Genomic DNA, 127,431 nt, shown 5'->3' with positions numbered 1-127,431 from the left:
CAGACAGCACTACATAGAGCGACCCTGTCTCAACCATTCCTCCCAAAAATTACAAAAATAATTAAAAGTTAAACCAATTAGTATAGGTAATAGAAGCCAGAAAATGAAAAATTTGAAGTGAGAATAGTTTGAAGTGAGACAGCTAACCCAAACCTCTGGAGTTTCAGCACCATCTTGAAGCTGGTGCCTTAAGTAAGGATGGTGTCTCAGCTCTCTTTTGCAGAGTCCCAGAGTTTCCTCACTGTTGAGTAAATACTATTCTACGGCTCTTACGAAGCTTGAAACTACATTTCCCAAAGGCCTTTGTTTTTCTTTGCAGGAAACAGGATCACTATTTCTATAGGCCAACCCCAAATCTCGCGAGATCTCACCAAATACCGTACGGAATCCCCACTGGAAGCCATTTTGTTTTTCAGGGTTCTTTGCAAGGGTAGCTGGGTCGAATCTGCACAGAGGCAGCACCGGTCGTCACCGTAGTTCCATCTTTTCCGCGATGTTGCCCTTAGCCAAAAACGCACTAAGCCGTCTCCAAGGTGAGTGTGGACGAATCCTTACAGCAGCCGCGGATCCGTCTGTCCTCGTGCTCTCGTGCCCTTTTCCTCCCCAGCATCCTGCACTTTTAATTCTAGGTGCACAGTGCCCTGCATGGTCTCAAGTCCCTGGGAAGATAGCCGAGACAGTGGCTTTACCACCTCGTTGTGTTCCTAGCCTAGTTTTGCATTCTCAATCCTTCAGGGACCTATGATTTCCAGGAAGAACGCTTGGCGGACACCTGGCTCTCCTTAAGTGATGTTCTAAATTTTAGTTTTGGGAGTGTATTTATTCGCTACCCCAAATAGATGAACTGATCTTACACTGTAACGGTGGTAGGAAGCTAAATCTACCTCACCTGGATTCATAGCAAGGGGAAACCCTAAGTGGTAGCCTGACAGCTTTAGTCATTTGTAGGTTATCAACGGACTATTAACTATTGCGAAAACAACTGTGGTCAATTTTTCCTGTGTGAAAGTTAGGCAAGTACGTGGAAATTTGAGACTAGTATTATATATGAAGAACACACTGGATTGGAGGGAAAAATCATTTTCATACTTGCTTTCCTTTGAAGGTGACCTTCAGTAATGTGAATAGAGGTGACCTTACACAACTATCTTTAGCTTGCTTCTCTAACCATGTTTTTATTTTACAGAGATAGTAGTGTAAGAAATTGTGTTCTAAACACTGAAGTACTTTAGGAATAGTAGAGAAAAATAGAAGCCCAACTGATGTTTTGTAAGCCAGTAACTGTGTTTATTATTTCTTTCATTTAGGGCAAATCATTTAACATTTTGAACTTGCTTTCTTGTTTTTGCAAAAGAGAGATTAGTAAATAATACATATTTCATAAGTTCGTTAACCAATATCTGATCAGTAAACAGCCCCTCTTTTTGTATAGCGGTAAGTCAGAGTGTTGAAAACAACAGTGGTTTGGTAATCTCAATTTATTTGATTTTTAAGTGATTTAGGGATTTTTATCCCGTGGGAAAAGGTGATCTTAAAGGGTTGTTTCTCAATGTGGAATTCCTATACTCACCTCTAAGTGTTATAGGAGCACAATACATTAAGACATATTTATGAATTTGCTTATTCTGGATGTGGCTGTTTTCTGAGGGAGGGTCTCAAGTAGACTAGGCTAGCCTCCAACTTAATATGGAGCCAAAGATAATTTTCAACTTCTGATCCTTCTGCCTCTACTTCCCGTGTGCTGGGGATAACAGGTACTTAGCACCTTTAGAGATTTAAGTGTGAGTGTGAACACGCATGCATGCATATGTGCATGTGCGGATGTTCGTGTGCACGCATGCTTGTGTTTCTGCAGCGTAGGGACCGGGTCCAGGAAATGTGGCAAGCACCACCCCAACTGAGCTACATTTTTCTGGGTGTGACTGGCTAAAATGAAAGCTAAGTAAAACAGCTAAAGAACTACTATATAATGGTTAAGAAATTATCATGATTATACCCCGTAGAGACTATTATTATTTTATTTTTGGGAGGTGATGGGTTTTTAACCCAAAGCTCTGCAACTGAACTACCCTCAGCCTGAAACTATTACATTTCAAGTGTTAGTGGACAGCATTTTTGTTTTTCTTTTTTTTTTTTTTTTTTCTTTTTTTTTTGGTTTTTCGAGACAGGGTTTCTCTGTGGCTTTGGAGCCTGTCCTGGCACTAGCTCTGTAGACCAGGCTGGTCTCGAACTCACAGAGATCCGCCTGCCTCTGCCTCCCTTGTTTTTCTTTTATTTTTGAAATGGTCTAGCATTAGTCTGGCACTAAAATTGAGGGCAGTTCTTCTCCCTAAGCCTTCCAAGGGCTGAGAATACAGGTGTGAACTACCACATCGCAAACCAGCATTGCTCTTTTCCCACTGTAGCTGCAAGCACCTTAAAACAATAAGGGCGTGATACCTAGGTTGGAAAGGAAAAAACCAAAACTGATAGTTTTTCTTGGTACTTACCACTTCTTTCCAGTTTTATTTCTTATTAACTTGCCTGTATACTTTGTTCTTCATCAAAACTCGATTGGCTTTCTGGCACAGTAGATCTGTCAATTTTAATTCCACATTTCTACATCTATATAAACAGGTACTCAGTTAATTCTACTTTCTTGAACTACAGTGATTTTTGTCTTCATATATAATATTCCCTTCTAGGCTAGAAACTGCCTAATGATAAAGTCTCTATCTTATACATTTTTATATATTCTATTTTTAAAATCATTTTTATTTTATGTGCATTGGTGTTTTTGCCTTCCTGTACGTTTGTGTGAAGATGTCAGATCCCCTGGAACTGGAGTTACAGATGTTGTGAGCTACCATGTGGGTACTGGGAATTGAACCCAGGTTCTCTAGAAGAGCAGCCAGTGTTCTTAACCACCAAACCATCTTTCTAGCCCCCCTCCCTGTACACTATTTTTTTGAGACAGGGTCTCATGCATTCTAGGCTCACTTGTGACTCTGCCTCAACCTTCCAAGTGCTGGGATTACAAATATGCTTGCCTGCTTATATACTCTAATATAATTGAGCCTTATTACTAACTAGTTTAAAGTTTAGATTACTATAGTTTGGAGTTATTTTGTTCTAATATTAAGGCAATAAACATTGGGTGTGTATAAATCTGATAATTTTTGGTTCATTTTTCCTTGTATCTTTTAAATTATTGAGCGATGTTGGGTAAATTTTAGTGAAAATTGAAGTCATAGGTATTCAAATTAGTGAATGGTATCCAATAAACCATTACTGATACACACCTCCAATTTTTCTTTTCCTCCAACCACTTTTTTTCCTCCAACCATTTCCTGAGACAGGGTGTTACTGTATAGCTTACTATATAGATCAGACTGGACTTGAACTCACAGAGATCTGCCTGCCTCTGTTATGTTTGTTTAATCCTGCTTCTGTCTCTGTGTCAGTTTATTTTATTCACACACACACACATGCATACATATATATATATATATATATATATATATATATATATATATATATAGAGAGAGAGAGAGAGAGAGAGAGAGAGCAAGCATCTCTGTAGCTCAGTCTAGCCTAGAATTCTCTGTGTAGCCCACTTTACTATTAAACTCATGGCAATCCTTCTGTCCATTTCCCAAGTGCTGAGATTACAGGTGTGAGCCCCGGGACCTAGCAGTTTATCTTATTTTCAGAGCATTTGAGAAGGTGCTTACCTGTTCTTGTTTTATTTTTTGTTTTTGAGATAGGGTTTCCCTGTGTAGCCTTGGCTGTTCCAGAACTGTCTGTAGACCAGGCTGGCCTCAGACCCACAGAGATCTGCCTGCCTTTGCTTCTGGAGCACTGGGATTTAAGGTGTGCACCACCACCTCCAGGCCACTTGTTCCTGTGTGTGATGTGGTTAACATTTAGTTGAGTTGCATGGTAGTATGTAGAGTTTACTACCTTTGCTCTCCTGTTTGGCAGTTGTGTTCCCTCTGTTTTAATAATTGACACATATTTCTGTGTTCTTTTTTTAAGTTCGAAGTATTCAGCAAGTGGTGGCAAGACACAGCCATCAGAAGCGGACACCTAATTTCCACGACAAATATGGAAATGCTATATTAGCAGCTGGAGGCCTCTTCTGTATTTCTGCATGGACATATGTAAGTACTTCAGTTAATTATTATTTTTTTGCAGTGCTAGGTATTGACTCCTGGTCTCATACATGTTAGGCAAGTGCTCTGCCATTGAGCTATACTCTCAGACTCAGTGGTTCTTCATTTAAATTTTTTTTATTCTCATCTAGTCTATGTATTCTATGTTAATTTCTAGTGAACGAGCGATTTGAAAGACTATCTGATCATCCACCCATTGTTCTTTATTTGCATTTAGCATTCATCCATCTTCTTAATGTTTCCAGTAACAAGTTGCTTGTTGGAGCACAAGGCAGCCCTTTTCTAGATTGTGCAGCTGTTAGAAGGATCTTATTTGTGGATCCCAAGCATGGTGGCATATGCCTGTAATCCAGCCCATGAGAGACTTAGACAAGAGGATTGCAAGTGTGTGATCAGCCTGGGCTATATATTGTATGTAGTGTGAGACCTTATCTCTAAAAAAGTTAAAAATTTAATGTTGAGTTAAATATGCTTCCCTTTATAATTATTACAACACAGGAATGCTGACCTATCATATTTCCATATGATAGCCATCAGCTAGTAGATTTCTGTCTTAGGTTGTAAAGCACATGCTTAACATGGACTGGGCCCTGGGTTCAATTCACAGCACCAGAAAAACAAACCAAACAAACAATTACCATTAAAACCAAAAACCAAAAACCATTAGCATAGTGTCTTTATTAATTTGTTAAGATTAAAACATCTGTAGGTGTATGGGTCAGACTTTTATTGTATATTTTCTGGATTTTCATATTTTGAGTCACCTTCCTGGACATACTTAAGTGATCAGATTTCCTTCTAAAATTCTGTAATCAGAACTGAGGCACAAGCCAAGTGTGGTGGTACATACCTGCAATCCCAGCACTTTGGCTGCTGAGGCAAGTAGATTGGAAGAATAAGACCAGCTAGAACTATAAGAAGTTTGAAGCAAGCTTAGGCTACATAGTTGACTTTGTCTCAAAAAAAAAACCCCAAAAACCAAAACACAACAACAAAATCAAAACCCAAAACCTGAGTATAATTTTCTTGATAGATGAAGTATAACTTGATTTCCATACTCTCGAGCTCGGCATCTGTTGCTTAACTTATTTTCTAGTTGCTCGATCTTCAAAAGTGTAATTATGAAATTTTAATAAATATATTTTGGGTGTAAGTGATACAGATTTCTTAGTGAAGTGGCACACGTCTATTATTTCAATACTAGGGATGCAGGAGGATCAAGAGGCCAGGGTCATCTTCAGCTACATATCAAGTCTGAGGCCACCCTGATCTACATGGAACTGTTTCTCAATAAAACAAGAGGGACAACCCAATCCTTGCCTGAAAGTAAAGATAACTATTAATTTTGGTGCTGGGGATTGAACCCAGGGTCTTGTGTTTCTAAGCATATTCATGCACCTTAATGATCTATACCTCAGCTGTGAAGTCAGATATTAAAATGAGTTCTCTTAGGTAGTTGTGGTGGACAGGCAAAATTTTGGAGGGGAAGAAAATGTAAAATATAATTTTGAATTAAGAACAGCTTCAAAATTCATTTTCTCAGTCTTCTAGTCACATTCCAAGTATTTAACAGCCAGATGTGGCCAGCAATTCGTGTACTGGACAGTGTAGGTTTAGAACATTTCCTTCAACTCTGAACGTTGAGTTAAGCAACCTGATCTGAAGAATTAGTACAGCAATTAGTTTTGACTTCTATGAAAAGCACTATATCCCTGGTGACTTTGTTTGTTATTTACCTAAGGAGCAGAATTCTTTGTAATTTTGAAGAGTTTCCAAATTGAGAAAGTGGACTGTGGTTTAAATATGTATAACTGACAGCCTTTTAATTTTTACAGACAGCAACACAAATTGGAATAGAATGGAACCTGTCACCTGTTGGCAGAGTCACCCCCAAGGAATGGAGAGATCAGTAGTCATGCCAGCTGATGCAATAATGAAGGAATTATTTCAAAACCAATCAATAAGTGATGCCAAGTCAAAGAATCATGTATTCCCTATAATATGGCATATTGAAGAAAAAATAAAGTACCTTTGAAACCTTCATTTTATGTTTTGCTTTCTTTGTAAGTGAAGCCAAGCGTGATGACTTTTCATTTATCTAAGCATTGTATTTGAGTCAAACAGCTGTACCATCTTAAAACAGCTTTTTTCTTTGAAGTGGTATGAGGGCAATCTATGCTCTGAAAGGCAACTTTATAGTAAGCTGAAATCACAGCTAGTGAACAAATAACCACAGAGCTGGGTCAAGAGGTTAGTCCAGATAGGTTAGTATCCTAGTATCCTCTACCTCATGGTTATATTTGGAGTTGGCATTAACTCCCTTCCTCTCCTGCTTGGAGAATTTAGACTGTCACCGAACCCAAGTGAATAGTGATCCTGTAAATATGAGCTAGATTTGTTAAAGACTAGCTCCTTAGCCCCTATAGCATATTCGCCTTAATTAGCAGGTGGATTTTAAGCATAATCCTTAATCCGTGGGGAGTATTTGTCACCTACTTCCTAGTTACTGTTGCCGTAAAAATAAGAATATCTGTTAATCATGGCTTTAAAGAGATAATTTTTTTTTTTTTTTTTTTTTTGGTTTTTCGAGACAGGGTTTCTCTGTGGTTTTGGAGCCTGTCCTGGAACTAGCTCTTGTAGACCAGGCTGGTCTCGAACTCACAGAGATCCGCCTGCCTCTGCCTCCCAAGTGCTGGGATTAAAGGCGTGCGCCACCACCGCCCGGCTAAAGAGATAAATTTTGATACTTGACTCATTGGCCTCTCCTGTTGGTTTTCTGTAATTCTAGCAATATTAATGTAACATTTAGGTTTGGGGAATTGTCCTGAGTTTAGTATATGACACTGAACTTGCTGTGGAAGATGTCAACTAAACAAAATGTCAACTGAATCACTCCATTACTTTTGGTTAGAATCGTAGTCTGTAGTTAAATGCTTGAGTAAGCAAAACACGGAATTCCTGTCAAGGAATTTGTATTAAGTTTATTTAAGTTATTTGTATTAGTTAAGGTTAGAGACTTCTCAGAACCAAAACTGAGTTATAGAAGTTGTCTTTAACAATCTCTTAAATATATCTGCTAGGAATTCTACATTCTGCCTACTAAAAGATTGTAAGATTTGTACATGGCAAGATTTGTAACTCTACTAATACTATTTGATAAATTTTAAGCTTGGTGTGGTGCCATATACCTTCAACCCCAGGACTCAAGGCAGGGAGGTAGGAGGATCACTCCAAGTTCCAGGCTAGTCAGATCCTACATAGTTGAGACCCTGTCTCCACCAAAAAACTTGGACATTTTTATGAAGTCTGTGGAAATGTTCAAACTAGTATTAAGCCATTCAAATACAAATTAATCTGAAATGTGATTAAACAAGAGACTTGGATGCCTTAACATGTTAGATCCTACACCTTTTAGCTTGAGAATTAGTATTCATTTATGGTGAGGTAAATGTCACTATGATTTGTTCTGATGGTTGTCAGCTGCGTGTAAGGTTTTACATTTACTTAATTTGTGTGTATTTGTGCCCACATTCACCACAGTGTACATGTGAGAGTCAGGACAACTTGCAGGAACAGGTTTTCATTTACCTGAAGGTTCTGGGGAATAAACTCAGGTCACCAGATTCGGCAGCACGTGCACTACCTACTGACTCATCTTGCCCTCCTTTGATGGGTGCCTTTAATACTACATAGCCACTAGTAGAAATGAACGAGTTGTTCATTGATTCTTGCCCCACAACATTCTAACCTTGGTGCTTTCCTGTTACAATCAGCCAGGCAGATTCTACATTGCATGAAAATGGCGTCCGTTTTACCTCTTAGCATCTTACTTGGAATTTTATTATTACCTGGAGTTGGAAGGTCATTAAATTAACTTCTCTGTAATGTATTTCTATGATTGAAGAATTGAGACAATTTACCTCAGAAGCACTGCTAATCCTTTATAAGGCTTTGAGGGAATATGAAGTACTTTTAGATTAAGGTGAATGTCATAAAATTCTGTTTTTTTAATTTTCCTCTGAAATGGAATTGCCATGTATTTTTTGTTATTTGAATTTATTAAGCTTATCAAGTACAAAACATTTGCATTTTGAGAATACAGATGTTGCCTTTTTTAAAAATTAAGATTTACTTATGTATACAGTATTCTGTCTGCATGTTTACATGCATACCAGAACAGAGCACCAGACCTCATTACAGATGATTGTGAGCCACCATGTGGTTTCTGGGAATTGAACTCAGGACCTATGGGAGAACACTCAACACTCTTGACCTTCAAGCCATTTTTCCAGCTCCCAGATGTTACCTTTTTTAAAGTTAAAAGATGAGCTCTTTATATGTGCCACTGTGTGGAGGTGCCAGTGGAGGCCAGGATACAGTGTTGGATACTCTGGAGCAGGAGTTAAAGCTGTTGTGTGCTGTTCTGAGAAGTAGTATTCTTAACCACAAGGCTATTTTCCCAGTCCCAGATGTTCTTTCCTTAGCCAGGCGACTTCGTTAAGATTATATTAATGTCAGCCCAGTGGTAGTGCATGCCTTTAGTCCCAGCACTCGGAAGGCAGAGGCAGGTGGTGGATCTCTGTGAGTTCGAGGTCAGCCTTGGAAGAGCTAGTTCCAAGGACAGGCTCCAAAGCTACAGAGAAACCCTGTCTCAAAAAAAAAAAAATAAAAAAATAATATATTAATGTCATACTGGAAGCAATTTGGAGGTACTTCATAACTACCAGTAAACCTGAAACTTACGACATTGTCTAATGAAAGATCACTCAATATAGTAATCGTGAAAGGAATGCTAATATGCTTGAACATTCAGGGCAGTAGAAAGGATGGAGACAAAGACAACATTTTAGAGTGATGTGGTAGGTGACAGAGAAACCAATATCTAGATTGACTAGAGGGCTAGCTGACTTGCTATCCTGCTTCTTTACAATTGGTTTCCTGGTTCCTACCATTGAGTGAGTTTTATTTAATAGTTGAACAACAATTGTGTTGAGGGGGCAAATGTGTATCAAATGGCCAAAGGTATAAACCATGTGAGTAGTGATATTTTTTGTTCGTGAATTTCTTTGAGTTTAACACCAATCATCCTTCAGCTATAATTCAGTTTGTTGATATTTGGGAGCTCACTTAAGTCACCTTAGTTTCTTTAAAAAATTAATTAAAAAAAACTGTGTATATGTGTGTGGGTATGTGCACATTTGGGTGTGGTGGCCTTGGAGTTCAGAAGAGTGTGTTGGGCCCCATGGAGCTATAGTTACAGGTGGTTGTGAACTACCCAGTGTCAATGTTGGGAACTGAATTTGGGTCCTCTACAAGAACAGCATGTGCTTTTAACCACCGAGCCATCACTCCAGCTCCTTTTTATTTAAAAAGTTTATTTATTTTATTGCATGTATTTATTTGTGGGTGTGCTGTATGCACTATACAAAGCCCAGGTGTGAAGACGAGAGGACAACTTGTGAGAGTTCTCTCCCTCCACCAGGGATAGAACTCTTAGGTCAGTAGGTTTGGTGGTAAGCATTTTCACCTGCAGGGGATTAAACTCAAGGAATTGTCAGCCACTGTGGTCTACATATCTCCAACCCCATTGTATAATTTTTTTAAAAAGATAATCGTGTGTGTTTTTGAGTGTGTCTGCGCGCGCTAGCGCCACTATGCACTACAGCATGTATGTGGGGTTAGAGAACAGTTTACAGCAGCTTTCTGTCATCTGTCATTTGGGTAGATTTTTTTTTCTGTGTATAGGAGTGTTTTGCTTGCTTGTACATCTGTGCACCAGATATAGGCAGTGCCCTAGAAGGCCAGAAGAGGGCATCAGATTACCGTGAACTGGAGTAACAACTGGTTGTGACCTGCCTTTATTTCTCTGGAAGTCAGTGCTCTTAAATACTGAGCTATGTCTGCAGCCTGGAGGGAAAAAAAATCATTTTTGAGACAGGATTTTACTCTACACCCTAGTCTGGTCAGGAACTCACTCTGTAGCCCAGACTGGTTGCAACTCGCCACCCTTTCAAGCGCTGGGAATACAGCGAACTGGGAAGGAAGAACTATATAGAAGGTTTATGGCAAGTTCTTTTTGTTCTTCACGTACTTTTTTCTCTTTTTGTTGAGTTTGCACTAGGCACTGGGGTCGGGAGACAAGAAGGACGACAAGCGCCTGACCCATCTCAGGCGAGGCTACGTGCGGGCAGCAGGGGGCGCACGGAGCTCAGGACACGCGCTCCGTTTCACGTGACGTGGACCATTTTTCCCCAGTCGGTCCAGCTTCCGGGCTCCGGCATCACCCGGAAGTGGGGACCTCGGAGGAGGGCGGGGCAAAGGCTGCTGGCTGGGAGGCTGGGGCTGGGAAAGCTGTCGAGGGAGGAGCTGCCGCCGCTGGCGCCTAGACTCTTCTGTGTGTGCGAGCGCGGAGGCTGCGAGCGGTTTGATCGCTGCCTCCCCGCGGTGTGCCGGAGCTCGAACCCCAGCCCTGAAAACCCAGGTGAGTCCCACAGCGGCTTCCCGTCGGTGACTTCATTGCAGGGGCCGTTTTGTTAGTTGTTCTACTGTCTAGAGTGGTGAGAAGGTCACCACTCTAAGCTGGGGCAGTCTCTAAACTCCTTCACAACTCACACACGTAGGCTTTACCCTCCCAACCAGGACAGAGAAGGGAGATTGGGTCCTGATTTATGTCACTTTGTTGTGCTGTCCTGGAGAGGGTATTCTGATCGTCTGTGGCCTGTGTTAACTGTGGACCCTAGAAGGTCTGCCCGTACTGGAATTCTTGTGGACTGGGATCTTTGCTTAGTGGCATCCCTTTCTCCTTTAGAAACTGAGCTTCTGAAGACCACCGTCACTGGCTAAATGTTTTCGAAAACGGGCATTTGGCTTCTTGTCACGCTCTGGGAGCGTAAGCTAAACGGAGTCTCGTCACCCCTCGTTTTGTTCTTTGTGCTCTGTTTCTAGTAAAGTTACAGCCACCCCTGTCCCACCCTGCGACACCTTTCCGAGGCTCTTCCTCTGTCCCTTTTTCCCTCTTCCTCTTCCCCTTCTCAGTGTTGGGGGGGTGAATTCAGTACCTACCACATGCTGGGTTGCATCTTACTTTTGACAATTTTTGCTGTGGGTAACGAGGTTATTTTAAACTCTGGCAACACTCATGTTTTACAAGCCAATATTTTTCTAGGATCTGAACTTTGTTTTAATTATAGCCTCATTATTTAGTAATAAGGCTTTGTATTGAGACAGCGTGTGAAGAACATTGAATTAGTTGATACTGAGGTGTGAGGGATGAGGTGATGCCAGATTGAGACAGTTCTTGGACTCAAAAGAGTTTGCAATCAAGTAAGTCAAATTTAGCTATGAAGAGCGTGGGTTCTAGCAGCCCCACTAACTGGATAAACAACTTGGGTGGTTTATACCATCCCTCATAATGAAAGGTTATTTTGAGCAGAGATTTTAGTTTGTTAATTTCAAGCTTTCTTGCATCTATGGTAATCACATGAAGGTTTTGTTGTTGTACTTGAGTGTCCCGCAATGAAGTAGGAAAGAAACACACAATCACTTAAAAACTCACTAACATACATTACAACCAGGAAATCAATAAGGATGTATAGAAACAAGCATTTGAGCTGGGTCTGGAAAAGTGGATAGGACTTGGCTCTGTAGGAATGGGAGAATAGTCCAAGTAGAAAAATACTGGGAAGATCACGCTGTATATCAATGTCTCTATTTCTAACAAACACCCTTTCAAGATTTCAAGAGAAAAAAAAAGAACAAGGGCTGAGGAAGTAGTTAGGTGATAAGAGTGTTGTCCTCCCATAGCGAAGGCCCGGGGCTCTATCTTTTTTTTTTTTTTTAAATATTTATTTATTATGCATACAATATTCTGTCTGTGTATATGCCTGCAGGCCAGAAGAGGGGACCAGAACTCATTACAGATGGTTGTGAGCCACCATGTGGTTGCTGGGAATTGAACTCAGGACCTTTGGAACAGCAGGCAATGCTCTTAACCTCTGAGCCATCACTCCAGCCCCCGGGGCTCTATCCTTGAATAAAGTAAAAATACAAAAGAGCTCATGAAGGATGGTCATATAGAATCAATTGTTAATCTACAAAAATAGAAATGATAAACATAGTGAATGTATGAGGTTTAATTGGTAATGTGACCCCAGATTTAAAAGACACAAAAGTATGTAGGCATGGTTTGTGTGTGGGAGCAAGTCTTGCCTTCCCCTCATTATGTTTCTTCGTTGAGCCTCAGTTCTTAATTCTGATTATTGTGCCTTAATTCGCAATAACTAAAAGTAATATTGGCAACTGGGTGTGGTGGCAAACACCTTTGGTCCCAGCATTTACGAGGCACAGGCCAGTGGATCTCTGAGTTCAAGGCCAGCCTGGTCTACAGATCTAGTTCCAGGACAGCCAGGACTACACAGAGAAAGCCTGTCTCAAAAAAAAAAAAAAAAATTGTTGGCACCGAGTAACCTTTTTTAAATCCAGAAGCTGTTCTAATTTTCCCTCAAGGAATTCTTGCATTTCTTCTCCAATTGATTTCTCTCCTCATCTTGCTAATGTAATGAAAACATTTCAAACCAGTGGCAGATCTTGATTTGTGGTCTCAAGCCAATGATAAACACTATTTTTTTTCCCTGAAGGGTAGGTGAATATATTTTTTTTCTTTTTCTTTGTTTTTTTTTTTTTTGAGACAAGGTTTCTCTGTGTAGCTCTGGCTGTTTGGAACTCACTCTGTAGACCAGGCTGGCCTTGAACTCACAGAGGTTCACCTGCATCTGCCCCTTTTTTTCTTAGATATCAATGTTTTATTATTCGAGGGAAATATTTCCTAGGACTTAAGTAAAAATAAGAGTGAGGAAGATAGCTGGTAAATCATGACGAGAGAGTATTTTAGTTAAAACTACTACCATTCTGACAATTGTAAATCTTTTACTTCTTGATCTCAGTCTGTAGGGTCACTTAATGTGGTATAACTTATTTCTGGGTGTGGTTGCATATGCTTAATTCCCAGCACTTCAGAGACCAAGTCAGTAATATTAAGAATTTCAGGCCAGCCTAGGCTACATAGCCAGACCTCATCTCAAAGAAACAAAATAAAACAAGAAAACTTGTATACTTAACTTATTGAGGTAATATGGCAAGGAAAGTACCAATATTAACTTGGAATGGGTGTTGTAGAGTAGGTGCTGTGTTTCTGGCTTCATAGATATGTTCCTACGTTGTCCTGCATTGTCAGCAAATTGATTTCCTCATTATGTGAGTTCAAGTATGATAGATCACACTGTTTTTCACAAATACTTCTTTTCTTGATAGAAATGAGGAGAAAATATCCCAATTTTGAACTGATTATATGGGCATTATTTGCATGTTGTTTCTTTGGGATTTTACAGCTATGTCTAGGTAAAAAAATTCCTAATTTTTATTGTACCTAGTGTAGAAGTGCAGTTTTCCACATGTATAATCAGAAGTGCATTTAAATGGCTTACTTCACACGGCAGGGATACTGTTTTAGCCTGGCTATTTACGCTTGCTGAGTTTGTTCATAAAACGCAGCATGCTTGCTGTGTGCTGTTGTGCTCCTGCATATACAACTGATGTCACAACTCAAGCAGACAGGAAAGGAAAAAACTTGAATCACTTCCCTCTTCCACTCCCGGTGGACAGTTTGCAGAGCTCTATGTGTCTCTTAACATTAGAAAGAAAATAATTTCTGTTCTTCCTCTCTCTCTCTCTATCTCTCTGTCTCTCTGTCTGTCTGTTTTTCATGTTTTGGTGGTGAGTATTGAATCAAGTCTTCAGGTACTTGCTTGCCAAGTACTTTCCCACTGAGTTATATATATACTCCTACTCTCCGTCCTCCTTGTTTTTTTTCTCTCTCATTCTTCCTTCCTTTTTCTCTCTCTCTCTTTCTTTTTGAGACAGGGTTTCTCTGTGTATCAGCTCTAGCTGCCCTGGAACTTGCTCTGTAGACCAGGTTGGCCTCGAACTCAAAGAGACCCACCTGCTTCTGTCTCCCGAGTGTTGGGATTAAGGGCTTTATTTTTTTTTTAAATAAGAATTTAAATTTTATTTACTTATGTGTGTATATATTTATTTACATGTATGTAGTGCTAGGAATTGCACATCCTACACAAAAGCCCTACCACTGAGCTATATCCCCAGCCCTACTTTGTTATTTTTGAGACAGTCTCACTATGTAACCTCAGCTGGCTTGACAGTCACTATACAGCCCTGACTGGCCGTGAACGTCTAATCCTTTTTCCTCAGCTTCCCACATACTAAGATAAAAGGCCTGAGTCACCAAGAAAGCCAAGTTCTGCTTTCTTGGGCTTTTGTCCTATATGTGCTACATCCCGCTCGGGAGAAAGAAAAATGGAAAGGGCTTCTATTAAGGCCTGAAAAACCATCAAAAAAGGTCAGAACAGAGAAAAAGAACTGAAAAGTCAACAACCCCCTCTAAAATACAGAACTCTGTAGGAGAAATTTGTAGTCACTGGTGTGATAAAGTTTCTTAAAAGTGGCTGCTCAGGGGTTTGGATGTAGGTCAGTCATAGAGCATGTGCCTAACATGTGAGAATCCCAGCTTTCAATCCTTGGCACATGGAAGCGTTGGCCTTACAGCTAACCAATAGTTACAAAGAGCTCGGTTGTTAAGAGTTGCAAGTGTGTGTGATCTCCTTTGAGGTGGCATAATGAAAGGTATCTAACATCGTTTTGAGACAGGATCTCATTAACTGGTCTGGATGGTCCTGCAGCTCACTGTGTAACCCTGGCTGACCTCTAATTTGAGATCCTCCTGTACTTGCCTCCTGATTGCTGGAATTATGGGCACGCACCACCACTACAATGCCTGGCTTGTCTAACTTTTCTGTTGATAAAATCATTTGCTCTAAAGATTATGGCAATGTTGATTCTTTTTCTTCTTTTTTGTGAAGCTAATATATAGCCTACTTTATGCTAGACAAACACTCTTCCTCTGAACTCCAACTCTAATAGAACTCCTATTAATAATAATTAGAATTGATTCAATTCTATATTAATATTAATTATTTTTAGTGTATTAGTAAACATAATAGCAAGTTTAGGGTATAATTATTAATAAATATAGTACTAAAATATTAATATTAGTGTCATTTGAATTGACACTAATATTAATATTAGTTTAGCTTGTTTAAAATTAAATTAAACAATTAAAATTAGCTTGTTTCATTTTTACAAAAATGTTCTTTCCTTTCTTTCATGTTTTGGTGGTGAGTATTGTATTCTTTGTTTTTTTGATTTTTCGAGATAGGATTTCTCTGTGTAACAGCCTAGCTGTCCTGGAACAATCTCTGTAGTCCAGGCTGGCCTCAAACTCACAGAGATCCGCCTGCCTCTGCCTCCCAAGTACTGGGATTAAAGGTGTGTGCACCACCACTGCCTGGCTATTTCACTTTTCTTTAAAATTATTTTTGGTTTAATTTATGTGTTTGTGTGTTTTCGCACACATGTGTGTACGCTGTATGTGTTTAGATAGTTGTGAAGTCTAGAGGGCATAGGATTCCCTGGAACTGGAGTTATGGAGAGTTCAAAGCTTGCTGATATTAATACTTGGGACCAAATTTTGGTCCTCTGCAAGAGTTACCGGTACTTTTAATTGCCGAGCTATCTCTTTTGGCATCTCTTTAAAAAATATATATATATTTGCCAGGTGGTGGTGGCTCACACCTTTAATTCCAACATTTGGAAGGCAAAGGCAGGCAGATCTCTGTGAGTTTGATGCCAGCCTGGTCTACAGAGCAAGTTCCAGGACAACCTAGGCTTTATAGAGAAACTGTCTCAAAAAATGTAAAGAAATCATTTTATTTTTATTTCTGTGTATATGTACACATGTATGCAGGTCCTGAGGAGGTTCAGAGAAGGCATGGGATCCTATGGAGCTAGATTTACAGGCGGTTGTGAGCCTCCAGATTTGGGTGCTGGGAACTGAGCCTTGGGCCTCTGTAAGAGCTGTATAAGCTCTGAACTACGTAGCTCTTTTTTCCCCCTTTGAGAAAGGGTTTTATTCCAAACCAATGTTTTCTGGAACTTACTATGTAGCCTGTTTCAGCTCCCAGGTGTTGGGACTGCAGGTGTGAGTTGCCATGCCTAAATTTTGTTTCTAGATTGGTTCTCTTGTAGTCCAAGCTGGTTTGAGTTCAGTGGTAACCAAGGATGACTTTGAACTCCTAATCCTCCTGCCCCTACCTCCCAACGCTGCGATTACAGGCCTGAATCATCACTCCTAGCTTCCTATTTTTTTTTTCTTTTTTTGGTTTTTCGAGACAGGGTTTCTCTGTGGTTTTGGAGCCTGTCCTGGAACTAGCTCTTGTAGACCAGGGTGGTCTCGAACTCACAGAGATCTGCCTGCCTCTGCCTCCCAAGTGCTGGGATTAAAGCCGTGCGCCACCACTGCCCGGCTTTCCTAGCTTCCTATTTTAAAGTTAATTCAGCTATTAAGTTTTAGTTTCAATTTATAGCCACAATATCTTTTTTCCCCAGAGGCAGGGTTACTCTGTGTACATCTGGCTATAGCCACAATATCTTGATAGTAGTTTTAAATCACAAGTATAAATACCTTATGTATCAATCCTATATCTTCAAATATTGTGTCTTTTGAGCACATATATTTCTAGCTGGGTCTTTTAATTTGGGCTATGGGAACCATGTAGTCTTCAGGTATTTTTTCTTTTTGATTTTTTTGATAATGAGTTTCCCTTTGTAGTCCATGGTGCTTAGAACTCACTGTGTACTCAGAATGGCCTTGAATTCAGTGGCATCTTCCTGCTTTTGTGCTGTCATTATACTTAGACTTAGCTTTTTTTTTTTACAAATTTATTTATTTATTTATTTATTTATTTTTTTAATATTTATTTATTATGTATACAATATTCTTTCTGTGTGTATGTCTGCAGGCCAGAAGAGGGCACCAGACCTCATTACAGATGGTTGTGAGCCACCATGTGGTTGCTGGGAATTGAACTCAGGACCTTTGGTAGAGCAGGCAATGCTCTTAACCACTGAGCCATCTCTCCAGCCCCAAATTTATTTATTTTTATTTTATATGCATTGGTGTTTTGTCATGGGTGTCAGGTCCCCTGGAACTGAAGTTGCAGACAGTTGTGAGCTGCCATGTGGGTGCTAGGAATTGAACCTGGATCCTCTGGAAGAGCAGTCAGTGCTCTTAACCACTGAGCCATCGCTCCAGCCCAGATCTAGCTTTTTAAATGTTTTTAAATCTTTAATCTACTGAGTGATGATTGCTAACAGATTATTTTTTTCTAAAGCATTTATTTATTTATTTAATGCACATTGAGCTTTTGTCTGCCTGCATGTTTGTGTGAGCATTTTGGATCCACCAGAACTGGAGTTACAGGCAGTTGCTTGTTGCCATGTGGGTGCTGGTAATCAAACCTGGGTTCTCTGGAAGGACAGTCAGTGCTCTTAACAGCTGAGCCATCTCTCCAGCCCCCATAGATTTATTTTCTACATTGTATAATTTGACATTTAGTGCAAAAGTCTGATTAGAATTGTCTTAAGAGTTTGTCCACGGTGATTATTAAAAATATAACCCACAAATTCCCATATCTTAACTCTAGAACATGTGCTAAGGCACAGGATCTTAAATCTTTTTATGTAGGTTTGGAGACAGAGTTTCAGTGTGTAGGCTGGGTTGGCCTTGAACTTGGAATTCTGCTACCTTAACCTCCCCAGTGCTGCAATCATAGGCATGTGCCCCCATGCCCTTGCAGTGCTGCAATCATAGGCATGTGCCCCCATGCCCTTGCAGTACTTATTTTTATGCATATAAATGATAGGGACCAGAACAGTTTGGTCCAAAAAAGAAATCTCACACTTTGTCTATTGTTTGTACTTTGGTAGGGGTAATATTTTTAGGTTCTGAGGATGAATCGTGGGCTTTGTACATGCCAGGCAAGCTCTGTGCCCTGGACTGAATCTCCAGCCCAAGACTAGCTATATGTCATAAGAGCAGATTCTGTTCCCAGACATAGTATGTGGATAAATTAGGGTTTCAAAACACTCAATCTTGGCTTCAAAGTCTATGCCCTTATTTAACATAGGGGAATTGTAATTTTGTTGTCATTGTTATTTTGAGACAATAGTTTTGCTGTGTTGCTTTGGCTTGTCCCAAACTTCTCCTCAGTTCAAGCAATTTTCCCACTTTAGCCTCTCAAGTAATTGTGATGGTACCCTCCACCGTGCCCAGCTAAGATGTATCTATCTATAGTCTGTCTGTCTGTCTGTCTGTCTGTCTGTCTGTCTGTCTGTCTATCTATCTATCTGTGCATATATAGTCTTACTATATAGGCTAGGCAGATTTACAGGCAGGAAGTGTGATTTGAAAGCACACAGGTAAACCAAGAGTGCTTGCGCATTACTATAATACTAGCATTGGGAGGTAGAAGCAAGAGGATCAAGAGTTCAGTTCCATGTTGTAGGAAGTTGGAGGTCAGTGTATGTATGGATATGAGAGTCTATCTCAAAAAAAAAAAAACAAAACAAAGATAAAAAATCCCAAGCAAAAAACTCCACATAGACAAGAACTGGACGTGGCAGCTCACATTTATAATCCTAGCATTTAGAGAGCCAAAGCAGGAGAATTGCCTGAATTTGGGGCAAGCAAACTTGGACTAAATAATGAATTCCAGGCTTCCCTAAGCTACAGTGAAAGACTGTGCAGGAAAAATTGTAATAGCTCATTTCCTTGTTACCTTCATCTAATTTCAAAAGAAAGGACCCGGAGTTTCCTTTTTCTTTTCTTTTTCTTTTTTTTGTCAGAATCTCACAGTGTCTATAAGGCTGGCCTTGAATTCACAGATATCCTCTTGACTCTGCAGGGATTAAAGGAGTGTGCCAGTACCGCTGACATGTTTTCCTATCTTTATAGTAAACTTAGCCACACTTCACTATTATCATATAATAATGTATAGAATTGAACTGTTCTGAAAGAAAGTACAGTAGAACTTAATAAGCAAGTACAGGTCATAACATTCCCAGTTACATTTCTTGGATCCAGTGGATATATTCTCTTGCTACTTTAAGCCCCTTAAGTCACTGTTGTATTACAATGTTGTGTTGTTAGAGGGAGACACTATAACATCATGTTAGAAGTGGGGACTCTGGCCTCAAACTTTCTGGGTTGGAATCCTTGTTCCTCTGCTCACTGCTGGTATAGGTATTCTTACCCTTCTTCGAATTTGTAAAGTGGGGACAATAACAGTACTTACCTCTTAGGATTGGTAATGAGTTAACACTTAGAATGCTTTAAGAACAGTGCCAGGTGGCGGTGGCGCACACCTTTAATCTCAGCACTCAGGAGACAGAGGCAGACGGATCTCTGAGTTTGAGACCATCCTGGTCTGCAGGATTCCAGGACATAGCCAGGGCTACATAGAAACCCTGTCTCAGAAAAACCAAAACCAAAATAAAAAAAGTGTTCGGCAAATAGTAAAACATGCAATAAATTTCAGTTACCACTATTATTATTTTAATGTGTTATTCATTGTAAAAGTAATTTTAGCAACTTATGTAATAAAATTATAAATTATAGTTCTTCTCCACTATCAATTTAGTAGACTGTAAGAGCTATATTAATCAATACCCACAAGCAATAATTAATTTCTACATTATGCCACAGAAAAGGGAAAACTGGACTTGGGAGGGTCCAGAAGCCACCAGTACACCTACTATTTGAACATGTGACGTGCATCCTGGAACTCTTGCTAACCAGCAGATAAATCACCATGATGCAGTCATTCTAGTTCCCTACCATGAAAACCTGGAACAATTGCTTATGTAATCAGCAAGCCACAAACTCCAGGGCATCGAGATTTTCCAGATACTTTCCTAAATTGCCAAATGCTCGATCACAGTTCTGCTTAATGAGTTTTGAAATGGAAAATGTCAGCAAGCAAAGAGGCCTGGGCATCTCTAACATGGTGAACAAAAATAACTTGTCTCATGAAGTTGGTGTAGATGGGATTCTCATGTAGTTCATCTGTATGCTAGGAAGTGTTTATGGTGCGCTTCCTGTGTATCCAATTTTTCTTATACCTTGTGAGATACACAGAGATTTGCAAGGTGTCTGGTCTCTGGTGGAGCCTTGCCAGGGAAAGAAGTCAAATGCAGGGAAATTAGGTATTAGGCTGTAATACTGGTTCCAAGGTTTTTGACATTACAAAAGAAAGTGAGTAGGAGTGTTTGGCATTCCTGTTCATAGTGGAGGTGGGACTTCAGTTCCTTTACTTACTCAATAGTGATTTACTAAGTTGCCACCCTGCTCACAAGGGATATATGCTAGTGAACACAGTGGATAGTCCTATCTATCTGAATTAGTCAGTGATAGGATTTAAATATGAGAAAGACAACATTCTAGATGAAGGGATAGAAAAGAATGAAATCAAGTAGTGTGTGGCTTTCAATGAAGGACTTGCCAGCCTGTAATAGAGATTTTATGTCGATGCAAAACATTGAAAGTGAAGGCTTTGGGGACTGTTTAAGTCTGTGAGTCTGGTGGTTCAGAGGGGGCAAGAAGTGTGGGCTTTGGAGTCATATTGCTTTGGTTTGGTTCTTTTTTTTTTTAAACATTTTATTTATTTATTATGTATACAATATTCTGTCTGTGTGTATGTCTGCAGGCCAGAAGAGGGCACCAAACCTCATTACGGATGGTTGTGAGCCACCATGTGGTTGCTGGGAATTGAACTCAGAACCTTTGGAAGAGCAGGCAATGCTCTTAACCACTGAGCCATCTCTCCAGCCCCTTTGGTTTGGTTCTTATCTCTGAGTTTTTCCAGTTTAGAATTTTGTTGTAAGATTTCTCAAGAATACAACTTCATAGACATGATACTTGTATCAAATGACTGGGGTCATTAACCCTAGGAACAAGTGGCAATAGAAAGGCTAATTAATATGTACATGGAGTGCCAGTGAGGTGTCTTAGAGATCAGGATAAACAGAAGGAAGTTAGTCATGGAAAGAGAAAGATCTGTACCGTGTGATAGTTGTTAGGGTGCCCAACCTCTTCAAGCAAAACAGTACATTTAATTAGTCTGTTTGCCTGCCTTCTTTCTTTCCTTTCTCTTTTTGGAGACAGGGTGTCCTAAATTCATGCTGCTTTCAAACTAGCTATGTACTTGAAGATGACAGTGAACTCTTGGTCCTTCCGCCTCCACTACCTGAGTGTGGAAGAGCAGATGTGTATCACCATGTCTGGCTTATACACTGGTAGAAATTAAACCCAGGGCTAGGCAAGGACAATACCAAGTCTGTATTGCTAGCCCTAGCTTTTTTTTTCTTTTTTCTGAGGCAGGATCTCTTTATATAGCTGAGGCTGACCTCATATTCCCTGTATAGTTTAGGGTGGCCTCAAACTTTACTTGTAGCCCAATCTGGCCTTGAATTTGCTCTGATCTGGTCTCAGCCTCCTAAGTGCTAGGATTGCAGGTGTGTGTCACTGTACCCAGCCCTAGCTTTTGTTTCTGACTGTGATTCTGCAATAGTGTTTCCCCTTCCCAAATATGAAGACAATCAACTACAACTACTACTTGACCCATCCGTTTGAGACTTACCAGTAGTTGTTTTAGCTTGTACATTTTTGTGAGTCCAGGATGGAGCCCAGACACTCCCTCAAGCTAGAGCAGCTGTCTGCCACTGAGATGCACCCACAGCTCTGGAAATGCAGATTATGTTCTGCATCTGAAGCATGTGCTCAGATTTAGATTATCTTTCATAATTGAAGCAACTGGCCAGACCAGTTGTGTCTTGGTTTTCTGTTGTTCCTAAGCACAGCTTGGGTAGAGGTTTCTGAAGCAAGAACTACTTGTAACATATGTTTGTTTCCCCTTAGGTTAGCTTGCAGCATGGGTGGATTGCCACATGAATGCCTGCTATGACCTGTCTTTTCTCTCTTTTTGCCTTTGGATTTGATGTGTTATCGTGTTCTAGAAAGGTTTGATATTACTGTCCTGGCATTTTTCAGTTCTTTTCCTCCCTCACTAAACAGGCAGAAATGATCACATAAGATCACCTTGTCACATCCAATCTTTTGTTATGATGATCTCTATGTTTAACATTTTGCTTCTTTGATATGTAGACCAGACTAACCAAGAACTCATAGCAATCTTCCTGCCTCAGTCTCCTGAGTGCTGGGATCATAGTTGTCATCCCCCTATAATATAAGGAGGAGCTACTTCTTTGTTTATATTTCTTAAAAGCAGAATAAGCATAGGTTTATTAAGAAAACGTAAGGAAGCCCTTCTGAAAGGAGGAGGGATTACCAGGAAGAAAAGCTCAATTTATTTAAAAAAATTTTTAAAAATATTTGTGTGTGTACACACCATGTTGTGTATGTGAAGGTCAGAGAATAGCTGAGAATTGGTTCTGACCTGTGGGATGGCGGGATCAAATTCAGGTCATGAGGCTTGGTGAGAAGTGCTTTTACTTGAGAACCTTCTTGGTAGCCCAGCCTAGCTTCTTTTAATTTTGACATCCTGAGGTCAGGGCAGGTTCAGCTAGTGTAGTCCTGAGACGGACTTGCTTGCTTCCCTATTTTATCTCACTGAGAATCTCATCTTGGCCATATGACAGGAAGGGGTAGATGCATGAAGAGGAGAAGACATTCTGAAACCAGTTTGGGGTGTCAGGGAGTAGAGCTTTCTAGATGTGCCTGTAGATCCTGATCTGCAAGTTTGAGACACCCTACTTCATTTCATCTCAGGTTGTTGTGCTACATGAACTCACAGGCCATGGGATTATGCAATGGGGGACCTGAACACTGCCCAAGCCATTCTTCTCCCTTCAGTCAGTTTACCTACTGTGTACAGACAATGAGTCCTGCCAAGTTCGCAGTTTGAATCTTTTCGTTTCCCATCTTAAGGTTTTATTTATTTATTTATTTATTTTTTATTGAGACAGTGTTTCTCTGTTTAACAGTCCTGGTTGCCCTAGAACCAAATTTGTAGTTCAGATTCCTTTTTAACCCAACAAATAAACTTTAGGTGTTTCCGTATTTCAGGAAATTATGCCAATATTTTTCTCTATTTAGTGTGTACTCATTAGTAAAATGACAGTGCCTGCTCTGTCTAACATATAGGCTATGAATAGTAAGTAAAATAATTGTATGTGAGACCCTTTGTAGATGGATGACTGTGTGGTGCAAGCGTGAACTAATGTACACTTTGGATATGTTGTGTAGTAGTGCAAAGTGCACTGAAGTTCAACTGAGTCTGGAGTTTGTCAGTTCTGCTACTAACACCCCGTGGCCTTGGGCAAATTAGGTGGCATTTCCTAGCCTTTGCTTATCTGTAAGTTAAAGTTAATAACGCCACCTCACCTGTCTAGAAAGTCGCAGGGTTTATAAAAATTACTTATTCTTCTCTCATACAATATATCCCCACCCGAAGCTTCCCTCCCTCCACTCCTTGCAGTTTCCTGACTCCTCTCCGGCAGCTCCACCTCCTCTTCCATTTCCCTTCAGAAAAGGACAGGCCTCCCAGTGATATCAGCCAAACACAGTAGCATAACAGGGTACAATAAAGACCAGGCACAGACCCTCATATCAAGGCTAGATGAGGCAACCCAGTAGGAGGCAAGGGGTCCCCAAAGCATCAAAGACTCAGAGACACCCTCACGCCCACTGTTAGACCCACGAGAACAACCAGCTATGAAAACCACAGCATGTAAGCAGAGGGCCTTGTGCAAACCCATGCATGCTTCGCTATTGCCGCTCAGCATCTGTGAACCTCTGTGAGCTCTACTTTGTTGATTCTGTGGACCATGATCTCCCACATCCTCGGACCCTCTGGCTCCTACAATTCCTCCTTCCCCTCTTCCTTGGGGTTTCCTGAGAGTTCCAAGGGGAGGGACCTGATGGAGCTCTCCAGCCTGGGCTTTCTCTCCACCTAATATTTGGCTGTGGGTCTCTTTATCTGCTTCAATTAGCTGCTGGAGGTAGCCTCTCTAGTGACATCGAGACTAGGCACCTATCTATAATTATAGCAGAACCTCGTTCGGAAACATTTCATTGGTTTTTTTTTTTTTATGCTTCTACCCTAGGACTCTGTATTTTGGTTTTATTTTTTGTTTTTCTAGACCAGGTTTTTGTATATATTCCTGGCTGTCCTGGAACTTGTTTTGTAGACCAGGCTGGTCTAGAACAGAGAGATTCTCCTGCCTCTGACTACTAAATCTTGAGATTAAAGGCACACACCATTACTACCTGGCAAAAACCCCATTTTTATTATATTTGCATGTGTGTGTGTGAGAGAGGTGTATATATACTTAAATAGAGCAAGAAAATTGATAGAACTTTTAAAAAATACTCATGCCCACATTCAGTCAATCACCAAGTCTGTTGTCTAGTCCTTACCGTTTCTCAGATCTATCTACTTTTCCTTATCTTCATTTAGTCCATGATCTGTTTTTTTCTTTCTGAGCAATAGCAGTTTTTTTTTTTTGTTTTATTTTTTGATATCTGAGACAGGGTTTCTCTGTGTGGCCTTGGCTGTCCTGGAACTCACTCTGTACACCAGGCTGGAGATCCACCTACCTCTGCCTCACGAATACTAGGATTAAAGGCATGTGCCACCACCCCCCAGCCTGAGCAAAATAGCATTTTAAGAAAAAACTGGCGTGTGTGTGCGTGTGTGAGTGTGCATATATGTGTGAAAGTGAAATGTACTCTTATAACCATTGCTTGAATCTTTAATCTTTGAGACCGGACCTCTCACTCTTTGCATTCTGCCCTCCACCTCTGTGTGGGTTGGGGCATTGAACTCTGGTGTTCAGGCTTGTGCAGTAAGCACTTTACCTGGGAGCCATCAAGCAGTCCTTATTTTACATAAATAAGAACCCAAAGTTCAAGAGTGGCAAATGTGTTTGTGCTGAGAGAAAGCTGTAAGTGCATTCTTTAATAGGAAAGGTGAAAACTCAGCTTGTCAAGGAAAAGAAAATAATGAGCTTGTTGAAAGCTATATTGAGGGGCTGAAGAAGAGTGCTCAGTGGTTCACAGTACTGGCTGTTCCTTTGAAGGATCTGAGTTTGATTCCCAGCACCTGCACAGTAACTCATAACCATCTGTAGCACCAGCTCTAGGGGATCTGATGCTCATATAAAGAAAAATAAATAAAATTCTTAACATTAAAAGTACATTAGGAGATTTTTTTTGGTCTGTGAAACTGTAAAGACAAAAAACCCAGCTCCTTTTCCTGTTACATTTTATTTAGTTTTTAAAGAATAAATTGTGTATTTTATTTATATAAATGCTTTGTCTGCATGCATCTCTGCACACCAGAAAGAGGGCATTAGATCTCATGAGACTACAGTTATAGATGGTTGTGAGCCACCTTGTGGGTGCTGGTTATTGAACTCAGGACCTCTGGAAGAGCAGCCTGTACACTTAACCATGAAGCCATCTCCCCCACAGTGCATGATAAATGTTTACTTAAGCTGGGAAAGCCATTAAATTTGTGTCTGTATGAAAAAAAAGCATGGTATACTCAGGGTTCATTATGGTCTTTGCCTTCAGGCATCCACAGGCGATTTTGAGATGAGATACTCTTGGGTGTGGAGGGCGGCTAATTTTATACTTACTCATTCTATGTTTGGATTGGTTTATCTTTCTCTGTGCCTATATGTCCGAATTGAATTTCTTTTTTTTTTTAATGTATTTTTTTGAGACTGAATTTCTTTGTTTAAGTGGCTGGATAGAAGATTAACTTGAAAAGATCAGTAGTAGCCCTCCTATATATAAGCGACAAATGGGTTGAGGAAGAAATCACCCTTCACAATAGCCACAAATAATATAAAATATCTTGTGGTAATTCTAATCAAACAAATGGAAGACCTGTATGACAATAATTTTACATCACTTTCAAAGTGAAATGTTAGCAATGAGAAAACATTATACAGAATTAGTTTTTAATAGTAAGTTGTTAGTTTAGCCTGTCTATATGTGTATATTTGTCTCTGTCTACATATGCATGTACATGTGTTGTAGTATTCATGAAAGATGGAAATAAAAGTCACAGTACAAAAGTACTTTACATATTTATTTCAATCCAGGCTTTGTAGGACATGTCCTATGTAGTGTCCCAGCACTATGAAGGCTGAGGTGGGGGAATTATGACTTCTAGTCCTATCTGGGCTACAGAATGTGACCAGTCTCAAATCAAAACAAATACTTCAAATATTTTTTATGATTTATTTTTATTTTATGCGCATTGGTGTATATTGCCTGTATGTATGTCTGTGTGAGGGTGTCAGATTCCCTGGAACAGACAGTTGTGAGCGACCATGTAGGGAATTGAAACCTGGTCCTCTGGAAGAACAGCCAGTGCTCTTCACCGCTTAACCATCTCTCTAGCCCCAATACTTCAGATATTCAACATTTGAAATTTAGTTGTAGCTTTATTCCCCACAGGGTTTTAGAATTCAGAATGTCCATCCTAGGGCAGGCTCTGGATCAGATTGCCTGCACAACAAAAAGGTGGTTTTTAAAAGGTGACAACTCATCCTTTAAAGCGTACTGACTACAGGCAGGAAATGACCTTGTGAAAGCTGCTTCTCCAACAGGGGGGCACAGTTTTCTTGTAGGCCAGGCACATCTTTACTCTACCAAGGCTACTGTAAGAAAGATGTCAGCTGATTTAAGTAGAAGTAGTTTTGTGAGATGATAAAATTCATGCTGGTACTTTCTGAATGGAAATAAATCAAAAGAAAAAGAAAGAACATGACTGCTACGTGACTGCACCTAGGTATGGTGTAGGAGGTTAATTGTAGATAAAAGGCAGAGCGCAGGGTAGAGGCAGGGATGTCTGGGAGAGTCCAGAGTGGTCATGACCTTCTGAGGATGGGGGTGGGGGCTGGGAACGATAGGGAGAAGGTGGAGCGGGGAACCAGGTGCAGCAGCCAGGAGGCCCAAAATACAAAGAGAGTGGGTAACTGAAATGTCTGGATTATATAGGGAAGAGCCCAACCTCCTGGGCTCGAGAGTTTGAGATAGGGGTTGGGGTATGCCCGCCAGGAGGGTCCTGTTACAGGTAGTGGCTGAGGTGTGCAGGGAGAACCTGGTGGCCAGTTCTGCTTTGATATACTAAATAGGCATCTTAGCCATTTGACGCAGGTTTAAAGCCAAGCTAATACTTTCAATATGCCAAACCACGGAATTTAGTAGTACATTCTGGATAGAACATTCTCTCTGTAAATCATGATGAATTTGTACTTTATTCTGTTTTCAGTGTTAGAGGTTGGATACCATGCACATACTGGGCTTTTCCACCCTGAATATGCATTTGAAATACCCAAAATATTAAACACTATTGTCCTTGACAATTTGGCTTGATTCATCCCACCCAGGGTTTCTCTAACTGTCCTGGAACTTCTAGACCAGGCTAGCGTTGAACACAAAGGTTGTCCTGCCTCTGTCTACCAAGTGCTGGCTTATTTCACTTGATAAGTCCTCCTACCTCATGAATGGCATGGAAAATGGTGAGCTCTTTTTTTTTTTTAAAATAAAGCTTAATCTTCCATTGTATACATGTTCTATATATTATTTTTTGCCTTTTATGTTTATTAGCATATATTTATTATACATAAGGGTTTCATTATGACAATTTCAAACTGTATTGTAGTGCATTTGATTAGATCCTCTCCCATTATTCCTTTTTGTCCCCTTCCCACTATTGCAGATCCCTTTCCCCTTTCCAATTAGTTCCCTCCCTACTTTCATGTTATGTGATCCAATGAGTTTCATTAGTGTTTACTTATGGGAAGGGAGGAGTTGTTTATAGGATCATGTGCATGTTGTCCCTGTAATCACAACTGAAGATAGTCTCTCTATATGGGCATATTTGCCTTGAGTTCTCTTTAGCAAGTATACATTTGAGGTATTGCAGAATTTATTTTGTTCTTAGCAGTTCAGTAAATTTTAGATGGCTGTATTAGCACTTCTGCTTGTTTGTGATAACAAATCACTTAAAACTTGCTAATTAAAAGCCATAAAGGGGGGAAGGCTGAGAAAGATGGCTTAGAAGTTAAGAGCACTGCCTACTCTTGTAGAGGACCCAGGTTTGATTCCCAGCATCCACATCACCGCTCACAACCCTCAGGAATTCCAATTCTAGGGGATCTATCGCCCTTCTGGGGCATCTTTGGGCACTACATGCACATGGTGCACAAGCATACATGCAGACAAAATATCAAATGCAAAGGAAAAATAAATAGATTGCCAGACAGTGGTGGCACATGTCTTTAATACTAGCACTCAGGAAGCAAAGGCAGGAGGATCTCTGTGAGTTTGAGGCCATGCTGGTCTACAAAGCAAGTTTCAGAACACCAGAGCTGTTACACAGATAAACCCTGTCTCTAAAAAACATATGCAACATAGATATTAAGAAAATAATGGGGCTGGAGAGATGACTCAGGGGTTAAGAGCACTAATTGCTCTTCCAGAGAACCCAGGTTCAATTCCTAGCACCCACATGGCAGCTCACAACTGTCTGTAATTCCAGTTCCAGTAACCTGACGCCCATGGCAAAAATATCAACGCACATAAAATACAAATAAATAAATTAAAAAAGGAAAATAAAACCATAATGGTAGTTGATAATGGGAGAGATTATATATATGATAGGAGGCAAATGGGAAATTTCTGTATTCTCTGGTCAGTTTTATTATGGCCCTAAAAATATCCTAAGAATAAAGTTCCTTTAAAAAACACAAGTTACATTATTAGATTGTGTAAAATGCGAAACAAAATTGGCAGTGATGCAGAACTACTAGAACATTCATTGCTGGTGGGTTGGAGAGAAAAAGCAAGATTTCCACTGAGCAGAACACCTTTTGGCAGTTTCTTATGCACTTACCTGCATATGTGACTCATCAGTCTTTCTTCTAGGTATCTGCCAAGGGAAATGACAGCTTAGGCTCACCAAAAGGCTATACTTGGTTGCTAGGACTGTAGCTCATAGTAAACACACTTATCCATGCTTTTGAGCCCCTGCTTTAGAAACTTAATAAAACAACCCAGTACACAAATGTTGATAGCACCATTATTTAGCAGTAGTCACTAAAATTGGAAAGAAGCCACTTCTTTCAGCTGGAACTAGATAAGTGGATTGTTGTACTCCATGTCATGGTATGCTACTCTTTGATAAAAAAAGGAGCTACCTGTTGATTGTGCAATTATGTCATTGATTTCTAACACCGCAGTTTCCTGAATGAGCGGAGCCAGCTTCAAAAGGCTATGTTGTACAAAATTTCATTTATATGACAATCCCAGAAAAGCAAAACTAAGGAGGAAATCACTGGGTGCTGTGGTTTCAGGGTATTGGTTATAAAGTAAAGGAATAACATGGGGAAATTTTGGTGGTCCCCCTCCCTCCTCTTCCTGGTTTCCCTCCTTTTCTCCCTGTCTCCTATCCCCTTCTTAGTCTTACACCCTTTTTCCCTCTTGTCTCTCATTAGAAAACAAGATGACATCTAAAGGATAATAATAAAAATATAATAAAAGATAAAACAAATGCTATCATATAGAGTTGAACAAGGCAAACCAATAGAAGGAAAAAATCCTAAGAGAAGGCACAAGAATCAGAGACCCACTCGTTTCCACACTTTGGAATCCCGTAAAAGCACTAAACTGGAAGCCATGATATATATACAGATGACCTGGTGCAGACCCGAGCAGGCTCTGTGCATGCTGTTTCAGTCTCTGTCTCATAATAACTTTGATCATGTTGACTTGGAGGGTTTTGTTTTCTTGGTGTCCTCCATCTCTTCTGACTCTTACATTCTTTTTTTTTAAATATTTATTTATTTATTATGTATACAATATTCTGTCTGTGTGTATGTCTGCAGGCCAGAAGAGAGCACCAGACCTCATTTCAGATGGTTGTGAGCCACCATGTGGTTGCTGGGAATTGAACTCAGGACCTTTGGAAGAGCAGGCAATGCTCTTAACCACTGAACCATCTCTCCAGCCCCTCTTACATTCTTTATTATTATTATTATTATTTGTTTTTTTGAGACAGGGTTTCTCTGTAGCTTTGGAGCCTGTCCTGGAACTAGCTCTTGTAGACCAGGCTGACCTCGAACTCACAGAGATCCTCCCACCTCTGCTTCCAGAGAGAGAGAGAGAGAGAGAGAGAGAGAGAGAGAGAGAGAGAGAGAGAGACAGAGAGAGACAGAGAGAGACAGAGAGAGACAGAGGTAAACTGAACATGACCAGCAGACTTGACTTAGCTATGAGAGGAGGGAAGAAGAGAAAAGTGGAAAACAGACAGGAGAGAAGCCCAAGAGAGCATGTGGTCAAAATGGCAGGGGAATCTAGGGGAAGGGAAGTCCAAGAGCTGGTGAAGATCAGGTTAGGCTGAGAAGAGCTAGGCGCATGGGCTCTGTAATAGGCATTTGTGATGGTGAGAGAGCTTGGAGGCCAGCCTGCACTTTGGTTTGCTAGTAGGTACCACAGATTTGTCCCTAGTCATTTTGTCATTTGTCCCTAGTTTTTTGGGGCCTGATACTCTGGAACTAGAGTTGCAGGCTGTTGAGAGCCACTTGATGTGGGTGCTGGGAATTGAACCCTGGTGTACTGGAAGGCTAATATATGTTCTTAACCACTGAGCCATCTGTCCAGCTGCAAAGACACAGCCAAATAGACCTCATTATAAATGAGAATTTAGCATATATGCAATAGTGAAATCATTTCAGATAGGGAGAAAAAAACCTATTTCACTTAGCAAATGACTGGGATAACCAATTAATGATGTGAAATGGGAAAAGTTACCTATGTTATGTACCTAAACTAAATCAAATTTTAGACAAGTTTAGTATTTAAGTGTAAAGTACAAAAGGAACTAGAAGAAAGTATAAGCAAATTATTAATATAGGTTTAGGGTAGGAACAACCTTTCTAATTACACCAGAGTCATGATATAACTTAAAAGCTGCATAAGAGAAAAGAACCCAGAACGAGATAAAAAGATAAACAACAAACTGTTCAGAGCATGAGGAATATATGTGACAAAGGCATTTTCCATATGTATATCAGGCAAACATAAGAACAGTGTAGCAGGGGCTGGAGAGAGGGCTTGGTAGTTAAGAGCACTAACTGCTCATCCAAAGGATCCAGGTTCAATTCCCAGAACCCAAATAGCAGCTCACAACTGTCTTTAACTCCAGTTCCAAGGGATTTGATGCCCTCATACAGATATACTTGCAGGCAAAAAAAACCAGTGCAGATGAAATAAAAATAAATAATTTATTTTAAAAAAAAGAACAGTGTAGCAGTAAACATGGATGAGCAAGTATCTCTGGTAGGATTTAGAGTCCTTTGGATATTTGCGCAAGAATGCTGTAACTGGCTCATATGGTAGCTCTATTTTTAATTTTCGAGAACCTTTCACTGATAGGAACTAGAATTAGCCTAGATGTCCATCAACAGATGAATATGGGACATATGCACAATAGAAGTCTATTCAGTTAGAAAAAGAATTGAAATCACGAAGCTTGCAGCAAAATGGACGGATCTGGAAATTGTATTATTCAGTGAGGTTACGTAGGTTCCAAAAGACAAACACCACATGTGCCCTCATACAGTCTCTAATTTTAAGTATTTATGTGATGTGATATACACGGGGTGTATGTGAGTATGGGTCATGGGACTAGAAAAGGGAAAGAGAGAGGCAATAACAGCATCCATGTGACATGAAAGTGGAGAGACTCCTCTCAGTGGAAGTGGGAGCAAGGGGAATGGTGGGGGAGGGGTACAAGGGAGGAGGCTCAACAACAAAGTGTATATAAAAATTCTAGAATGAAATCCATTGCTTTGTATGCTAATTTTACAAAAGGGCTAAAAGTTCATGGTGGAGGACAGATATGGTGGAATACACCTTTAATTATAGTACTTAGGGCCGGGCGATGGTGGCGCACGCCTTTAATCCCAGCACTCGGGAGGCAGAGGCAGGCAGATCTCTGTGAGTTCGAGACCAGCCTGGTCTACAGAGCTAGTTCCAGGACAGGCTCCAAAGCCACAGAGAAACCCTGTCTCGAAAAACCAAAAAAAAAAAAAAAAAAAAAAAAAAAAAAAAAAAAATTATAGTACTTAGGGCAGAGGCAAGTGAGAGCTCTGTGAATTTCAGGCTAGCTTGGTCATGTAGCAAGTTCTAAAACAACAAAAAGTGCATAATGGTAATAACCAGGCAGTGCATAGCAGAAATTGAGATTGTCAGAAAGTCTTATTACCAGAGGTAAAGATCACTAGGTGGACATTTTTCATATAACAGACTGACAAGCCTTAAAAATAATTAAATAAAAACATATTTTGCCTTGTCCATAATAGTCGTGATACAGTACTAGGTTTCTTCTATTTTTCCTCCCGAGACAGGGTTTCTCTGTGTAACAGCTCTAGCTGTCCTGGAACTCGCTTTGTAGATCAGGCTGTCTTTGAACTCACAGAGATCTGCCGAAGCCTGACTTCCAAGTGCTGGGAGTCACCAGGCCAAAACATTGATATTAATGTGAGAAAATAGGTACTGTTCCTAAACTGCTAGCGGCTGTGATGCCTCTTTCTGGAGGATGGTTTGGTAGCAGTAACAAAAGCTTTAAAAAGTACTAATCTGGGTTGGGTATAGTGGCACACAGCTTTAAACCCGGTACCAGGGCCACAGAGGGAGGTAAATCTCAGTGAGTTCAAGGCCAGCATGGTCTATACAGTAAGACCTTGTCTTAAAAACAACAAAAACCTCTGTGTGTGTGTGTGTGTGTGTGTGTGTGTGTGTGTAAGTGTAATGATCACTGTTTTTGAGGCAGGATCTCATTATGTTGCTGCAGCTGCTTTCAGACTTGTGATCGTCCTTCCTTGCTCTCCCATTGTTAGGATTATGGGCATGCTTCCCTGCCTGAATTCCATCCTCTTGTTTTTGAGACCGGGTGTTACTGTGTAGCTCAGACTGCCAGTTAATTTGCACTAATCCTCAGGCTTCAACCTCTCAAGTGCTAGGATTCTAGGCATGTACCACATCTGGCTCTAACCACTTTTATGAGAGGTTAGTGGGAATATAAATTGGTATACTTTTTCTAAGGTCAGTTGGACACTGTTTATCAACATTTGTATTGTAGGTACTCTGTGGCCTAGCAGTTCTACTTCTAGAATTTTTATCTAAAATAAAGACTGTATACAAGGATATTCTCTGAAACAATGTTTGGAATAGGACTGAGCTGAAAATAACCTAAATGTAAGTCAAAAAGGAATATAAAATATGGCATACACAATGGACTACCATGATGTAATAATTCTTTTCAGTACTGGAAATTGAACTCTGGGCCTTGCACATGCTAGCCCAGTGCTCTAACTTTGAGCTGTGTTCCCAGCCTTCATATAAGAACTTTATAAAATGGTAGGTCAGTATTTCTTCTTTTGAGACAAAGTTGTTTTGTTTTTGTGGTATTGGAGATGAAACCTGAGGCCTCACTAGATAGGCACTCATCTACTGAGCTGCATCTCTATTCCTCCTTTGGTTTGATACTTGTTGCCAAGTCTGATGACCTGAGTTTTGTCCCAGAACTGACTTGGCACACCTATGCCATGTCATGCTTGCTCACAGGCCCATTCACATAAAATAAGTAAATAAAAATATAAAAGAATTTTTAAAATTCATTTATATCTTTAGAATACACTTTAGGAATGGATTCTTTTCTGTCTTTTTCTTGTATTCAAGTTCTTTTGAATGATAAAACATGCTAAGTAGGCTACATATAAAATATCTTTATAATGAGGATGAGGATATAGCTATGTTTATTTTGTTTACTAAAAAGAATACTCTCCCAACTCCAAACCATCATATTCTAATTCATATATTCATTTAACATATGAGCCTCCATGATTGCTAATGTGCAGGGTTTCATATAACTTTTTTTTAAAACAAACTGGGTACTGGTGGTGCATACCTTTTTTGAAAAGAATTTATTTAACTTTATTTTGTGTGCATTGGTGTGAAGATCCTCTGGAACAGACAGCTGTGAGCTGCCGTGTGGGTACTGGGAATTGTACCCAGGTCCTCTGGAAGAGCAGCCAGTGCTGTTAACCACCGATTCATCTCCCTAGCCCTCATATAACTTCTTTATGCTTTGTTTTCCATTTTATAGATTGTATGCATTCCTTGTTTGGGAGATTATTTAACTCTTAGTTACAGGTTTCTTTGCCAAAGTCAAAGTAGAATATGAGGTATGTTCTGATCTGTAAGATTCTCAATCAGACATCTGATAATCTGGCTTCTTCTTGCTTCTCATTACAGCTGGATTTTCATTGGCTTTGAAAAGTAATTGTAATCTTTGTTGCATCTTCTTATTTTAAATTTTCCTATAATTAAAGAAAACAACTCTTCAATTTTTCTTTTGTTCTTGTGTTAGAAATTGAAGGTTAAAGAACCTTACATAGGGTGGGGATGTAGCTCAGTTGGTAGTGTGCTTGCCTAGGTTGATGTATTAGGCCCTAGGTTGACTCCGTGGCAGCACAGAAACTGGAGTTGTAGAGGACTTTGTAATCACAGCACTATGAAGGTAGAGAAAGAAAGATCAGGATGTTCTCAGATGTGTAGGTCATTTGTAGTCTGCTTGGGCTACATCAGATCCTGCTTCTAAAAATGTTATACATTTAAAGATTATTAAGTAACTTTCTGTTCATTATTTTAGTGCTCAGCACTGTTTAGTCTAGCACTATTAGAATTTTTTTTTATTAGCCCTCTCTCTCTTTTTAAAAGATTTTTGATTTTTAATTATATATACTTGAATCTGTATGGGTATGCATGTGAGTACAGGTACCCATAGAGGTGAGAAAAGGATATCAGATCCTCTGGACTGTGGGCCTCCTGACAGGTGTTGTGAACTGAACTTGGGTCCTCTGAAAAGGCAGTGTGTACCCTTTTAAATTGCTGAGTCATCTCCAGCCCTAACCAGCCCTCTCCCCTCTTTCTTTTTCCTTTTATGTGTGTGCATGTATCCCTATGTGCACAAAGAGACTAGAATTGATGTAGATTATTATCTTCAGTTCTCCTTTTTATTTTTATTTTTTGACAGAATCTCTCTGGAGCTCCCCAAAGTAGTGAGTCCCACAATCCTTTGTTTCTGTCTCCTTAGCACTGAATTACAGATACATGCTGCTGTTGGGTGTGACTTTTTAATGTAGGTGCTGGGCATCAGACTCAGACATTCATGCTTGTGTGGTAAGCACTTTACTGACTGAACCATCTCCTCATCCCTCTTTGGTTTCCTTGAAACAAGGTTTCATGTAGCTTAGGCTGCCCTTGAGCCGCTGTTTAGAGAACTGGTTTTCTTGTTAGCTTTTTTTTTTTTTTTAAAGACAGAGTTTCTCTGTGTTTCTGCCCTGGCTCTCCTAGAACTTACTCTGTAGACCAGGCTGACCTCAAACTCACAAAGATCTGCTTGTCACTGTCTCTCAAGTGCTGGGATTATATGTGTGTACCACCACACATGGCTTTCTCTGCCTCTGTGTGTGTGAGTGTGCACGTGTGCGTGCTTAATGATCAACGTTCAAAGAGCCTGCAGCTCACTCTTCTCTTCTCTTCTGAGACAGGGTCTCCCTATATAGTCCACGGTGGGTTAAAGTTGTGATCTTCATGCCTGGAATTACAAGTGTGGGCTACCATGCCTAACTACTTTCCAAGTTTTAACTATCTTAAATGCGCTTATCCCTATTGCTTTTATACATCTACGGAAGTAGTTTTGTATGTTAGATTCTTTTTAGTAAAGTTGCTGAGTCATGTACATATCCTGTGTTTGTCTTACAAAATTCCCTTGTCAAAAAGGCCATAGTGATTTAGACTTGGTTAACAGTATGATAAAATATTTTTCTATATCCTAACATTAGTGTTCTTTTAATTTCTTGCTAATGCAGTAAGCAAAGAAACATGATATCTGCAGTGGTTTGAATAAGAACGGCTCCCATGGGCTCATAGATTTGAATGCTTAGTCATCAGTGAGTGGCACTTTTTGAAAAGGATTAGGAAATGTGACTTTACTGGAGGGAGTGTATCATTAATGGTGTGCTTTGGGGTTTCAAATGTGCCTGCCAGGCCCGGTCTCTCTATGTCCCTCTGTCTCTGTCTGTCTCTTTCTCTCTCTGCTTGCAAGTTGGGATGTAGCTCTCAGTTACTGTTCCAACATCATGGCTTGCCACCATGCTTCTTGCCATAATGATAATGGATTGACCCTCTGAAAGTGTAAGCAAGTCCTCAGTTAAATGCTTTCTTTTATAGTGTTGCCATGGTCATGGTGTCTCTGCATAGCAATGGAACAGTGATTAAGTCAATGTCATTGTTTTAGTTTATAGTTTGTTTACATAGTCTATTTAAAAAATCTCACTATGCAATTAACATTACCTTGAAATTATGATTCCTCTGTATTATCCTGTTACATGCTGGGATTACAGCAGGGTTTTTTTTTTTTTTTTGATCTATTACCTGTCTGTTGGTGGAAGCGGGACATTGAAGTCACACACTTTACTGTGTTGTGGTCAATCTGTGCATTTTTATCTAGTAGGGTTTGTTTTTATGAAATTGGGTGTGCCAGTATTTGATGTGAATATATTTAGAATCATTACCTCCTCTTGGTAAATTGTCTTCTTGATAATATGACCTTTTAAATTTAATTTATTTCTTACTAATTTTGGTTTGAGGTCTTCCTTGACAGATTTAGTGTAGTTGTTGGAACTCGATTTGTTTGGAGTATCATTTCAGTCTTTTTTTAAAAAAACTATTTTATTTATTTATTTATTATTTTTGTGTGTATTTGTGTTTTGTCTGTATGTATGTTTGTGTGAGGGTGTCAGATGTGAGTGCTGGGAATTGAACCCAAGTCCTCTGGAAGAGCAGTCTTGTTTATCATGAAGCTGTTTCTCCAGACAGTGTTTCTCTGTGAAGTCCTGGTAGTCCTGGAATTTGTTTTATTATGTAGCCCTGGCTGTCCTGGAGCTCTCTACGTAGACCAGACTGTCCTATAACTTCTGCCTCTAGTGCTGGGATTAAAGGCGTGTGCTACCACACCTAGCCAATCATGAAAGCTTTTTAGTTCTCCTTCATTAGGATACTTCTGCTAAGTATAATAATCTGCTTTTCTTTCTGAGCTATTCCTGGATTTTAGTTTCTGTTAATAAACCTGCTGTTATTCTAATGGGTTTGGCTTCGTTTGTGCATTGCTGCTTGTAGCAGAGAGCAGGTTGCTAAGGGTGCTAAGTTAATTGTTTGTAGATTCTAGATATTGTCCATATCATCTTAACTAGTCTGTCTACTTTGCTGTACTCACAGTCAATATGGCTTCATTATTACTTCACTATTAGTTCCTAGTGCTGAAAGCACAATATTGTATTTACTACTTTGTGTTACTTTTAGAAGAAATTTTAGAGAAATGCTTTTATCTAAATGCAAGCCAGACATTTGAAGAACTAGTAGAAAGAATATTCACAACATTTCTGTTTCTTATATCCACTGATAATAAGTACAAAGCTGGAGCCAGTCACTAATGGCCATTGGTTTGTCTTTTTATCCTGATCCTCTTGACCTCATTCCAAATTATTGGACTAATTCATTAAACTAATCATTTATGAACTAGAGTTCAAGGCTATTATTATATTTCATGTTTAACCTATAATAAGGTGTTTGTGGTGGTACACACCTATAATTCCAGCTTTATAGAGGCTGAGGCAGGAGGATTACAAATTTAAGGCTATTTTGGGACTATGTAACAAGTTCCAGATTAGCCCAAGCTATATAGTCCATATTTCAGATAAACCAAAAATTATCAAGAAAAATTATAAACTATATTATAAATGAAGTAATGTTTATATTTATGTTATATAAGCAAGGAAATGACTGATAATCAAATATTCTTTTGCGTTTTATTCATATTTTAGTTATTTTTTTAACACAGGGTTTCTCTGTATCTACCTGGCTGGCCTGGAACTCACTGTGTAAACTAGGCTAGACTAGCTTTGAACTCAGAGTTCCAGAGTGTTAGGATTAAAGGCATGCACCACCACACCTGGTCATATTTTAGTTTTTATTATTCATTTTTCTTTGACATTTCAGGAATGTAAAACCAAAGCATGTTACATGGCATCCAGGATATAATAAGCATGGATGAGGATATGGAGATGCCAGAACCCCTGTGCATTTTTGGTAACTTGTAATATGGCCCAGTCATGGTGGAAAACAGTGTGGGAGATCCTTAAAAACTAAACACAGTTACCACAAGAGTCACCAGTTCTCATCTGGACATACCCCAGACAGTGGAAAAACAGACTTGAGCAGATATTTATATGCAACTATCTATTACAGCATTATTCACAATAGTTTAAAGGTGGGAGGAGCACACGGTTTTGACTCATTCAACCCAATTAGTTTTGACTCACCAGAATTTATTGGTAGGCTATTAGATTGCTTATAGAACTTGCAGGAAGGATCGTCAGCCAGATTTAGAAAATGAGCAATAACCCAAAGAAGATAAAACAGAGCAAACAAGGTCACACCTTAAATAATTTGATGAGGACTTCAGTGGTACAGACTTTCTCAGATTAATGGATAATGTAGTGTGTATATACAGTGGAGTGGTGTACATGTGCATGAACTGTGTGCATGTGTGTGTGTGTGTGTGTGTGTGTGTGTGTGTGTGTATTTTCAGTTCTAAAAAGAAACTACTTTTTTTTGGTTTTTCAAGACAGGGTTTTTCTGTGTAGCTTTGGAGCCTGTCCTGGAACTCACTCTGTAGAACATACTGGCCTCAGACTCACAGAGATCCTCCTGTCTCTGCCTCCTGAGTACTGGATTAAAGGCCTGTCCTACCAGTACCCGGCATGGGAAATAGAATTTTTACTACAACTTATAAATATTTTTAGAGAAAGATCAGATATCATTGAAACCTGTATTTGAGGAAAGTCATTTTACTTTTGAGTATTTTGAATGACTACAACTTGAAAATCAGTAGTATAACATACTGATTGTTGTTGTTTATAGGAGGCTATTTCAGTTCATGACTTTATAGAACAAAAATGAAGTGAAATTCTATGATGAGAAGAACAAAATGAAAAGTTGTTTATTTGTATTTATGTGTGAATCTGTATGACATTTTGTGCACCATGTGTGTGCAGGAGCCCTTGGAGATTAAGAAGAAGGCATAAGATGCCCAGGAACTAGAGTTACAGATGGTTTTGAGCAATCATGTGGGTGCTGAGAACTGAACCAGGGTTCTCTGCAAGAGCAGTAGTAAATGCTTTTAACTGCTGAGTTGTCTCTCTAGCACCAAGATTTTCTTATTTTGAAATATAATGTAGCCAAGACTGGCTTGGAACATACTGTATAGCTCTGATTAACCTTGGATTCTTGATCCTTCTTCTTTTACCTTTCAAGTGTAGGAATTATAGGCATGTGCCAAAATGCCTAGCTAAGTCTAGTCATTTTTTTAAAAACCTAAAACATTCATTCATTTATTTAACAATATTTATGTATAGGTCCAAGTTCCTTTCTTTGTATATGGATACTTTAGAAATTTAATTTATCTTTTAAAAATATTTTAGTTATTTTAATTTTACTTATTTTATTTTTTGTGTTTTGCCTGCATATATGTCTATGTGCCATGTTTGTCCCTGGTGTCTAAGCAAGCCAGAAGAGGGCATCATATCTCTTAGGTCTGGAGCTATTGAAGTTTATGAGCCATCATGTAGGTGCTGGAACTGACCGTGGATCCTCTAGAAGAGCACCACTCTGTGGTGTGGGGCAGTTGTCTATATTTTGTCAATTATGTTTTAAATAAATGCTGATTGGCCAGTAGTCAGGCAGGAAGTATAGGCAGGACAAGCAGACAGGAAGCAGAGGCGGATCAATGAGAACAGGAGGATTCTGGGAGAAGGGAAGCTCCCTTTGCAGTCCTGTCCAGACACCAAAGAAGCAAGATAGGACTCACCACTGAAAAAGGTACTGAGCCATGTGGCTAACACAGATAAGAATTAATATAAGTTGTAAGAGTTAATAAGAAGCCTCAGCTAATGGGCCAATCAGTTTATCATTAATGTAGACCTCTGTGTGATTTCTTTGGGACTTAACAACTGCAGGAACTGGGCAGGACGGAAAACACCACCAACAACTCTGAGCCATCTCTGCAGCACCCATCTTTTTCTTTTTTGTATAAACCATACTGATTGTTTCATTCCAGACTGTCTGTTTTTAGTTTGATTGTATTAAAACAGTGGTTGGCAACCTTCCTAATGTCGTGACTCTTCAATACAGTTCATCATGTTATGGTGACCCCAACCATAACATTTTTTTCATTGCTGTTTCATACCTGTAATTTTGCTACTGTTATGAATCAAAATATAAATATTTTTGGAGATAGAGGTTTGCCTAAGGGGTCAAAAACCACAGGTTGAGAACTGCTGTATTAAAAGGAAGCAAATTAAAGATGTCAGACTTATTTCAGATTGTAAAGTTTGTCTTTATACAGATATTTAGGCAGTAACTTTACGCTTCACCTTTATGAACTGATTCTAAAGCATTCACCTTTATTTTCATAGGGAAAAATCTTTTATGTTCTTATTTTAACAGTTTACATAATATTTAATTAAATTGTACAATTATGAGATCAGTGGACACAAAGAGCTTGAAGGTCAAGCACAACTGATTGTTAGCATGCTGACAGTTGTGATAGAGTGAGGACTGTGCGTTCAAGTGACAGCTTCTAGAAGTTAAGCACACTATGGGAGCCTGCAATGATGGAAGCCAGACCATGCACTAAACTGCTAGAGGTTGCTTAAGAGAACTTTTAACAGAGTGAAATTTGCTTTTTCTCGTTTTAATTTTCCTTGCATGAGAGTAGACCTACATCCTTGTTTGTAATGGCCACCTGCTATTTATTGCTTGTGTATTAGGCTTGGTTCTTGTTTGCAGCAACATAAAGTAGTGCTCACTCACCTAACCAGAAAAGGAATGTATTGGTGGGTGATTAGATTGCTTACAAAATAAACATAGAGGATAGTCGTCTTACCTTGCTTGAGAACCCAATGAAGCTAGAAGAGAACAAAGTCATACCCTGGGAAGAGAGTGGTAAGGACCCTTTCACTAGCACTGGATTTCTTGGGACTTCTGCCACTGCTGCTGCTGGAGTGTTATAACATTAGTTATAATTGGGAAATTTTGTGGTTGTTATAACAAAAGTTATATTTTTTCTCTTCTTAAGGCAGGTTCATGTAGTTCAGGCTGGCCTCAAATTCATTATGTACTCAAGGATGACCTTGGGCTTCCACTTCCCTAGTGCTGGAGTTAAGGGCATGCTTCACCATGCCTGGTTGGTCTATGCACTGCTAGGAATCCAGTGCTTCATGTGGAGTGCTTTCTGTTTTGTTTCATTTTTAAGACAGGGTTTCTCTGTGTAGCCCAGATTGTCCTGGAATTCACTCTGTAGACCATGCTGGCCTCAAACTCAGAGATCTCTGTAACTGGGAGGTTTCTCTCCTGCCTGCCAGTTCCCAAATAACAACTCAGAGGCTTAATATTAATTATAAACCCTTTGGCCTATTAGCTCAGACTTATTATTAACTAGCTCTTAAATCTTAAATTAACCCATTTCTGTTATTCTATATTTTACCATGAGGCCTGTGGCTTGTTATCTCACATCTTGCTTCCCCAGTGGCTGCTGGCATCTCCCCTGACTCCACTTTCTTTCTCCCTGGGTTTAGCTTGGCTTTCCCACCTAGCTATATCCAGCTCTCCCATAAGCCAAAGCAGCTTTATTAATCAACCAATAAAAGCAGCACTTATTTGCAGTGGACAGAAAGGCATCCCACATCAGATCTCTGCCTCCTGAGTGCTAGGATTAAAGGCATATGCACCACTACCGCCCAGCTAGGTAGAGTGCTTTCTGTACATATAAAAGCCAGGCAGTATGTTTTGTAATCCCAGTGCTATGGGGCAGAAACAGGTATATCCCTGGAACTCATTGGCTAGACAGCCTACCTAGCTGAATCATTGAACTTTCTGGTCAAGTGAAAAACCCTGTCACAAAAATATAAGGTGCAAAGAGATTGAGGAAGACAAGTGATGCCAGCCTCTGTTCTCCACACATACACATACATGTACTCACCCACACCGACACAATACCTCTCTTTCCCTCACACACCCACATATCCATATCTCCCTAATTCTAGAAAAAAATGCAATCATGCCAAGAGCAGACAAGAGGGCTATCACAGGCTGTGATACACCAAAGAGATGAGAAGTAAAATTGATTTTATACTGTATGTGTTTAAGTAGGGAATTTTTTTTGGTAAGCTAAGCATACCAGTCTACAGGTGTCTTAAGAACTCTCTAAGGCTACTTTATGTTCCATGTAACTTTTGGTTTTTCATCTCTCCTTTGTTTCAGGTCCCCATCTAGTTCTCTTTCTGTCTGTCTGTCTTCCTCCTTCTCCCCCTTCTCCTCCCCCTCCTCCTCTTCCTCCTCCTTCTTCTCTTCCTCCTCCCCCTCCTCCTCCCCCTCCTCCTCTTCCTCCTCTTTTTCTCTTCCTCCTCTTCCCTCCTCCTCCTCCTCCTCCTTTTTTGAATTTGAACTTCCATCTTGGTTGTTAAAAAGTGTGGCAAGTTGGTTTGAGTTCCACTTTGCAGCCTGTCCTGTCCTCTTTTGAAGGCCTGACTTAACAATATTTTTTGGTTAAACAACATGTAAATCTATCATTTTCTTCAAAATATTGAATTAGCTCTTTCCACCAGCTTTCATAAATGAGTACTGCACACTATTAGATTGGTCTTCATTCTTCAGTTCATCTTTTGTAGAATTTATTTTTCTTCATTTTGACTATCAATGTTTAGTTTTTTGTTAAAATGTTTTTTATGCAGTTCTAGGGGCTGGAGCAGTGACTCAGTGAGTAAACTATTTGCGTGGAAGCATAAAGACCTGAATTTGGATCCCAGGAACCCACAGAAATGCCAGCCATGGGGTCTTGTTCCTGTAACTTCAGTTCTGGGATGCAGAAGAGAGGATCCTGAAAGCTTGCTGACCAACTAGCCTAGCCAAGGTAGTGGTGATCAGGTTCAACAAGAGATCTTGTCTTCGAAAATTATGGTGGAGAGTGAAAGATAGTAACAAAAGTAGATTTCAGGCCTCCACTGTGCACCTACAAGAGAACACACCCATATACCTCCTACAAATATTTTATGGAATTGTTGAAATTACTCCATGTATTTAAGGGAATTCCAGAGCGGCTTGATATATAGGTATTTGCATCATCCTCTTCAGTTTTTGGTCTGTATTTTGGGAAAAAGCAAGGGTTCTGGCCTCCTACTGGTCCTAGACTTTTCATTGTCCTCTAAATTAAGGAAGCAGCCAAAGTTTTTTTTTTTTTTTGAGACAGGGTCTGGTTATGGAGGTAAAGTTGCCTTCAAGCTCAGCATTCTCTTGCCTCAACCTCTAGAATACTAGGAAGAACATCTTTGTACATATTTATTTATCCTGTGTATATCTTTTTTTAAGGACATTGGCCCAGTTTTTTTATGTATGTCTGTGCCACCCTGTTACATGTGAGATATGGAGGTCAGACTAACTTCAACTTAGAGTGCTGTTTCTTAGGCTCCTTCTACCAGTGTCTCACTGGAACTTGGGCCTTGCTGACAAGATTAAGCTATTTGGCTAGTGAGCGTCCTCAGTGATAGGTTTATGAGTTAAATTCACTGTGCTTGTCTTCCTCCCCTATCCATTTATTTTTTGAGATGGGATCTTACAGTGTAGTCCCTAGCTGGCCTGAAACTCTATGTAGACTAGCTCTATGTAGCTGGCTTTGAATTTGCAGAGATCAGCTTGTCTCTGCCTCTGGAATCACTAGGATTAAAGGAGTGGGTTACTATGATGGCCATGCTTGCCATTTTAGCTTGGATAATCTGGATTGAATTTAGGTCTTTAAGCTTCTGCAACCAAGCACTTTACCTACTGAATCATCATCTCTCCAGTCCTATTTACCTATTTTTAAATTGTTTTTGTTTTAGTACAATACTTATCTGTTGGTTGTTTTGTTATTGTTTTAAGATAGTGTCTCAGTATGTAGACCAGGCTGTCCTCAAATTCACAGAGATCCACTTGCCTCTGCCTCCCAAGTGCTGGGATTAGATGTGTGCTGTCTGTCTGTCTGTCTGTCTGTCTGTCTGTCACTCTATCTATATGCACACTACTTGCATGTCTTGTGCCTGTGGATGCCAGAAAAGATCATCAGATTCTCTGGAACTGGACTTACAGATGGTTATCAGACGCCATGTAGATGCTGGGAATTAAACCCAGTTTCTTTGGAAGAAGAGCCATTCTCTTAACTGTTGAATCATTTCTTCAGCTCAAGACTTTTAAATAATTAGCACCATTAAGGCTGGGGCTATAGCTCAGTTGTAGAATAACACTTGCCTATCATGCACAAAGCCCTGGGTTCAAAAATGCTCTAAAATGTTTTTTATTATTTGAGATTATAATATAATTAATTACATCACTCCTCTTTCTTTTTATTCCTTCTAGTCCTTTCCATGTGCCCCTTTGTTCTCATTTAAATCATGGCCTCTTTGATTTTTTTTGTGTTACTAGTTATATAAATACAACCTGCTCAGTCTATATAATGTTACTTGTATGTATGTTTTCAGGGCCGACTATTTGGTGTTGCATAACCAACTGGTGTGTTCTTCCCTGGGATGATGATTTCCCCCACTCTCAGCATTCTTTAGTTGCCTGGAATTCTTTGTATAGGCTTGAGACCTCCTGGGCCTTCCCCTCTCCACTTTGGCATGTTGATTGGTGTCATCCTTTTTCAGTTGTTTAAGCAGTCATGTTGGTGAGACTTGGGTATAGCTTCTCTGACACTTCTAGGAGATACAATTTCACTGCAAACTTCCTGTTCCTCTGGCCTTTACAGTCTTTCCATTACCATCTTCTGCAATCATCTCTGAGCCTTAGGACCAAAAAAACTCCTTTTTTTTTCTTTTGTTTTTTTTGAGACAGGGTTCCCTGGCTGTCCTAGAACTTGCTCTATAGAATGGGCTGTCCTTGAACTCAGAGATCCACCTGCCTCTGCTTCCCAAGTGCTGGGATTAAAGGTATACACCACCACACTTGGCTCTATTATATTTTTATACTTTACTTTTTGCCAACCAACCAACAAATATGAAATAGGTTTTTTCAACTTTATATGGATAGTTAAATTTGACAGTATTAATTTTCATATGTATTTAATTTTTTGCATGTATGATTTGGAATACTTTCTTGCCTTAGAACTAAAGTTTTAAAGTAGATGTTTCCCCCTTGAAGAAATCTATATTGGGGACTAGTTGTGTTGATTAATGATGAGGTACTCAGAACTGAAAAACAATGAAAAAAAATCTATTATTATAGGAAGTCTTTATAATTTGCCAGCAAGTTGTATTTGGCAAGCTTGACTCTGATGATTATTTTGATAGGGGCATACATTCCAACCACCTCTTTTCTTAGAATCTAAGACTGCTGCATTAAGTCCACATTTAAGGGTTGGAAAGTGATTGATTCTTTCATGTTGTTAAGCAGTTCAATCTGATTTCCTCCACCTTTGAGGATGATAGCTGCCCTGGCTAAAGCCCTGTCACACTCACTGGAAACATTCACTCTCCTTCTAGTCTTATGGCATGGCAGCAGTTGTTTAGCTTGTGATAGAAATGTTCTTGGAGACCTGAAGAATGCTTATCAATTTCTGGGGAACCTGTCTTCGTCTGTTTTCTTTGCAGGGTACTAATGTTTTTCAAGCATTCTTCCATATTGCTTCATTTTTGTCTGGCTTTGCTTTATGGCTTTTGCAAACATTGCCCTATTAAGTTAATCATTTTGATGCTATGATTAACCCTGGATTCCTTCCTGATCTGGTCTGTGTGAGTACATCTGAGCTTTAGCTCCTTTATTCTAAAGGAGTTTGCCACTTTGCTTATTATATATTAGGATTGTTGAGATATGTATGTGAAAGTTTTCAGCTATGAGGAACTATAGGAATCTGAGGTACACATATTGCTGTTGTATGACTGATTATTTGCAGATGCTCTGACTAGTGTAAGAGTCATAAAATAGGCAGTAAAGCAAATGTTCTATGCTGTTTCGACGTTACTAATATTTCTTTTAGTATTGACTCCTAATCTTGTAAGAATGGCCACATGAAAAGAACAATTATGTATTAAAGCACACTCCTTACATACTCCACCTGTTTCATCCGGATCCTAGTCCTTCTTAATGATAGTTGTCTGATGAAAGAAAATTAGCACTCATTATTTTGAAAACAGATTATATAGTAGGATTAATTTTCCTTTTGAAAGCATTCACAATTTAAAGTAAAGGGATGTTATATATAATAACAGAGGGTAGGGCCTTTTCTGTCTGTTTACATTGCAGTGGTAGTGATTTCCAGTGAAAGCAAATGGGTAGGAAAAATTAAGTCGATTTGGAAATATTGTGTTGCTACCCTGGAGGCAACTAGTTCAGTGTTGTTTGCACAGCTAGAAATTATCCACATGTTTAACTAAACAGACTTTTTAAAATTTAACAAAACAGGCATGTTTGTATAGCTCTGCTGTTATAGAAATGGGTTATTTGGGCTACTTATATGTTTGAATTATTTGTTAATTATCTCAATATAATTTTCAGTCTAACTAAATTATATTTCAGTTTTTGTAACTTCTAATTTCTCTACATTCCCTACATCTTCTTCAACTGTTTTCTTTTAAAATGGCCCTTTGTCTGTAAAAATTATTATAGAGCCAGGTATAGTGGTTCACCCCTTAATCCCAGCACTCAGGAGGCAGAAGCGGTAGGATCTCTGAGTTCTAGGCAGCTGGTACTATATGAAACCCTATCTTAAAAATTCATTATATTGATAGTCTGAGGCAGGAGGATCATGAGTTTGAGATCAGCCTAGGCTAAATAATAAGAGCCTGTCTCAAGAAAAAAAAATACAGTAAGGAGTCAGGCATGCTATTGCATGCTTACACCTCTAGTACTTGGGAGACAGAGACCACCTGGGAGTTGAGGCCAGCCTGGAATACATGAGACTCTGTCTCAAGAGAAAAAAAAACAGTTGGGAGTCAGGCAGAGTGCTGCATGCTTCTAGTCCCAGCATAAAGAAGAGGATATTTCTGCCGGGCAGTGGTGGTGCATGCCTTTAATCCCAGCACTTGGGAGGCAGAGGCAGGCGTATCTCTGTGAGTTCAAGGCCAGCCTGGTCTACAAGAGCTAGTTCCAGGACAGGCTCTAGAAACTACAGGGAAACCCTGTCTCGAAAAACCAAAAAAAAAAAAAAAAAAGAGGATATTTCTCTGAATTTGAAGCCAGCCTGGGCTACATAGTGAATTTGAGGTCAGTCTGATATACATAGCAAGATCTTGTCAAAAGAAAACCACAGGAAACTATAATGAGAGGCCTGTAGAAAGAGGAGATCTTATACCATACTTACGTGTCCACTATCCAGCCTAAGAAGTCGATCATCTAAGTAGTTGAACTGCTCTTTTGCTTTCCTTTACAGTTACGCTCCTTCTCTTTTCCACCCCATTTCTTCTTATATATATGTACATGTAAACAGAACAGAAAATGTTTTATGGTTTTACATTTTTGTGTCCTAAAACATTTCTCTCTCAATTCTGGGTTTCACCTTGTTGCTCATGGCTCTAGTTCAGAGTTTTTCAGCCTGTCCTGCTGATATTTGTGGCCAGATAAATTTTTATGAGGGGCTTCCTTCTCCATCACAGGTTGCTTGATGGTATTCCTGGTCTATATTTGCTAGAGGCCAGTAATCCTCTCCCTTGACCTCAATGTCTCTAGGCACTGCAAAATGTCCCATTGTTGGTGACGTCACTTGCACTTAGAATCACTTTTCTAGTTGATTCATTTTAACTGCTGTATCATGTTCCAGCATGACATTGTAACAAATCTCTATTTCATTTATCCACTGATGGATGTTTAGGTTATTTCCAAAATGTTAATAATTAGGAAGACTTCTTCAGTGAGACTTTTTGTTCATATTCATTCTCTTTCTCAATCCCCCTTTTTATTCTTTCTGATAGGGTCTCACTAAATAGCACTAAATGTTCTGAAACTCTCTGTTTATACAGACCAGATTGGTCTCAAATTTAAGGCAGCCCTGTGTCTGCCTCCCAAGTGCTGAGATTACAGGTGTGAGCCACCTTCTTTATGCTTCCTCAGGCACATCTGTGAGACTCTCCCTGGGAGAGGGATAGAAGCAGAGGGATAGAAGAGATTGACTTCTGTTATATTCATATTTTTAACTCTACCAGATATTGCCACATAATCTCTGTATTTGTAGAAATTTATATTAGTCAGATGAATAAAAAAAGATACTGTCGCTGGACAGTGGTGGTGCACACCTTTAATCCCAGCACTTGTGAGACAGGTGATGTGGGATTTCCCTCTGTATGCTGTGAATATGATTGGTTAATTAATAAATAAAACTGCCTTGGCCTATTGATAGGGTAGGCGGGGAAAACTAAGTGCTGGGAGGAAGAAAGGCAGAGTCAGAGAGAAGCCGTGGAGCTGCTGTGGGCGACAGACATGTTGAAACCTTGCCAGTAGGTCACGACCTTGTGGTGATGCACAGATTAATGGAGATGGGTTAAATTAAGATGTAAGAGCTAGCAAATAAGAAGAGCTAGCTAATGGGCCAAGCAGTGATTTAAATGGTATGGTTTCTGTGTGATTATCTTGGGACTGAACAGCTGGGAACCAACAAGTGGCCTCCTTGCATCACAGAGGCAGGCAGATCTCTGTGAGTTTTAGGCCAGTCTGGTCTACAAAGCAAGTTCCAGCCAGAGCTAAAACAGTGAAACCCTGTCTTGAAAAACTAAAATAAATAAACGAAAAAATACTGTCATTCTATATCAGTACCTTGTATGGTCAGATTTTGAAATTTTTGTTAGATAAATGATATTCAATTATGATTTTAGTTTATTTCCTTGATTGTCACAGGGATTTAAAAAACCTATCTGGATATAACTGTATTAAAAAAAGAATTAAATTTTTACTGTATGATAATTTATTAAGAATCCAGAAACTTTCTCCAAATTATTAGGCCTTATCTTACAGGAGTTTAAAACTATTTGCGTTTCTATGATTAACTTTAAGAAGGGGTTCTGGCCAGGCAGTGGTAGCATACGCCTTTAATCCCAGCGCTTGGGAGGCAGAAGCAGGCAGGTAGCTATGAGTTCAAGGCCAGACTAGTCTACAGAAAAATTCTAGGACAGCCAGGACTGTTACACAGAGAAACCCTGTCTCAAAAAACCAAAAAAGAAAAAAAAGGAAAGAAAGGGGAAAAAAACAGAAAAAAGAAGTGGTTCTGGACTGTGTACATTTTGGGGTTTGTATCAGAGATGATGATCTAGTTGTAATGCTACTCTTCTTGTAGGAATGGCATTACTGTCTGTTTAGGGAGTGACTAAACTATTTTAATAACTAGAAATTATTTCCCTTAGTGTTGTTGAATGCTTTTGTCTCAGAGTCACTTGCTATTAATAGCCGTGTACCAAATTTGTCTCTTTGATATTATGATCCAAAGCCTGCATTTTTTCATACCATATGAAATTTGAAATTGCTTATGCACTGTTTCCTAAGTCATTTTACTAAATGCAGTGCAAGGTTACAATACATAGTCACACTTTTATACTTACTTTAAAGACATTTAAAAATTTTTAGATGGATATGACACAAAGTCATATTTGATATGTATTATGTCCATATGTATGTGTTATCTATCAGTAAGTGGATGATGAAATCCTCTGAAGTTTTATGTGTGTGATCTAGTTGAAATAGAATTTTGAAAAACAAATCAAAAGAAAAATATATGTATTCATAGTTTATTTGCCATACTTAAATTAAGATGTTGTGGGAAATCCAACTGTATTACTGTAATTTTCATTTATGTTCAGACATTGTATTCTGATCTCCCTAATATGTGAATCCCAAGAGAATTTTTTTATTAAAGAGGCTGTGTCAAAATACCTGACAAGAAGCAACTTGAGCCCTTGAAAAGATGCTTAATATTATGAGTAATTAGGAAATCGGGATCAAAACCATGAGATACCTTTTCCTATCTACTAGTATGGTATGAGAAAAGTCAGAGCCAGGGCATGGTGGTCCCCATCTGTAATTCCAGCTCTTAGGATGATGAAGTGGTAAGATTAAAAGTTTCAAGCCATCCAGTAAGGAAGAACAAGACCTTGTCTCAAATCACAAAGCTAACCTCACTGTACACACACAGTAAAAAGCAGATAGCAGCAAGCATCTCTGAGGAGGTAAGGAAACTGAAGTTCTCATATACTATTGGTGGGGGTTCTGCTATGGAATACCCTGGCAATTACGCAGGCAGTTAGTTAAGCGGAGTTATGACACAGCACTCTTCAGTTTTACCTAAAGAAAATGAAAGCACAAAATTTCTACCAACATTTATAACATCAGTATTTATAAGAAGCAAAAGTGGAAATAACTCAAATGTCCATCAGCTAACAAGTAGATAGTCAAAATGTTCATTTATTCTACTGTAAGAGGAATGTGTATTAGTATGTACTACAATATACATCAAAGCTACAAACAAACAAAATGAGGCCAGGTCACAAGAGATAGCATATTATATTATTCCAGTAATATGAAATAACTAGAAGAGGAATACTATGTATACAGAAAGATTAGTGGTTGCCTGGCACTGAGGGCAGATGACCTTAGGAGTAGTGAGGGGATAAGGTTTCATTATGAGGTGATAAAAATGTTCTAAATTTAACTGTGGTTATGGCTACATTTGTGGATGCATGTGTTAAGAACCATTGAATTTTATACTTTAAATAGGTGAGATAAATGTCAACCATGTCTCAATAAAACTTTAAAATGCTTCTGAGAGAATTGCATATCTGCATGTACAAGAATGTCACCTGAAGATCAGTTGTCCTCTGAACTCTGTCATATACATGTGTACACATAAACAAACATACATTCCCCTCCCCTCTTACTTATTTGACACTGAGTATTACTATATAAGTTGAACTTGGATTGAACTATTTTAAAAAATATTTTATTTTATATGAATGAGTGTTTTGCATTCATGTATATATCTGTGTACCACATGTGTGCCTGGTGTTCAAAGAGGGCAGAAGTGGGTGTAGGATCCCCTGAAACTTGAATCACAGATGGTTGTGAGCACTATGTGAATGCTGGGAGTTAAACCCAGGCCCTCAAGAAGAGCAGCCGATGCCTAGCCTTGAATTCTTTATGATATCCTCCTGCCATAGCCTTCCAAGTCCTGAGATTACAGGTAGACACCACCACACTCATAGTCTCCAATGCCTTTAATGAGCTACTCTTAGAAATTAGCATATTGTCATGACCATCATAATTATTTATTGGAAGCATCACCAAGTCTAAGTCATACTCAGGGTGAAAAGGGTTACATTCCATTTTTGAAGGGAGCAGCAGAGTCTGTGAATGTGCTGTAAAGTCACTACAGCAGTGGTCCTCAACCTTCCTGGTGCTGCGTCCTTTAATGCAGTTCCTCATGTCGTGGTGACCCCCAGCCATACAGTTATTTTCATTGCTACTCCATATCTGTAATTTTGCTACTGTTCTGAAATTGTAATATAAATATCTGTGTTTTCTGATGGTCTTAGGCGACCCCTGTGCAAGGGTCATTTGACCCCCAGAATGGTCACAACTCACAGGTTAAGAACCGCTGCACTAGAAGAAGACAGAACTTTAGTAAGCAATGAACAGAATAAATAAGCAAATTGTGGAGCTGCATGTTAGAAGATGGGGAGTTCTATAGAAAAATAGACGTAAGGGGAATAGGGATATGTTTGTATTGAAGGGCTATATAGGTTGCCATTTTAAACATGGTATCAATGTAGGCCCCATGACAAAGGTTAAAGACTTCAAATGGATGAGAAAATTAGCTAAGCAGATTTCTGAAAGTGAGGAGTCCCAAACCAAGAGAATAGCTAAACCAAAGCCCTTGAGTGACAGTCACCCAGTAGGCAGTGTGACAGGCACAAAGTCAGGTGTGCTGGGTGATTGGAGACCAGAGAGGTCAGTTTGAGGTGGGCAGACAGGGGAAATCATGTAGAACTCTATGAATAGCCTAAGGACTATTGACTGTTTTGGTTCTTCGGTCTACATCCAAATATTACATGAGATTATATGCTAAACATGTTTCATAATCAGGAAAGTAGTTTCTAAAGGCAAGTTACATTTTAAAATTTTCTTTTATTTTGCTTATTTTTATGTGTGTGCCTATATGTGGATGTCGGAAAACAACTTTAGGGATTTGTTTCTCTTCTATCATGTAGGTCCAGGGGCTTGAACTCAGGTCATTGACTAAGCCATCTTGTTGGTCCCAAAAATTTATTACTTGGAGTGTTGTATGTTTTTAAATTAGCTTAGCCATAGAAATCTACTTTCCTTTACTTCATCAAAGATTAGTTGAAAGGTTTTCCTCAGCAAGTATGAAAGAATGGTGATCACATTTTCTATTGGAGGTGTGGAGAAAAGGTGATAAAGATTATTTCCGTGGCTGAATTAATGATTTTATATTCTCTAACAGGAACATAAAGACATCAAAAAATGGAACCAAGTATGGATGTGAATTCAGTCACTATCTCTGTTGAGGGAATGACATGTATTTCCTGTGTCCGGACCATTGAACAGCAGATCGGGAAAGCGAATGGTGTCCATCACATTAAAGTAAGTTTCTCTTTGTAGATCAGTAAGATGCCATCAACAATAATTCTGGTAAGAATTACTTCTGTTACTGGGATTGAAGCCATAAAACCAACACATTGACTGAAAAATAAAATACACTGCTAAGCTGATACTAAATAATCTGTATAATAATATATAATAATAATAACTATATAATAGTTGTATAATAATAACTTATCTAGTTAATTCTGTTTTAAGAAAGAAAGCCAGGTATAATTGAGGCAGGAGGATCAGTTGAGTTCAGGAGTCTAAAGATCAGTGTGGATAACACAATCAGTCCTAGTCTTAAAAAACAGCAAAGAAAAAGAACAGTGTTCAAATATGGACTCTATTGTGGTTGCATATGTGTGCTTTTTACTACTCCTAATTTCTGTCTTTTTATTTGAAACAAGGTTTGGACGTGTAACCCCAAATGGCCTCAAACTCAGGATCCTCCTGCTTCAAGCTCCCAAATGCTAGAATTCTAAGTATATAGGGTCATGATGAGATTGAATTTACTTTTAACTTCATGCTGGGTGAAAATATATGATCTCAGAGAATGAGCTAGGAATTTTTTTCTCTTTTTATAGCATTAGTGATTATTTTGTGATCACAGTTTATATGACATAGCTAAAGCATTATTATTATTATTTAACATTCTTTAAGCATTAGCAGATTTCTCAGTGTGCTGTGGTTGCGATTGAAGCTCAGGTCATTTACCTTTTGGGGGGTAGTACTGCAGTTTGAACTTAGGGCTTTGCCAATGTTAGGCAAGAGCTTTATCACTAAGCTATATCCCTAGCAGGTTATTTTACACTTATTTATTTTGGAGGTTTTGAAGCAAAAGTGTGCTAGGCTGGCCTGGCACTGTATGGCCTCTTCCTGTCTCAGACTACCAGTCTTCTGTCCTCAGTTTCCAGAATGCTGGTTTATAGGCTTGGGCTCTCTGTCTGCTGAAGTCCAGGCTGTTTAACATGGGCTGTTAAGCCTCCCCAACACTATAGGGGACACCTGTGGCTGTCTTTTTGGTATTATTTCTCTTTCTGGGGGTAGCTAATGGGGCAGGATCTATTTGTGTAGCTAGGCTTGCCTTGGTCTCACTATCTAGCTCAAGCTAGACTCAAATTTGTGATTCATTTGTCTCAGCCTCCTGAGTGCTAGGAGTATAGATGGGGGCCACCCTGCCTGCCAGTTGCTTGAGGTTTTGTTAAGAATCTTTTTTCTTTGTTTTGTTTGCTTGTTTGAAACATGGTGTATATAGCTCAGATTGACCATGAATTTAATATTTAGCCAAGGCTATCCTTGAATTCCTGTTCCTCTCACTTCCAATCTCCCAAGTAATAGGATTACAAACATTTTTGCCCAGTTAGCTACATTTGCTAGCTAGTGAGCCCTAGAAATCCTCTTGTGTCTACCTCCCCGGTAACAGAATGACTGGTGTGTGGCACCACACCTGGGTATTTACATGGGAGCTGGGAATCAGACTGAGTTTGACAGAGGTAATGGTCCAAACTAGGGGAGCTGTAAAGATGGTTCAGTTTGGACCCTTATGCCTATCTCTTGTAGCATTTTGAGATTCTGAGCACTGATATTAATTCATCTCATTTCACCAGTTTTCCATTAACCCCTTCTCCTAGTTCTCCTCAGCTTATACATAGAGGTCAAGGAAATGAACAGAGCCCCTTTCTTATCAAAGTGAAGATTTCTGGGTATGGTGTCTTGGAAGGAAGCAGAACGATTGTTACTATGAGGCTGACTGGGTGGCATAACAGGTTTAAATTTAAACTGGGCTACATAGCAAGACTCTGACTCAAAGAGAGTTTGCTTGAAGATTCTATTATGGATAACAATACTATATGGGAGCATTTAAAATATTATAATACAAATTGTTTAGGCTTGAATTTGTTTATTTTCACTTTTGGAGCTTAATGAGTTAATTCCAGCATGTAGTGTTCTTGTGTACAATGTGTCTAGTGTCTTAATATTTGTTTTTTACCATCTTTAAAATCACCGTATATTGATGGTAACTGTAGTTTCTGGAGGTTTTCTGTAATTTTGCTTTTATACAATGTTCATTACAATGCTGGCGGAAAGTAAATGCCACTTTGGAATTTGATCAGCATGCTTCAGTCCTGGAATGCTTTCTCTGTGAGCAGTTGAGATCCACATGCAAATATTGCATTCTTAGATATACTACTAAGGGCAGATGTTTTTGAGAAAAGGAGTCTCACTATGCCCCGGGGTGTCTTGGGATCTACCAGGTAGCTGAGGCTGGCCTCAAACTTGTGCTGATCCTCCTGCTTCACCCTCCTAAATGCTATTATCACAGGTGTAAGCTTCCAGATGTTAATATTTTAAAAGGAGTTTTGTCTAAATACACACCACATTTAGCACATAATTTAAAATTGAGGATTCACCAGATTCCTTTTTATGAGAAACTCATATTTAAAATGTATCTATATTACATTATAGCTAGAATGTTTGTTTGTTTGTTTGTTTGTTTTGAAACAGGGTTTCTCTGTGTAAGAGTCCTAGCCTGGAACTCAACTCTGTAGACCAGGCTGGCCTTGAACTCACAGAGATCCTCCTGCCTCTGCCTTCTGAGTGCTGAGATTAAAGGCACGCGTCACCACTGCCCGATTTAACTAGAAGTTTGTATATCTCTATAATAGATACTTGAACTCTTCTTTATCTAAATGTTAATTTTTAACTAGTCACCTGACATTTCAAATGCTTTTGGCTTTTCAGAGAAATATAAGATTTATATTTTATTGTCTATATAATGTTCTTGTCCATGATTCTTCTCAGAGTCTTGAACACATTGATTTACTTTTTTGTTTTTATTACAAAACATTTACTGTATCATGACATGATTCCTTTTGCATTTCCTTAATTCAAGAGCCATGTGAGAGCATTTGTATGCATGTGGTTACTCTTTTCTCCATGTCTTTTCTACTCCTCTTTGTCTGAGAGGATGGAATAAATTGTGGGTACAGATTAGTATGTGCCTCAAGGGAAACAGTGTTCTCCTGTGTTGACCCTTATCAGCCAAGGCTAAGTAGAAGGCTGTGGTTAAGCTTAAATTCTATCATGTGATTTTTGTTGCTTGAAGTTTTCTGTCCCAGAGGCATCCATGTGAACAGCTAGGCATATATTTTTTTCATCTTCTACCTTGGCCTGATTCCTTTACTTTTTACCAACAAACCAATAAGGATTTGTATGGCTGGCTTTAATGTTCTTTGGCAAGAAAGCCAGGTTGGAAAAGCTGAGAAGTGATGGCTTATTGTCTTGTTTATCACTATGCTACAAGTTTCCTAAATAAATTTATCTCCCCAAATAACCAAATTTGCAGAAAAATATTTACATAATATTTATAAATTATAGTTTTATAAAATTAGATTAATACTTTGTAGTTGTCAGTTAGGGAAGAAAATCAGCAAGGAAGCTCTACATCCTTCAGGCTTAAAGCTTTAAAATGAATTAATTTCAGTAAGTAATATGTATGAACCCCGTACTTGGTTTATTCATAAATGAATCCAATTAAACCTCCACTGGAATTAAGGTAGCACTGGTGCTGGAGGCCAGAACTCAGACCTAATATTGCTAAGTATATAGTTGTGTCTGTCCTAATTACAGTAAAGCCATTTAACCACAGATGCTAGTTCACCAATTTTTCAAGTTAGTTACTTGCTGTCTACTGACAATTTTCCCAAACTTTTAACCCTTGTCTAGTAAAATATATTGAGTATTTTTTTCTGTTAAAACATCTCTATATATAACTATAAGGCTAGATTCCACTTAATAAGATATTTATGTATTTATTTTGTTTTATGTATATATGTACCTGAGCTGAGTATATGTATGCACAACACATATGAGCAGGTAATGGAAGAGAGTGAAAGAGGATGTTGGATTGACTGGAACTGGAGTTACAGACAGTTGTGAGCTACCCATGTGGGTTTTGGGCACTGCATTTGGGTCCTCTGAAAGAACAGCAAGTGCTCTTAACTTAGCTCTTCAGTCCTCTCCACATTTTTCTTAAGGCAGGGTCTCAAGTATACCAGGTCAGTCTCAAACTCATTGTGTAGCTGAGGATGTCCTTGATCTTACTCTTTCTCTCTGAAGTGCTAAAATTACAGACCACCTTGTCAGGCAGCCTTTTTTTTTTTTTTTGTGGTGCTGGGGATTAAAAGTAGGACCTTGTGTATGCTGAAAATCTCTATATCCCCAGCTAGATTCTATTTTAATATTTTCAAATACATTCCTATTTTTCAAAGCACTCTACTTGTGCCCCACTTAGATATAAAACTGCTATCTCCGCTTCTAATAAAGTCTGTTTAAAGTTAGACAAATGCAATTGCCTTCTGATTAAATAGTAAAGGAAGAAGAGCAGGGCTGTAATATAAAAGCACTTTGGGTTACCAACAATGATTTATATGAATCCTAGTGATAGATACTGAAGGCTGTACTTTCCAGTGCACATTGGTAATTTGATTGCTGAGCTTGAAAGGAAACATGTCAGCTTTTTCCAGCTCTGCCTCTCCATCAAACACTTTTATGAAAGAGGATCCATTATGACCTTTCTCTTAAAAATTTTACTATTAGGCCTTTAGACTCAGAGATTTATTATGAAGTTAATAAAACTTAAGTTTCAGAGCCTCTCTATGCACTAACTTACCTCTGTGACTCTGGAAAGAATCTCAGATGTGCTCACATGGATCGGTGCTTGGTTTGCTTGCTTTGAGATTGGATCAAGCTGACTTTGAACTCACGCCCTTCTGTATGCTTGCTTTACTATGCCTGGTTTGTTTTGTTTTTACGTTGGAATTTAGCCAAAATGCTAAGAAGTGATATAGGACCTCATTGAGTAGCCAAGGCAGGATTTGAGCCTGCCTTAGTCTCCCAAGGGTGGGGATTGCAAATATCTTCTACAATGCCCACAGTCATATTTTGTACAATTTGCAAAAGCAAGATTTGAACAGTCTTTTAGTGGACTACTGTTCTTTTCATTTCACCTCTACCTCTTAACAGAGGTTCTCTTTGTGTTGAATGGTTGGAGAATATATGAGCATTTAGAAAATCTAAGTGGGAGAGTAACATTGGAGCTATGCTTACTTTAGGATTACTGGGCTATATGGCTTTGTGTGGTTGGTTCTTGATTATATCTAGTTTAGTGAAGTTTTTGCTAAGAACTATGGTATAAGAATGGCTCACAAAGTCCCTACCATTTATTGTGCTGCCTCCCCCAGGATCTTAACATGAAGATGTCAGGCCTGATAGAAAACTGGTAAAAGAATAACACCAATGTAGTGTAACTAATGTAAGACTAGTTACTGCACAGGGAATTACAAAACTCCCTGAATTTTTTTTTTCAAGACAGGGTTTCTCTGTAGCTTTTGGTTCCTGTCCTGGAACTAGCTCTTGTAGACCAGGCTGGCCTCAAACTCACAGAGATCCGCCTGTCTCTGCCTCCCGAGTGCTGGGATTTAAGGCGTGAGCCACCACCGCCCGGCATCCCCTGAATTCTTATAGCTTATATATGAAAGAAATTCAGGACTTTCCTCAAATTTGCCAGCACCTATAACCCCCAGTGTTCAATTGTAATGCTGGAAGAACCGTTCTAAACTATGACTGAACAAATACTTTAGGGCTGCTGCTGCTGCTCAGGGTTACAGTATTCTAGCACCAACACTGTAGACCAGACAGACAGAGGAAGCTAGCATTCAGTCTGCAGGAAAAACTGAGTTAGCTTTTTGTACAAAAATGCTTTTATAAAATCATTAGCACTAAATAACTGTATGGTTGAAAGTATACGTAAAAACTTAGATATAGAGATAGAGAGATGTTTGGGATATCATTAAGAAAAATATAAGTTATGGGGGTTTATGACATTTATCTTTGTGTGTTTATGTGTAAGAGGGGGGAGGGAGACAGAGACAGACAAGCAGACAGATAGACAGACAGACAGACAGACACACACACAGAAAGAGAGACTCAATATAGCCTTAGCTGTTCTGGAACTCTCAATATATTCTGGCCTTCAAGTCATAGAGATCCACCTGCTTCTTCCTTCCTAGTGCTAGGATTAAAGACATGTGCCGCCATGTCTGGCTAAACATTTGTCTTTTACAAGTTTATAATTTGTGCTCTTTCTCACTCTCACTCTCTGTCACTCCCTCTCCTCTCTATCCCCCCCCCCCCCAGGTAGTAAAGAAAAGATTTAAAAGAAGTCTGTAACTTGTGATTTATTTGTATATGTATGTGTGTGACAGTCTTGCTTTTTAGTTCAGGCTGACCTTCAATTCTTGATCCCTCTGCTTCCAGAGTGTTGAGATTACAGACTTGTACCATAATGCCCAGACATAACTTAGAATGTTTGTTTTATATTCAGAGTACTTACTTTGTGTAGAATTTTGCTATTTGTAGTTTTATATTATTTTACTTAAATAAGTACCCTCCAATTGTCTCAGAGGCTCTAAAAGAGATTTGTCTCTAGACATCATTTATAAAATTGCTTTTGTTCAAACATTTGTAGTCAGAATGTATTTCTACTTGGAAATCTACAAATATTGATCACTTTACAAAGAATTTTAAGTTTTAATTTTCTGGGTCATAATTTTTGAAGTTATACTATGTTGTCAGTGTGTGTGTGTGTGTGTGTGTGTGTGTGTGTGTGTGTGTGTGTGATACAGGGCCTAATAACTATTGGACAAACTCTATCACTGACCTACATCCACAGCCTCTGTGAAGGCAATTTTAAAAACAGGTTTGGGAAGAACCAATATATGGCCTAAGTCAAGGCCCCTTGGTAGTGTTTGGAATGAAGTAATAAAATTGAGATATTAAAATGAGTGAGCCTACTTTATTGAATAATGCAGCAGTAGAAGAGATTAGAGCTTTAACTCAACGAGAGTGGAAAGTCAGGAAGTCTCTAAGTCTAAATAAATGCAATGTGATTATTTGCCTTTTCAGCTTTAGCAATTAAATGAATTTTGGGGATTTTGTCTGGAACTGCATTGTTATTGAGTGTAGTATTCTTATTTGTCCTGCTAGTGCTATCACAGTAGACTTTAAAGGAATTAACCTGAAGTTTAATTGAATCACCCCAGTGATCTGCTCAGAGAAAAAAATAACATGGGAAGATAATGTGAAGATCTTTCTCTGCAATTGATTGGCTCTTTTGAAGTGGGAATGTAAAATCAAATTTCATTAGATACGAGAACTGAAGGACTGCAAAGGTTAATGCCTCATTAACCTGAAACTTACAATGCTTACATTTGGAGCACTTTCCCCGTTTACTCGTAAGTGCTGTAGTTTACTCTCTTTGTATAGAGTATCCTTTAACAGTCATCTCTCAGGAGTCTGGGGAGATGGCTCAGTGGATAAATTCTTTGCTGTACAATCAGGAGAACCAGAGGACCAGAGTTTGGATGCCTTGCACCCATGTAAATGCCAGGTGACCATAAAATAAAGTGGAGAGTGATTGAGGAAGGCAATGCCTGCAGCTGCCATCCACACATATGAGTACATGTACCTGCAAATGTATGCTCTCATTACTGTGGAACACACGAATACATATGAATACCCACCATGCACATAAGCATATGTCTTTCTCCTCTTAAGATTACTTAAGGTTTTGTTAAAAGGGAACACATACACAGATAGTCTTTCAAACTGATGTCCTATTACCAACACTGTATTAGGATAAAAGAGAATTTTGATTATTATAACTATTAGTGACTAGGGACTATTGTTGTTCTTTTTTAAAGATAGGAAGGGTGGAGCAGCAGTGGGTCGCCAGAGGTCTCAGCAGGTCCCCTTGGCAGGTGGGAGACTGTGGTAGGTGGGAGACAGACATATATGCCATACAGAGAATTTGGGTATAGAGTTTATTTAGTGGGTTATGGAGGGGAAAGGGAAGGGGAAAGGGGAAAAGTGGGGAGAAGAGAAGAAGGGAGAGAGAGAGAGAGAGAGAGAGAGAGAGAGAGAGAGAGAGAGAAGAAGAAGAAGAAGGAGGAGGGAGGAGGAGGGAGGGAGGGAAAGAGGGAAAGAGAAAGAGGCAGTAGCCACCTCTTCCGAAGAGGGTCTGAAAGAGAGAGAGCTCAGGCTGGAGGAGGTGAGAGATAGCTTGTCTCCTCAGAACAGGAGGGCTGAGAGTTGTCTCTTAAAGGGACAAGTTACCCAGGTGACAGGCCAGGCCAGTAGATCATAACAGCTATAGAAATAGCTCAGCAGTTAAAGAGTACCTGCTGTTCTTGTAGAGGACCAGGATTCAGTTCCCAGCGCCCACATGGCAGATCACAGTCATCTGTAATTCCAGGGGCAGGGGGTCTGATGCTGTCTTCTGGCCTCTGTAGGCATCAGACATACATATAAAGCACACACATATAATACAGGCCAACAGCCACATAAAATAAAAAATAAATAAATCTTAAAAAATAAATACTAATGAGCAAGCACACGTCATGAAGACACTGTTAGTTATTCAAAGAAGATTAGGTTTCTGAACTGTATTTCAAGGATCAAAGAAAGATGAAATCCAAGATAAAAACCTAGCAGTGGAGAAATAGTATAGAGAGGTATTTTAGTATTTCCCTTTTATACTGCTGCATTTGAATTTTATATGAATAATTATATATTGCTTGTACATTTCTGAAGCAGTTGAAATCTGTTAGAATGGGATTTGACAAAGCACTCAATTTAAAAGTAGCTTAGTTTGTGAAAAGTACTGTTAATATTTTTTTTATAAATCTATGAAATCTCTGTCTCTTTCATCTTAAACTATTTGAATATTTATACATCTTTTGGATTATTGTTGTAGTTTTAAGAACTGTCTTTTACAGTCTCATAATTGACTGAATAGTTGTAAATGGTAACCTTTCTTTTGATTGGTCTAATAGGAAAGCTGGGGATTGAATTTAGGGACTTTCATATGCTAAATATACATATACACTTCATCACAGAACTACAGCTCTGTCCCCTGGATAAATATTACTAGAGCTTTAATCTTGTTATATTTCAGTTTTCAGTGTCATATATTAAAGGACAAGCATCCAGCATTACTCTTAAATAATATACATGCTTTTCAGCAAGTCATAATATAGATTATATTGATAAATGACATTTTTTAAAAATCTATTTTTCTAAAAAAGAAAGCAAACTATCTTTTTTCATTATATATACCAATCCAAGTTTCCACTTCCTCCTCTCCTCCCTTTCTATACACCTACCCGCAACTGCATTCCCTATCCAATCCTCAGAGAGGCAAGGCACATTGCTTTGGGGAAACTCCTATTATATCAAGGCGGAGCAAGGTATCCATCCAAAGAGAATAAGTTCCCAAAAAGCCAGTATAAGCAGTAGGAATAAATCCTAGTGCCACTGCCAGTGGCCCCCTCAGTTTGCCCCAGCCATGCAACTGTCAACCACATTCAGAGGGACTAGTGTGGTCCTATGCTGTTTCCTTCCCTGTCTGTCTGGTGTTGGTGAGCTTCTATTAGCTTAGGTAGACTGTTTCAGTGGGTATATTCATCATGGTCTTGACCTTTTGCTCATATTCTCACTCCTCCCACTCGTCAAATGGACTTTGGGAGCTCAGTCCAGTGCTCTGATGCAGGTCTCTGCCTCTGTTTCCATCAGTTGCTGGATGAAGGTTCTATGATGAATGATATTTAAGATATTCAGCAATCTGACTATAGGGCAAGGCCAGTTTGGGCATCCTCTCATGTTGACTGAGGTTTCTGCCCCACCCAGTCCCACAGTCGTTGAGTCCCAAAGAAATACACAGAGGCCTACATTAGTTAAAAACTGTTTGGCCTATTAGTTCAGGCTTCTTATTAACTCTTATAACTTATATTAGCCCATAATTCTTGTCTGTGTTAGCCATGTGGCTTGGTACCTTTTTTGGCGAGGCAGTCTCATCTTGCTTCTTCTATGTCTGGGTTCCTCTGTGTTGACTGCAGACTGAGTCTCTCCTCTTCCCAGAATTCTCCTGTTCTTGTTGCCCTGCCTCTCCTTCCTTCCTGGCCAATTAGTGTTTTATTAAAAATAATACAAGTGACAGGATAAAAGACCTGTGTACCACAAAAAACAACAACAACAACAACAACAAGAACTCTGAATCGAATCTCCTTTGGTTAGCTTTTTTCCTGACCATTATCCATAGCAACTTGTAACCAACATTCTAAACAAAGGCAAACATCCTTAATCCACTTTTTGAGAATGTGGGCATAGTTTTCCAGGCTACTTCCTGCTGATTGGGGGCACTGATAATCTTATGGTGGCCTAAAGAAAATTTTCAATTATGGTCAAGTCCTGAATGGAATATTCTGTGAGGCTTGATCCTTGCAGCCAGCAGTCTTGAAACTGTTCTGGATGCAGAACTCAGAGGAAACTCCAACAGAGGTCCTCTGAAATGTTGGATCATCTAGACCATTTGCTCCTATTGGAGATTCTTCAGGGGGTCTTCCTTGATCAAACCTGATTTTTCTTAGCTCGGAATGGTTCCAAAGCCTTTCATTTTCTATGGAAACAAAAGAAAAACCTCTCCTCCAAAGTAATATACCTTTTGACTTAAATTTTGAAGTCACGGCATTTTCAAAATATATATTTTGGATTAATTCAGCAGCATTTATAATCAAATATCTTTTAGCAGCTTTTGCTTTTTCCTCAGCCATCAAACAACTTAAAGACAACACAATAACATACAGTATCCAGACTCTCTGTGTTTTTCATTTGTGCATGGCTTTATTTTAAATTCTATATCTTTTATTTTCATTTTTAATTTCTGACTTTTTGAGACTAGGTTTCTCTGTGTGTCTTTGGCTCTCCTAGCACTCACTCTGTAGACCAGGGTTGACCTTGAACTCACAGAGATCTTCCTGCCTCTGCCTTCAAAGTGCTGGGATTAAAGGTGTGTGCCACCTGCACTTTGAACTCACAGAGATTAAAGGTGTGTGCCTCTGCCTCCCAAGAATTGGGATTAAAAGTGTGTGCCACCACACTCAACCACTCTCTTTCTTTTTTTATTTTAAGGACTTTATCCTTTTTTTTTCTCTCCCAAGCCTACATATATTTTTAAACACACTGTAAACCATTTAGAGGTTCTCTTTGTCTTTGAATCTATCTCCAGCACTAGGAAGTAGAGGGCGGAGAATCAGGAGTTCAAGGTATCCTTAGCCACAAAGTGAGTTTAGGAACTGGTTTGGAGCTGGATGGTGGTAGCACACACCTTTAAGGGCAGCACTCTGGAGGCAGAGGGAGGCAGATCCCTGTGAGTTCGATGCCAGCCTGGTCTACAAGAGCTAGTTCCAGGACAGATTCTAAAGCTACAGAGAAACCCTGTCTCGAAAAACAAAACAAAACAAAACAACAACAACAAAAAACAAATAAACAAAAAAAAGAAAGAAAAACTGGTCTGTGCTCCATGAAAAACTGTCTCAAAAACGTGATGATGTGAAATGTGAGGAGGAAAAATAGACATGTAACTAAACTTTTATTCTAACACTAGAAATATTTCATGTTTTTCAGTTGTTTATATATATAAGCCATATGTTGCTACAAATTACAAGCATAGAATTTTAGTTTTCATTAAGATGGAGCTTATGTATCTTAACCATTTGTAGATTATGGAATTATATACATTTGCATTTGAAACCTCTTTCATTTTCCCCCTAAGCATCCTGGGTGGTTGATTTAGCTTTCATGGTACTGGAACACCTTTGCCTTAGTCTGTTCAAGCTTCTATAGGAAAATACCACAAAGTGACTTATGTATAAGAAAATTATTTCATGTATCTATTCATTTTTAGACAGGGTCTCATTCTATATGCATATAGCTATATAACCCAGGTTGAACTAGAACTCAGAATCTTCCTGCCTGAGCTTCTCAGGTACTGAATTTACAGGCATGTGCCACCATGTCTTGCTGCTATTATTATTGTTGTTGTTGTTGTTTACAGGGTTTCCGTATGTAGCCTAGTCTCACCACAAACTTACTATATCCTCACATGACTGACTCTTCATATGAGTTCTCTGGGTCCTTGTTTATAAGGATCCTAATCTTAATTATGATGGCTCTGCTTTTACAAACTAGTTACCTAGGACCCTTCAATTCTGGATTATTTGTTTACACTGTGAAGATGTGTTTTTGCCAAGGCACCTTCTGATTGGTTTAATAAAGAGCTGAATGGTCAATAGCTAGGCAGGACTTCCGGGAACAGAGAGGACTCTGTGAAGAAGAAAGGCAGAGTCGCCTGCCAGATGCAGAGGAAACAACATTGCCAATGTAAAGATAACAGAATGTAGATGAAAATAAATGGGTTTATGTAAGTTATAAGAGCTAGTGGAACAAGCCTAAGCTAAGGCCAAACTTTCATAGCTAACAATAATTCTCCACATATTTGTGAGCCTAAAGGAAAGTCCAACTACATCCTCCTTGTTGGCTTTGAAACATTGGAATTTTGTGGGAACACTTTTATTTATTTTATGTGATTGGGTGATTTGTCTATGTGTGCATATGCACCACATGCTTGTCTGGTGCCCAGTGAAGCCAGAAAAGAGCATCAGATCACTTGAAACTGGAGTTACAAAGAGTTGTAAGCCACCACTTGGGTTCTGGGAATCAAACCTGAGTCCTTTGCAAGAGCAGACAGTGCTCTCAACCGCTCAACCCTCTGGTCCCAGTTTTAAAGCTTTTTTAAAAATTATTTTTATTTGTATTGGTGTTTTGTCTACATGTATTTCTATGTTAGGGTATCAAGACTTTGGACTTATAGACAGTTATGAGCTGCCAGGTAAGTGCTAGGAATTGAACCCAGGTCCTCTGGAAGAGCAGCCAGTCTTCTTAACTGCTGAGCCATCTCTCCAGCTCAAATTTTTAGCTTCTTAAAGCTAGCCAGCCATCCAGTCTGCCTGCCTGGCTGCGTTCCTTCCATCCTGTATGTGAGCGAGTGTGTGTGTGTGTGTGTGTGTGTGTGTGTGTGTGTGTGTGTGTGACACACATGCAAGGATATTATAGAAGATAACTTGTTGGATTTGGTTCTCTCCTTTCATAATATGGATCCTGAGACTGAAACTCAGGTTGTTAGACTTGGTGGTAAGAGCCTTTATCCACTAATCCATCTTGCTGGCACAATTTTAAACTCTTACAGAAAAGTAGAGCTAAAAAGGAATATTTTCTCTGGTCTTCTCAGGAAACTGAGAGGTGGGATGATTCTTCCAAGGTTTTCACATTTTATATTGTCTAAGAATAGAAGATACAAACCACATATTTATACATTTTACATAGATGTTTTATGTAGAGAAATATGCTACATCTGGGTTGTCTCCTCCCTTTTTGAATGGAGTTTCACTGTGTAAAACCGAGATTGACCTGGACCTGGGACTCACTGTGTATTCCAGGTTAGACTCAAACCTGCATTGATCCTTCTTCTTTAGCCTCTCAAGTGTCTGGATTTCATGTTTAACATTTCAAGAGACACAGAAAATTATAAGCACTAATATAAATTATGTGAACAGCTAGCAACCTCTCTACATTATGGTTGTGGTGGTGGAGGTGTGTTTGTGTAGCATGTATTTTAAGATGGCCTTGGAGCTCTGACCTTCCTGTTGGCAAACACTTCCTGAGTGCTCAGATTATAGGTGGGCGCTGGCACACCTGCTGTTGCTAAGATCACAGGGTGCCATTAGTTTACTTCCTGTTCTTCTCTCCCACTGCCGTCTTCTGCTAACTAGTTTATACTCTTCTGTCTTCAGTGCTTCCTGCGCTCATGATCTGTAGGCTGTTCTGATTACGTTCAGAGGGACTCTTGAAATAATGGAAAATGGTTTCTCTAAGAATAAAATGACAGCATTGATTCCTAATGAAAAATGATGTAGAAACGTTGGAACAGTGTGGGGAGTTGGAGGTGATGATTTAGGGATGAGGGGAGCATGTGAAAGGAGAGCTGCTCAGACAAAGAATCACACTGCTACCAGCAATTTCCATCTCTGCACAGCCTTGCCTGGCTTGCCTCACTATTGTATCTCTAACAGCCAGTACAATGCCAGGCACATAATGGACACTCAGTAAATATTTGTTAGGTAAATAAATACCAGCTTAGCTTCCTACCCAAGGTTTTGGCACTCAGTACTGTCCTTGATGATTCTGAGCTCCGCGTGGCTTTCTTCTTAAAAGAAAATAAGGGGTTGTGAGTTTTGTTTCCTTTGATACTTGAGGTTTCTAAAGTCTTTTCATTATAAGTTGAGTGCTCATACCCCAAAGTGATTTGTGCTAAGCATGCTCATCTAGCTTTAAAATATAGAAATAGAAGTAACTAAATAAGAGCATGTCTTCCTCATCTGCAGAATGAATAATATGGGGAAATACCACTTTTTTGAAATACTACTTTTTATTTATTATTGTTATTTGAGACACGGTTTTATGAAGTCCAGGGTGGCCTCAAACTCACTATTTAGACCCCCTGACCCATAAGCAAAAAATGTAACAAAACATTTAAAAGGATATATTAGCTATGATGTAATGAAACTTATATGCAGTAGTCCCCACAATAGGGCTGTGCCAGAATCTTCATCAGTGATAGAAATGTTTTATATATGATATCACAGGCACTACCCATTGTAAGCATTTCAGTTATAGGGAGGGAAGCTGAGTTACTGAATTTTTAACCTTATTTGAATTTTTGATTTTAAGAAATTGTCACGTAGAACCAGATGTGGAGGCACATACCTGTAATTCCTGCATTCAGAAGGCTGAGGAGGGAACATTTGGAGCTTGAAATGGGTGTGAGCCATAGATATACCCTGCCTAAAAAATTGTCATTTAACAACATTGGTCCTTTTTAGGTGTATAATAATTAGAATTTTTCTTATTTTTTGCATTAAAATCAGAGTTTTGCACTTGCTAGGCATTTTTACTTTTGTGAGTGTTATTGATTGTGAATGTTAAAACATGTTATTTTTGTAAATGTACATTTACATTTTGTGACTGTAATCAAATAGACTAGGTTCCCATTTGCTTGGGTACAAAAGCTAAAACAAGCACAGCTAAATATAAAGGAGTGAGGAAAGATTTATTACCTACAGCAGGGAAGGTGATGGGGTAATTATTTCCAAAGTAGTGCTTACCAAGGAAGCTTGAGGCTTTTTATTCAGGAAGCCTGCATATTTTCATTCAGGGGTTGGCCCATTGTTAAGCATGCTCAGCTAAGTAGTACAATCCTGATTATGATGAGTTTAAGGTCAATTTAAAAAGGATATATAATAGGCAAAGTTTGGGGCATGATTAGCCTAAAGTAGTGGAGCACATGTTCTAAAAATCAGGAGAAGGAATGCTTCTGGGCGTGTTCAATTTGTATCGTAAAGTTTTAGCTGAAAAGAACGAGAAAGAACTGTTGGAAGGGGTGTTAATATAGCAGTTTACCCCTGAAGGTTTCTGCCCCATGTAGCAGCTAGCAGAAATACATGTGGAGATTCATTCACCACAACCACCCCCACCCCCCACCCCTGAAAACTACCTGTACTGCCTAAGGCTTTTGTATAGGCCCTGACAACCAGTGATCTATTTTCCCTCTTCTCCTTTAGCCTTTTCTTTGCAACACTCAGGATTATCCTAGGTCCTTGCAGACTAAGCAAATATACTACTATGGAACTGCAGTCACATCTGTTTCCTCAATCAGAATGCCATGGACCTCAGGCAAGTGAGATTAAAAGCAGCACAGACATTAAGGGCAACATTGAATAAATGGGACCTCCTGAAACTGAGAAGCTTCTGTAAAGCAAAGGACACTGTCACTAAGACAAAAAGGCAACCCACTGACTGGGAGAAGATCTTCACCAACCCCGCAACAGACAAAGGTCTGATCTCCAAAATATATAGAGAACTCAAGAAACTAGACTTTCTTTTAGATTTTTTTTTTAATTGAGAAAAGGAGTAAAAAAAAAAAAAAAAAAAAACACAAGTTTCCACCTCCTCCCAGCCTCCCATTTCCCTCCCCCTCCTCCCACCCTTCTCCCCCTCCTCCCACCTTTCTCCCCCTCCCCCCACTCCTTTCCCCCTCCCTCTCCAGTCCAAAGAGCAGTCAGGGTTTTCTGCCCTGTGGTAAGTCCTAGGTCCTCCCCCCTCCGTCCATATCTAGGAAGGTGAACCTCCAAACTGGCTAGGCTCCCACAAAGCCAGCACATTAAGCAGGATCAAAACTCCGTGCCATTGTCCTTTGCGTCTCATCAGCCCTCATTGTTCGCCATGTTCAGAGAGTCCAGTTTTATCCGATGCTTTTTCAGTCACAGTCCAGCTGGCCTTGGTGAGCTCCCAATAGATCAGCTCCACTGTCTCAGTGGGTGGGTGCACCCCTCGTGGTCCCGACTTCTTTGCTCATGTTCTCCCTCCTTCTGCTCCTCATTGGGACCTTGGGAGCTCAGTCCAGTGCTCCAGTGTGGGTCTCTGTCTGATCTCCAAAATATATAGAGAACTCAAGAAACTAGACTTTAAAATGCTAATTAACCCAATTAAAAAATGGGGCACTGAACTGAACAGAGAATTCTCAACAGAAGAAGTTCAAATGGCCAAAAGACACTTAAGGTCGTGCTCAACTTCCTTAGCAATCAGGGAAATGCAAATCAAAACAACTTTGAGATATCATCTTACACCTGTCAGAATGGCTAAAGTCAAAAACACCAAGGATAGCCTTTGCTGGAGAGGCTGTGGAGGAAGGGGTACCCTCATCCATTGCTGGTGGGAATGCAATCTTGTGCAACCACTGTGGAAGTCAGTGTTTTGGTTTCTCAGGAAATTCGGGATCAACCTACCCCTGAACCCAGCAATACCACTCTTGGGAATATACCCAAGAGATGCCCTATCATATGACAAAAGCATTTGTTCAACTATGTTCATAGCAGTATTATTTGTAATAGCCAGAACCTGGAAACAACCTAGATGCCCTTCAATGGAAGAATGGATGAAGAAAGTATGGAATATATACACATTAGAGTACTACGCAGCGGTAAAAAACAATGACTTCTCGAATTTTGCATGCAAATGGATGGAAATAGAAAACACTATCCTGAGTGAGGTATCCCAGACCCAAAAAGATGAACATGGGATGTACTCACTCATAATTGGTTTCTAGCCATAAATAAGGGTCACGGAGTCTACAATAGGTGAATTCTTTTAGATTTTTATAAATGTGTATGGGTGTTTTGGCCATGTGAATGTTAGCTATCATTTTGGTTCTGGATATCAAACCCAGATCTTCTGAGAGAGCAGACAGTGCTTTTAACCACTAAGATGCCCCCTTTTGCTTATTTTAATGAACTTCATTTTTTATTTCTTCCTTTAGCTTTGTAACTGACAACAATAAGTTTGATAAAAACTTGAAATATGATCATGGCATGGAGGTTTTAAGGCTCAGATAACTCTAGCCAGGTAGCTTTTTGTGGAAGAGAGCACTAGCATAAATGATCAACAGAAATGGGAAAATAATTTATATTGGTTTTAGATTATGCCATATAGTATTTTCCATGAGAAGAAGAAAAATTAAAGCCACACAACGAGATGCACTCCTATACTTCCTGCATTCAGGGTATGAGGTGGGAAGATTGTGAGGTCAAGGTCAGCCTATAGTCGTGTTATATTTCAAGGCATAGCACAAATTATAGTACAGCCTGGATGACATAATTCTCTTTCAGAGAACTAGGGTTCAATTCCCAGCACCTATACTATAGTTAACAGCCATCTATAACTTTAGTTCCAGGGGACCCAACATTATCTTCTGGCCTCCATGGACACTAAGCATACACATGGTGCACAGATATACATGTAGGAAAAAACACATATACACAAATAAAAATAAAGTGTGAAGCTGGAAAAATGAATCAGTAAGAGTATCTGCTACTCTTGTAGAGGACCCTGGTTCAATTTGTTGCTGGGTCTCCCTGTGATAAGCATGTCTTGGAGCAGCTTCTGTTCCCTTTTTTCTCATGCACATGCCTTAATTCAGAGCCTGTGTTATGTTGTTGTTGCAATTGGAGTAGTTTCTTAATTGGTATCTCTCCAACCAGCCCATCATCTTCTATGCACTGATTGTTTAAGATAGAGATCTCATGACGTTCCCCTGTGTAACTTTTTCATGACACTCTACTACCATTAAGGTAGATTATAAACTATTATTGACGTAAGACCCCATAATAGAGCAATCCTTTCATTTCTAGGCTTCATATTTTTCTACCTTTGTGCTTCCATTTGTTTGCAGTTTCTTCATATGTGATGAATCCCTTTGTCCTTTAATAGGCATTATTTTCTCCAAGGAGCCTTTTCTGAGATGTAATGTCAGGGACCAATGGTTAGCCACCTTCTATATTCTCTGTCCTAGTGTTGATCCATGTGAGTGTGGCATGTTCAGCTTTGTGACCTAAGAATCCCATTTCCTGGCACACATAACAAGTACTTAGTAAATGTTAGCTGTTCTTTGTTTACTTATACTTTGATAACTTTACTTTGATAACTTATTACTGCTACAAGGAACTTTCCTACTTCTGAAAACCCTGGAAGGCAATGGTGCTTATGCCCAGCCTCTGTGTATGTGTGTGTTTACTGAGAATTACATCTAGGGCATTATATCCAGGGTCTTGTGCATGCAAAGCATCCACTCTGTCACTGAGTTATACCTCCACCCTTTAATTAATATTTTTAAAGGAGTGGACTTTATATTAACTTGCATTTTATATTGTAAAAGGTTTTTTTTCTTTATAGACATGGATGTGAGAGCTCATGGGTGCTTATCATCTCATCTACTACATTCTCCCCTTTCCTTTTGAGGCAAGTTCCTTCTTACATTTTTCTCAGCTATGGAAGCCAGCAAGCCCAACCATCCTCCTGTCTCTCCTCCACTCTTTGCTGAGCTAAAAGCTGTGTGCTGGATACCTAGATTGTTATACAGGTGCTGGGATATGAGCTCCAGTTGTCACGATTGTATAGCGGATGCCCTGAACTGCTGAGCCATCTCTCAACCCTACCTTTTATTTTCTGTAGTAGTACTATTTCTTGTAGAACCTTTTAAATCCGTATAATGTGACATGTTGCAGTAATTTATGAAAAGATATATTAGGAAAGTATAGTCTGTATTCTGTGGTGAGATTCTAGAGTGTGCTTGTCAATGCACATAGTTTGATTACCTGATTGGTACCACAGTTATGAAGGCCTACACATTGTTTTGGGTGGATAAAACATTTTATGTTTCTTTCCAGCAAGAGTAGTAAAGGTGAAAACATAGTTGAGAAACTACTAGTTTCTAGTGCTGTTATTTATTTCATCCTTCTTGTATGTGGTGTGATTGATATTCTTTTCCTAACATATTTTACTTTTAAATTTATTTTGTTGAAAATTTTGCACATGAGTACAGGTATTTACCTCATTTCTTCCCCTTTGTCCCCCTCTTCAGTTCCTCCTATGTTCCCCCACCACTCACTCTCAAATTTATGACCTCTTATTTCTTTAATTATTATTGCTACATGTTTACACACACACACACACACACCACTGAGTCTGTTTACTATTACTCATGTTTAGGGATGACCACCATTTGGAGAAGACTGTTTCTCTATCTCTCAGCAACCATTATTGGACTTTATCTCTGCATCTAGGGGTGGGACTATGTGAGATTTTTTTTTTTCCACTGATACTATCATTGTGCAGGTCTTGTTTAGACAATCATTTTGTTGTGGTTTCATGGATTCATCTTCTTTGTCATACATAGAAGACACTATGTCTTAGCAGATATCCTGGTCTTTTGGCTCTTATGGTCTTTCTGCCCTCTCTTGCAATATTCCTTGAGCTTCAGGTGTAGGATTTGTGTTGCAGATGTATCAATTGGGGATGAGTATGTATTGGTACTCTGCATTTTTGACCAGTTGTGGACATTCTATAATAGTCTTGATCTGCTGCAGAAAAGAGGTCTTTGATGAGGTCTTTATCAGGGAAGGCCAGTGTGTGAACTAAGTGTCCTGGAGCTAGTCTTGGAATATGAGATGGCTCAGGAAGGCTTGGTTCTTGATCATTGATATTCTTCTTCCTTTTCTTCTTCCTTTTTTTTTTAAAAAAAAAACAAAAACAAAACCAAGAGTCTTACTATATATCCTTGACTGTCCTGGAACTCGTTTTGTAGACCAGGCTGGCCTTGAACTCACAGAGATCTGCCTGCCTCTGCCTCCCAAATGCTGGAATTAAAGGCCTATGCCACCACTGCCCCTTCTCAATTCCTGTTATTCTTAATTCCTAGGTCATATAGTTGAGCTAAACTAACTTCTGAAATTTCTTTCCAAAAGGTTTCACTGGAAGAAAAAAATGCAACTATTATTTTTGACCCTAAACTTCAGACTCCAAAGACCCTCCAAGAAGCTATCGATGACATGGGCTTTGATGCTCTTCTCCACAATGCCAGCCCTCTCCCTGTTTTAACCAATACTGTGTTTCTGACTGTCACTGCTCCACTGGCTCTGCCATGGGACCATATCCAAAGCACATTGCTGAAGACCAAGGGTGTGACTGGTGTTACGATTTCCCCTCAGCAAAGAACTGCAGTAGTAACCATAATCCCTTCTCTAGTGAGTGCCAGTCAGATTGTGGAGCTGGTCCCAGACCTCAGTTTAGACGTGGGAAGTCAGGAGAAAAAGTCAGGAGCATGTGACGAACACAGCATGCCTCAGGGCGGAGAAGTCATGCTGAAGATGAAAGTGGAAGGGATGACCTGCCATTCCTGCACTAGCACCATTGAAGGCAAAGTTGGGAAGCTGCAAGGTGTTCAGCGAATTAAAGGTAATTTATCTGCTCTCTCCTCTTTTTTTGCTTGTTTTGTAAAGCTCTTTTCTGTTTTGATCTTTATACTTTTTGCTTTCTTCCCAAGCATGAGCTTCGATCCGTGGGCCTGCAATTGCTTTCTGCTTCATTGAAGTTGGAGGCGTAGCATATTCTCAGGATTAATGTTAGTGAAGTTAATGATTATAATGAAAGGTTATGAGAGTCTTGAACTTTAGTTTAGTAGAAGAGGCAGCTGCAGTAACAATTTATGGTGTTTAGGCTTCCTCAACAGGCTGCCTGGGGTGTTCTTTACCTCTAATGTATTGCTACTGGGATGATCCAGAAATATGGAGACCATAGGAGCAGTGATCATGTCTTTTGCTTGTTTCCAATGTATGTCAGTCCCTTTTTCTGAAAACCACAAAAGTATTTAAGAAAAAGCATTGAGAAGAGTGAGGGAGAAACAGCAATTGATTGTGAAGTGGCCCAGGAATAACTAAGTTAAGTATGTTTCTATTTATTATTTAGTGTCCCTAGACAACCAAGAAGCTACTATTGTTTATCAGCCTCATCTGATCACAGCAGAGGAAATAAAGAAGCAGATTGAAGCTGTGGGCTTCCCAGCCTTCATAAAAAAGCAGCCCAAGTACCTCAAATTGGGAACCATTGATGTCGAGCGCCTGAAGAATACATCAGTCAAATCCCCAGAAGGATCACAGCAGAAGAGCCCATCTTATCCCAGTGATTCAACAGCCACATTCATCATAGAGGGCATGCACTGTAAATCATGTGTGTCAAATATCGAAAGTGCTTTATCTACACTCCAGTATGTAAGCAGTATAGTCGTTTCTTTAGAGAATAGGTCAGCCATTATAAAGTACAATGCAAGCTCAGTCACTCCAGAAACGCTGAGAAAAGCAATAGAGGCTGTTTTGCCAGGGCAATACAGAGTTAGTATTGCAAATGAAGTTGAAAATACCTACAGCTTTCCCTCCAGTTCATCTCTTCAAAAGATGCCTTCGAACATAGTGAGCCAGCCTCTGACCCAAGAAACTGTGATTAACATTAATGGCATGACTTGTAATTCTTGTGTCCAGTCTATAGAGGGTGTCATATCAAAAAAGCCAGGTGTAAAATCCATCCGTGTTTCCCTTGCAAATAGTACTGGGACTGTTGAATATGATCCTCTACTAACTTCTCCAGAAACCTTGCGAGAAGCAATTGAAGACATGGGATTTGATGCTATCTTGCCAGGTAATTATATTTTTTTCTTTGATATCCCTAATATTTTTATATTCCTATTTTGTTTCTTTATTTGGCATTTAGCAACAAAAAAATATTCACAGTTACTGAAATTCCACCTTTTTTGAGATAGGGATTTACTGTGTAGCCCTTGCTGATATGAAACTCACTAACTAAATCAACCTGACTGGCCTTGAACTCGCAGAGATTCCTTAGTCTCTACCTGCTTAATGCTAGGATTAAGGGCATGCACCACCACACCAGGCTGAAATTCCGCTTCTTACAAATGAGTCCTGTGGCAGTTGTCACCAGTGTGTATAAAATGCGTAAGGATATCATGAGCCTAAAAAGCTAAAGGCTGACCAAACATGGTGGTTTATACCTGGATGTGGTACACTGTACAAAAAGCCATGTGAGAAGGTTAGAGAGATGTCTCAATGATTAACAGTGCATTTATTGTTATAATTATTCTGTTTTATTGTCAATTGTTAAGCCCCTACTATGCCTCATTTGTAAATTAAACTGTATCACATATATATGTGTATACACACACATCATAGGGTGACGGTACTATTGATACTTTCATGCACCCACTGAAAAATATATCCCATAGATAAGGAAGAAGTTTTTTAATGTCAATGTACAAATTGCCAGCATGATAATTCCACTTAGATACAAGCATAAGAACTGTCTGGTAACCAATTAGTCTCTACTTGGGGTTGGGTTTGGAGATAATGGCTAGAAGAATCTGACATGACTAAAGGGTTTTGTTTTTGTTTTTTTTTCTTTAAAAAAATTATGATTAAAATTTTATATATTCACTTGAGTCAGATTTTCTTGGTACCTGGGTGGTCAGTAAAGAAATTCAAAGTCATTGCTGAGAAAGGGTAATAACAATGTATTTGTTGAGGGCTTTTAGGAATTTACTGATTTTAAAGAATGGATTGCCAGGTCTGGAGGCATGAACTGTGACATATGTGACAATGACAGCGTGGCAGCCGGAGAGTAATTAATACCACAAATGAAAAGAACCTTTTTATTCCCACCAGACACAAACGAGCCATTGGTAGTGATAGCTCAGCCCTCATTGGAAACACCACTTTTGCCCTCAACTAATGAGCCAGATAGTGTGATGACACCAGTCCATAGCAAGTGTTACATACAGGTCTCTGGAATGACTTGTGCTTCTTGTGTAGCAAACATTGAGCGGAATCTAAGACGAGAAGAAGGTAAGACACTTTTAAGTGTTGTAATTTTATGGACTTATTTCCAGATTGTTTCCCATTTGTATTTTGTATCCATACTTATAATTCTTCCCAAGACTTTGTAAAGAAAATCCTCGATGCACAGAACAACTCTGAATTTCTGGTAGTTTTTGTTAGTGTTATTTCCTTTATCTTATGGTCACATTTTAGCGCCAATGAAATTTACTGAAAACTTTATAGCCAAAAGAAATGCAAAGCATTACTTTTATGAACCATGGCTATAATGGACTATGAGAAACTACATTTTTTGTTAAAGTTTTCCTTAAAAGTGATAATGATATGAGTTAGCTATTGTCTTACCTATATAAAGTACCAGAGCCCAGCCATATTTGTCTCTTGAAACAGTTTGACCTCTGATCTTCCCTTGTGGTAGGAAGTCCATGTTGCTTAGTAGCGTGTCTTTTCACTTCAGGTTACAGAATCTTCAAAAATCAGCACCACAGTTTTTCTTCAGTCACTCAGCTGTTTTAGCTCAAATTTACATTCATATTTATAGACGTTTCAGGATAGTACAGTAGCTTAGTTAACCGCATAGATATGTGATTATGTTTAATGAGACCAAAGTCTTACGTTTGGTGCTGACCTAACCCTTGATGTCTTGATGATAGATGTTACTCACAAGGGCTAGTTAAGGAAGTAAGGATTAATGTGGCAAGCATGTCTTGGAAATTGAGGAAATTATTTCAAGTGTAATTAGCACATCATCTTTTATAATAAGACTAGAAGATTATTTTGTGAAATGTAAGACATATATCTTTGGTTCATTGTGCCTTCATTTGGTTATTTGTGCAATATTCATTTCAGCCCCCACTTTTCCTGACTGCAGTCAAGGCTTTGTGTGATTCATTAAAAAGGAAAAGAATGGCAGAAGCACACAGATCTCTGTGAATTTGAGGTCAGCCTGGTCTGCATAGCCAGGTCCAGGACACCTAGCACTACATAGTGAGATCCTATTTCAAAAAAGAAAAGGAAAGAAGGAAAGGAGGGAGGGAACAAATGAATGTTGACAGGCAAATGAATGCAGAGGAAGTTTGAACAGTTCCTGTTTGAAAAGTACTACAGAAATTTTCTTTTCAAGAGATAATGTCAGTGCTAGTTTCTCGGGGCCTCGAGAAAGCTAAATACATACTTGGATATTAAGTGACAATACCAGCCCCCATTTTAAAATTTGTTAAGCTAATTCTCTTGGCTAACCCCTGTTGTCCTTTTTACCACCTCTTAACTGTTGGCCTTAGCCTGTGGAACTAAGGAGTACTAGGCTCCTCATTAAGGCTGTGTTGCATTACTTAAAAAGCCCAGAGGTTCTAAGAGTGAAAGTTCACGGTACAGCACAGCTCATTGGCAGTGTGTGGGCTGTGTCTAGCCTCTGAGACGTTTGTGTTCAATTGTCCAGTACCACCCCCGAGGTGGAAAAGATTAGAACGAGCTCTTGTTATGCTTCAGAGATTTGTTAAAATTAAAATAACTGCTATTTGAAATTTGAAAAGTTATACTCTGTTTTCACCAGGCTACTAAGTATATTCAACAGAAGCACAAAGATTTATTCTGCATCATCTATATTACTCTTCTCTGTCATTTTTTTAAAGACAGGATCTTACTATGTAGACCTTGCTAGCCTAGAATTCACTCTGTATACCAGGCCAGGTCCGACTCACAGAGAGCCGCCTGCGTCTGCCTCCTGAGTGCTGGGATTAAGGACATGCACCACACCACTTCTCTTCAGACAGACATTTTCTCTGATCATCTGAATAATTTTGTACCTATAAAACTAAAAATGTAAGCCCAGTTTTATGGGCTACAACTCAGAGTCTCATGTGTTCTAGGCTAGCACTTTACCAACTGAGCTGCATCCCCAGCCCCGGTTTTATTAGTTTCTAAAAGTATTTTTTATAAGATATAAATTTATCTCATTGTAATATATCTGTCTTATTTGGATCCTAATTTGGACACAAAACTGTTAAATTAATAGGTTTAAGAATATTGTTTTACATGTGAAGATGTTGTTTATGTGAGGTGTGATTGAAACTCACACACACTAAGCAGCTGTTCTACCACTACATTCCCTGTCCTATTGTGGTTGTTTGTAAGGAGATTTTAGAGATTCATATTTAAATATTTGTATGCAAAGTAATGGGTGTTTGGGATTTGCTTCAACATAATCTGGATAGAAGGCTAGGAGTACAATCAGTAAGAATATAGATAAACAAGACCCAGTTGTTGTGGCTCCTATGCTCCTGGCCATCTGATAGGCTGGGACAGGAAGACAGCTTGTGTCTAGGACTTGTATGTTAGCTTGAGTGACAGTAAGATTCTGTCTGTAAAAAATAAAATAGAGCTGGGCGGTGGTGGTGCACACCTTTAATCCCAGCACTTGGGAGGCAGAGGATAGCTTGATCTACAAGAGCTAGTTCCAGGATGGACTCCAAAGCAACAGAGAAACCCTGTTTCAGAAAAAAACAGGATGATCCAGGGGGTAGTGGTACATATCTTTAATCCTAGCACTTGTGGCACAGAGGAAGGCAGGTTTCTGTGGGTTCTAATTCAAGGCTAACCTGGTCTGTATAGCAGGTTCCAGGCCAGTTAGGGTTGCATAGTGAGACCCTTCCTTGAACAAAAACAGGTGAGCCAAATGTTATTGATAATAGTTTAATCTCAGTGAGGGTGAAACATGTTGCTGTCCCTTCTACATATATATGTATATATAAATATATATATTTTAAACTTTGTAGAATAAGTTTAAGAAACTAAGGCCTCCTTTGAAAACAGTTTGAAATTGTTTCGGTTTAAGACTTGTATAAAAAATTAAGTAGTAAATTTCTTCAAATTTTCTTTAATACTTTTGCAGTCAACTAAAATATATGAAAAGTAGTTTTAGCATCATTATGTTTTTGGTAAAACTTATTACCTGCATTGTTTTTCTTACTAATGTTTCCAGGAATATATTCTGTACTTGTGGCCCTGATGGCCGGCAAAGCAGAAGTAAGATATAACCCAGCTGTTATTCAACCCCCAATGATAGCAGAGTTTATCCGAGAGCTTGGATTTGGAGCCATGGTGATGGAAAATGCTGATGAAGGGGATGGCGTTTTGGAACTTGTTGTAAGTAGGAACTTTTGTATGTTTAACAGATTTCTAACAGAAACTTGGAGAGGCTTTCAGAGAAAAATTGTTATAGATATAGGTAACTAAAACCTTGGAAAATAGGGCACATAATAAAAATGAAGGAAACTTAAAAATAGAAGGCTTTGACTTAATGGCAGTCTTCAAGCATGGAATGGAATTATTATCTTTTTAAAAACCAAAAAAATAGGTGTGGCTCCTGGCAAGATGACTCAGCCAGTAAAGGTGCTTGCCAATTAGTCTGATGACCAGAGGTTTGTCTTTGTGACCTACATGGTGAAAGGAGACAGCTGACTCTGGAAAGTCATCCTCGTACATTATATGTAAATAAATGCATTAAAAATAGTGGGGTGTGGTTGTGGATGCTCATAATTTCAGCATTTGGGAAGCAGAGAGAGGAGGATTCCTGGAAGTTTGAGGTCAGCCTGCACTACATAGTGAAACATTGTCTCAAGGAAAGGGAAAGGAGGGAAATGAAAGAAAAAGATAAACCAACTTTGTATAAAGTAACTCTAGTGTAAAGAAAAAAAATTGAACCTGATGGGTTTAAAAAAATTAAACAAGAGGACACAAAAAGTTGGGTAGGGTAGGGGGTGTGGATATAGGAAGAATTGTGGGAGATGAGGTTGATATTATCAAAATACATTGTACGAAATTCCCAAAGAACTAATGAAGTAAATAAAAATAAAAATTGAAAAACAAAAGTATATTTATTTTTATTGAAATTAAAGTTATCTGTATACATTATATTCTGATTATGGTTTTCCCTCCCTTGTTTGCTTCCAGATCCTTCCTACCCTTCCAACTCCTTTTTCTCTTAAGAAAACAGACAAGCAAATAGAAAAGGCAAGAATAAAACAAAATGAATGAAAGAACAAAAAACTAATAAAGAGCATGAAAAGGGCATAAACTTGTACACACAGAAACAGACACGCATACATACACACACAAACCCATAAAAACACAAAGTACTAAACCATAATATACTAGAAAAAGATCAGCAAAGTTAAAAAGAAAGTCTAAACAAAGCAATATGAGACAACAAATCTCCAAAACTACTTTTGAGTTTGTTTTGTCTTGGCCATCTACTGCTGGGCATGGGGCCTGCACTTAAGTGGGGTTTGGATACTCGGAGACTCTTGAAGAATCTAGTTTTTTTCTTTGTGAATGGTTGTTAATTGGAAATAGCTTCTTGATTGGGAATGGGAGCTTGTGTCTACTTCCCCTAAATAATGAGACCATTGCATGCTAAGAAATATTTTCCAGGAAGGAGTTTTTTTGCGCTCAGTGAATTCCAGCCATCCAGTCAGGGCAGACATTTTTGCAGGGGCTATTTCCAAGGTCCATCTGATAGGTGAAATGCTCAGTTCTCTGGAAAGGAGGCTCTGAATGAGCTCTTTGTTCTGTGGTGTCCAGTGGATACACTGTTGTTTTTCGTCATCGTTGTGGACTCTTAGTTCCCTCCCACAGAATGGAGAGGAAGAGAAGAGAATACAAGAGATTGTAATGCCACACAGTTTGCTGGTTTTTATCAAAATTCGTGATTTGGTTTTGAATAAATGCTTCCTGGAGATCTACAAGTTGAAAAACAAATTGGTTAAGACAATTTAAAAACCTTTTCTTGCTTTTATGGAGGAATTTTAGAGGCATTTACTTAACTTTTTACTTACTTAAAATATTTTTATTTATACATATGTGTGTGTTTCTGTATATATTGAACATGCCTGCAGGTATCTTCACGAGGCCATTAGAGGATGTCATATTCTTTGGAACTGGAATTACAGGCAGTTGTGTTAACCCATTTGGGTCTTTGGTAAGATCAGCAAGTGCTCTTAACTGTTGAACCATCTCTCTAGCCCTTATTTAGTCAGAAGTTTCTAAGTGGGCTGGCCAGATGGCTTAGCAGGTAAGAACACTGGCTGCTCTTCTAGAGGACCCAGGTTTAAACCTCAGCACCTACATAGGGCTCACAACCATCTGTAACTCTAATCACAGGGTATTTGGCACCTTCTTCTGGCTTGCAAGGGCATCATACACACGTGATGCAAAGATATATGTTGGCAAAACACACCCATACACATAACATAATTTTTAAGTTTTATTTGTATTTGTGTGTGCATGCACTTTAATATATGCCACATGTATTAGGGTGTCCTTGGAAGCCAGAAAAGAGTGAATTTTGTGTTCAGCTAGAGATGCTGCTTCATTAATCCCAGTGAATAAAGTAGAGTAATAAAGTAAGATATCCAGTTTGACCCTCTGGCCTTCATCCATGTGTATGTATTTAGACATATACAGACACACACATACACGCTCGTGCGCATGCACAACTTTCCACACATAAACACATACACATGCACACCGTATACGTACACAACAAAAATAGAATTCTTTTTTCTTTATTAAGTTTTTATCAAGATAAGCTATGACTCACATATACTGAATAACCTACTCTGACAATGTAGCATGTCTTTTAGTATATGTGTAGCTTAGTACAGTTGTCTTCAGACCCAGTTCTTTTTATTAGCCCTGAGAATGCATCAGAGGTAGGGCTAGAGAGATGGCTCAGTGGTTAAGAGCATTGCCTGCTCTTCCAAAGGTCCTGAGTTCAATTCCTGGCAACCACATGGTGGCTCACAACCATCTGTAATGAGGTCTGGTGCCCTCTTCTGGCCTGCAGACACACACACAGACAGATTATTGTAGACATAATAAATAATTTTAAAAAAGAGGTGGCAGAGAGGCTGGCGGAGTTCGAGGCCAGCTTGGTCTACAAGAGCTAGTTCCAGGACAGGAACCAAAAAGCTACGGAGAAACCCTGTCTTGAAAATAAAAAAAAAAAAAAAAGAGGTGGCAGTCCCTCAGAAAAACAAAATTCAAGATTCTAATGATCAAATCAAAATATATTAATTGTACAGATATCCTGTGTTATGATAGTCCTTTTAGTTAGAAGTGCTATCTCCTTTGGAACTGAAGAAAAGGGATAGTTCCAATAACAAAGACTTTGTTTTTAAACAGGTAAGAGGAATGACATGTGCCTCGTGTGTCCATAAAATCGAGTCTACTCTCACAAAACACAAAGGGATCTTCTACTGCTCTGTGGCCTTGGCAACCAACAAAGCACATATTAAATATGATCCAGAAATTATGGGTCCCAGAGATATTATCCATACCATTGAAGTAAGTGCCGTGACTTTGCTTTTCTGTCTTACCTTTCCAGCCAATACTTCCTGGAATCACATCTGGTTTATATTTATATTAGATATAGACAATGAAAAGACTCTGACCCCTTTGACTATTTCACATTAGAACATTAGTGTAAGTGTGTCTGATTTTGTCCCCCACCCACACCATGGCCTTCATCAGGGAAATTTAGACAAAGATACATTTGCATCATTAAATTGTGAGCAGACTTAAGCTGAAACTATCAAAGTATTTAGGAAATGGACATAAAGTATGTTATAATATAAGGAAGACTTAATCACAATGAAATTAGAGCATATGCTAGATGTGTTATGATTTGTTGTTAAAGCAAAACAAAACAAAATAAAACAAAGACACTTTCAAGTTAAAGTTCAACTGCCAAACCCTTTTATTTGTACTAAATTCATCTTGTGTTCTTCAGTATGTCTTAAGCATATGTGTGTGTGTGTGTATAATGCAAAGTTTTAGCGTGCTACGAAGTTGGTGTTCTGATGATTGAAAGCATATTATACTTCAGTTAACACCCTATTCATTTAGGCAGCAATACCATTGACACCTGTGAAGCAGGCATTACTGATTTCCTACCCTAGCCACTCTCAGAAGGTATTCAATAGTGCTACCAAGCTTCAGTTCTGGATTCTCACAGCAGGGCTACCATCTTATTTCAGAAGTGAAACAACTTGAGAACTTACTTGTTGAATCCCATCAACTTGATCCTGATCACTCTGCCCCCAGACTCATTTGCTCTTTTTTAACGTGTTACACTGTTAACAGCTAAAAGATGGCAGCTGTCTCCCTAGCAATTGAAAACATGGTGTCTATAACTGTCTGTGTGTGCGTCTTGGGTGTAGTTCTCTTTTTATACTAGTTGCATTGGGGAAAATGATTTTTATTCATGTTCTTTTTATGATGAAACAAGAATGAAAACTATGTAGGCAAGGCCTTGGTCAATGTATGTAATGTAGTGCTAGCTTTTCTTGCACTGCCGGTGCAAACCTCTATTGCACTTGAGTGAAATTGCTAGTCTGGGAGGAGCAGAATAGACAGTAGCTAAAATCAATGAGCTATTAATTTAGAAACCAAAGTACTCACGGGCAGGAAGCTCTGGACAGCTTTATATTTCTGTTCCCCAGAATGACTTTTACTCAGGAATTGAACTGAATTGTTCTAAGTGGTAACAGCATGGCTTAGAGTATCTCTGCATTGAGTGAAATGACATTTTTCTTATGAATTTCCTTAGAGCTTAGGTTTTGAAGCTTCTTTGGTCAAGAAAGATCGGTCAGCCAGTCACTTAGATCATAAACGAGAAATAAAACAGTAAGTACTTTGGAATTGTTAATACAAAGCATTTCAACTTCTTTTAGAAATTTGACATCCTGTTAGCATGTCAGTTTTGCTATAGCATTTTTTAAGATTTACTTTTTTAAAAAAATATGTATATGTGTGAATGTACACCACATGTATGCAGGATTCTGTGCAGAGGCCAGAAGAGGGCATGGGGCCTGTTGGTACAGGAATTACAGGTGCTCGTGAGCTGACTTGGGTACTGGAAACTGAATTTTGGTCCTCTGCAAGAGCAATAGGAGCTCTTAACTGCTGAGCTGTTTCTGCAGCCCCATGATACCATTCTTACACTGGGTGAGATGGTTACAATCTGGGTTTCTCTGTAGTACATAGAATATTTAACTTTTAGGTACTCACCAAAATGTGCTTTTTTTCTTTAAATGTTTCCCATATAAGATGGAAAAGGTCGTTCCTTGTGAGCCTGTTTTTCTGTATCCCTGTAATGGGGCTGATGATATATATGATGGTTGTGGATCACCACCCTGCAACTTTTCACCATAATCAGAATATGAGTAATGAAGAAAGGATCCATTCCCCTATGTTCCTGGAGCATCAGATCCTGCCAGGACTGTCCATTATGAATTTGCTGTCTCTTTTATTGTGTCTACCTGTACAGGCAAGTGACATTAGCAAGTATATTTGTTGATAAAGAAAAAAAAAACCAAAATGTGGTAGGCACTGTTATTATCTGTGGTTAAATATATCATGGCCAGAAGTTGATCATTTTATGCTGGGTACTTTAAAATAATTAAGATAGCTAATATACTCCATTTAATCCCTGAGGATATTATTTCATAATAAAGTGGAGAAAAAGTTTGATTTTTAAAAACTGGATATTCCTGTCTGCTGTCATATATAACTTTATAGTTCTTTCTGACTCTTTAGTTATTTGCTTTTTATACTTTTCTACTCATATTTTGAGATAAATTTTTACTATAAAAAGTTATACTACCATTTAATAAGTTCTTTCTCTTTATTTGATCCCCATTAAAGGTTTAAAAGTGAGGGATGGGGTGTAGTTCAGTGGTAGATTACAAAGAACCCCAGGTTCAATCTCAGCACCACCAAAAACCCCAAAGCAAAACAAAAGGCAATAGTGCTAGCAACTAATTAATACCAATTGCACTAATGAAAGACAAGCTCTCCTGTTATACTTCCCAGCAGAACCCACGGCTTGTGATTGACTTTTGGAAAGGGGCTAAGTGTTATATATTTACAAAAGCCATCTCCAAAGTCTATAAATTTGTTTCCTAGTTTACTTGTTTAGCCTCAGAAAGTAAATTCAATAGCTATTTGTCTTTCCTTATGGGAGGAAGTAGCCTCTGGTCTGTAGAGGATGTTCCTAGTGTCTTGCACAGCAATTTGAAGCTCTTCGTTTGCACATAACTCTGCTAAAATGCAAACTTGCTTCAGCTCAAAATTTCCCCTTTACAGCCAGGTGTGGTGGTACCTGCCTATAATCCTAGGAGTTGGGAAACAGACAAGGAAGTTCTTGTCAAGTTCCAGGCCAACCTGAGATACCTGTGAGGCTCTATAACAACAAACAAAAAAATTCTCCTAGTGTTTATGGATTAGTTGAAAGGCAAAGGATGTAAACATTGATGCTTTATGCTAAGTTTATTTAGGTATACATATGTCTTTCAGTGTCTAAGGAAATCACTCTTCTATTACAGTTTTGTGGAGGCTGGTACTTCTACATTCAGGCTTACAAAGCGCTGAAGCATAAGACAGCAAATATGGATGTGTTGATTGTGCTGGCAACTACCATCGCATTTGCCTACTCTCTGGTTATTCTTCTAGTCGCAATGTATGAGAGAGCTGAAGTGAACCCTATTACCTTCTTTGATACGCCTCCTATGCTGTTTGTGTTTATTGCCCTAGGTCGGTGGCTGGAACATATAGCAAAGGTAAAGTAAGGAAGCTGTCATTTGTGAAAATATTGGATCAGTCAAAGACCTTAATATTGTCTAGACAGCTTATTAGAAATATGTATTGACTTATACAGTTAATGATTTTTGTTTTATCAGTATCTTCAGGAAACGTATCAAATTTATATTACTGCCAAGAATAGTATACCCATAGTACTTTATGAGAGACATTTGAGAAGTACTTATATATCATATCAGATTATTAACTGAGAATTGATTTGGTCATGTGGCTTAAACTGATGTCAAAGTCTATCTGTGCTCCCATGCTGAGATAAAAGTCAGTTTTAACCCTGTTCCCTGGAACTTTATGTTTAGTAGAATAGAAAGCACTGTACGCTTTTTCCCTGACTACAGTCTAGGCAATCACTTCCTATTTCTGTCAAGTCACTGTGCTCTCATTTACTAAACCAGTCTAGTTTTCTTTTCAATTACGTTTTTTCCTTAAATTTTTGTTTTAGATAATCCTACACTGAACATATTCATGTCTAATAGTCATCTCTTCTGAGCTGATTACCTTAGGAGTAAAAAAAGGGTATGATTGAGGTATTAAAGGGCATATATCTTTTTCATGGTCTCATGCTATAAGCTGTGGGATATTTTGCCAGAGAGAGTTTGTCAGCACAGTGGTTTTGACCACAGCATCCTCAGCATTGCATCTTATCTAAGTCCTTCTAAGATACTAGATGTTAATTATAAGGTGGCTTTAGTTTGTGTTTCTGACTAAACATTCCCCCTATATTGAGTATATTCCCTCTTGAAGGATCTTTTGCTCATGTATGAATTAGATTCCTGATATTTTTCTAATAATTGTATTTCTTCATAAAATATAGTTAGTACTTTTTAAATGCTTTTTGTAAGATATTCATATTCCAGTGTAAACTTTTTTCTGATCAAATGTTTTCTTAAGCTGATGTTTGAATGAATGTTAAAGATTATAACTTTATGGTTTGAGCATTTTCTTTCTTAGTATCATTATTGTGTTTTAACTTATAGGGCAAAACCTCAGAAGCTCTTGCAAAGCTAATTTCACTACAAGCAACAGAAGCAACTATTGTAACTCTTAACTCTGAAAATCTCCTCCTGAGGTATTTATCTTCATTTCCTTTTGTAAATTGTTTTAAACATTTTATTCATTAATTTTACTGTGGTGAGTACACACATGCCATGGCACATGTGTGGAAGTCAGAGAACAGCTTGTGGGAGTTTCCTCCTTCCATGTGGACCCTAGGGATAGCACTCTGGTTGTTAGGCTTGGCAGCAAGCACTCTTACCTGCTGAGCTAGCCTACTGTATTTTGAGCTGTATCCAGAAGTAAGGAATGTTATAACCCCACATAATCTACCTCTTAGATTTAGCAGTTATCCCCATTTTATTTTTTCCCCCATTTTATTATACTTTACTTCTGGCTGTTTCAACTTTCTTTCTGTAGTCGCAATAGGAAATAAATCCCACTGATGTAGTTTTAGTGGTAAATTTTCTACACTATTTCTTTATAAAAGGACGTATTCAGGCAATGTGTGTTGGTATATACCTGTAATCCCAACATTCTGGAAGATGAAGCAGGGAGAACAGGGGGAATCATGTCTTCTTCTTTTTTGTTTTTTGTTTTTTTGTTTTGCTGAGACAGGTTTTCTCTGTAAAACAGTCTGGGCTGTCCTAGAACTTACTCTGTAGACCAGGCTGGCCTTGAATTCACAGAGCTCTATCTGCCTCTGCCTCCCAAGTGCTGGGATTAAAGGCATGCACAACCACCACATGGCCTATTTTTTTCTTTTAGGATTTATTTATTTTTAAGTGCATTGGTGTTTTGCCTGCATGTATGTCTGTATGAAGGTGTCAGGTTCCCTGGAACTGAAGTTACAGACAGTTGTGAGCTGCCATGTGGGTGCTGGGAATTGAACCCAGGTCCTCTGGAAGAACAGCCAGTGCTCTTAACCACTGAGCCACATCTTCATCCCCCTGATCATAGCTTTGAGAGTACTTAGGCCAATCTCTTAGCATCCCTATATTTTGATCTAAGGTCTTGCTTTGTGGCTCTGGCTCCAGGATTTTTTCTGGTATTAGGAAACAGCATGAGGTCATTTAGTATGCCAAGTAAGTGCTCTGCTACTGAGTACTTACTTTATTTTTTTTTCTCTTAGTAATTCCTCCTTTGATTGAAGGAGGAAGTAAGTAAATAAGGAATGAAGGAGCTGTTCTATTTAAAAAGAAACATAAGATACCTGACGGCAGTTATGTATAACTACTGAGGGTCTCAACTAACACAGACTGCTCTTGAACTTACTGTATATAGCCCAGGATGACTTTGAACTCATAAATCCTCCTGCCTCCACTTCCCAAAAGCTAGATTACTTATTCAATGACTATAGAATAAATATTTAGAATGTCTGCTTTGAGCCAAGACTTTGTTCATTAGTACCAGTGAGCAAAACTAATACAGATAGTTATTGCTAGTATAAATATTGGTTCTAGGTTCTGTTGATAGTAATTATGGAGCTATAAGCTTGGCTGATCTCCAAATTGTATGTGTGGCAGTTAGACCAAGAAACAGATGCCATGACGCTTTTTGTTTTAATTTGTATGCAGTGAAGAACAAGTAGATGTGGAACTTGTACAGCGTGGAGATATAATTAAGGTGGTTCCAGGAGGCAAATTTCCAGTGGATGGCCGTGTTATTGAAGGACATTCTATGGTAGATGAGTCCCTCATCACAGGTACGTTCTGTCAGAGGATCATGGCATGAAAACAATGTGAATCCAAAGTGATCATGAAAAGCAGACACTAAAGCAGAACCAATACATGTATAAATCATGAGCAAAGAATATGAGTTCTTTAAAGAATGCCTTCAATTTCCTCAGGTTTACTATATTTTTAGGTACATTGTTGAAAACTAAACATTGAAGTTTTTTTTTTTAAATTTTCAAAACTTAAAATGGCAAGGCGTTGAAGTGATACAATTATGATGGCTTAAAAATGAATGGACATGAATTTACAAACAGAATATAAATATTGTGCATTTGAAAATTGCAAAACACTAATGAAAGAAATTTAAAAACTATATAAGCAAGCATTCTGCTGTAGTATATCCCTATTATTCCAGACACTTAAGACATAAAAGCAGAAAGATCATGTGACCCCAGAAGTTGGAAGCTAGCCTTGGCAACAGAGAAAGTCTAATCTCAATAAACAAAACTGATTTTTTTTAAAAAGTAGAGAAATAGGTAGTATTATTGATTTGTAGTTTCTATACAAAAATACAACAGTCATCTTCAAATTGATCTATAAATTTAACACCATTTCAACCATTATCACAATGGGATCTTAATAGTTGTACAAATGGTGATTTTATCATTTACAAGGCAAACAGAAGACTTAAAATTGTTTTTAAAATATCAATTTTAAAAATAATTATGAGCCTGTCATCAGAGATAGGCTCATAATTCCAACACTTGGGTAGCAGAGGCAGGAGAAACAAAAGAAGAAAATTATTGTGCTTCTTAGCTAGGAAATTAACCAACTGCCTGGGAATAGGAAACTAAAAAAAATGTCAATACCCAGATTTAAGGGGATGTGAGAAATCAGTGGGTAGAATAAAAACAAAATATAATGAAAATAGCACAACTAAACCCATTTATTTATGTGCTAGGCAAAATACAATTTAAAGGAAAAAAGAATATGATATTTTGCAATTGCAAGTAGTATAATTTATCTAAATTGATATTTTAAAAATAATTTGAAGATTCTTTTTTTTAAAGATGTATTGATTTTTATTTTATTCATATGAGTATTCAGTTTGCTGGTAATTGGACTGCTGAGCCATCATTCTATCACCCACACTGAAGATTCCTAAGGACTATAGTGCACAAGGATAAAGTTATTCAGTGTCTTGTAGAACCAGGTTGATTTGGGCAAATTTCCCAGGGCAGATAAATATTCTGTTTTCATGCCTTAGCAGCTGATGTAGTCACAGGTAGGCCAGAGCCCTAAGTTTTCCACATCAGGGCAGCTTGAAGAAAGCAGGACTGTGAAGATGTTTAGAAATCTTGGCCAACAGAGTCCAGTGTGGATCCAAATCAAAATAACAGCTCTCCTGCATCTGGTAGTCCTAGCAGAGGCTGAGTTTATTAATTCCTGACTCTGTTTCACAGTGGTATGCTATTGCAGTTTGGATGAGAAGTTTTAATTCTATATCTTAGGCTATGTACCATAATTTAGTGACACTGACCCTGGCCTACTAAGCAGTAGTAGCAGCACCCTACTCCCATCCGCTGTTACAGAGAACAACATGCTCCCACATTTTGAAATGCCCTTTGAGAACTTCTGATCTAGCAGTAGAATGAAGCGCCTAAAGTATTTGTCAACAAGTGCTAACATGGTCAGCCTTTCCAGTTCAAAGTCTATATCCCTATGTTTGACCTAAAACTGACATGAGGAAGAAGGAAGGATGACTTTTACCTTTGCAAGTGTCCAGATTCTAGTTCTAGAGGAATGTGTTTTCTAGGTGTTTGTTGACAGTGAATGAACAAGCGTCTTTCAAGGATAGTAATCATTTTTGTTCTCTGATTTTTTTCTTCCTTCAGGGGAGGCAATGCCTGTGGCTAAGAAACCTGGCAGCACGGTGATCGCAGGTTCCATTAACCAGAATGGATCCCTCCTTATCCAAGCTACCCATGTTGGAGCAGACACAACCCTTTCTCAGATTGTCAAACTTGTAGAGGAGGCACAAACATCAAAGGTAACCTAGTCCTTAGGAGAAGCAGAAGGTGTTTTCTTTAAAGCTTTCTAGTATGAATCTTGATGTGTATTTTCTTTTGACCTAGTTATATTCATGTGGAATTTATTAAAATATTTCTGTTTATGTTAACTCCCAAATCTATCCTGTATTCAGTATTAGAAAAAAGACTTCAAGATACTTATTATTATTATTATTATTATTATTATTATTATTATTATTATTCTGAATTCTAGGCCCCTATCCAGCAGTTTGCAGACCAACTCAGTGGCTACTTTGTTCCTTTTATCGTCTTGATTTCCATTGCTACCCTCTTGGTATGGATTATAATTGGATTTCAAAATTTTGAAATTGTGGAAACCTACTTTCCCGTAAGTGACTTGCAACAACTCTTGACTACGTACAAAACACTTTGTGAATCTTTTGTAGAGTTAATTAAAAATAATTTTGAGAAGCTGGAGAAATGGCTTAGTGGTAAATACTGCTCTTGCAGAAGGCCCAAGTTATATTCCCAGCAGCTATGTTGAGCAAATCACACCCATCTGTAACTCCAGCTACAGCAGAATGTGAGGCCTCTGGCTTCTGAAAATACCTGCACTCATCCTCACATAACCAGACACAGATACAGATACATAAGAAAAATAAAAAAAAATGATTTTTGAGCCAGGTGTAATGGTGCATGCCTTAAATCTTAGTATTCAGGAGGCAGGGTTGGGTAGATCTCTGTGAGTACCAACCCAGTCAGGTATGAACAATGAAAACTTGTCTCAAAACAAACACACAAACTTTGGAAATGAGCAGTATTGGCTGAGAGTGTAGGTGTAGAATTCTGCCCAGCATTTGTTAAGCCCTGAGTTTATCCTCAGTATTAAAAGCAAGGAGGGAGGGAAGAAGGGAAGAAAGGAAGAAAGAAAAAGAAATGAAGAAGAGAATGGAAAAGAAAATACAAACCTAAAGAAGAAATTCCCAGTGTAACAGTCACTCCTTGTACTTTGGGAATTTATTTTAAGAGCCCCAGTGGAGGTCAGAAACCACCGCTACTACCTAACATTGTTTGTGCCACCATTGGCCCCCTATATAAACACTTAAATACAGATTGAATGCTTTTTCTTAGCTAAGCGTTGTCATGACCTGTGTAGTTTTGAGGTATGACAGCAAAACCAGGACAATTTTCCGTTTTGTCCTTTACATTGTTGTGAATAAAAGATTTGTTGTTATTGTAGATCTTAGTAAGCTTAGCATATTTTTTTCTATCTGTGTAATCAAGAACTTTCTTCCTTTTCCTTAGAAGCAGCATGTATGTCATCTCTCTGTCATAGCTGAATTGCCATCATGACACTTTTACACTTTGGGAACCCAATTTAATAAAACAGGTTCTACACAAGTGCTACAGTGTTTCAGTAACTATTCAATAACCAGGAGACAGCTAGTAGGTTGCTAATGGCAGATACTATTTATATAATGTGGGTATGCTGTTCACGTAGGACAGAATAAATCTTCAGTGTGCTTATTAGAATTTTTTTTTTTTTTTTGTGTGTGTGTGTGTGTGTGTGTGTGTGTGTGTGTGTGTTTAGCATTTTTTGGGACAGGCTCTCAATCTTGTAGCCCTTGACTGGTTTGAATTTCTCTGTGTAGACCAGCTAGCCTTGAACTTCGGCCTGTCTCTATGTCCTCAGTGCTGGAACTAAAAGTGTAAGCCAACATACCTAGCTGGTAGTGACATTTTATAATGCTCATTTTGGGTAGATTGTGAAGGTTAAGTAAAATAACATACATTTGTGTGTATATGACACAGAGTCTCAAGGCCTTGAACTTGTGATACCAGGGATAACCTTGAACTCCTGCTTCTCCTGCCCCCACCTCCCAGTGTTGATATTACAGATGTATACTATCTCACTCACCTAAGATAATGTATTTTAATTAATTAACTAAGTTTTTTGCCTGTGTATATGTCTATAGACCATGTGTGTGATCAGTGCCTGTGGAAGCCAGAAGAGGGTGTTGAATCACTGGAACTGTACTTATAGATGGCTGTGAGCCACTATGTGTGTGCTGGGAGTCTGAGTCAACATGTGGGTGCAGTGACTTGAACATAGGGCCTTGTGAAGAACAGCCAGCACTCTTTTTTTTAACTGAACAAGCACTCATAAAAATATATTTTGAACAGCAAAGAGAAGTTAATAAAGAAAGTGAATTGCATTAGCTTCTTCATTTAAGTCATTTTATACATATAATTATCAAAAAGGTAGTAGGAGGGTTTTTTTTTTGCCTTGCTGGCACAGGTCTATTTTTATTATTATTTCCTCTCAAATAATTTTAATTAGGATTTTATTTCATTGAGCTGTACATTTTTTCTCTTCTTCTCTCCCTACCTCTCCCCTCCCCTTAAACCCTCTCCCATGGTCCCTATGCTTCCAATTTTTACTCAGGAGATCTTGTATTTTTCTACTTCCCATGTAGATTAGATCCATGGATGTCTCTTTGAGGGTCCTCATTGTTGTTTAGGTTCTCTGGGATTCTGATTTGTAGGCTGGGTTTTTTTTTTTTGCTTTATATTTAAAAACTACTTATGAGTGAGGACATGTGATAATTGTCTTTCTGGGTCTGGATTACGGATTACCTCACTCAGTATGATGTTTTCTAGCTACATCCATTTGCCTGCAAATTTCAAGATGTCGTTATTTTTTCTGCTGTGTAGTACTCCATTGTGTAAATGTACCACATTTTCCTTATCCATTCTTCAGTCGAGAGGCATTTAGGTTGTTTACAGGTTCTGGCTATGATAAACAATGCAGCTATGAACATAGTTGAGCACATGTTATTGTGGTACGATTGAGCATCCTTTGGGTATATACCCAAAAGTGGTATTGCTGGGTCTTGAGGAAGGTTGTTTCCTAATTTTCTGAGAAATCGCCACACTGACATCCAAAGGGACTGTAACAGCTTGCATTCCACCAACAATGCAGAAGTGTTCCCTTTACCCCACAACCTCTCCAGCGTAAGTTGTCATCAGTGTTTTTTATCTTGGCCATTCTTACAGGTGTAAGATGGAATCTCAGAGTTGTTTTGATTTGCATTTTTCTGAAGACTAAGGATGTTGAACATTTCCTTAAGTGTCTTTCAGCCATTTTAGATTCCTCTGTTGAGAGTTCTCTGTTTAGGTCTGCACTCCATTTTTTTTTTTTATTGAATTATGGTTCTTTTGATGACCAATTTCTTGAGATCTTTGTATATTTTGGAGGTCAGGCCTCTGTATGAAGTGGGGCTAGTGAAGATCTTTTTCCCATTTTGTAGGCTGTTGTTTTGTCTTGTTGACCATGTCCTTTGCTTTACAGAAGCTTTTCAGTTTCAGGAGGTCCCATTTATTGTTTCTCTTAGTGTCTGTGCTGCTGGGTTATAGTTAGGAAGTAGTCTTTTGTGCTGATGTGTTCAAGTGAACTTCCCACTTTCTCTTCTATGAGGTTCAGTGTGGCTCAGCCAGCACTCTTAACTACTCCAGTCCCCAGAGAATAAGGCAGCTGAGTGAAGCCATGGTGTTAGTGCCTACTCAGCAAGTTATCTGATGCTTTCTAAAGCACTGCTCTGTAACGTAGGAAAGTAGATCTGTGGTGTACCTCGCTTTATTTATTTTACTTAGGCAGTCTTTAATGAAAGTTGTACATGAGATTCCTCTACTGTATCTTCTCAGTGGCTTCTTCCTTTCTCCTTTCTTACTTGTCGAGACTTGGCCCTCCTTTCCCAGGATTTTTTTTTATATACTCTTTGTCCAGCTTTAGCCTGGTGATAACCACTTTGCTGAGGTGTGTGCCCACGTGGATGACCAGTTGTGTCATTAGCCTTTTCTCACTGCACTCATTCATTGTAGATGACATATTTCTTCCTGTACACCTGGACTGCTTGGCCAGTCTGATGGGCTTTATAGTATCCTCAGAGCACAAACTTTGTCATCCTTTTGAATGGGCATAGACAGAACATTATACTTCTGTCTCAGCTTTTTGGAAAGAGGGAAAAACCCTGATGTTCCTCCAAATGTGAGAAAAGATGTGTTGAGATGCCATTTGCCATTCTTGGTCTGTCCTGAAGTCATAAAGGGATTGAATTTCATTTTGGTGGCTTTTGATAAAGTGATCCCTCACTTTAGATATATAAACTTCTGTTTTTGTCAGTTGCAAAGTAGGAATAATAATGCCTAAATTAAAAGATTTGGCCAGGCAGTGGTGGCGCATGCCTTTAATCCCAGCACTAGATAGGCAGAGGCAGGCTGATCTCTGTGAGTTCGAGACCATCCTGGTCTACAAGAGCTAGTTCCAGGACAGACTCCAAAGCTACAGAGAAACCCTGTCTCGAAAAACAAACAAACAAACAAACAAAAAAGATTTGGAGTCACATATGTGAGAGTACACAATATATGTGAAAACATTCATATTTGGTGTATATGAAAGTCTAAGGCTACCCCTCCTCCCACCCTTCTCCCCCTCCTCCCACCCTTCTACCCCTCCCCCCACTCCTCTCCCCCTCCCTCTCCAGTCCACAGAGCAGTCCAGGTTCCCTGCCCTGTGGTAAGTCCTAGGTCCTCCCCCCTCCGTCCATATCTAGGAAGGTGAACATCCAAACTGGCTAGGCTTCCACAAAGCCAGCACATTAAGTAGGATCAAAACCCTGTGCCATTGTCCTTGGCCTCTCATCAGCCCTCATTGTTCGCCATGTTCAGAGAGTCCGGTTTTATCCCATGCTTTTTCGGTCACAGTCCAGCTGGCCTTGGTGAGCTCCCAGTAGATCAGCTCCACTGTCTCAGTGGGTGGGTGCACGCCTCGTGGTCCCGACTTCTTTGCTCATGTGAGGAGGGGGAGGGAAATGGGAGGCTGGGAGGAGGTGGAAACTTGTTTTTTGTTTATGTTTTTTTTCTTCTTTTCTTAATAAAAAAAATTATTAAAAAATAAAAAAAAATAAAAAAAAAGAAAGTCTAAGGCTAGATATTTATAGAAATACCTTCTAACTTTCTCTTTTAAAATATTTTTAAAGACTTACCTTTTATTATGCATAAATGTATGTGTCTGTGTGTGGAAACATGCATGTGATTGCAAGTGGCCATGGAGACCAAAAGAGTGGTCAAAGCCCTTGAAGCTGGAGTTAGAGGCAGTTGTAAGTTACCACATATAGGTACTGGGAACTGAACTTGGGTCTTCTTCAAGAGTAGTAAGTGCTCCTAACCACTAAGCCATCTCATCAGCCTCCTTAAACATTTTTAATCTTTATTTCACTTACTCTGTGTGTGTGTGTGGGGGGGGTATGTGAATGTTGGAACATGTGTGCCCCTGTGTCTAGGAGGATAGAAAACAGCTTTGAAGAGCTTGTTTCCCCTCGAATTTCTTGGAATTGGACTGAAGTTGTGAAGCCTGCATAGCAAGCACTTTTGTCTGCTGAGCTCTCTTGCTGGCTCCAACCTTTGTTCCCTAAAATGAATATTTAAGTTATTGTCTTTAAAATTTTGTATTAACGTCCAAACTATGACCTCAGTATCAGAGAGTCAGAATTTGTTCAAGGCCAAATTTGTTGAGAATTATGTTGCTAATTAATGTTGCTTCTAGAAATGGAAAAAATTGTGGAGTTCTGTGTTCCTTATTTTTCTCCATAGTTAGTAACTCTGGAATTAAATTATGAGTTCAAGACTATGACTTGTTAAACAGTTTTCATGTTTATAAATGAAAAAGGTGTTCATTATTAATAAGAAAAATATATATTGGCAGCTAGGTAGGATGTGTGATTTTGACACTGTTTTTATTTAAACAGGGTTGAGCTTTGTTTCTTTTATTTTCACAGCTCTAACTGTAAATGAATAACCAAATTTCATGTCTTCTTCTAAAGGGCTACAATAGGAGCATCTCACGAACAGAAACCATAATACGCTTTGCTTTCCAAGCCTCTATCACAGTTCTGTGTATCGCATGTCCCTGCTCACTGGGACTAGCTACTCCAACTGCTGTAATGGTGGGCACAGGAGTAGGTGCTCAGAATGGGATACTTATCAAAGGTGGGGAGCCCCTGGAGATGGCTCATAAGGTAAGAGTCTCCAGAACTAAGAATTGCACTATCCAAATTTACACTCGCAGCCTTAGTTCTTTGCATGTGGTTCCTAGGCTGAGCTCTTCTGGGATTACCCTGAGGGTTGAAGTACAAAAGCTGTGATGTTGGTTCTTCTTCAGATTGGCCTTAGTTATTTAAGATCTCTACTAATACTCCCTCAGCCATTTCCTCACAGCAGACTCGAATGGAGAACCTGTAGTTCAAACCCATCTCAGATTACACCCGTCTTCAGTACTTGTCTGGGAAAATTTGCCAGGGTTCTGACCTATTTGTATCTGACTCCACCTTATGGGTGCTGCACCTGCAATGGCAGTGCCTTTTCTGCCACCAGCTGGCAGTTTGCAGTTATGACTTCAATTAAAGATGTGCTCTCACTAATACAATCTTATTTCAGTGATATAAAACATATATAGATACATGGATACATAGTACATGGCTAAGAATAAATCTGAAACCTTGAATAGCTAACACACACACATATGTATTATATATTGGGACATTTTAAAATACTTATGGGTGTATTACCTGCATTGTGTTCATATACCACATGCATGCAGAGGTTAGAAGATGGTGCTGGATCCCCCTAGGACTGAAGTATTAAACAGTTGTGAGCTGCCATGTGGGTGTTTGGAACCAAACCTGGGTCCTCTGGAAGAGCAGCCAGTACTTTTAACCATTGAGCCCTCTCTTCAACCCTGAGGAACTTTTAAAAGATTAGTTTTTATTTTTATTCATGTGTATGGGTACCCGTGGGGCCAGAAGGTCAGATCCCCTAGAACTAGAGTTACAGGTTGTTGTGAGCTGCCCAGCATGGGTGCTGGGAACTGAACTGGGGCCCTCTGCAAGAACACAAGTGCTTTTAACCACTGAGTTACCTCTCCAGTTCCCAGGCTTGTAATATTTATGGAAATAAATTGGCATAATTTCAAACCTAAACATCAGGGTTCCCTTTTTGCAACTGTTGTGCACCTATCTGAAGAACAAGGACATTTCCTTATGTGAGCACAGTGCATTTATCAAAATCAAGAAAGGAATATTGACAATGCTACTGTCTAATCTGTAATTTCATGTTCTTTTTTCCTGTTGTTTCTATGATGACCTTTATCGCAATTTTTCTCTTGTTTAGGATGATGCTTTGAATATTATTCTTATCTTTTTAAATCAGTTCATTGGGCTGCTCAGTCTTCAAGGTTCTCATTCTGAGTTTATAATGAAGTGAGCCTGCTCTCCAAATTCTTCCCTTTTCCTATGTGGTCTAACTTTCTCAAACTGCTTCCCTGAGCTTCCTCTTAACATCCCAAGTTCTTAACCAAAACCTAGTCAAGGCAAGCAACCCAGCTGGGTTACCTTCACCCTAACGTTTACATTTTCTGTTAGTCATCTGCTGTTTACCCAGATTTCTCTAATAGAACTATAATTCATTAGTATCGAAAGCCCTTGTGTTTTCCCCAGAGATGCCAGTGGTATTTCTTACCCATCAACAGCAACCCATATCTCTAATTGTTTGACATAAATTCACAGATATTTAACAAGATTAAAACTGAACTGTTGGGTAGGGAAGTTGGTTGCTACAAGACCAACTTAGTGTGTTCACGCAAAGATGATCAGTTGATGAAGTTATGAAGCCAAAGGACAGTTTATTAAGAAATGAAGTAGCAGTCTGTTAAAAAAATAAACCTGGGGGCTGGAGAGATGGCTCAGAGGTTAAGAGCATTGCCTGCTCTTCCAGGGGTCCTGAGTTCAGTTCCCAGCAACCACATGGTGGCTCACAACCATCTGTAATGAGGTCTAGTGCCCTCTTCTGGCCTGCAGGCATACACACAGACAGAATATTGTATACATAATAAATAAATATTTAAAAAAAAACAAAAAAAATAAACCTGTTTCTCATTCCTGGGAGGATGATGTCATGTGGATGCATTGTATTTTTAACTTTTCTCCAGGTAAAGGTAGTGGTATTTGATAAGACTGGAACTATTACCCATGGAACCCCAGTAGTGAATCAAGTAAAGGTTCTAGTGGAAAGTAACAGAATACCACGCAATAAGATCCTGGCCATTGTGGGCACTGCGGAAAGTAACAGCGAACACCCTTTAGGAGCAGCTGTAACCAAGTACTGCAAGCAGGTACAATTTTATATTTCATATTCATGTTGGTATCTCATATAAAAATGATGCAGACCAAATCTGGACTGGCTTTTGACTATAATTTTTGTATATATTGAGTATGGGGATAAAGAGAATTGTATTTTCTTATTTAATTGAATATATTGGGGCTGGAATATAGCTCAGCTGGTACAGTGCTTGCCTAGATGCTTGAGGTCCAGGGTTTGATCCCCAGCACCTATAAAGTGAGCATGTTGGCTCATGATTTTAATCTGAGAATTTAGGAGGTAGAGGCAAGAGGTCAGAAGTTCAAGGTCATCTTCATTACTGGTAAGTTTGAGACTAGCGTAGACTGTATAAGACTTTGTCTCAAACATTATTGATTATGCCCTAGTTTTTACACATAGACAACTGTAAACATAACAAAAGAAATGAACCCCTCTTTGATATAAAACATCAAAATATAAGTAATATGTATTAGTCGGACAGTTATGGCACACACCTTTAATCCCAGCACTGGGGAGGCAGACAGATGGATTTTTGTGATTTCCAGGCCAGTCTGATCTACTGAGCTCGTTCCAGGACAGCAAGCGCTACACAAAGAAACCCTGTCTCAACCCCCACCCCAATAAAATCTGTCAGTGCAATTTCTAGATCAAAGAGTGCTTAAAGTTTCATTTTTCATGGCTATTACTAACATCAGTTTGTACCTGCACCCAGAGTTTTGAGTGCCTGTCTTCTCATACACTTACCATCGCTATTCTTCTAATTAAAAGTTATTATACCATTTATTTATTTGTTTACTTATTTATTGTATTTTGTTTTTGTTAGGAGCTGAACACTGAAACTTTGGGTACCTGCACAGATTTCCAGGTTGTACCAGGCTGTGGTATTAGCTGTAAAGTTACCAATATTGAAGGTTTGCTACATAAGAATAACTTGAAGATAGAAGAAAATAACATTAAAAATGCATCCCTAGTTCAAATTGATGGAATTAATGAACAGTCATCAACTTCATCTTCTATGATTATTGATGCTCATCTTTCAAGTAAGCTAATTTATTTATAGTAGTTTGTAGTTTTTTTTAGCTGGAAATTTTCTTATTCTTTTTTTTTAAATAAAAATAGATTGTTCTTTCATGCAGTACATCCTGACCACAATTTCCCCTCCCTCCACTCATTCCATCTGCCCCTACCTCCCTTTTACCCTGGATTGACAACCCCTCCAACTCCCATCAAAAAGGAGCAGGCCTCGAGGAGCAACAACCAAACACAACAAAATAAAATACAATAAAACAAGGCAAAAATCCTCACACCAAAGCCAGACAAGGCTACCTAACAGGAGGAAGAGCCCTAAGAGCAGGCAAGAGTCAGAGACATGCCCACTCCCCTAGTGAGGAGTCCTACAAAAACACCAAGCTAACAGCCGTAACATAAACAGAGAACTTGGTACTGGCTCATGCAAGCCCTGTGCTTGGTACTGCAGTTTCTGTAAGCCTATATGAGCCCTGCTTAGTTGATTTAGTGGGCAGTGTTCTCCTGGTATCTTCTATCCCCTCTGACTCCTACAGTCATTCTGCTGCATAACCCCCTCCCCACCATGGGATTCCCCAAGCTTTAAAGGAAGGGACCTAGTGAAGACCTCCAATTTAGACTCTGGCCCTGCATAATGTCTGGCTGTAGGTCTCTGCATCCACTCCCTTCTGCTGCTGGAGGAAACCTCTCTGACGGTCAGACAAGGCAATGATCTATGAGTATAACAGACTATTATTAGGAATTATTTTATTGATTTTTTTAGATTAATCATGATGGGTTCTAGCCTAGGTCTCTGGGCTATCCAATTTCCTGTTCCTGGCCATCCAAGCAGTATTTTTTGTGGGTTCCTGCTCATGGAGTGGGCCTCAAGTTAAACAAGACATTAGCATATTATGCAAGCAGGATAGATTGTAGGTCAAAGGTTTTGTGTCTGGGTTGTTGTCCACATTTCTCTTTGGTAGCCTACAGAGTACCTTCCTGCATCAAAGAGACTGGGACATAGGAGTAAGGGCTCCATGCAGGCACCAGCTTGACTTCTATGTGTTCAGTGAGCTGTGTGGATATTGTCCTTGGCAATGGGGCCCTGCTGTCAGTTTGCAGAGAGCAACCCTCTGTCCTTGAATTTTACTGTGTTGTTTAGGGATCTCCAAGGCACCCATTTAGCCAACAACTCAATCAAATGGAACCCAGTCCAACCATTGGAAGCCTTGCCTAGCTACAAGAGATAGCTAGTTAAGATTCCATATCCTCTATTGCTAGAATTCTCACTAGAATCACTAAGATTCTGGAAGTTTCCACTACACTAGATTTCCACAGGACACTCCAGCTGCTCCCAAACTCTAGCCATCTCTCACCAGCACCTGATCCTTCCCACTCCCTTCCCCACCTGCTGCCAGCTCACCTGCAAAATCTATTCTATTTCCCTTTCCCAAGGAGATCCATGTGTTCTGCCTAGATGCCTCCCCCATACTAACCTCTCTGGGACTACGGATTGTAGCTTGATTATCATTTACTTAACAGCTAATATCCACTTATAAGTGAATATGTATCATATTTGTCTTTCTGGGTCTGGGTTATCTCACTCAGGATGATTTTTTTCTAGTTTCATCCATTTGCAAATTTCATGGTATCATTTTTTAACAGCTAAGTAATAATGGTCCATTTTGTAAATGTAGCACATTTTGTTTATACATTCTTTTGTTGAGGAACATATAGGTTGGTTCCGGTTTCTGGCTATTATGAATAAAGAAAGCCATAATATAGTTGAACAAGTGTCCTTTGGGTATATTCCCAAGAGTTAGGTATAGCTGGGTCTTGAGGTAGATCGAATCCCAATTTTCTGAGGAACCGCCATATTGATTTCCATAGTGGCTGTACAAGTTTGCATGCCTACCAGCAATGGAGGAGTGTTCCCCTTGTTCCACATCCTTAACAACCTGTGCTGCCACTTGTGTTATTGATCTTAGCCATTCTAATAGGTTTAAGATGGAATCTCAAAGTAGTTTTTATTTACATTTCCCTGCCTAATGGCTAAGGATGTTGAACATTTCTTTAAGTGATTCTCAGCCATTTGAGATTCGCTATTGAAATTCTCTGTTTAAATCTGTTTCCCATCTTTTAATTGGATTATTATTTTTTTGATACTCAGTTTCTTGAGTTCTTTTTATATTTTGGGTATTAGTTCTCTGTCAGATGTGAAGTTGGCGAGAATCATTTCCCATTATTTATGCTGCCACTCGTGATGGTGTCCTTAGCCTTACAGAAGTTTTGCAGTTTCATGAGGTCCCATTTATTATTAATTGTTGATGTCAGTTCCTGTGCTATGTGCTATTGGTGTTCTGTTCAGGAAGTTGTTTCCTGTGCCAGTGTATTCAGGGCTATTCCTCACTTTTTCTTCTCTCAGGTTCAGTGTGTCTGATTTTATGTTGAGGTCTTTGATGCACTTGGACATGAATTTTGTGCAGGGTGATAATTGTGGATCTAATTGCATTCTTCTACATGCAGACACCAGTTTGAACAGCACCATTTGTTGAAGATGCTTTCTTTTTTTCAAGTCTATATTTCTGGCTTATTTACAAAAAAAAAATCAGGTGTCCATAGGCATGTGCATTTATGTCTGGGTCTTAAGTTTGATTTCATTGATCAACGTGTTTCATGTCTTTTGTTTTTTTGCTAATACCATGTGGTTTTTATTACTGTTGCTTTGTAGTACTGCTTGAAATCAGGGATGGTGACTCCTCCAGCAGTTCTTTTGTTGTTCAGGATTGTTTTAGCTATCCTGGGTTTCAGATGGCTAACTGTATATAACCTCAAGCTGTTGTATAAAAAACAAATAGACAGCATGATTGCATTTCATCCAATCCAGTTTTACCATAGGCCTCCTGATGACATCACTCAGAAACATTTGCTGACTGTGCTTATTGACTTCTGTCTTAGTTAGGGTTTTTATTGCTGTGAAGAGACACCATGACATGGCAACTCTTATAATGAAAACGTTTAATTGAGGGGGCTTACTCCTAGTTTCAGAGGTTCAATCTGTTATTGTCATTCATGGCGGGGAGCATGGGGATGTGCAGGCAGAATGGTGCTGGATGAGTAGCTGATAGTCCTATATCTTGCAGGCAAGAGCAAGTCAACTGAGACACTGGACAGTAGCCTGAGCATAGGAAACCTCAAAGGCCACCCCCACAGTAACATACTTCCACCAACAAGGCCATACTCACTCCAACAAAGCTACATCTCTTAATACTGCCACTTCCTATGAGATTATGGAGGGCAATTACATTCAAACTACCTCAGCAACTAACTAGTCTAGGGTTATGAAGATAAGTCTGAGCTGATTTTTTGTGATCTTTCTCTTATTTCTTTCCTTAGCTGATGAAAATCATACATGTTTTACAAGACCCTGTGGTCCTCCTCTTTCTCCCCTCTGCAAATTACCTATTTATCCTATAGAAATTAGAGTTCTCTGGCAGTGTTCTTTTGTTTGGTTGTTTTGGTTTGGTTTTTGTTATCCCAGATGGTCATTACTTTTTCATGAGAGGAGGAGGTACTCCTCATCTTGCTAAGAAGTATCTTCTTTAGATCCTATGTTCTCTGAATTCCTCAGGGCCTTTCTTCTCTGTTATGGCCCCTTGCTGCTTTGCATTCTATGTTTCTTCTTATAGCAGTGTCTCTAAAACATAAACACTTCTTCCATCAAAAATCACTCTATTTCCATGAAACATCAAGAAAGTATAGGCTTGTGGAATTTACGTTCTTACTGAAGAGGCAGGCATCAGCTTATTACAAACCTACCTACTCCTGTTCCGTTCAGAGCATGAAACCGTCTCTCTGACGGTGGACCCCCAAAGCCCACTCCAGTGCTTGCTCTTCACTCTGCATTCTGCATGACCTCACAAGGCAGTTGAAAATATTGGTTGAGTATTCCTCCAGAAACTCCTTTCTCCTCTGCGCATATGCCTTGGCTATCTCTGGATTCTTCTCTTCCCTCTTTGGACATTCTTTCTCATTCTTTTTTGATTCAAATATTAGCTATCCTCAATGATTTACTTGGTGTTTGACTTTCTTCTTATTTTTTATTCTCTCCTCTATACAATGTCATTCATACCTATCTCGTATTTCTTTTGTTGTTAATGTTTTTTTGTTTGTTTGTTTTTTGTTTTTTTGAGCCAGGGTTTCTCTGTGTAACAATCTCGGCTGTCCTGGAATCCCTCTGTAGACCAGGGTGGCCTTGTCCTCACAGAGATCCACCTGTCTCTGTCTCCCACACCTGGCTTCTCATCACTTTTTTCATCACCACTCCAAATTCTGTACCTCTTGTGGAGATGTATTTCTTAGGTGTCATGTTGGTGTGTCATCTGATCGCCAGCACAATCTACTTACCTACGTGTTCCAGAAGCTCCCCTACCATTTGTATGTAGTAATAGGAGCGGCGGGGCTGCGTCCCCAACACCCCAGCCGCCTGCTCGGCTAGCTTATGCCCGAAATAACAACACACAAACTGTATTCATTTAAACACTGCTTGGCCCTTTAGCTCTAGCCCTTACTGGCTAATTCTGATATCCTGATCAACCCATCTCTAATAATCTGTGAGCACCGGTCCTACCGGGAAGATTCTAGGTCCATCTTGGGTCGGAGCTGAATCGCGTCTGCCCGGGAGAGCAGAGCATGGCCTCTCTCTGAGGCGTCTGCTCCCGAGAGGAGAGCTGTGGAGTCTGAGCTCACTTCCTCTTCCTCCCAGCGTTCTGTTCTGTTTACTCCTCCCACCTATCTTCTAACCAATGAGGACCAAGCAGTTTCTTTTTATTTAACCAATGACCTTCCTCCATCATTTGTACCCAAGTGATTTTGCTAAAATCAAATCTGATCATACTACCTTCTGACATATGACTTTATTTTAGTGGTTTATAGTCTATTTTATTGTTTGTGGGCTTTTGTGGGGAGTTTCAAGACATATTTTCCTCATGTAAAACTCGCAGACAGATTTCTCCGTGTAAAAGTCCTTTCTGTCCTGCAACTCACTTTGTAGATCAGGCTGGCCTTGAACTCAGAGAGATTCATCTGCCTCCACCTCCCGAGTGCTGAGATTAAATGTGTATGCCACCATGCCTGGCTGCCTATTTTTGATTTATGGTTCTTTTGAAGCAATGTGCTGAAAATTGTGGATCACCCCCATAATAAGTAATTATTAGGTCTGGCTTAAAAGATTCACTTGTATCCTAGAGCCCTTCCATGGATCTTAACTAAGGATATGTGGGGGTTTTTTTTTGTTTGTTTGTTTTGAGATAAGTTCTCACTCTACCCATGGCTGTTCTGCAACAGTTCATTATATCTACCAGGCTAGCCTCAAACTCATAGAGATCCACTTACCTCTGCTTCCTGAGTGTTGGAAGGTGTATGCCACTGTGACCTGCTCAGAATCGTCATTTTAATTGTTCTCACTCATTCAGGACTTTGATTTCTGCTCTGCTCTGTTCAGTCTTTTGCCTCCCTTATTACTCATCTGTCTTTCCCTGATGTTCCACGTGTGCTCTATGTTCTTACAATATTAGTTGCCTATCTATAGTTTCTCCTCATAATCTACCATTTATTCTTTTACTTTGTTCTTGAAGATTTTTTCATACAATATATTTTGATCATATTTTCTCCTCCCACAACTCCTCCTATACCCTTCCCACCTCCCTTACCACTCAACTTCATCTTCTTTCTTTCTCCCATTCAAAAAACAAAACAAAAAAACCACAAAAAAGAAAAATCAGTAAGACAAAAAAATGCCCAAATGAAGAAAAATGAAACAAAAAGTCCACAAAAATACCACTGAGTTAATTTTGTGTTAGTTAACTACTCTTGGACACAGGGCCTACCCTAGAGTGTGGTTAATATTATATACCTGATGACACTCTGTTGGAGAAACCTGACTTCCCTTTGACAATGGGTATCAATTGCAGGTAGCTTCTTTGTTAGGGATAGAACCCCATCTAGCTTTAACCTATGCAGGCCTTGTGTATCCTGCCACAGCATGAGCTGATATGTGCAAAGGTCCTGTTGTGTATAGAAGACACTGTTTCCTTGGAATCATCCATCACCTCTGACTCTTAAATATTTCTGCTTCCTCTTCTTCATAGATCCCTGAGCCTTAAGGGAAGGGGTTTGATGAAGACATCCCATTTAGGCTGAGTATTCCAAAGTCTCTCGCTTTCTGTACATTGTCCAGTTGTAGGGCTCTGAGTTAATTTCCATATTCTGCAAGAAGCTTCTCTGATGTTGATTGAGTGAGGTATTGCAGTATGTCATTAGGAGTCATTTTATTCCTGATTCTTTAGTGAAATAATAACATTAGCTTTTACCCTATTTATGATCTATCTACTCTCAGGGTCTTGGCCACTTTAGTAGTACCAGGTATGGATTCCATTTCATGGGGTAGGCCTTAAACCTAATCAAAAAGTGGTTAAGTCACTCCCATAGAATTTGTACCACTGTTGCACTAGTATGTGCTATAATAGGGGCGGCGGGCCGCTTCCTGCCACCCGGCTAGCTTTACCCGAAATAATTACACGGAAACTGTATTCTTTTAAACACTGCCTGGCCCATTAGTTCCAGCCTCTTATTGGCTAGCTCTTACATATTGATCTAACCCATTTCTAATAATCTGTGTAACACCACGAGGTGGCTTACCAGGGTAGATCTTAACCTGCATCTGTCTGGAGTGGGAGAATCATGGTGACTCTCTGATTCAGCTTCTTTCTCCCAGCATTTTGTTCTGTTTTCTCCGCCTACCTAAGGGTTGGCCTATCAAATGGGCCTAGGCAGTTTCTTTATTAACAAGAAATCACTCCCACATCAAGCATGTCTTACAGGCTGGTCACTGTTGTCGGTGGCAGGGTTTGTAGCTGAGTGGTGATATTGATGGCCTACCTTTCTCCTCCATTGGCATGCATAGTACCTTCTGGTACCCTGAACACTAGTCATTAGGAGTGAAGCTTCTAGTTAGGCACCTGCTGGACTTCTCCATGTTCTATGATGCAAGTAAATGTTGTCTTCAGCAATAGGACCTTACCAGTAGAGAACAACAAATAACCTTGGCAGTAGCCTGTGGTGTTTTTTGGGGGTGTGTTCCATGGGACCCCTTCATGGCCTGCCATTTCCTACTTGTTATTCCATTTACTGTTTTCTCCATGCAGTGGCCTCACCCACAAATAACATCTACCCTGTTGACTTATGCTTGTCTTCCTAGACCTGACTGACATCTCTTTTTAGTGACACCTTTGCTGATATGCATTGATAGAAATACTTGCTCTTCTTAAATGTTAGCTGTACTTCATTCCCATTATATTAGACACACTATGAAATGATTATTTTCTGGCCATTTCTATTTCTCTGTGACTTATTTTTATTTGTCTATGGATGTAATATCAAGTAAGTGACATGTCGGAAATCACTCAGCAGCTTTTTTGTTGAGAATCTGTTGTATTAGGGACTTTTCATAGCACTTTGAATGATCATCAGCAAGGGCAGAGGCAGAACTCAGTTCTCTTCTCCCCTTGTGATTAGCACGTGTGTGAGGCCCTGGATTTGATCTCCACTACCACTGAGAGGAGATGGGAGCTAGGAGCAAGGAAAGAAGTTGGGAGATGAGTTACTGGGCTGTTTTCGTAACCCAGGAAAACATATTAATGGCTCAGACCAGTGTGGTAACAGTAGAATTTGTAAGAAATGATCAAATTCTGGATGTGTCTTGAAGGGTAAGCTGGAAGATTTAATTACCAAATTAGATATATAAAATGTAAGTAAAACAAGAGTCAAGGAACTGAAGAGATGGCTCACCACTTAAGAACATTGACTGCTCTTCCAGAGGTAATAGGTTCAATTCCAAGCACCCACATGGCAGCTCATAACCAGCTGTTAACTCTAATGCCTGGGGATCTCATGCCTTCTTCTGATCTCCATGGGCACTGCATGCACATGATGCACAGACATTCATGCAGACAAAACACCTATATACATAAAAACTAATTAATTTTTAAAAATTAAAACACATGAGCCAAAGTAATATCAAATTTAGTAGCCTACCCATTTAGATAGATGAAGTTACCATTTAAATAGTATAAAGGAGATAAGAGGAACAATACGGGAGACAAGATTGTGAATCCAGTTTTATAGATATTACATTTGGCTGTCTGATAGTTATGTAAGTGGAAGTATCATAAATGGAAATATTAGGTAGGCAGTTGTCTACAGGGGCCTGAAAATCCAGGAAATAGGCTGAATTAGAGAAACAGAATTGGGAGTCATTTGCTTTGTAGATCTGTGGTATTGAGTACTATAGTCACTAGTTATATATGATTATTAATTTTGAGTTAATTAAAATTTTATTTCATGTAAAATCCAACTCTTTGATCATTTTGGCCCTCAATCGCCACATGTGTTGGCTAGTGGCCATAGGATCAAATAGCAGATGTAGAACATATCCATTATTGCTGGAACAGATGTTCAAACCGCACTAGGTTTACTAAAGTAAAGGTCACTGGTATATTGTGGGAATAGTTTATTGGAGTAGTGGAGACTAAAGCTTTATTTGAGTATGTTCACAAGAAAATGGGCAGTGGTGAATTAGAGACAACTAGTAGGGGAAATACTTCTCTTGTGCACAGAAGTAGAGAAGTGTGATAGCTAGAGCAGTGAGCTCAAGAGGCTCCTTCTGTTTTTAAAGATAAGATAATATGCAGCAGCGATGATAGAAAATTGATTATTCGGGAGGTAGAGAAGAGAGTAGTTGGGGATATGGTCTGGCATAGGCAAAGGAGTGTGTACTATCATACAGGTAGAGAGATGGTCTTTGGCAGGCACAGACTCTGTTTATAACAGAGGGAAAAGAAGCTGTGTGCACCTAGGATGCACAGGAGTGGGGAGATATGGCCATGAGAAGTCCTCTTATGATTGCAGGGGGCAATTGCATGTCAGATGAGAATGGGGGAGGAAAGTTAGATTTGAAAGTAGAGGAGATTTCAAATAGTCATCCTGAGAAAATAATGAATGGACTAGGGACATGCAGTCAAACATCTAAAGGCTCACTTAAAATTAGTGAGTACCAGTTTAAAACGAAACATCAACATAGTTGCATATTTCCATGTAGCCACATTAGCTATTGATGCACAGTTAAATGTTTGAATTGTGGTTTTCGAGTGTCAAAGGGAAAACCTCAGTAAGAAGGGAAGCTCTGAACTACTACCTTCTCATCCCCGTTCCCCATCTTGCTCGAGATTGAACTTAGAGCTCCCTTCACTCAGGCTAGGCAAGTGCTCAGCCACTGAGTTATATCCCTAGCGCTTGAACTAGCACTTGAACAGTATAATGGCATTTTCTATTTGGAGCGAAAGGTTAAGGACCTTTAGTCATGGTAGCAACATGGGCTCAGAAGATATGGAAGAGCAGAATATATTCCTGGAAAACTTGAAAATCACTGTCAGACGTCATATTCTACCAAAAATGTATTAGAATGACTGCAAGGTTAGGCAAGAAGAACTTGCCTCAAGATGGATTTAAAAGTTAAATAAGCTGGGCTGGAGAGATGGCTCAGTGGTTAAGAGCATTGCCTGCTCTTCCAAAGGTCCTGAGTTCAATTCCCAGCAACCACATGGTGGCTCACAACCATCTGTAATGAGGTCTGGTGCCCTCTTCTGGCCTGCAGACATACACACAGACAGAATATTGTATACATAATAAATAAATAAATAAACATTTAAAAAAAGTTAAATAAGCTCACTAAATGTTATTTCTGTATTTCTAGATGCTGTTGATACTCAGCAGTACAAAGTCCTCATTGGTAACCGGGAATGGATGATTAGAAATGGTCTTGTCATAAGTAATGAAGTAGACAGTTCCATGATTGAACATGAAAGAAAAGGTCGGACTGCTGTATTGGTGACAATTGATGGTAAAGTTTCTCTAAAATATTCTGTGACACAATTGTGATCTCAGTCATTATTTTATGTGTCTGTGGAACTTAAACTCTGAGGTTTATTCCAAAGAGGCTTGAATACAAAGTTATAATATTAGCAAAATATGATTATTGTTAATTAAGGATTTTTTTACCAGCTGTTATGACACAAGTATTTGGGAGCCTGAGATAGAATTATGACTATCAGGGCTACATAGAAAGCCCCTATCTCAAATAACCACCACCACAACAAAAACCTAAATCAGCTGGACATAGTGGTACATGCTTGTAATCCCAGCATTTAGGAGGTGGAAGCAGGAGGACCAATAGTTAGATGATGCTGTAGTGAGCTCACTGCAAACCTGGGCTACATGAGACCCTGTGTAAAACAAAAACAAAGCACTAAATTTAAAAAGGCCAAAATATTAGGCAGAGTTCAGAGAACCCTTAGGAAGAGGGGGAGGAAGGATTGTAGGAGCTAGAGGGATTAGGGAGACAAGAACATGGCCCACAGAATCAACTAAGCAGAGCTCACAGGGGCTCACGGAGAAGTCTCACACATCCCAAGAATCCCAAGATGGCCTTGAATTCACTATATAGCCACGAAAGACCTTGAACTTCTGATCATCTTGTCTCACCTCCCAAATGCTGGGAATATAGTTGTGCACCGCTACGCCTGGTTTACATGGTACTGGAGATTGACCCTAGGGCATTGTAAATGCTAAGCAATCACTCTACCAACTGGATTGAATCTCCAACCTTGCACTATTTCTAATGCGTAGTACATTTTTCTATGTAAAAATTTGGGGGGAAGGGAGGTTCCGAGACAGGGCTTCTCTGTGTATCCCTGGAACTCACTGTGTAGACCAAATGGCCTTGAACTCAGAGATCCACCTGCCTCTGCCTCCTGTGTGCTGCAAAATTAAAGACATGTGCCACCACCACCTGGCTATATGTAAAATTTATGTCAATACAGTTCAATAAAAATTTAAAATCCTGTTTTGGGTGTGTGCTGAAAAGATAATTCTATGATGAAAAGTACTTGCTACTCTTGCAGAAGACCAGATTTTGATTCCCAGAACCCATGTTGAGTGGTTCACAGTTGCCTGTAATATCAGCTCTAGAGGATATGCCCCCCTCTTCTGGTGTCTGTGGGCATTGACACAGATGTGTGCAAAATTACATACAGATACACACAACATATGCACAATTTAAATCTCAAAAAAACCCTTAAAAATCCTGTTGGAGATGCAGTTCAGCAGTAGAGTTTCATACCTGGGTTTCATACCTAGTACTAGGGGAAAAAATGGGGGGGGGGGCAGTTATGGTGATGATCACCTTGGGAGGCTCAGGCAGGAAGCTTGTGTTTGACTATCTGGGACTACATAGTGAGACTGATAAATGATACAGTGTTTGCTTAGCATGGGCATGGCCCTGAGTTCAAACCATAGTACCACACATTAAAAATAACTAAGGTATACATATTTTATTGAGGTTTATTTTATTTGATGAAATATTTTCCATTATTGCCATATAATTGTACTATTTATTTCTGCATTCTGGAGATCAAACACAGGACTATATATTCTAGACAAGCACTTTACAAATGGGGCTACACCCTATAATTCTAGAATTTTATTTTAAGCTACATGCTGTATAATCATTTCTATATTGTTACAACTTTATTTTTTACTTGTATTTTGAATTTTACTTATATTTTTCTGTGTGTGTTTGTGTGTATGTATGTATCTGTCTTTCTGTCTATATGAGGGTACATATGTTCCACAGTGCACAGGTGAAGGTCAAAGTTTTCTCTTTTCAGCATGTGGATTCTGAGAATCAAACTTAGGCTGTCAGGCAAGCATCCTAACTCACTGAGGCATCCTGCTAGCCCTAGTCTTGATATTTCACCATTTACTGCAATAAGCATACACATAAAGTTTTACATGCTTCCTATTTGCTAGGGTAAATTTCCAGTTCTGAGACTGTTTATTCAACATTTACAGTCTGGTGTAGGAGTTCCTTCTGTTTGTGTGTTGCTTTCATTGGTTAATGAATAAAGAAACTGCCTTGGCCTAGTTGATAGGGCAGAACTTAGGTAGGCGGGGAAGACAGAACTGAATGCTGGGAGGAAAATAGGCAGAGAAAGGGAGAGACACCATGGAGCTTCCAGAATCAGACATGCCAAATCTTTCCTGGTAAGCCACTGCCACGTGGTGATACATAGATTAATAGAAATGGCCTAAATAAGGTGTAAGAGTTAGCCAATAAGATGTTAGAGCTAATAGGCCAAGCAGTGATTTAATGAACACAGTTTTTGTGTGGTTATTTTGGGGCTAAGCTAGCTGGGCAGCTGGGACAAACAAATGGCCCTCTCCTTGCAACAATAGTCCTTGCTAAGTATGAAGGTATTGGCTTTGTAATTTTAGTTAGGTACAGGATAAAGCATAGAATAACATTTTATTCTTTTGCATTGCTGTGTGCAGAATATGCACACAGTAGCCAGAGGAGGACAGTAGATGTCTTGTCCTATCACTTTCTCTACCTTACTCCCATAAGGCAGCGTCTCTCAATGAACCTGAAACTAGACTGACAACCAGCAAGCCCCAGTGATCCTTATGTCTCAACCCCACTGCCCAGTATTGGGGTTACAGAATTTTAATTTGAGTCTTCATGCTTATGTAACAAATGTTTATATTCACTGAGCCATTTCTCCAGCCCTCTTACTTTTGTTTTTCAAACAAGAAAATTAGGGGCTGGAGAGATGGCTCAGAGGTTAAGAGCATTGCCTGCTCTTCCAAAGGTCCTGAGTTCAATTCCCGGCAACCACATGGTGGCTAACAACTATCTGTAATGAGGTCTGGTGCCCTCTTCTGGCCTGCAGACATACACACAGATAGAATATTATATACGTAATAAATAAATAAATGTTTAAAAAAATGAAAATTAGTACCTTTTGATAATTTTTTCTTAGCATCAAATACCAGTTTTATCTCCATTCACCTATTAGTTTTTCATTCTGTTTGCATTTTAATTAGCTAAAAAGTATTTGTAGCTATAGTTTTAATACCTAAGGGTGGGTGTCTTTTAGTTTTTAGTGACATCTTAATTTTCATTTTACTACTATTACCTTCATTAAATATACATACTTTATCGATTTTATTTTCCACAAATATGGAAGCTTATCACAGAGTGTGTGGTATAAAGTCTGTATGGATTAGGATGTTTTGAGTTAAACCAAGTCCTCAATGGCTTAACAGAGTTCATTTCTGTCTGAAATTTTATTCTGATGTTTTGTTATTCTTCTTTCACCATAATCTGTTTTTCTGCTGCTCCTATATTAGATGAGCTGTGTGGCTTGATAGCCATTGCTGATACTGTGAAACCCGAGGCAGAGCTGGCTGTCCACATTCTGAAATCTATGGGCTTAGAAGTAGTTCTGATGACTGGAGACAACAGTAAAACGGCTCGATCTATTGCTTCTCAGGTAATTCATTGGTTTACTTAGTTATTGGGACGTGCTAACATCTCATTCTCCATACACATTTTCTTTCTTCCGTTCAAGTGCTGAGAAAGTCACCTTACCTATGGTTTGCATTATCATCATGTTGCTATCCTAACCGCTTAAAAACAATCAGTGTGGTATGGTAGAAAGACATTGTATGTTAGAGATGTGAAAAGGTATTTGCATAGCTTGCAGAATGTTTGAGTAGCATTGCTGAACACTAATTTCTGTTGATGTTTCTGTTGAAATGATGCACATAGTTTTCAGCAGTGTGGCCAATCCTTCAGCATCTCCTGCTGTAAAAATGGCAGGAGCTGCATGCAGGTTCCTCTCTGGTCCATTCTGGATGCCACCAGTGGGACTCTTTTTTTTGGACATACCATTTGGCTTAACCCTACATTTGTTTCACTTCCAGCATTTTTTTTTATTAAAAAGCACTTAGAATGACTTCTCTCCTCTTCTAGTGTGTATGTATATAGGATGTGCATGTATATGTGCGCGTGCATGTGCCACAGAATGTGTGCGTAGGTCAGAGGGTAAACTTGTGGAAGCTGGTCCTTTTCTTCATTGTGTGGGTTCTGGGGACTGAACTCTGGTTTTATTAAACTTGGTGGTAAATACCTTTACCTACTGAACCAACTTGATGGCCCTCTTCTAATAAGTAACAGAAGGAATATGTGAGTACATTCTTTTTTTTTTTTTTTTTTTTTTTTTTTTTTTTTTTTTGACTTTTTTTCGGTTTTCTTTTTTTTTTTTTTTTTTTTTTTTTATTTTTTATTTTAATTTATTTATTTATTAAGAATTTCTGCCTCGTCCCCACAACCGCTTCCCATTTCCCTCCCCCTCCCCCGATCAAGTCCCCCCCCCCTCATCTGCTCGAAGAGCAATCAGGGTTCCCTGACCTGTGGGAAGCCCAAGGACTGCCCACCTCTATCCAGGTCTCCTAAGGTGAGCATTCAAACTGCCTAGGCTCCCACAAAGCCAGTACGTGCAGTAGGATCAAAAACCCACCGCAATTGTTCTTGAGTTCTCAGTATTGTGAGTACATTCTTATGTAAGAATATGAAGGTTGTAAAGAATTTGTACCATTTTCCACATTCTCTGTCAAATTCTCCCACCTTACTTTCGTGTATGCATATACCTGTATCCAGGTATATAGTTCTGCATTTCAGTACTAATTGGATCATTTTATAGTTTATTAAGTAGTTTTTATATATAACAATATTTCCTAGATCTTTTTTTTTGTTTTGGTTTTTCGAGACAGGGTTTGTCTGTAGCTTTGGTGCCTGTCCCGGAACTAGCTCTTGTAGACCAGGCTGGCCTCGAACTCACAGAGATCCGCTTGCCTCTGCCTCCTGAGTGCTGGGATTAAAGGCGTGCGCCACCAACGCCCGGCCCCTAGATCTTTGTTTATGTCTCTGTACATAAAATTATTTCATTCCTTCTAAACTGCTGCATAGAATTCTATAGTATGGATGAATTATAATTTATATTACTATTCCCCTACTAGTGGATGTTTAGGTGGTTTTGAATTTTTCATTTTTGAAAACTGGCAATAATAAATATTCTTGGTATCTTTGGACATGAAAGAGTGTGTCTATTTATAGTTGAAAGCTGATTTTCCAGAGCAGATGATGTGCACACTTTGAATGCTCTTACCATGAAGACAGTGTCATTCTGTTCATAATAACAGTACACAAGATTGCTTATTGGCTGGAAAGATGGCTCAGCCATTAAGAGAACTAGCTGCTCTTGCAGAGAACCTAGGTTTGGCTCTCAGGGTAGTGGCTCACAACCATATTTAACTCCAGTTTCAGGGCATCCAGTATCCTCTTCTGACATCTGTGAGCACCAGGCACATGTCTGGTATGTTTACAAACATGCAGGGAAAACATTAAGAATAAATAAGTCTATTAAAAAATAATGTTCACTTCTTCTCATTCTGAGTGAATATTTTCAGTCTTTTAAATGTAAGCATCTGGCAGGTTAAAAATGATGGCTCGTGATTCTAAGCTCAGCTTTGTTTGCAGTATTTAATATTACTTCCTGAAATGAATTGAGTTGATTTTTCTTCATATAGGTTGGCATTACTAAGGTGTTTGCTGAAGTTCTGCCTTCCCATAAAGTTGCTAAGGTGAAACAGCTTCAAGAGGAGGGAAAACGGGTAGCGATGGTAGGAGATGGAATCAATGATTCTCCAGCTCTGGCAATGGCAAATGTTGGAATTGCCATTGGCACGGGCACAGATGTAGCCATTGAAGCAGCCGATGTGGTTTTAATAAGGGTAAGTAAGTCCTGGAGCTCCAGTGGTACAGTCAGTTAGCAGGCAATACTCATACACTAGAGTAGGTCCTGTGGTCTGAGATCTGAGGAGTGAGCAATTGCCTGCCACGGTTAGTGGTAGTGCTATAAAGCTCACTGTGTAGTGATCCTGCCCGGAGTCCCATGTTCCTTCCTAGCTATGAAGTCTGAGTTTGGAGTGGAGGTTACTGACATTCTCTCTCAGTCCAGCAACACAAATGAGAATCACAAGCTTCTGATGTTAAAACAAGATTTAACAATAATAAAACTGGAGCTGGAGAGATGGCTCAGAGGTTAAGAGCATTGCCTGCTCTTCCAAAGGTCCTGAGTTCAATTCCCAGCAACCACATGGTGGCTCACAACCATCTGGAATGAGATCTGGTGCCCTCTTCTGGCCTGCAGTCATACACACAGACAGAATATTGTATACAAAATAAATAAATATTTTAAAAAAAACAATAATAAAACTGTCTACAACAATATTCACTGATGTTAGTTAAATATTCAGTCCGTATACTAGCACACAAACCTGAAAACATTTTCAGACCCTCAATTTTTTTTGAAAAACCTCTTCCAAACTTTACTCAAGGCTTAGCAGTATCTGAAATTTGTACTTAATTCACAGTATATTCCAAGACATACATAATCTCCATTGTACAGAGTGATGAGTAGAGGAGTTCCTAGTGACGATAGACTAGTCTCACTAATGTCACCGACCTCTCTCTTCTCAGAATGACCTTCTGGATGTTGTAGCAAGTATCGACTTGTCAAGGAAGACAGTCAAGAGGATTCGAATCAATTTTGTCTTTGCTCTAATTTATAATCTGATTGGAATTCCCATCGCTGCTGGTATGTGATTCTTAACAGCTTTTACTTTGGTGGTTAAAATCATTAGACACCTATCATATTGGAAGAATTAGGTTTAGTTTTGACCTTAGTTTTTGCATATATCTTGCTAATTTGGTGAGAGGTGATGTTAAAACCAGTAATATTCAATGAAGTTTATTACAGCCTAAGAATTTGTAAACATTTTGATACTTTAAAATTTTTTCCCTTCAATATTATAATTTGAAAAAATTCATACTTAAGTAAACATTGAAAAAGTAGTACAGAAAATCTGTACCTACACATCTGCACACACACACACAATTAAAAGGAAAATAAAAGGACTGTGCAGTGGTGGTACACTTTTTTAATCCCAGTACTCAGGAAGCAGAGACAGGTGGGTCTCTCTAAGTTCAAGGCCAGCCTTGTCTACAGAGTAAGTTTTAGTACTTCTAAGGTTACACAGAGAAACCCTGTTTCAAAAAAACCAACAAATTGACAAATAAATATATTGAAAACAAATGTGTCTTGACATGGTGGCTCACATTTGTAATCCCAGCATTTGAGAGGCAAAGGCAGGAGGATAGCAGCAAGTTTAAGGCTAGCCTGGGCTATATATCATGTTCCAGGTGTCAGAACTACCATAGCAAGACATTGAAAAACATAGATTGATAGATGGGCAGATAGACAGAGAGACAAATAGATTTAAAATTTTAAGTTAAAAAAGTTGGGTCAGGTATGATGCTGCATACCGATTTAATCCCAGCACGTATGCAATTCTCTGTGAGTTGGGCCAGTTAGGGCTTCATAGTAAGATGCTATCTCACAAAAAAAAAAGTATGCAGAAAAAGAAAAGAAAAGGCATGTGTTTGTGAATTAGTCGAGTATGAGCTCTGGTACACTAGAGAACCGAGGACTATCTACCTATAGCTAACAGAATGCACCCCTGGGAAATTGTGAAACATGAGTAAATGGGGACAAGAATATTCATGAGAGCACTCACTCTACTAAGAAAAAAATGACAGCAACACAAATCTCTACAACCAAGAGGATAAAATGCTGAAGAAGTAAGAACATAAATTGTGCATATGTTATAAATGTGTTGATAATTCAAATTTGTTTCCAGGAGTTTTTCTGCCCATTGGTTTGATTTTGCAACCATGGATGGGATCCGCAGCAATGGCTGCTTCATCTGTTTCTGTAGTACTTTCTTCCCTTTTTCTCAAACTGTAAGTATGGTGACTTGCTCATCATTTTCTCAATAGGTTTGATTCTTGTATTGATGAGTATTCCCAAGTAATTGTGTGTGTGTGTGTGTGTGCGCGCGCGTGCATGTACCTGTGTGCACAATGTGTGTGGCGGTCAGAGGTGGCCATCAGGTGTCTTATATTTTCTTTACGTTATATTTTGAGGCAGAGTCTCTGACTGGACCCAGGGTTCACCAGTTTAGCTAGACTGAGCTGAGCCCCCAGATTCTTCCTGCTTCACTTTCCTGGCACTAGATCACAGGTACAGGCACCACACCCAGCTTTGATATGGGTGCTGGGGATCCTAACTCAGGTTCTCATTCTTGTACAGCAATCACTTTATCTGCTGAGTCGTCTTCCCAGACTCCTAAACAATTCTTAAGAATTATTAGGGAATAATTAATAAATATAGTATGAGTGGTGTGTGTGGTGGTACACACTTGTATTCTCAGAACTCAGAGGAAGGGGCGAGAGAATCAAATTTTCCAGGCTTAGCTACATAGTAAAGACCCTGTCTCAAAACAAAAAGAAAAAGCTAAGTAGTTATCATTTTATGTAGTGTATGCATTACAGACATAAGCCCAAGTGGGACTTTGCATTATGTGACACCACGAAGTTCATTTCAGGCAACTTTCTTAGTGATAGCCACCTTTGTACATTTTCATAGTGGGCAAATATTTGTTTGTGCATACAACAAGCATCTAGTTAACATTTGGTTGCTTTTAATGTATGTTTAGTTACAGGAAACCAACTTATGACAATTATGAGTTCGGTGCCCGAAGACACACAGGACAGAGGAGTCCTTCAGAAATCAGCGTTCACGTTGGAATAGATGATGCTTCCAGAAATTCTCCAAGACTGGGCTTGCTGGACCGGATTGTCAATTACAGCAGAGCCTCCATAAACTCACTACTGTCTGACAAACGCTCCCTCAACAGTATTGTTACTAGTGAACCTGACAAGCACTCGCTTCTAGTGGGAGACTTCCGGGAAGATGATGACACCACACTGTAAAAGGTCTCGGGGGATGCTGCTAGTTGAAGTTCTTGTGCACTGATGGAGCACGTACATTGTCATGGAAGGATCTTATGTCAGTCTCATGCTCTTATGTGCAGGATTCTATCTGAGTTGTATTTGTTAATGGCAAAAATAGATTTCTCAGGGCAAGAGCTCTGAACCTGGCATTATCCAAAACAAATTCCCAGCAGTTTTGTTTTACTTGGGATAGAGGATAGAGCAGCAAGTTTAGAACTAACTCCACAGTTAGAGGTTGCTGACTTGCTGCTAATATGGCAAATCATTTTTATTTGACCAAAAAAGTGCCCAAAGAGAGGATGATTAAAAATGTGAAGATTTGAGAGCATGACCTTGAGGATATTCTTGAGCCTGTATCCTTGCCTCAATGGGAAGCAATGGCTTTCAAAGCACTGTACAAAGCATCTAGTTTAGAAGGAAAACAGTTGCAACTGTTTCAAAATAGATGTGCCTTATTTATTGTGGGTTTGCTTTCACCTCATAGTGCCTGCGTCCTTGTCCTTTAGTTTCTAAGAGCCCCAGGATGGCTTTTGTCACCTTTCAAGTAAACCAAGTTTAGGTGATTTTTCCTTGATTAAAATAACTGACTTGAGGCAGGAGGATTGCGAGTTCAAAACCAGCCTGGACTATATACACTAAGACCCTATCTCAAAACATTTTTGTAACTGACATTTTTCTGAAATCTTCTCTTATTTTATTGTGTCACTCAGAAGACCTCAGAGAGTGCAGAGTTCTCTACCCTTCTGTTTCCCCACTGCTGTCAGAAATCACTGACTCTTCAGTTTGCCTAGCTCTGGGATAGCATTCAGCTCTCTCCTGATGAGTTCAGCTTTGTTCCTGGTGGAGCCTGTCCCTCAGTTCCAGGCTAGAAACTTACCACCATTTGAGCCTCTTTCACAGAAAAGTTCTTCAAAGATTGACACTAATATCTTAACATATATGGGCTATATAAAAGTACCTGAACTCACTAAATTCTTCTTTTGGGATACAATCACTTGGCTGGTATATTATAATTTAATAAAAATTTAGTTACCTCTTATGTTTTAGATAACTTATCAAAATGATTTTTAAATATACTATCATACAAAGCTGCTTTTATCAAAACACACAGAAAGCTGTAATATAGAAATAAGAAAGTCTCTGGTTTGTGATATCTTATAGTCAATATTTTTCTCTTGTTCAAAACATTTGCGCTTATAAACAAACTCCTAATCTTTTATTTGCATGCTATACTTTAAGCACATTGCCTATCTTATATGATTTGTGCTCCGAAAATGTTCATTTGTCTTTTTCAGGTCAATATTGAATATAAAAAAAATCATTTTTATAGAGCAGAGTATAAAGTGAAAAGGAGAATGGGATTCTTCCATTCCGTCTCTTTTCTCTCTTATTCCTTCACAACCCCCAGAAACGTTTACATTCTTCAGAGCTGTCTTTCCAGACTTGGGGAAGACCTAACTTCTCTCTTAGCTATCGTAAAGAGGTGAGACTTTTGATGAAGGTGCTATTAGTCTAGAAAGGCAAACCTGTTTTAATAAAGTGCGAATGAGCTTATGTGTTTAAACTCAATTTTAGACCAATCCCTATGCCATCTTAAGAATTTGAGTTTGAATATTTGTTTCTTAATTCTAGCAACCCATCATAATATAACTTGTTGACTCCTAGAAGAAACAGCTAATGCTAGAGATGTACAATAGACTTTTCTTGCTCTGGACCCAAACTGAGAATAGAAGTCCTCCGGCTCTCAGCCAGTTAGCCTTCTGTTACACATGTATAATTGAGCCCTCCTCTTGCCTCCACATCATGTTGTAGGACTGTGAGAATAGCATTTCACTTCTCGCTACCAGAAAAATGTGTTTGAGAGAGGCTGTATTCCTAGAAGAGGAGATTCATTTAGAGAGGGATCAAGCACATTGCTTTCAGTTGGTCACTAACTTTAGATAATGTGTTACTGTTGAGAACAGGTTCTATAAGAGAATGTTCATATGTATATACACATATCATACACGGAGAGAGAGAGCGAGAGAGAGAGCGCGCCTTCAGAAAGAAAATGGGTTTCTATTTGCATCTGTTCTGAGGTTCTTTACACTTTCCTTGCCACTCGTCTATACTCAATCAGCAACCATTCTCTTTGTCAGAAGGCACCGTGGACACTTTGTTGTCCAGTGCTTGATGTAGACTCAGCTAGGAGGCACCTTTAACTTAATTATCCAAAGATGCCTTTTGAATTTAAAGATTAAAACACAACTAGAGTATTTACTATTGTAGTTTTAAAAGTATAGTTGTCAGGTGTGAAATAGAAATGTTGCTTTTCCTACTTTAGTATCAACATTTTAGGAAGTTAAATTTGATGCCTTATGAACAAATAATTTTATATTATGCTTTAATTTTTTAAAAAATTATTCTTCATTTATATATACAGAATGTTTGAAATAGCACTATAGACAAGATGTTTCCAAAAATGTGAGCGTGCATATCTTTTCTGTACACAGCTTAAAATGAAATAGATGTGTAGTAGAGGATTTTCCCATTACTTGTGGATTCTGTTTGAAAATTATTTTCTTAATATTTATTTTACTCTATCTTGTTATTTTCTTTGAATGAGGCATCTGGTTACAGGTTATTCTTTTTTAAAAAAATATACATTCCTGATATCACTCCTTTGGATTATTTTGTTTTCTGTACTTAAAAACAATTTCTTTACCAAATATAAAAATACAGATCCATGCCAAATCATTACCAACTTTTATGCTGACTCTCTTGAGTCCTTTGATCTGGTAATGGGTAAAAAGATAAAACAAAAAGCATGAATTCTTATTTCTCAGTCACCTGAGCTTTTTAATGACATTGATAATAATAAATGCCTTTTGTAGCCAGAACCAGGTATCTCAACCTTGTGTTTTTAAAGAAATGTTTAGTCATGTATTGTAAAACTTTGGTTAGTATCCAAAACAGGAGCGGACAACTTTGTGCAATATTTGTTTGCTGTAGTCTAGTTTGTTTTTCTCATGCGCATGTAAATTGATATTTCTGCCGAAGATGTGCCTTCAACTTTATAATTATAGTGTTGTAAAAAAAGTGTTGTCAAGTGTCACTGTGTTAAATCTTATCCAGCCCCCTCCGCCAGCAGCTCCATACTACCCTCGTTGTGTTATTTGGGGTTTTTTGGATGCTGTTTCAGCTGTAAATCCATGATGCACCAAGATCAGAGGCAGCAGCACACGTTTAGGTGGGAGGACAAAATCTATTGACCTTCAGATCTTACTCACCCGCCACTATCACTTAATGAGAATGAGAAACAGGAATGTGCATGGCCTCTTCTTTGTAGTGTCTAATAAATTCTTGAATATGATATCTACCCTAAATGAGCTTTTCTTGATTTGGGGGAGCCCTGAGTGGTATGGAGATCCAATTTATGTCATGAACTTTTCCTGGGGAGATAGGAGTAAATGCCTACTCATCCCCAATAGGGCACCAAGAACAAACCAAAGTAATGAATCCACCCAAATCCAGTTTGGTGAACCAGTGAGTTTATTGGGCTTACTACAGGCGCGTAGGTGATCCCAAAACAGCTTCATTAATTAAAGTCTCAGACCACAGCTGCTTTATCACCTCCTGACACCACATGCAGCTGGGCAGAACATGCACAGCTGGGTGGGAGGTGCAGGAGCCAATGGCTGAAATCTAAGCAGAGGATCTTAGGACACTCCCCACCCCTTCTGGGAGAGAATGACTGGCCAGCTCTTGGGACTCTTGAATAGGCACAGCTGCTTGAAATGCTTGAAAGACAGCATTCAACACCACCCAGCATGCATTCCCACACTCCTCATGCCCTTGAATTTAATAGTGTGTTGTTTTTTTTTTTTTTTAATCTCACTTGTGAGAACTGATTTCTACCATCCACATCAAATACCTGGGATAATTTAGTCAGCAAAGGAAAGCTAACCAGCAGGATTAATATCTCGGATTTTACTTTTTTTTTTTTTCCAGGACTGAGTTTCTCAAGAATAGCCTTGGCTCTTCTGGAACTCTCTCTTTAGACCACGCTGGCCTCAAACTTAGCGATCCACCTGCCTCTGCCTTTGAAGTACTAGAATTAAAGGCATGCCCCACCACCGCCCAGTTTTGGATTTTACTCACATTTCTTTTCCCATCCCTTTACTCCCTGATTCGGAAGTGAGAGCAGCAGTGCAATCAGTAAAGTTTCAAAACTTTCCAGATTTACCAAGCTGACCAAGCCTTTGTGCTGGAAACGCTAGGTTTTAAGACTCAAAGATCCTCATAGAATGAGGATAGAGACAAGTAAAGTTGTCTTTCTGCTTTCAGTAGAACCTACACGTCTTGCTGTGCATTTTTATCTCTCAGTTTGTGGACACAGATCATGAATTGCAAGGGAGATAGAAAAGGGAAGGCACCTTTGTTTGTTGTTTTAAGACAGGGCTCTGCTACTAGCCTTAGCTGTCCTGGAACTCTCCACTTAGACCATGGTTGGCCTTGAACTCACAGCACTTCTCTCTGCTGGGTTTAAGGGTCTGTACTGACTGGAAAGGAAGGCTCTTGGCCAGGTTGAAAGAGCTAGGAAACAGCAGCAGTCATAAGCAGCTGAAAAACAACCATTTCTGTACAATTAGTATCTCCTTGGAAAAGTCTAAAATTGACTGAACAGCCTTTGGCATTCTGGACCTATTGCCCTCAAGTGATTTCACACTTTTAATTGTCATCACCCTTGGTGCTCCGCAGAAGCCCAATACTAATCTGTAAACCAAAGTGCTGTCCTCACCCAGTCAAAACTCCCAATTTCTTCACTGCTAAGTATAATAACCAAGTATGACAGAAAGGTTGGGATGAACTCAATTCATTCGAAAGGACCAATGACTTTCAGAGCTTGCCAGAGGTGTTGGCAATTCATTTGAAAAGCATGCTCTACGATCCAAATGACTATCACTACTGAAATGACAAGCAGACCATGCATGTGGAAGAGATTATTTGGGGCTGGTATGATGATCTAGCTGGGCATGGTGGCTCACACCTGTTATTTCAGCACTCCAGAAGCAGGCAGGAGAATGCCATGTGCTTGAGTAGCTGTACTTACATACTGAGTTAAGCCAGCTTGGGCTACAGAGTGAGAGCGTGTTGTGATATCCCGTTAATATCTTACAATCTACAAAATGAGAACAATGCTGTCTACCTTGTGGAATTGTGATGCTTACCAAGAACGGAAGTTCATTTTTTATGAGACAGAGTTGGTGTTTATTAAAGGTAATTTAAAATAGATTTTAAGCCTGAGAGTTATGAGAAAAGGGGGTACTGTAGAAGAAAGTAGGACACACCCTAGAGCATGGGTGTGGACTTCTCTAAGAAAGAAAGGAAAGGGTATAGCAAAAACGGTGGTTTCTCTTCCTTTCCCTGAGCATAAGGAAAGAGAAACTGGTCTTGCTTCTTGGCCTGTAGGTCCTTTGTTGGTATAGAGCTGTTAGAGTTGTTAATTCTGTACACCACAAAGTTTCCCTTGCCTTTAAGAAACCTTCCTATAGTGTGACTTAAAGGACACCAAAATGGCAGTCTCCTTGCCCCACATACTCCCAGCATCAGTCATTCGCTTTGGGGTGCTTAAATTTAACATTGTTAGCTTTCCCTTTTCTTCCACAGTTTTTGTTCTTCATGTATATGCCAGTTCCACTAAAATAACACTGCTATGTTGCACTGTGACGGAGTACATTTCTATATCTAATACCATAATTCTTAATAGACTAACAACCTCTGTTTAAAATGAATGTGTTTGTTCCTTTGGAAGTTGAACCACTGCAATAAGTAAAAGAGAATACGGGTGCATAGAAAGAACACCTATTAGGAAAGAGACCACCCCAGCCATAGGCAGCGTTGATGGCATCCCAAAGGGAATGAGATTGACCCTTCTGTTTCAAGAATGTTAGAAGAGTTATAGCATCATATCATAGGCAGCACGATGGGATCTTGAAGAGAGAAAGCACTTCTGATTCCAAAGAGCAAAGGCGCATGTCTTGTTCTTACTAGTTTTCAGAGTGGGGTGGGCAATTAAGTTCCATGCTATATGACCTTGGCTTCATGCTACAAGTCAGGAAATCACTGATAAGGTCTGACTATGACCCAAGTCTGTCTTGGGTCTGAGCAGTAGGGAAAGCTGTCTGTTCTTAGGGTGGACCCAAGCTATACTCAAGCTATCGCCCCACCCCAGACTGAATGAACCAGAGCCTGCCTGTTGACAGAGTCCCAGATGGTGTGTATAAGCATGAATTTTAGCAGCCACAAGGTCAATCCAAGGAAGATCAGAAATTCAAGGCTAGCCTTGAGTGCAGATTTTGCTGGGACTACATTACTGTCAAAGAAATGAAGGAAGGAAAGAGGAAAAGGAAAACGCTGCCCAGCACTTAGAAGGAAGAGGCAGAAGCCATCCTAAGATCCTCTTCCTTTCTCCAAAAGAAAACACCCACAAAAAGGAGTTAGTACATTACAACAGTGACTCTCACTGTGTCTTGGGATGAAGTAGAAATATTTATAAATCTGCCGAGGACCCGCCTTCAGTAGTAGCTATTCGTTGTTCTCCCTTTCTCCTAGGAGCTCTGGATAGAATCTACATTTAAAATTTGCCCAGATAGTTCTGTTAAAATGAAGGCTTTTTATTCTTTCATTTATTCAATAAATATTGGATATCATTGTGTAGGAGGCACTGTTCCAAATGCTGATCATACACTAGAGCATAAAACATTAAAAACAAAAACCATAGCATTGCCCCCAGGGATCTTAGATTTTGGTGTAGTAAGACAAATAAATGATTAACAAAATATTTACTATGATAAACGACAATAATTTGTATTAATTTTCTGTCACTGTGCTAAAATATGTGGCAGGGAATCTATTCATTTATGGAGGGGGAATAGACAGACCTCTCTGGTGAGTGGAAACCATCTTTGATGTTTTTGTGAGCTCTTTCCCACCCTCCTCCAACTGTAGGTGGAATGGTTTAGATTTGGGGACAGAAGAGAAAGAGAGGTGTAATTTTGATGTATCCATAGGTATCCCAGAGGAGATATTAAATAAGCAACTGGCTATATACAGTTCAAATTGTTTGATATATAGAATACAAGTTCAGTATATGACCAGGCAAGCACATGGTACGCAGACATCATGCAGACAAAACGCCCATACACATTTAAGAAAAACAACAAAATCTTACATTTTCCCCCAATTTAAACGGATAAGATTCATTTTACATACCATACTACTTTTCTTTGTGGTGATGAGGATTGAACTCTGGGCCTTGTGTGTCCTAGGAAAGCACCCTGTCACTGAGCAACATCCCTGACCCTTTGGTTCTGATCTGAGGTTGACCTTAATTTGAGGTCCTCCTGTTTCAGTTAACAGAGACCCAGGTGAGTTGTGTATGAGTGAATTCCAAGCAGCTGCAATTAGAGGTGTGAGCCACTGGGCTTGGCTGCCATACTTCTGTCCCCTTCCTCCACATAATCCAAGTAGTTTGTAGTTTATAGCTGAAGGAAACCAAGTTCTCAGTTCATAATTGTGATGACCTCTTACCAAAGCACCAACTTTGGTAAACTTGAACTATAGTTCTTAGAACCATGTCCCGTCGTATGCCAGAAAACTCATTTTGCAAGAGGTTCGAAAAGCAGAAGTGAAACAAGCTCTCCACTGTGCTCTATTTAGTTATTCTGGGAAAGTGACTTGCCTAGAGCACCAAGGTGGACTGCACACGCTGTTGCTGGCCCCTGGGGCTCACCGTGGTGTAGGTGGCACCTGGGCCCACAGTTCATTAGCCACCACTAAAGCCCCTCTAACCAATTGTGCAGCCGCAGACCTGTGATGAAGGCACCACCTTCTCTCTCTGCCACCCACAGCAGCTGGCAGACTGTACCAGTCACATTTCTCCTTAGCATCCTGCTGTGAAACGTGTTTCTGTGCAAGGAAGAAGGCCAATCTCAAGAGAGAAAAATTGGAAGAGAAAAATGCTTCCATTGGGAGATTTTCATATTTCAATGTGCCATTTCAATAAGCAATGCTTTTTGTTGTTTTTCTTTTCCTAAATGAAATCTGTAATTCTCCACTTAGGGGCAATTTATGGTAATGTTGTGGTAGAGGCCTGTGGTGGTTTGAAAGAGAATGACCCCCCCCCCCCCAGGCTCCTAGGGAGTGGCACTATCAGGAGCCCTGGCTTTGTTGGAGTAGGTGTGGCTTTGTTGGAAAAGTGAGTCACTGGGGGTGGGGTTTGAAGTGTCAGGTGCTCAAACCAGACCTGTTGGGGGATATTTGGTCACACTGTGAACCTCGAGTTTTCATTTGCATTAAGTTAATAAAATTAACCTTGGGTCAGGAAGCTATATTAGCAACTAGTTGACAGAAAGTAATCATAGAACATTAAGAGGGCATCTGGGAGAGATAAAGAGACGTAGGAATTAGTAGGGTGGGGTTTGGAGTGGTGCAGCTTTTTCTGGTGTGGCAGAGCAGAAGCATGGGTTTTTCAGAGATGGCAGCAAGGAGGGAAGGTTAGCTAATTGCAACCCAGCCTTTCTGAGCTTACAGGTTCTCACCACAGCCTTTGAATCTCAAGTCTTATTCATAAACAGAACGGTAGAGATTTAGTGAACGCTACCTTTAGCAGCAGCGACAGGGCCGGGGCCTGCAGGAACAGCATTCTTGCCAGGCTGCGAGACCACTGCTAGAGAAGCAGTCTGGTAACTGCAGAATTGTAATTGGCTGCCTGAGATAGCAGCAGATTAAGGTGCAGC

At 39.2% G+C, this 127,431-nt stretch overlaps 2 protein-coding genes across 2 annotated transcripts; both read left to right on the top strand.

The window, feature by feature from the left end:
• Positions 1-385: 385 nt before the first annotated feature.
• On the top strand, positions 386-6,197 carry LOC121444814 (cytochrome c oxidase subunit 7B, mitochondrial). Its single transcript, XM_041646720.1, has 3 exons — positions 386-533; positions 4,018-4,142; positions 5,990-6,197. The coding sequence occupies exons 1-3, from the start codon at positions 494-496 to the stop codon at positions 6,065-6,067; spliced, it is 243 nt and encodes an 80-aa protein (XP_041502654.1). The 5' UTR covers positions 386-493; the 3' UTR covers positions 6,068-6,197.
• A 46,648-nt stretch (positions 6,198-52,845) lies between these two features.
• LOC121444812 (copper-transporting ATPase 1-like) lies at positions 52,846-121,990 on the top strand. Its single transcript, XM_041646718.1, has 22 exons — positions 52,846-52,953; positions 73,269-73,758; positions 74,269-74,994; positions 76,032-76,211; positions 79,183-79,346; positions 82,386-82,547; positions 83,812-83,888; positions 84,312-84,531; positions 85,589-85,822; positions 86,837-86,928; positions 88,430-88,557; positions 90,424-90,578; positions 90,812-90,946; positions 96,441-96,635; positions 98,603-98,785; positions 99,596-99,812; positions 109,589-109,735; positions 113,083-113,225; positions 115,324-115,527; positions 116,276-116,393; positions 117,496-117,598; positions 118,354-121,990. The coding sequence occupies exons 1-22, from the start codon at positions 52,846-52,848 to the stop codon at positions 118,628-118,630; spliced, it is 4,458 nt and encodes a 1,485-aa protein (XP_041502652.1). The 3' UTR covers positions 118,631-121,990.
• Positions 121,991-127,431: the final 5,441 nt, after the last annotated feature.

This window comes from Microtus oregoni, unplaced genomic scaffold (assembly GCF_018167655.1).
Source record: "Microtus oregoni isolate MIOR12 unplaced genomic scaffold, Mior012 000142F_ref0000161, whole genome shotgun sequence".
Classification (NCBI taxonomy): domain Eukaryota; kingdom Metazoa; phylum Chordata; class Mammalia; order Rodentia; family Cricetidae; genus Microtus; species Microtus oregoni.
This window is presented reverse-complemented; position numbering and strand designations above follow the sequence as displayed.

Coding starts and splice junctions, on each gene's coding strand:
- LOC121444814 (XM_041646720.1), top strand. CDS start 494: ATGTTGCCCTTAGCCAAAAACGCACTAAGCCGTCTCCAAG. Junction 534..4,017: donor CGCACTAAGCCGTCTCCAAG/GTGAGTGTGGAC, acceptor TCTTTTTTTAAG/TTCGAAGTATTCAGCAAGTG. Junction 4,143..5,989: donor GTATTTCTGCATGGACATAT/GTAAGTACTTCA, acceptor TAATTTTTACAG/ACAGCAACACAAATTGGAAT.
- LOC121444812 (XM_041646718.1), top strand. CDS start 52,846: ATGGATGTGAATTCAGTCACTATCTCTGTTGAGGGAATGACATGTATT. Junction 79,347..82,385: donor ATGGCGTTTTGGAACTTGTT/GTAAGTAGGAAC, acceptor GTTTTTAAACAG/GTAAGAGGAATGACATGTGC. Junction 115,528..116,275: donor CCGATGTGGTTTTAATAAGG/GTAAGTAAGTCC, acceptor CTCTCTTCTCAG/AATGACCTTCTGGATGTTGT.